The sequence below is a fragment of the Trachurus japonicus genome, chromosome 14 (genome assembly GCF_045865225.1).
Source record: "Trachurus japonicus isolate A0001 chromosome 14, Traja_1.0".
NCBI lineage: Eukaryota > Metazoa > Chordata > Actinopteri > Carangiformes > Carangidae > Trachurus > Trachurus japonicus.
The window spans coordinates 11,426,214-11,570,392 of record NC_140920.1 but is presented as its reverse complement, the minus strand read 5'-3'; the positions used below and the strand labels follow the sequence as shown (position 1 = coordinate 11,570,392).

At 40.6% G+C, this 144,179-nt stretch overlaps 1 protein-coding gene across 1 annotated transcript; it reads left to right on the top strand.

Moving 5' to 3' along the window:
* The first annotated feature begins 44,718 nt into the window (after window positions 1-44,718).
* gabra3 (gamma-aminobutyric acid type A receptor subunit alpha3) lies at window positions 44,719-129,158 on the top strand. Its single transcript, XM_085797510.1, has 10 exons — window positions 44,719-44,845; window positions 70,498-70,607; window positions 94,190-94,311; window positions 98,195-98,262; window positions 109,713-109,933; window positions 114,873-114,955; window positions 116,054-116,197; window positions 118,868-119,020; window positions 121,494-121,699; window positions 127,250-129,158. The coding sequence occupies exons 2-10, from the start codon at window positions 70,519-70,521 to the stop codon at window positions 127,571-127,573; spliced, it is 1,410 nt and encodes a 469-aa protein (XP_085653636.1). The 5' UTR covers window positions 44,719-44,845; window positions 70,498-70,518; the 3' UTR covers window positions 127,574-129,158.
* Window positions 129,159-144,179: the final 15,021 nt, after the last annotated feature.

The following is a 144,179-nucleotide window of genomic DNA, read 5'->3' as shown; positions in this document are numbered from 1 at the left end:
TTGATAACTCCAAAAGTTCTGCAAACCCTTACTTGGCATGATAGTGAGTAGAAATTTGGTGAATTATTAATTTTAGGTGAAGTATCCCTTTAAATACAATCTGTACAAACCTCTAAATGCCCTATACAGTCAGAGTCAAGTTGAAACATGTGATCTGTGTGAGCATTGTGCGGCAGGTGAATCAGCTTTAATGTGTAGCGGAGCTGCATGTACTGTATTGTATGACTTAGTTGCATGATTATCCACTGTTCACTGTGGTATCTCACAATGTGATCGCACTGGCGGGTCAAAGCAGCGCTGTGAGAGCTCACTTCCCCACTGCGTCACAGCGCACCTGACGAGCTTTGAGGAAAGAAAAAAAAGAAGAAGAAGGTTCAACTTCAATGTGCATTACGCCACTCATTGACCGCAGTGATAAGATTGGAGGCTTTGAAACGCACGGATCTGAAGCACTACCTCGAAGCAGGCTACCAGGCAATTGTTGCTATGCTACCGTGGAAAGCTCAAAGTGCAGCGTGTTGCTTGTTGAGGCTGAACTGCACCACAATGTTCCAAATACTTGTGAGGAGCCCTGTTTATACTCAAACTATAGACAGCACACAATAAAAGGAGGGGGGAAAAAATACAAGCTAATGCTGCCGCTTTGTCCACCGCAGGCTTCTGTAGAGGGAAAAAATATACAATCATGTAAACAAACCAGACTGATGCATCACATGAATAATACCTACTATTGATCATTAGGCTGCTTGTGGTCTCGTTTACATACTACAGGTGGCAGATGCAAATCCAGGTTTGTGCTATATGACCTCAGACTGGCTTACAGTAGCCTACAATTCATGATTATTAAACACGCTCATGAAAATGAAAGACATCCAGCCTCAACATTTACCACTCGCTATTGCGCTCAGGTGATCAGTTCCTATGTCAGATTGCTCAAAGCAGCACAGACCAGAGTTCCCAATCCCGAGGAAGTCGCGGCTCTTGAGGAAAATGAGGTGTAATATGTATTTTAACAAGCCCAATAATGATAACATGAGGCGTTTATCCACAGAATAACACCATTCAGATTAAGGTTCGACACTTTTGTGCATTTGCTCGCGTCCAGCCAGCAGCTCAACACACCGTCTACCTGTTCCTGCTTCTAAATGAGAAAACTCAGGGGTTTGCCCACCCTGCAGGCAGCGTACGACTAACTGACCTGAGACACTCATCTGTCCTCCACACCAGAGGAGTGCACATCTCAAACGGTCACATGGCTTGCCGGACTACAAAATTAGCATGGATGAAGCGCGACACTTAATGCTAAATACCTCTTGATGGAAGACAAACACTAATCCGAATCTGTAATTCTGTCCTTTAGCCCACGCATGTCCCTCTGCAACTCTCAGCGCATTTTATTTAAGGAATATTTGGGGGCTGGTCCATGTTTAAATGGACCCTCGTGGGCCTTTTAATTATACAATTAAAATGAATAATTAAGTGTTTGCAAAGGTCTGGCATGAGGTTAATCTTCTCAATGGTTAATCAATATCAAAACAGCACAACTGTGACACATATGTCATCCAGAAAAATGTTCAGCCAGTAACCACATTACCTCTCTGTCCCTCTTGAGAGTCAGTGTATATATAAGTATGCTTGTTTGTCTGTGTGTGAGTGAGTACATCCTGTCTGCCTGTGTATGTCATGTATTCCTCTCTGTTTCTGGACTCTGAATCTTTTATATTGCGCTGTCTTTTAGCTAGGTGGATTTCAGCAGGCTATTGATTCATCTCTTATCAAACACGGTCTTAGTATTTCTCCCTGTGAGGATGACTGAAGGCTGCAAGGCGGAGGCTTCATTTGGTCATTCTGTTATTCTCCAGCAGTGGGGTCACTCGTTTAACGTCCTTATTCGCTTTCAAAGTGTCCTTATTTTAGTTTTCCTTAAAATAACATGTCAAAGTCTTGTGCAACAGCTTTGCTGCCTTGATAACACAGAACCGATAGATGTCAACACCAGACGGCAAACATGGCCTCACCCTATACATCAAAAATATGTATCGTTTTCATAAATAGCAGCATCTTGTCAAAAATAGCTCCGTAGCATCCCTTCCTCTTTCCCTATCTGTATTCTACGTGGGATTTCTACACGGAACTCCTACGAGGAAGGGTTAATGAATTCCTCACACAGATAGATATTGCCATGGAAACAGCTGCGTGACTGCTTGCAGCTTGTATACACACCGGAGGAAAAAAAAAAAAAAACAATGGTGCCAAAGGTATTTTAAAATTCAGTGAGCAGAGGCTTTCCAGTGCACATAGCTGCATTTAAGATTTTTTTAACAACCACAGAGCCACAAAGACTAAGGAGTAGCCACCTTGCACCTTCACCCCTGGTCCTCCTCTTCCCTCTCTCTCTGTCTCTTTCTTTCTCTCTCTCTCTATCTTTCAAATTCAAAGGAATGTGATTGGCATTGGAGATGCATTTGAAATGACCATGCAGTTAATGCATTCAAAAATATGAGGTCTGGATGTGATAGATGGAAAATAATACTCTGCTCTATCATTTCCTTTGCAATAACAAAATACACACACACACACACACACACGCTCTAACACAATTCCAGCACACACACACACGCTCTAACACAATTCCAGCAGAGAATAATTAATTCACAATATGATACAGACCTTAGGCAATGTGCCTCGCGGTTGAGCTAAGAAAGAAGGAATAGATTGAGGCTGTGATGCTGCTTATACTCTCAAATACAGAAATGTACAAATACACAAAGGCATGCACAGCTGCACATACATACTCACACTCATAAAGTGCATATGTACATGCAATAATTATTTGCCCCTTGTAACTGTCCCTTGAAACCCTACGCATGTTTTCAAAACAGGTGGTACAGTACGCTGCCAGTGGGATAACCTAATCCATCTCAGCACAAAAACATGTTCTTTTAGTGCCATTAGCCTTCGTCCCAATAGGAGTCAATGGTCTCTCAAACTTCCCAAATGGACTTTTATGCTTGGGTCTGCACATACGGCTCTATAGGTTGGTTTCTGCAGCATTCACCACTGGCACTCAAGCAAAATAACTGTATTTAGATTCATAAATATTTTGAGATGCATTGAAAAGCTTTTAAGTCCATAGAGGGGAGTTGGCATAGTGATGCAAGGAACTGTAGGTGCAGCATAAAAGAGTGTACGGTAAACAAATAAACAAACGAGAGAAAAGATTAACACGGCCGAGCAGTAACATTAAGAACACAGTAAACCCTCTGACTTACAGAAATCTACACTATGTGAATTTCTGTCCATTTTGGACTTGAAGGCTCTCAACCATTTAAGCGTGTGTTGTTTTTTTCTCCTCCAATCAGAAGCCAGAGCGGGGAATTCTCCCAGGAACTGAACCATATTCCATCAGATGTGTCCTGTCCATTACGCTGGATGTTGAGTGTGTAGTACGCTCCAATTTTTCAGATACATGCACTACATTGTACGGCAACAACATCATTCCTCGTACTGTAGGTTAAAAGCAGTTCGCTCATGTAATGTCGAGCAGGTGCAAGAAAACAAGTCTTCAAGATGTCTTCGGCTGTCACTGTATTTTGTGATGCGTTCGTTGTACAGTGTGTTCCAAATAATAAAGCTGGACATCAGCTTTGAAAGGCCTACACTCTGATGTTACTGTTATTTTTTGTTTGAATAACAAAATGAGAATAAAACCTCAACATGAAACAGTTTGAATACAATCAACTTGACAAAAATCAACCAATATCAGCTACAGTATAATCAATAAGGACATGTCACAGGTCAGTCGAGTCATAATTTGAGCTCGGACCAGTGCATCGTCCTATTGTGTTAAGTTTTTGAGCCACGTTCATTCAGGTTAATTAAAAAGAGATGGACCTCAGCAATCCCCTCGTCTCACAGCAGGACTATCTGTGGTCAAGTATAATTACACAGCTGAAAGCAGATCATAATTGGATAATAATTTTTTAGCAATTCCTTTTGGGATTCAATCCTCCAGTGGGAATTTTTAATTGATGAGATAGCTCGCAGCTGCCAGAAGTTACAAGATTAGGTGACTATCATAGCTTATCACACAGGCTCAGAGAAGTAAGTCATAAAGCAAATTAGTGGGAGGCTGTGTGACTTTGTCAGACAGGTAGAGATATTATCTTATTTGCTAAATGAGCTGTGGACGGACTATCGTTCTTCATAGCTAGATGTTACATGCCAAGAATGCAGGCAAGAGACTAAAGGTACTTTTCTAAGTCAAAAATAAATAAATAAACGGAAAAAAGTCAAAAATAAATAAATAAATAAAAATCCAAGGTTTTTGACCAGGGTTCTACCATTCAACCAAAAAGTCTTACATTTCAAACATTGCATGATGTATTGTTGTTGTTTTGAAAGGTAAGATAGAGTTCAGGGGAGCACAAAAAATAGTTGCAATTTGAGGAAAATAAAATAGAGGCAACATAACTGCAGGAAATTTGACATTTTTCATCATTTTCTGGCAGAGGTTCAGATCAGAGGCTCGCATGCCTAGTATACATAGTTCATAGAGAGTTGATCTAGCATAGTTTAGTTTAGGATAAAGACTGAACAAAAAGGCATAGCTATCTTAAATCTGGTTAGAAATAACAAACACCAATATGTAATATACTGTATGTGTAATTAATTCATCTATATGGTCACATATCAAACTCACCATGATCACCAGTGAAACTGTGGTTATGATTTAAGTATTTAGCACAGTAGAAGTCGGCGAATAAGTCTTTAATTGAGATTCTATACACAAGATGCTCCGACTTCTCTCAGTGTCTTCCACCAGGCACAAGGTTCTCACCAACATCTTTCGGTCACAAGTTTCCATTATCGAAGTCATGACTGACATCTATTCCCTAATACTTCTCAGTTTCTTAACACTCCCGAAAGTGGAGTTGCAGAAGAAAAGTACGATTGGGCAAAACACAATGTTAAATCAAGAGGCATTATTTTTGGTGTTTTATGAAGGCAGTTGGTTGCTCACAGCCACGTCCTCCATCTTGAAGCAGGTGAAAATGGAAGAGAGCGAGATGAAATGTCTTGAGATTCTAATGAACGGGAAGCTTCGTCTCCAAAATAGAGGGGAAATCACAGCATCTGGTGAGTTGTGTTGATTCACTGGTATTGATCAATAATCCTGTCGACCCACCACAGATATATTATGGTCATTTTGTGCGACGGGGCAGTATAACTTTACTTATTACCCCTTTACAGTAATGTGGAGCTGTTATTTATTGCAGACATTATTTAGCCTGATATTCGGTTTTGAATCAGCTCTGGTTGTGTGCTGACCTTGATCCTCTGTTATCACCGCACGTCTTTCATTAGAAATATCTGCACATGGCATCCAATCCTGAAGTGAACCAAATTAAATTATATTTTACTTTTCAATAAAAAAATGTATTTGCCAAATTAATCAGAGTAAAGAATGCAAATGTCGTGCTGAAGTGAAATTGTTGGGTTATATTTCAGTCGTTGTAAAAGATATCTACCCCCTTTTTTATGTGGCTGCTCTGCAGCATCTGGGAGAAAAGTGCTGTCTTCACGTTTTTCTGAATGTGAACCTAACTCAAGCAGTCAGTACATTTATTGTAGGTAAAGGACACCTCCAATAAATGTGTGTGTATGTGTGTGTCTGTGTGTGCGTGTGTGAGAACATTACTTTGCAAATTTAATATCTACACTATTAAATGATAAATAAGAAATCACTGGTTCTGAACAGTGCAGCACAGCCCGGCTTGGGACTGTCACCCACTGAATGGGAGAGAGTCCTGAATGGGAAGTGCAAATGTGTGCTACTCTTTATCAGCCTCAAAGTCTTTTCTCTCATAAAACTGAAACAAACCTATTTGAGAACAACTCTCACTTTTATGTTGCTTATTAAAGTTAGTTTTTCTGCCTTGAATTTGAATGTTCTCATTGTCCATTGTTGCTGATCGTGTCTGTTTGGTATTTTTGGGCATTTGTTGGTATTTTTTGGTTTCCAGCGTCAGAGGTGAAAACAGCAGCATGACATGTTTTTAAACCGTGTTGATTGTGTTTTTATGAGAGAAAAGAATGAAGATTAACAGGCTGGTTTGGCACATGCATCAAGTCAAACAGACTGGTTGCTCTTGCAGTATAGTATTGTGATTCTAGTTATGCAATGAAATCAATGAAAGGTGAGGTCATTCTGCTGTATCTTGGTTCAGGTCATGTCTTCAGACACAGCTGTGTGTTTGCTGACCTTCAAACCCTTGGCCAAACCCAAACAACCAATTACAGCCGATCCGTCAGCATGTCCATTTCTGTCAACATGTCCACTTCTGTTGACACACCTACCACTTCCTGTCATAAATGCCCATGTGTCACGGCTGCAGCCTTACAGGCTTAGGAACACACAGCTGCAGTGGTGCACGGACGCTCTGCTGCAAAGAAATCTTTACTTTACTGCCTCTTCATTTCTTGTGACTAAAACAAAGACAGACAAACTTTATTGCTCTTTGGGATCTGCATTGGGAAATTCCAGCAGAATCTCAGTTAATAACAGCAGCAGGCAACTAAAATGTAACTTAACAAGTTTCTTCAGTTCTTTCTCAAAGTTAAATCCTTCCAGTTTTATCAGGGCTGAAGCTATTAGTCACCTGTCGGTTCACAGCACAACCTCAGCCTTCATGCGCTCTCATGTGGCCTGGCTGGCCGCTCCATCGACGCACCTGCACAGATGGCTGCAAGATGCCAACATTTTCCCCTCTCAATTACAATTATTCTTGTTTTTCATGCCTTTGCCAGCGAGCTAAACCAATCCTCGGGTATCCTTGGCTTCCAAGAATGCAGTTACGCCCTTCTTGGCTGAGATATTGATAAGATGGATCCTCCTGCAGAAACCACACAGGCTCACTATTTGGACCACCCCAAGGCCAACGGTTCGGTCAAAGGCAAATCCATGCTTCTGAGAAATGACTGTGTAACCCCTCAGCCGCTCATCCAGACAGATGAATTACTGTGCCCACACACTCCAGAGTCACAGCAATGAGATTAGCTGCTGCACTTCAGACCTGAGACTGTACATTATGCTACTGGCTGACCCTTACCAAGGGTCAGTCACAGGAGAGGGACGCCAAGCCCTGGATGGCCATTGTACTCCAGAACCTAACTATCATTTTTAATGGGTGAGGCAGTAGCAGAGAACAGTGGTGGGCCACTGTGACGTGTGGTTTATGTATAATGACCTTTGGTAACCACTACCATCATGTCTTGGAGAGTGCGGTGGAGTTTAGAGTTGTATTCAGCCAAGCCATGGACAAAGTCCAAAACAGATATGACAGCCCAGAGGCCATCCATCCAGGTTGACTGTTAAATGAACCACTATGAAAAGGCAGTTGACTGTTCTCAGCTGTCCCAGTCCGCACACAAATGGCCCTCACTTGAAAGGCCTCTGAGCTTTTCCCAGCAACCCATGGCTGCCAACCAGACCACCACAAATAAAGTGTGTCCAAGCAAATTTTTGTCAGTACGATAAAAAGTAATAAATAGTAATGCTGTGACAGTTTGTATTAATTAAATTCAACCTTTATTCCCACACTGCACAGCCACCCATGACATGATACATACGTTGTGATGTGGCCATTCAATAATGTTATGTACTGTACTCTTCTATGTTACATACGTATATCATGAAATTCTACCGACAGAAATGTGCTTGGACACACTTTATACATTCACTGGCAAACAAGCCAGAGATGCCGTGAAAAGCAATCTATACTAACATAACAAAATTGGTAACCAATGATATTGATCTTTTTCACCATGTGTGAACACCCTTGAGTTAAATCACAGCCATGTCCGTAGCCAAGTTTATCATATTCAGTGAATTTCTTTTGACTTGCATCTACAGCCTCACCCTTTAACCTTAAAGGACGACTGGTTACTTCATGCTATATAATCAATAAGTAGTTCGTTAAGTGGTCTGGTCAATAAGTTGTGGCATATAGTTACAGGCTTGCTTGCTTGTACTTGAGTGATTAGCCTGAATGAAATCTTCTGAAAAATATTCCATGGAATTGTTTTGAGCTGACTTTGTTTATACAGTAGGACCTTAATAATCAAGAGGCCCCTTGTAAAAGCATTTTAAAACCAAAGATCACCAAATGGGAGGCCTGTAAGGAAACTGTGCTCAGGTCCATTATCTCATAATCTATCAGTGGGTGTGTGTTGCTCTATTTATCAGCAAGGGATACTACTGACGTCCTGGATGCTACTGTCAGGTAGTAGTCCACTGTGATGTACTACAATATGCTGCATCTCTCTCATATTTCAGCTGTGTGATCCTATCAGCAGCAGGAAAGGCACAGGAGTCACTTTCAAAGAGGCAAAGCCCTTGATGGAGAAACAGGAGATCAGAACAGTTCTCCTGGCAGAGATACACTGCTGGTTTTACTGCAAATGTTTTCAGTGCCAAATATTATTTTGTCTGGATGTCCCAGTCCTTATACACAAAAGCTGATTTAGAGAACTGAAATATTTTTTTCATGAAGCGTCTATGACTGTGGGAAGGGGTATTAAACAGCCCTGGTCAGTGAACCACAGTGGACTCGTAATGACACATTCTGCCATTTACCTGCAATATGAATTAACAAACATGCAAGGACAAGCTCTTTTTCCATCAGACAAGCAATTGACTCCATGATGGTCACTCAAACCCCCGAAGTGAATGATTTAGAACCAGATGCTCTCTCTGACCACCGTCCTACAAGAAGAGAGGAGACGACCACCACATGTTTTCTCACAGTGTCTGCAACTGTGGTTTCACAACACCGAGGTCCACTCAACATCCATCTTATTCCCAGGTTGCACTCTTTATTCGTGTAGTCTACCCACACTCATTACTACATATCCATACATGAATATCGATGCAGCTAAGCGGCTATCACAACTATGGCGGGATTCTCACTATGCCAATGCTACAATGTTGATTTTAAACAGGTGTGATATTTACGCCGTCCTTAAAATTTACAGCGTTAGCGTGCTAATTCTCTTTGAACGAAGAAGCAAATAATCTAAAACATCAGTAGCCTTGCAGACATTTGTTCATAAACCAAAGTAGCTAAATTAAAGGAGAAAATTCAAATTAATTCATATTGACTCAAAAGTTCAGATGAAGGCCTGTACCAAATTTTCAAGCCAAGCCAAAGTTTAAGACAAACCAACATTGACACAAGCCCTGTTGAAACTCTTCACACCCGGCACTGCCTCTCCTTGCCCCTACCTCTACTCCAATCATTAATTTAACATTGCTCATATAAGCAGTCTGACTGGATTTCCTCCATTTGATTTAGATCACTATACAAGCCAAACCACTAAAGCGCATCATCTGGCTCATCAAATCTCAATCCAAGTATCCAGATCCACCACTTAATCTATCTTGGCATAATTGAATGATAAAAAAAAAATTGCAGTAAAACAACTGAGGCCACCACTGCCCGTTTGACACTTTGCTAACTATGCCAAGAGCTCTCACATCTGACACCAACATGCACATAGTCATAGTGGCATACTGCCACTTTCAATTGGTATGTTGACACTTTTATAGATTTTTTTTTTTTTGCCGTCTTCCCTCTCTGTTTATCTGCTTAGATAATGAATGGGATATTGTCACTTTGCAGCTACTGCCCTTACTAACAGGATTACTGTATTATTTTGGAATTGACACCTTTTGCAAGACACGTTTTGTTTTTGTCAGAGTGGGCAAGACAAAATCGCCGTGTGACTACAGAATATTCTAGACCTTATTGTTCCTGCAGATAATTTTCCTTTTTTTTTACCATAATTATCAAAAACAAAGCTTAATTTCCATCCATGGATTTGTTTCCCTTTATTTTGAAATGCAGGGAAAATAGTTCCAACATACAGTAGGACTTGTGTTATATTTGAGGTTAATTGAAACATTGTGTGTTCTCTACAATGTGTTACAGAGGTATAAAATGACCTGAGGTCAATGCCATTTTAGTCATGAGCAATCAGCAAGCACTGTACTGTTCATGGCTCATTGGTCTCACTGATTGTGATGAGATCAATATATGGATACACTGTGCGAGGGAGAGGCTGGATGTTAAACATGTCTCTTCTGCTCCTCAAAAACTGCAACATTTGATTTGGTAATGTCTGTTAAGATCATAAAGTACTTATTGATCATCATATTATTGGTTAATTATATGAAATTATTTTAAGGATATTTTGTTGGCTTTGGTCGTCCTTTGCTTGCTGGCAACCACCTCCTTTGGGCGACAATGACATTTTTCTCATATTGAGTCCTGTAGATATATGAGCCCATAGGTTGTCTGTACAGGCAGCTTATCATGACCCATAGCTACTTTTATTGTTAGCTGGCCACCGGAGACCACAGTAATTATGACGGGGACAAAGGAGGAAGTCTGGCAACGTAGATGGATGTTAGGAGGAGGTTGAAGTGGATAGATAGGTTTAGGAAACACAAGATTTTCACACAGACCTCCGTTTCCCATGTGAAACCAATAATCTACATTGTTTCAAGCCATGACAAAGTGCCGTGTGCATGAACTGGGACTAGGCTCAATGACTTCCTGACATCCTCTACTCACAAAAAACCCACAAAATATTATATTACACACCTTGCACATAGTGATATGCAATAAAATCATGTCTAAAGCTGACTGTAAAGACTGTGGTGTTTCTTTGGGATAAATCCAACCTCAGTTTTCATGTTTGTTTCAGAAAGACACAGCAGAGTATCATCTGCATAGTAAGGAAAAAATCTATAGGAATGATACATAATGTACATAATAACAACAATATGTACATTTGAAGAGGTTTATGGTCGACGGGTTACCAGTGCAGATGATATGCTGCTTTCTATGTTGTGATTCCCCATTGCTCCAAACCCAACCTGAGACTGGGCACAGACTCTGCAGAAGCTTGGATAAGAATGTGGGTTTTTATCTTCAAAAAAATATTTAGAAATAAGTTCCAAAATTACTGAGGTACATTTTTAAAAGCAGAACAGAAGCACTGAGCTTCTTTCTTTCTTTTTTTTCCCTCTCTCTTTTTTTTTTAAACAAATGCCCGGATTCATTCTGTCACACGCAGCCACAGCAGGGGGCACAGCCAGAGTCTAATGCACTTGCCATCAGGAATCTGCACTGGGTAACTCAGGGTTAAATGCCTTGCTAGAAGGCGCCTCATTGGGTGACTTCTCAGACATTTCCAAAAGCATCACTTTCAAAATGCACATGTATGTTCTCCTGTGTCCTAGAATATGTTGTGAAATATCTGATTTTTGTTTCCATTCATGCTAATCTTCCTTGAGGCACCTATTTTTCCCAGTCATGTAGACTTTGTTCTGGCCCTAGCGATCCAACTCACACACGTTCCCAACAGGAACAGCTGCGGAGCCCACACCAGGGGAGAGGAGGTGTGTGTGTGTCTGTTTCTGAATGTGTGTGTCTTGATGTCTGAGTGCATGTGTTTGTTGTGTGGTGGGGTTCAGCCAAGGGACCTGAGCCATCTCAAAGCAGCTGCGCTTCTCTTTTAAAAAAGGTGGCCTTACATAGACACAAATCAATCAGGTATAAGAAACATAGAATAGTTTTATAGGTTTGTTCATTATTGTCTGGGGGAAAAAAGCAAGGCTCATTTAAAGCATGAAATTATTAGCAAACATCTGACTCAATCAGCTAATAAATTATTTATGTCATAATTAAGTAAACAATGCAAATACCATAATCACAATCAATATAGCAAATAAGCACATGAGTGCATGACTTGTTTTCTCTCTCTCTCTCTCTCTCTCTCTCTCTCTCTCTCTCTCTCTCTCTGAGATGGTCAGTGCTGAATTAAGTGCACTTGAATCCTGATTATGCATTCTTCCGTAATGTGGCCTTCAGTGGCCACTAATTTAGAAACACAATCTTCCCCAGGGCTTCTTTCTGCTTTGCTTGGTATATATGGATTCCCATATGGATGATTCACCTCTTATTCCAAAGGCAGGAGGTTGTGAACCCATGTGCAGGTCCTAGTGGGTCAAGGTTTGGACCTCCATATTTCTCCTGGCTGACCGTACTTTCACACTAAACCAACCCAGAAAGTAGCGGTCATTACTGCGGGCGAGCCAAGCCCCTTCTCTTGTGGTGTCAAACCAAATGTAAACTAATCTGTCAACCTAAATGAGCCGAGCTCAGTATTGTGCATGTCTAAGAGACCCCAGGGGAGAAACTCATATACTGTACAGTATCTAGTAAAGACAAGACCAGAGCCAACTAAAGGGCCTGGAAAGCAAATAGAATTTGCAGCAAAAGAGAGAGAACAGAGAAACAGATTCAGAAGAAGTTACAGCATCATGTGCAGATTACAGCGTCTGGGGACAGATCAGGCTTTGATAATGTCAGTCAACCACAGTGTTTGACACAACAAATTCAATATATCCACATTATAAAGTGCAGCAATCTTTTACTCACATCACATCTCATAAGTACAGAACTGTGAGAGTTATACTCCAATTGAGACATTTCATGTGGATTGTGTTGATATTTAGCGTGGCCTACTTGGATCATTTTTTAATTATTTTTTTTTGGTGTGGAGTATGGCCAGCTTCACCTGTCCCTTGGGTACGTTATGGTTATTTGTGTGTGAAGATCCGGTGTAGGTGCGTTAAATGCGGCACATTTGTGCCTCCTGATCACATCTGACAGAGCTGAGAAAAAATGGTGGTGACAAAACAGTGCTGATTTGTGCAGATGTGGACTGTCCTGTGGGAGCCCTTTTTGCGCACGCGCTTCATTGATTTCCCAACTGAGGGTAACTGTGGATCCAGAGGTCAGACCCCGGTGCCCTCGCACAGATATTCACCCTTTTAGAGGAATAGGGTGCACCACAGTGAGCAGGCAAATAAGTGTAATATCACATTGTACACACATGTCAACACTCACGTCCACAGGCCTTCTGGCTCAGTGGAGGAACAGCAGCCTTTAATAGGAGGGAGAAATTCTGAGCTAGACACGATACAGACGTAACTCCAATAAGTAACCCCTGACACCGCCTTGTAAGACCTGGAGTGTTCCAGTAAAGCTATTGGTTTCTGGTCTTCTGGTAAAGAGAATTAGAAGCCACTACATCATTCGCCCCACACTGTCAGCCCAGAAGTGGCGTGAGACTGTCTCCCTGCACATTCATCATGCCATTACTGCTGAGGGATAGCAAGCAAGGCCAGGGGATGAAAGAAGAAGAGGGGGAAAAAAGAAAACATACAGTTTTAATGGCATTTTTAAACTGAGCTTAGCTGTAGTTGCTACAACATCAAGTGCTGTTCACTGGACCAGTGGTTTAATATCGTTCAATCTTTGTCATTTCTCTGTTGAGAATTATCCGTCTGTTTGTCAAGGTGCGTAAAAGGCTTGCAGTGTAATGTTGTATTTTCTCCATTCAGCGTTATTCCTGAAATAGTGTACATGCAGAGGGTAAATTATTACACAATCTGATTAAAATTGATCGCTGCTACATGATGTTGCGGTTAATAAATGCAGCGATTTCATAAACTTTTCTCGTCGTCTCTGCTTCAAAGATTTGTTTTTGTTTGGAAAGAAGAAACAAGTAAAGTGCTGACGTGCCCTCTTGTCCTACCATTGTAAGTGCTCTTGTACAATCAGAACCTGAAAGACAGGATTGATTTATGAATCTCCTTCTGCCCCGAGGTATTGATAGACCACTCGTCACGCCGCATCTCATTGCCAGTATTGATTGCGCTGTATATCAGGGTGGGGGGCTGTGACCTTAGATACTGTTGTGGATTGCCTGACTGTCACTCACTTCACGTCAAGGGTCACACGCAGCCCCCGCGCAACCCATAATACCAGCCTAGCATCAGTCCCTACTGTTGTTCATGAGGAGCACTCTCATGATTATCAACAGTCTACTCTTTGAACTGACACTTTCTCTTCAGTAGAAAGTTATAAATAAAGACGTGTATCCATAAATACATTTAAAAGTGTATTTTATCACTATGTAAAGGAACAATTATTCAGTTATTTTCCCCTAAGTTAAAGAAGCTACAGTGCAAGATTAAAATGCCTTAATATACACATTATATTAGATTTTATGAGTGAATCCTATGCTGTATAATGGCAACTATAACTGCAAAAATATGATAGAGTAAAATCTACAACGGTTCCCTCTAGGATAGAAATGCAATACAAAAGAAATGGAAAATACATTAAAGTACAAGAACTTCATGTTCCCCAGTAAATGTACATGACTTAGTTTCCAACACAATGAACCCATAAAGAAGAGAACAAAACCAACAACAGCTATAATAAAAAAGGAGCATAATGACATATGTTCAAACAATAAAGCTAAACTGTTTTCCACAAATGAAGTACACTGTGAAAATCCAAACAGACTCAGCTGGTTCAGCCTCAAGACATGCTGTCACAGATTCATTTAAACACAGAGCTGCTCCTTTAAGTCAGCACCTATAGTCTGTGCTGTATATTGCAGTGTGTGCACCCTAATCACATGTAAATAATGCCTATTTATAAATGCCTGTGTGTTTACGTGTGCTGGTGTGTTTGTGTGCGCAGCGACTTCCATGTGGTTTGCTTAATGAACCCTGTTTGAATTATTGCAGGTTTTAATCTATTTGTGCTTTCATTTATGTTTGAGTTGGTATGTGTGGGACAGATCTGGACGTGTGGCAGGTGAAGCCTCCACCTGGCCCCGCTGGGTCCACCTGCTCCCTCGCTGGCAGCTGATATAGAGGGAGGCCAAAAGGATTTCTTTTTAGGGGCAATCTGGAGGACCATGGGTGAGCACTTAGCTCCTCGGGGCGACTGGCACCTGTTGGCGCTTGTGGACGGGCACAAAAGCGGCAACACATAATTAACTTCATTATCTCACCTGGCATTGTTAGTCTTGGTGCTAGCATATTCTTTTATTCTTTAATGGTGTGCAGGCTGTATTAAATATGAGGGCGAGGGCGTGCATCAGTGTGCTGTTTGCCTCAGTGGTATATTTCTGTCTCCTGCCCATGTTTCATTGGAGCGCCTGTTCAGAAGCCCCCACCCCCTTCATGTTGGTACCATTATAGCTCCTATGACTGTCTGTACTTCCCTCTCTGTGTGGTTTCTTGTGCACTTAATGCCACTGAACACAGAAGCTTTCACTCACAGCATATGTTTTCACTGCTTGGCCACGTGAAAGGAATCCCGCATGTGGAATTGAATGCATGTCCTGTTTCTCAAACGAGACAGCATCTTGGAGCAGTTGAAAATATTTTGATGAAGAGGTGACTAATGGCTGGGATATTTGTGATGGAATAATGCAGATGCTGGTTTGTTTGGGCTGTGCACACTGACAGGATTTCAAATGACGTGATGAATCTTAAGCAACAATTCAAAATCATTTTTGCAGCAGGACATACAGGGTTGTTAACTGGGAAAATATCTAAATGCAATTACAAGCACCTGCACATGAATGTAGGCTGTCATAATGTGTGAGAGCTATATATAGATTTGGCATCTCATCATCACTTCATGATGCAGTCAGTATACGAAAAGCACACTGAGCTTAAAAATGATAAATATCCTTTTAGATAAAAATCATAAACAAAGCCAGTAGTACAATGTGTGTTTGAAAAGAGGGTGCCATACTGCAGTTATTGAGATGCCAGTAAATTTGCATTTCTCAGCAGGATCCAGTAAAAAAGGGGGGAAAAAAATGGGGAAACCCCCTTGAACCGCACAAAGCCCACAGAGATTTTCGGTCTCATGAAAGTAGGCCTCACAGTGGTAGCAAAACGAATGGCAACCAAACTGTGTCTCATGAGTGAGGCGTGGGTTAGTACAGAATTACTCTACAACAGCACGCCCATTGGTTCAGAGAGGAAAAGACAGCTCAATCCGCTCCTGGGGGGAGGGGGCTGGGCTGGTGAGGGGTGGACAGCGTGGAGAGATGAGGATCCAGAAAAGCAAGCATGCATGGGAATAAAAATAAAAAAAAAAGACCTCCACTGAGCATCTGGAGAGGAAACGGTGTGAAATATGGACCTGAACAAATCTTATAATAAGATAAGAGCAACAAAGGTATATAACATAGAAGAAAAGCCTATATTAGACAATGAAGGCTTGCAATATAGTTGCCATGGAGATGAGCAAGTCTCCCAAGCCTCGTCATTTCTGTGACTCCTCCCGTGAACGCTGGGATAAAAATAGACATGGGCAGAGAACAAAGAGCTATTAAAAAAAAAAAAGACAAGATGAGTGAAGAAGAAAGGTTGTGGAAAAATTGGGACGTGTGTATAAAAGTGCATGTGTGGGTCTGCATGTGTGACGCGTGACACAGAGATAGTGTGAAGCCACCATGCGACCATGTCTCCCTGTCAAATGGTGGAGCGCAGTGAGTGACAGACACACAGGCTGCTTGTGTGGGCAAAGACATCCCATCATTACCATTTGACATATTAAAGTAACAGAGGAACATGGTGACGGATTACTGGCTTTGTCTTTACAATACTGACCTCAAACACTGGTTGTGGTTTTATTATCATTAATAAAACGTTATTATTGTATTATTATTATTATTATTATTATTATTATTATATATCATATATTATATTACACATCATACATATTCTTAATTCATTGTCATTTTAAAAAAAAACTCTACAACCACCACCACATTTCTAATATTACTACCATTTCTTTTCTTTCTCTTTTTATACAACTGCTAATGCAACAAAGGACAATAACAGTAAACTTTAACATCACCATCATCTATTCTTTGGTTCTGTACAGAAGAATATTTCCTGATGAAGAATTTGCTCTGACAAATATGTGAAAAATCTCCTCAAAGCTTATCTAAAAGTTACACATTATTTATCTTATTTAATTTATCCTATCCTATTTTATTTTATTTTGTCTCTGGGCTCTTCGTGGTGTGTCCATGTGTGGCGATGCTGTACTACAAACAGATTCTAGGCAGGTTTTGAATATGCAGTGTGTTCACAAGAGAAAGGTGACAAAATCAAGTACACTCAGAGCAGACAGGATGCATACTAATACAGTTGAGTGTGCTGTTGCTGCACACTACACTCCCATAATGCAGTGCACAAAGGAAATTGAAGAGCTGCTCCCCAGATGGAAAGAATTCACATAAATTGTGAAACAGCTGTTGTGAAGTTTCTCAAGTTTGACTGACAGTGACATTTCAAGGTGGCAGATTGATTGAAAACAGATATTGCACATACTGTATCATTCCCAGCTCTCAACACTAATTATCTGAGCTACTAAAGCAGCTGCTTAATCCTCTTCCTGTGAGTCTGCATGTTCTTCACATATCTGAATGAGTTCCCTTCCTTTCCCTGAAGGTATCATCTGATCACATTGTCAATAAGGAATACCACAATGACATTTTGAACTTCCAAGCCTTCATTTTGACTTGAACGCCACATGAAGAAATCCAGAAGGCTGCACTACAAAGTAGGATTTGACATTATTAAGATAACTTGGTTTTAACAGTGGTTCACTACTAAATCAAGAGACAAGTGCAGGTTAACTTGATCAGATCAAAACCTGTCAGAGGCCAAACTATTGGCCGATCAAATGTGGCACAGTCCGATCCGGTGATCTCTGCATTGGGCGCTGCCAACATGAGATGTGTTCTTGACCACTCGACCACCCTTAAACACTTTATCACTTAATTGCCTAAATGCACTGAGAATTTATCACACTACATAAATAAATAAAAAACTATTATACCTTAATTTTAACAAATGTTCTGTAATCCAAAAGGATGCCTGACAGTGATGATGCTTTTACTCTCCTCTTCATCACTGGAGCCCAGAATAACATGCAGAGACTCTGTGACCAGAAGTGGAAAACAAAAACTAAACCTCTGATGTCTTTGATTAAAACAATGATCCACGCACTATTAAATATTTCCATGATTATAAATTAACATTTCATCAAAAGGCATCAACTGCCTCATTCCTCATTTCTTTTTCTCCTTTATGCAGCAGAAAGGTTCTGACATGACCTTAAACAACATCGTATGAGAGCATATAATAATACTCCAAACTCCTAATATGGAACAAAGTTAATGATGATTTATCCACTTATTTACAATACATTCTTAGCGTGACACTAATTTCTTAATTAAGTATTATTTCTAGTGTTTCTTCTTTATTCCAGTCCTGTTTTCATACTGTTCACATTTTACAATTTTTTAAATCTTAATTTTAATCTTAAATCATTGTACATTTTTCAACCAGTTTTATTCTCAATAGCTGTGGGTTCTATAGGCTTAATAAATAAATAAATGAATAAACTTACTAACTGCTAACACAGGCTACTATAACTACAGACTGTATAGAATAAGTAAGAATAATGGATTTGAGCACAAAAACACTTTTTTTTCTTTATAATGCGCTATTGTCAGAAATGAACACAAATATTTCATATATTATGTTATTGGAATAAACAGCCATTAAGTATTAATGATGTATATAAAACATCTGTCCATGTCAGTCCCCTCTTCTCACCATACTCTTATTACTGTGCAAGTTTTACAACATTATAGAACATTATCTACTTCTGTCGTAGTTCTGTAGTTTTCATCATACTCTTCCTCTGGGCCCTACACTGAGAAAGTACAGCATCACTTCTAAGCTACTTGAACCTGAAACGAAAGCACTAAATACCTCTTTGGTTCACAACACGACATGTACTTCTAGATTTCCCCCTTTAAGCTCCACATATGCAGCCCCATGCGTCATGTGTTCAAATGTTATGTTCACTATTAAGCCGTCAAAACAAATCTAAAGTGAAAATGGTTTATTTTGTCGACTCAGGGGAGGAGACGAGACCAGAGAGAGACCCAGAGAGTGGCAGCTGGCCCTGGCTAACAGGACAACTGCTAATGGGACACCCCATCTGCTGCTCTCGTTTTCCTGCCCACCGCCCTTCCCAGTGCCAACCTCTGGGCTTCTGGAAAGTGTCCCGACTCGAGCTTCCCTGCTGTTTGGCACCTCGTCACGGCGTAACATTATTTACACCAACATCCACAATGCCCTGAAAATTTCACACGGCAAACTTATAGTGCATGAAATCAAATGGCACACGATCAAATGTGTGAAACCAGCAGTGGACAATTAAGTAAAGCAGTGTACTAAAGCATGATATATAATTTACATGACTAGAACCATTTTGAGAGATTTTAAATCTGACGGTTCAATGATACAAGAGGTGTTGTTTTTATGTTGATATTTTAGTAATTGGGGAAAAGTAATTTTATCTATGGTCCGACCTTAAGTGCATTTTAAATTCTTAAATAAAAGTTTGGCTTTTATTTATATTCCTGGGTTTAAACAAACTGTGCAGTTGTAGATTTTTTAAATTTTGATTCAAGTGTTGTCCTTTTTTTGGCTCACTATCCAGTTAATTGTCTTTTAGCAACATTTTAAAAGCTTCAATAAATTCAGAAACTCTTGACATTTAAAAAATAAATATATATCTTGATAAACCTTTTCCATTTTAGATGAACACTCCCTCCATCCACCGTCACGCAACAACGACCATTTGTTTGATGCCCAAACAGACGAGTGGAGGGAGAATTGTCTGTAGTGGTGATGCAGCTTTTCCATTAAGAAGTAAGGAGCATTGTCCGTCCAGACCGCTCTAATTTCTAAAGTGCAAAGCATCGCTCTCCTCCGCAGCATATATAATAGCTTCTTTTCTCCTATCCTGGATTTATAGTCGCCATCAGTCACTTGTCTGCATGCCAGACGCCAGAGTTATGGTGATTACGTTGATGCGAGCGCCCCTCCACTTCCTCATTCCTTCATCCTCCTGCCTGGACGAGCAACACATGGATCAAACCTGCCTTTGCAGCACCATCTGGTGACCACCGCTGTGAGTCAGGAAGCCTCCTCGCAGATGAATGAGGAGAAAGAAAAAATCAGCCCCTACTCCTCTGTTTTTTTTTTTGCTCTCTTGGTGTAATACCGCCTCAGTCCTCTGGATGGTGTCTCAGTCCTGTGTCCTCCCTCCTCAATCACAGACTGTATGATCTCATGACTCACACACAAGACAAACCAAATCAGCATTCTTAAACTTGTCTGCGTCATTATTGACACTCTCTCTTAAAACTATTACTCTTTGCTGCGTATGAGCGAGCTCCTCCTGGGAAGATTGGTGCATGTGGCCCTCACTTAATGGCCCCTTTTATTATCTCACCTCCACCCACAGCTTCGATTGGAGCTGCCGAGCAGGTTCACTCTGCCACAGCTGAGGAGACAAATGTGTTAAGAAAACAGTGCAGACCTCGTTAATTGTTTTCTTTGTTTTAATGTGTAGTAAAGAGAAGCATAATCAGCTATGATACACGGTACAAAACTAATTTCAGCTTCCAGTTTCGGTGGAGGTTTATTCTGGAAACATTAAGGATTTCTATGTAAAAACATCTGATTTTGTGTATTAAACATATTAAATTGGTTAAGAATGAACAATTCTTCAAATACAACCATTCCCACAGTTTTAGATCCATGTTTCACATCATGTTCAGAAAGCAGGTAGTTTGAGGAATGGCTCTCATGTAAGCTGACCCTGTCCCTGACCTCTGACCTCTCTGAGTGCAGGTGTTTTTTTTTCCTATGATGAATGCCATTTTCTAAATAATAACACAAGCCAGTGTTGAAGATTTTTTTCCTTTAAAGGAACAAATCAATGCTATGACGACTGCACTGTAGGTTTCCTTACAAAGTGTTTCCTGATATATTGTTGTCACATTGTCAGGACATCCATTAAATCTGTATTTGAACGATAATTTTGGTCCAATTGCATTCACATAAAGTAAGAAGTAGCCTATGTTCTGAACTAAAAAAAACATTTTAAAATATAAAAATGTCACCATTTGGGATGTTTAGGAAGAATTAAAGAGCTAAGAGTTAATTATAGAGCAGGACTGTTATTATTAGATTACATGGTTTTTCATCAGGTTAGGTGATAAGGCTAGTGTGATCCAGTGTGTTGAGGTTTTGCCCTGTTTCTTCATAATATATCAGAGGCAGAGGCTGCACTTGTAAAAATGTTCTCCTTTTCATCTTTATTTTCAGCAAGATAAAATTAGCATCGTTTGCCCTCTCCTGTAACACTGAGCACAAAGAATCCTAAAAATAAAAAACAAGGTTAAGGTTGAGACTTTTCTTTTTCTTATTCTTGAAAAAAAACAAACTTAAAGCAAAAGTAAGCGGAATGTTTGTGTTAATATAAGTCTTAAATCAGGGGTCTTCAACGTTTTCCAGGCCAAGGACCCCCAAACTGATGGAGAGATGGAGCGGGGACCCCCTACTTATATATATATTGTATAAAATTGTGTTTTATATTTAACTGGTCCTGTAGTGCCATACAGGGCTGTTGTATAGGGGAAAAAAGGTGATGATAATTCTAGGGGCCCAGCACCCAGTAGGGCCCACAAAAACCCCAGTAGTCTAATCTTTGTATGACTGAATTATTCTGCATAAGACCCTGACTGATACTCATAGTAATGCTGCATTAGCATCAAAACAAAGTAGGCTAAATAAAAAATGATAATAGAAACGTAGTCTATGAAAAAAAGTGGAAAAGTCAGGGGGCAGGGGCCCACTTTAATATTCTTTCAGGGGGGCCAGAATTCCTAGCAACGGCCCTGTTGCCATATGCTAAAAGTACCATATTCTGGACTATAAATCACGCTTTTTTTTTAGGAGTTTGGCTGGTCATGGGACTCCTATATTTCAAAGGGACTTACATAAAAAATATATGCCATGTCATCTATGATCACAACAGGTCACAACTACGCTCGGTAACTGAACGCTGCTATTGCACCAATGAAAGAATTTCACGACTAAACCATAAAAAGACAGAGAAAACAAAGCAGTGTTTCCCCTACTTTGTTTTTTTCTCTGGCTTTTTATGCATTTATTTTGAAAGGGCAGCTGGAGAGAGACGGGGGCGCGGAGAGAAAGTGAGAGGGGGGATTGACACGCAGCAATGGGACTGTCTGAGGGTCTACCAAGACTCGCGACTCACCCCCAATCGTCAGCGCCGCGGTCACCGAAGCTGATTCTGGGAACATTTACACCGGGCCCGCCGTGTCTCGGTTCCACCGAGCGTTTCAGTGACGGCCTGATGCTGCTTCATTACTGCTGCGCTATGAGCAGACGTGGCGGCGCGCGTAAATGTCCCCGTCGTATGAGTGTGTGCTGTTAATTAATGAGTGTGTATGGAGAATGAAAACTAAAGTCCCATCGTTGTGTTGTGTAGCCGACGGTTCAGGGACCGAGTGTCACAGCACCATTGACAGTGGTGTGTGTGTGTGTGTGTGCGCGCGCGCCCGCGATGGGGCTGATTTTAGAGGGGGGTGGGGGGGGAGTGAGCGAGAGAGAGTGAGAGAGACGGTTCGCAGTGTTTGTATCAGATACAATACAAAGGCTCCCTGACACCTATATTATAGGAAAACAAAGGATTTCTATGTAAAAATCAGATGTTCAGCAGCAGGGAACATCCCTATATTCACAATGGATCTTTTTTTCATAACTTTAATATCTTTTTTCATATTTTTTTTCCCTCAACCAAAACTTTCGCGACCCCCCTGCAGTACCTCCGCGGACCCCCTAGGGGTCGCGGACCCCCTGTTGAAGACCTCTGTCTTAAATAGTTATATCTTCCGACGGCAATCACTTATATAGAGTGTTTGGTCCGAAACACGGGTCTGTCAGTCACTCTGCTCTTCTGCTGTAAGCCGAGGAGAAAACTTTCCTTGTATCCTACAACCTTTATCCAATGAGGAGAGAGAACGGCATAAAGGGGCGGTCCTCTCTGTGTGCGCAGCCAAGGGATGCACGTGAATGTGGTGACGTAGGGACGAGGGCGGGGACTGCTAACTCCATCGGCTGACAAGAAATGAGCCAAAACGACCGTATCGCTTACTTCTGCTTTAAATCTTGCTCTTAGAAAAATGGCGGACAGTTTGAGGAGAAAGTATTGCAAATAGGTTTTGGATCTGCACAGACTGTATAAGAAAATGCAGTAAAAGAATAAGACAGAGAGGAACTATTCAGATCACGGATACACCAATATAAAAATACTCTATTACATGTAAAAGTACTGTCCTCAAAACTTGCCTAAAAGTGCATTTCCATTAGCAAGATGTGTAAATCTGCAGAAAAATGTCCCCACTGATTGACGTATTGGTTGATATCATTATTTGTTGAATATTGAATAACTTTTATGTTTCTATGTCTCAAACAGTTAACTCATCTTAATCTTCTTTTTTGTTTCATATGAACAAATCTCGAATGAAAGATGGAGCCTTAAACAATCTTTTTAGTGGCTGGCTGGAAATCTTCTATATTTACAATATGTGTTTGTTTGTTTTACAAGCTTATCACATCTTTAATATTTAATAAACATACAGTTTAATCTGCCAGACAAGCACAGCTTTGTAAAGCTAATAATATTTGGCTTCAGGGACTAAAGTTATTCTCTAGCCTAGTAAACTACTGTACCTCTAAATTTCATTTCAGATCACTATTTGAGTGTGTTAATGTTCCACTATCTATCCATCAGGAAACATGTTTACAGCTGAATCCTCAACACTAAATGACGGATTATTAAATGTATGTCTCGTTATGTACATAAGTGTCACGTCAAAAATGTCAATAACTGACTGATGGTCACTGGTTGATTTACTTCCTGTATGATATTGTTGTCTGATGATGAATACTCCAACACAAGTCGGCTGCAAATCATCATAAATGTGAGGTCAAATTTTCAAACCGCAGGTCATAAATACCACGGGATTTGAAGTCATTTGAATAGTGGTTGTGATTCATGACTTGACTGAACTGGCTTCAGGGGAAATTTAACACAGTTTCACTATTGTAAACTATTCTTATGGTCTTTATACTAAAGCATCACCATTGCACATATTGGTTCTAGTCTCTAACTTAGTGTCTCTACAACTGATTTTGAATGCAAAAAAGAAAAAAAAAATGTAAAAGCTGCCTTTAGTCCACTCAGAATTTAATTTCCTGCTGAAGAGCTAGACTAAATAACTGCCTAAATATGAGAACCAGACTAACTATTCACACATCTCCCTCAGCCTACACTGCAAAAAGCTACCTCTCATCACTCTAATTTCCCCAGGGCCTTTATCTATGAGGAAGTTTCAAGAGATGGGTACAAGCTACACACATACACGACGGTACACCCATCCAAACACTCTGCTGCTGTCATTTACTTCCTCACATTCCTGCACTACGCCTGTGATAAAAGCCTGTCCTTTTCTACCATTTGGTATTCCCAGCTGCAACCTCACTTTGTCATATTGGTTATGATGGGAAGTCACTCGGAGTGCAGTCTGTGCTTGCTCTCTTTATGAAGGACACACACCATTAAAAATCAGCGCATAAACCTGTCATTCTCTCTCGAGACCTGTTCTTGGTAGGCAGATGCATTATTTGTGGCACTTTTCGCACCCCAGGACTTGGGTGGTCCTCCATATTTTTTCCTGTTATACTGCATATGGCACTCTAATCAGCTAAAGGGGTACATGATTTACATTCACTGTCAGTTCTCCTCCCCTGTATTACCAGTCCAGACATGGGGAAGGTCACTTTGCACAGACAGTGCAACAGATAGTCTGTCCAGTCTTTCTTATGAGACACTGGCTGTTAACATAAAGGACTCTTCAATTTTGCCCTTTGTCCCTGAAGAAGAAAAGAGGCTCCATGTCTATGTAGAATACGTGCATGACATACTGTATCTTTACACGTGTCATAACAGAGACTCACGCTCCATATGCAACCGGCTGTTTAACCCTGAGCAAGTCAAACCACCTTGACAGATCATGTAATAATTTCTAATAACTGCTGCAGTTTTTCCTGTTAAACTAACTGTTGGCTGAGCATCTGTGGCATATTTTATCACCACGCATTTTAGTATAAAATAAAAATGAGTATAAAATGAGTAACATAAGTTCTACTTAAGACACAGATGTGAATTATACTAAGATTAATTTCCTTCAACAGCAAAAGTTCTATGCAACACAAGTCCCTAATTAGACTCATAGATTAGTCTGGTGCAAGCTTCATAGTTTAACAAATAAGAATGGATCTTATTCTCAACTCTAACTCCAGGTTACCTCTGAAATAAGACACGTTTCCATGGTGACAATTAGGGGACGTCTGAGGACACTGTCAATCATCTTTGTCCAAGGAAACTATCCTGCGCCTGACTGAATAAACACACTGACTCCTGCCACATGAAGAAGCCACAGCAGCACAGCAGCTCCACTTTTCAATGAGTTTTTCAGAGTAAAAGAAAGAAAAGAAAAGTCACTGCACCTGTTCATTGGTTTCTAAAGAAAAAGATTCCTGCAGGACTGAATGTAGTTTGAAGGACCTGCTCACTCAGTCATCACTTTTCTCCGGGGGGGGGGCAACAACATTTGACTGGTGCGCCTCATTTGGCAGTGTGCCTCTACCTGAGGATTTCATTTATGGTGTGAAAGTAGATTTTTCACCTTTTGGGTACAAGTATTGTTGTACTGTATGAGAGATTGTGTTCATTTGTCAGTTGTGAGTGTATTGAAATGTGTTGCTGGGAATGGAGGTTCACCAATCAACACATCGGCTATCGCCATTTTGTCAACCCAGACTACAGAACTGTTCCCTCCGGTGCCACACATAGGAGCACGTCGTCAGTCTCCGATACTGTATATGCCCAGAGCAGATCTTTGCTGTCATGAAGGGTTTGGTTGGGTTTAGACGAATCTGTTGGTTATGTTTTGGAAAAGACTGTGGTTACGGGTGAAAAAACAAAACTCTTCTTAAGGTTACAGGAGCTTCGTCATCACAGTTACAATTATATAGACATGGTTAAAGCTATAGTGCGTAACTTCTGTCGCCCCCTAAAGGATTTCTGCGTTATTACAACGATACGGCCGGCACCTATGGCTCGGTGTAACCCTCCTCTCCCCACCGCTACCCCTGTAGCTCTCCATGGTACCGGTAATGCACATCACACACAGTAACAGTAACCACCGGTTCACAGACTCGCGACTCACCGCACACTGCTCGTCATAGCACACAGACTCCCCGCAGTAAGTTACACACAGCAACACGGGCTACACACCTTGTAACTTACTGCTTGTTAGGCTAACGATGTGGCGAACACCAGGCTGCTAACAAGTATTGCTCTAGCAGCAGCGGAGCGCTCTCCTCCCTCCTCCCTTCTCGTTGTCAGGTAAAACCCAGTAAAACGCGTCGTTTCGGTCGTTTCCTGTGAGCCAGCGCGGGAATGTCGCACCAGACACCAAATTAAAAAAAAGAACAAATACTGAAAAATACCGCGAGGCGTTAGAGGAGCCGAACGGCTTAATCAGCGTTGTATCATCTCCTCTTGTAGTGGCTTGGGTGAAACAGATATTTGCAGACACGTAGAAGTTACGCACTATAGCTTTAATGTTGTGGAAGAGTAATGGATAAAACAAACAACACCAATTACCCGTTGTTTTACATCGGTCACATGGTCACAAGGGGTAAATGCAAAACAAAGCAAAAAAAAAAGACAATCAATAATCCCAATAAATGAAAAACAAACAGAACTTGTTACGTCATCAGACTCACCTACTTCCTGTCGTTATCACTACAGCCACTAGAGGTTGCCTAACAATAAAACATCACCAGGGGTCGCAATAAGCTGCTTGCACAGACGACTTGTGGACTTATTTTTTGATACAGGAGGACAGGCTCTTTTCACAGCAGATATTTTTACTCCTCCTGTAATCGTGCATCACAGAAAGCCGACTCTCTTTTTTTTTTACGCCTTTTCTTTCTATGGTGTCAAAATGTCTTGACACAGGTAGCCCGAGCAATGAACGCAACCCCGGCTTTTCAAGCTGCTAGTGGATGTATCACAGTAGAATAACATCCATCATTCTGTTGTGTCAGAAATGAAAGCGAGACAAGTAGCTGCTGTCACATCAGCTGTATAAAAAAAAGAGGGAACAGACTACACAAAAGCTGTTTCCCTAATCCATTTGGGACATTAGGTGCTGACAGCAAAAACAATTCCTGTAGCTATCGGCGGTGATTTCATCAAGTGCTGTTGGTGCTACAAGAGCACAAATAACAAGGCAACAGACCCAGACTGCAATCACAGATTAAAGTGTACCAATGAAAAAGTCCCTGAGTGAACAGGACAGGCCAATCAACCTGAGTGGACACGGTACTGTGATGACTGAGAGCTTTGCCGTCAGTGAAGTTCAAGCACACCTTTCCATGATAAACTGCACTTAAAGCAAAAAAAAGATGCCGCGTTACAAACCATCAAAATAATCAAAGGACTAAAAGACGAGTAGAATTGTTGTAGCAAAATAGCGGTGGAAGAAGGGCACACAAACACACTGAAATACCTTCAGCTTTGCCTCGGCTTCGCAGTGCTCCCCATCACAGCTTAGTGTTAAAGCCGTATTAAATTATCATGTGTGTTGGGCTCCTGATCATTGAGGTTTGTGATACCGTAATAAAGAGCAAAAAAAGGAACAGGATAAAGAGGGAAAAGGGAGACGTATGAAGAAGTGGAAGAGTTTCTGTACTGTAGTGTGAGAAGGAAAAATAGGCCAAGGCTAATCCTCAACATTACAGCTCAGCATATGATTAGGGGCTGCTGGAGTAATTGCGTAACCATGTAGAATGCCATTAAGTCATAAAAATAATATTATTTTCCCGATTTAACCTTTGTCAATCTCTTACATGGACACATCTGTAAAAATCTTTCAGCGCGGTCAAATCTACAGCTTACACGAAATCTTCAAACTAATTCCTTAAGCGCCGATGCCGAATATTCAGGTTTGGGTGCATGATCACAAAACCTTGACAAAGACTTTTAAGGCGAATCAAACTGAGCATCAACTGTCATAAAACTGTTAGTTTACATCTATTAGTAGCAATAATCATCATAACCTTGGTTGAGACTGAAATATCTCAGCAACTTCTAGATGGATTATTCTGAATCTCCTGACCTTCCTTCTAGCACCACCAGCAGGTCAGAGTTTTCACTACAGTGTAATATGTCAACATGAAGTTGATGGATTAGGGAGGAATTCAGTACAGACGTTCAGGTTTCCCAGACAAGGAGCCCTGATGACTGCGGCGATCCTTCGACTTTTCCACCAACAGCAGGTTCTAAGAGGAAAAATCTCAGCTTGCATCGATTGAGATGAAATATGGCTCTTGTTTCCCCACATGAACTTTGGTGAACCCTCCTGTCCTTTCATGTGGCACCTGAAAGCACGGCTCTACCTAATGTTGTTTTACCACAGTGTCTGCAGCGGGAGAAAAACAGGAAAAGCTCCCTATTATTCTGATTTTGGAGGTGCGGTGTTGTTGTTGTGTCCCACATTTGAAGCAGTTCCTGCACAAGTGAAAACAGGCACAAAGACACAAAGTGTGCGCGGCGGCTTTCAACTGATCTGCCTCGATTGAATTAGAGTGGCATTTATTGAGATGAAACTGCCCGCGATGTAGGTTTTGCAGCCATGTTGGCACCGGTTTGTTGAACCTCCTGTAGTTCTTTTTCACCAAGTGGGAGATATCATCAGTCAGTACATTTACATTCAGATAAGTGGAGCTGTGGTTAGAGCTCGACTCGGCCATTTAATTGGATTGCTGTCCTTGCTCCAGTATACAAGCATGGGAGGGGAATCCATTTATTGACCTGAGTGAGTCTGATTCCACTACAATAAGTGGTGATGTGCCCCTCTTCAGACTGATGGTATGGCACCTTTTTACGGTTGACCTATTATATCACAGACCAAACACTTGACAAACAAGTTGGCCAGCAGCAAACTGGCAGCACGTCAAGCGGTGAGAACATCGACAACTTTACAGCTCTGTACATTTTGTACGTTATGTGCACTTGTTACCAGCCTTTTTCTTTTTGTTACACAATTTGTTCAACTTCCAGGTCAAAGTTTGGGAGAGCATGTGTAAAGTACCTTTTGTTTCCCTTGAGGGGAACATGCAGGAGGAATTTGTTGCATTATCTGGGTGAGTTAGTCTGAAATTCAGTTTTGTATAATTTCAGTCAGACCAAAACGTTTAAGTCCAAATTTAGTCAGATTATGTCATGTATATTGACTGTCGGGAGGTATGTTGATGTTACCCTAAACAATATTCACGGCAAATATACAAACAATATCCATACCAATTATAAACCAATCCCTTGGTCAGTCTCCTTTATATTAGTAAACACAGTATACTGTATTTGGGTTTTGGACAATTGGTCTAATAAATAGAAAAGATTTATAAATACATCAAAATGAAAGAACATTGGCTTTGAAAATGAATTATTATAGCAGGTATTCTTTTGTTATTTTCTGATTTCATATACAGTAGACTGAGTAATTAATTGGCATTTAATCATATGATTAATCAAGTAATCAGATGATGAAAAATTGATGGATGATTCAGTCACAGCTTGTTCATTCTCTTTCAATTTTATGTGCATACTATTATGTGTTGTGACTTGTGTTGTTTGTAATTGCTGTGCACTGAGATGAGTAGCATGGTTGTGTAGTCAAAACTGTGGAGACCCTAGGACGTATCTGCAGATTAACTGATGAATAACATGACTGTTAGTCGCTACTCTGCTGCTCATTACCATTGTAAGAAAATAAAGTTAGTGTACTATGTTCTAGCAGTGTCCCTTATGTTTTTGCCATCATCTAAAGCATTATCAATAATTCTGATAGAGCGTCATCATGGCATCCCTGATTATCTCCAGTAAGAAATAAAAAAAAACCCCTCTCCTGAGCTTAGCTGCTGGCAAGCTGAGGGGTTGTTCCAGTTAGATAAAAAGAAATGCCCAACGTGTTCTCTTACAATCAGCTGTGATAAAACATTTGGCAGGTGTTTCAGTAATGCTGCTGGGACAGTCATGCATGCACAGATGGGAATCATCCAGTCTTGTGATGACAACTATACTGTAGAAGGTTTGTTTTGTTTTTGTTTTGTTTTTTTCTAAAATAGATCACACTTCACACAGCATGCGATCACGTTGCAGATACAGGGTGTGGCGTCAGAATCTGAATCTGGAGTTGGAGTCTCACCGCCTTATCGAGCTGTACTCACTGTTCTGTGAAAACACCGGGCCACGGTCGGACTTCAGATGGGCGAGTCAATGCTCGACAGCTCTACTGCATATTGGAAAGCAGAAGTCAGAAGTAAATATGATAGTGTTGAGAGCTCATACTCCCAGTTATCAGCCTTGTGTCCTGTAAATTAGATTCAACTCTCACACATCCACTGATTACAGACTTTCCCCGACCTTCACATACTGTAGTTCATCTTCCCTCATCTTATCAATATCTTTCTATTTTAGGAGCAAACCAGTAAAAGGTGATGGGAGTGAATATCTTACAGCTCTGATCAATACAAAGTTTCTATGCAACATGAAGAAAACTGTAAATTGGGTGAAGAAAGTAGCTGAGATGAATTTGTCATTGACCATTTGTTGATAATCATCAATGACCAGGGGCTGACAAATATATGTGCTGATAATCTAAATGTGTATACATGGGCATAAAAAGGCAGTTGATACCGAATAAAAGATAAAACAATGAAAAAACTGTTTATCAAAGTAGCTTTGAAGTGAAGAATAGAGGAAGAAAAAAAACAGAAATTCAACATTAGACCTCGGGGCCTCAGTAGATCTGATGGTGCACACTGACTCATAAGGAATTATAAGGTCTGAAATGGTCTTTCTGAAACAATCTGGAAACCAGTGTAGTGAGGCTTATATGAGCATGATATGAGCTTGACTCCCGCGGTTGGTTAGATGTACAGAGGCTGCATGTTGTGCTAATTGCAGAAGGTGGAGTGAATTCGGGCTGAGAGCACAGCAGAGGGGGTTCAAGTAATCTTGGCAAGAGGAGATGAAAGCCAGGATAGCTTTCTTCAGGTCAGTAAGGGATAATAAAGGAGAAAAAGAAAGAGCGAACCACCCTCTTCACTTGATCATTAAAGCAGAGATTGGGATGGGTGTCCTGGTGGCTTAGCTCACTAAAGCGTGCACCATGAAAGCAGCATCCCTGGGCCAATTTCTGTCTGTCTGCATGCTAACTTCCCCCCTCCTCTCTCTCTCGATCATCCACCGTCAGTCACTGCAACCTATAAAATACAAATTAATATTGACCAAACTTACTGCTAAAAAATAGAAAATTCTCAATGCTGTTCTGATGAGCTCTTCTGCTGTAAGGTGCCAGATAACAATCACTTTAAAATGTGTGTATAAGGAAAGGCGATTTTAATTGTATAGCCCATTCTTACAAACAGTTTGTCTCAAAAGGCTTTATTATTACAACATCCTCTGCCCTTAGACTCTCACATCGACTGTGGAAAAACTGCCAAGAAAAACCCTCAACAGGGAAAAATTGGAGAAACCTCAGGGTGACCAACAGAGGAGGGAACCCTTACTCAGGACGGACACGTGCAATAGATGTTGATAATTCTCCAATTTTCTACTTACCGTCATGCCAAGAAAGGGTTTGGAGAACTTTCCGAGTCATCTAAACGCTTTTTGAGTTCCAGGGGGGGTCCAGCCGGCAACAGATTTTCATATAATGGCGGCAGATTGTGCTCACTTTTGAATCGATATTTGTTTCGATTTTCCATATTTACATCATACATCCAATGGTTTACAACATCTCGCAGCAAATCTCGTGCATGCGCACAAACATCAACAGAGCCACTGGGAGCTACTGCTACAACAAGGCTAAAAACGGAGATCTAATTAACTTTTTACGAACAACTTTTTCATGTCGCGTCTTCAGGACACTTGGGTCAATACGGACGAGCGGTACGGAGGTATTTGAATGTTGATAGTGTGTGTTTTAGACGATTCAAAAGTGAACTCTATCCGCCGCCATTATATAAAAATCCGTTGCCAGCCGGACCCCCCCTGGAACTCCAAAAGCGTTTTGACGACTCCGAAAGTTCTCCGAACCCTTCCTTGGCATGACGGTGAGTAGAAAATTGGTGAATTATCAATTTTGGGTGAAGTATCCCTTTAACTAGAGCTGATGAAGGCAGCTTCTGCTTAGCAGGAATGGCAGGGAGAGCAGGCCAGCTTAATGGGAGTATTGGATGGCAGAAATGAGGCGATGCAGGTTTAACTTCCACCTACTGCTCTAAGGCTGAGTGTCAACCTTTGATACTCTTGGAACGAACCAGATGGGTTAGATATTATCAGAGGATGAACAAATGATTCATAGTTCAACACCAGTAAATTGGTGACACACAAGTAAATCTCATCTGTGTCGTCAGTGGGCCAATAAACATGCAGCATGCTTGGACTAAGATCTAACAGTTCCACATGACTGACTGTTCATATACATGGCCAAGCTTCTTATATTTGCTTTGATTGAATTGGTATCAGTGAAAGTATCATCAAGAATTTATGTTTAATTGGCATCTGAAATCATCTAACATAACATAAGATAATAAAATAATACATTTGCCGTGTATGTGTGTGCAGTCTCTGCCAATGGGAATAACTATTTGCAACATCCACAATCAAACTGCAGGTCCTATCATACCAACTGTGCTGCTCTGTGTGTGACAAGATTTCACAATTTATATTCCACCATCTGCACCGCTGTGGAAGAATCACTGACAAGGTTAGAGCACTTCTGTTGTCAGATGAGATGCTCAGCAATGTGTCAGTTTTTTAATGCAAATCAGTGGAAGATGATGTTGATGATGAGAATATGCTGTAAGAGCCGGACAGTGACTGTGTTATACTGACTCATCTATCTAACAGACCTATGAATGAATTTAGATATTCTCCTAAAACCTGCAAACTGTAAAATAATTCCCTAACTTTAAATATTAACATTAGTCAGTTGAACCAGTTAATGATCTTTCAAAATGAATTGTAGTCTGATAAAAATGTATGCAATATAACCCTAACCCAATTCACATACTGCCACTATTCAACAGTTTTCCTTGACTAAGTCTTAATGATATAAAAGAGATATAATAATACTGCCCCTGTCATTTACTGCACTATCTTTGAGTGATGTACTGTGCTGTTTCTTTTGTAGATACTGGCTATAAATATTAACAGAAAATAAATAACTTTCTTTGCTGTCACTCTGGGTGAAACCAAACCAACACATCAGGATAAACATGCACCAAGAGTTACAGCAGGGCGAATATCTGAGTAAAGCTGCAGAGTGTTATATAAGGAGCTAAATGCTAATGTTAGTACTGGTATACTCACAACGACAATGCTAACATGCAGATGTTTAACTGGTGTGAGATGTACTACATCCAATTAGCCTTGAACACACCGCACAGTTGAGGTTGATGGTATTGTCAGTAGTTTTGCAGGTGCTTTTATGTGGTCATAAACAAGTATTTAAAAAGTAATAATATTAAAAGATAGAGGACCATTGATGTTTTTTTTACAATTCAGTGAGGTGTCTTCAACACAACCCTTCAGATGTTTTAATCTGTGGCCAAATGATGGAGCAACCAACATTAACTATCGTCTGAAAAAAGAACATGGCTACAAAAAAAAAACACTGCCTGCAACTTATTTTGAAATGATCACCTGTTTTTTTTCCCTCCTTCTTCTTCTTTGTGAAACTTATAACTACAAGAATAGAAGCAAGCAGAAAATTGCATTTGAATTGACTGTGCAGTTAAGCTGCTCCCCGAAAAGCAGCCAGTTGTGGAAGGTGTGAGAGGCAAACTATCCACCACCTCAAAATCACCGTCTGCTGCACAGGAGGCAGAAAAACTGAGCACATCCACAGTGCCGGTCGTACATACATGGAAAACATAGGTAAAGAATAAGCCATTGTTACTCAGCTTCCAGTGTGGGGTTAATAAGACCGGTCTTAGCAGCATGACTGGATACCAGGGGGGGAATTCCCCACTGTGATACCTCAGGGGTCGTCTTACTCATTCCCTCCTCCACACATATACTTTCCACAAAAATCTGATCATTAGTAGTGGATGTCTGCAAGGTTCAAGTCTGCATTTCTCACCTTGACATTACAGCTCTGCAGACCCGGTGGTGGTGGATTAAATTTATGGTAAACTAGCTTGCTACAGTGTTCTTCTCCTACTCCATGCGCCCTGAGCAAACATGGGTTTATTTTGTCCAATATGAGATGTGTTATTCAAAACAGAGTCCTGCAGTGTGATGGCACAGCCACCTCATTATAGAGATGTTCATTTATCAAATTCAGAGGACAGAGAGTCCTTAAATGTTGGGCCATGTGTACAGTATCAGCTAAGTAACTGTGAAAACCTGACACTGTTTGCTGGTAACTGTCCCTTCTGGGATCACATAAAGAGAAATAATGGCTTCACAGTGCTTTGTTGGACCCAGGCAGCGTTATTAGCTACAGGGTCTCTCCTCACTAACAGAGCATCTCCATGCTGTGAAGCAGAGTAATCAGAGAGATTAAAACATTGTGATCTACTAAAACAAAAGAAGCTTCTCAGATCAAAATACAGTCTGTGAAACTTCAGACAGTGTCTGAGGTTTTCTATAATGCAGTAGCTTTTCTATTACATTTCTTCTTCTTCAATATCAGAACGGTTCAATATTTTTGAAATGTGCTTATTGTAGATGCTTTCTTATCAGTAATTAGATTATATTGAAGCTTGTGTTTGCTGCAGGAATGATGAGTTGAGTAAGTGTTTTTTTTTGTTAATATAGATTTTTTTATTATTATTTAATCTTAGCTGAACCCCCTAAAAATCTACATAAAATATTTCTTTGGGTGACCTTTCACTTTTTTTTAAATATACGGATTAAGTTTAAAAAGGAATCTACAAATCAGTGTTGATTTCTCGCAGGCCTGCTGGTCATGCTCAGCTTGTTGCCATGATTATGATTCATCCTCATGTCCATTTATGAGACTCCATCTAGTGTTTGGGGATGTTCTGGACTGAATTACTCTGTAGTCAATATACATAATACATAAGATGAAAGGGAAATCAAAACCGCTTGCGAATAGAAGGGATAGAAAAGAACAACGCAGAGACAGGTGCAGGACACTGAGGTGTAGGAGAATTATGTTGAGTGACAGCAACCACTGTTCACAAGTGTAGCTGCGTTTTCTGTTCTGATAGAAACCACAGGATGACTAAGACCTACCACCGAGTTGCTTTTGTTGATTTAATATGCTTCACTGGAAGCTTTGCAACTGTCTTGGCTGCACATGGTCACACTAGCTACTGTCAAGCCCACGCATAACACACACACACAAACGTCTCAAACCAGCACTTGTGTCCTTGTGTGTGCGCTAAGACACAAATCATGGTCAGTGTTGTGCAGACTTTGTCCTTTAGGATGTGTCGGGCTCCTCTTGATGCGCTTTGAGCGGTGACATTTCAATTGGGGCTTAAAGTCACGCGAGCTCCTGGGTGTTGGTCACCGCACTGTTTTCTTTGACGGGATGCACAGATTGAGGAGGCTACTGAAGTCTCATGTGACTGGCCGACGACATGCGGGGCCAATATTGGTCCATTGATCATACACAGAGTCCCAGAGCTCACCAGATAATTGCTTCGGAGCCTTTCATTACCAAAACCTCCTCTGGTGATCATAAAGGTCACGACCCTTCTTATCAGCTTGCTTCTGCCTCCACATTGATCAATTGCAGTCGTCGCCCCGCTCTTTATTGATTGTCAGAAAATGGGAATGAAACGATCTTTTTTTTTGAAAATCAACCCACAGGTGATTTATGTCTGCCTTATCCTCCTGAAGAAGAACCAATCAGCTTCCCGTCACGCCCACAAACACAAGTGCGGTGGAATAGATTAAAATGGCCGGCTTAGGCTCTCTGTTTATGCATTTTATCAACCACAACCTACTGTCTATCATAAATTACTGTAAGCCACTGATCCCTAGAGATGAATTTTCAGACTTTCGGTCCTAGATACAGTAAAGTCGTTTCTCTTCCACCACAGCAACCCGCTGCTTTTTTTTTTTTATCTGCCTCTGAAGATGCCTTTGGCTGTTGATGAAAGCCTTGGCCACTTTTTTTCCAAGCTGTAAACTGTTCACTGTTCCGCCTTGGCTACTGGCTCAGAGTGTTTCCCCCTGTATTTATGCTTTTTTCTTGCCTCCATATGCTTGATCTAAAGCATCCACTGCATCCTCCTACAGTATGGCACCACCAGCTCTCCAAAGTAAACACAGAGCTGATGATGGACCTCTGTAGAGGGTCAGGTGTTTGTTTTACTTGGCGTGACAGCAAGTGGATTTTCCTATGCGTGCACTTTGCTTTCCCCCCGTGTATCGAGGCTGACCTAACTTATGCCTACTCAATAATTCTTTTTTATTTTATTTTCCAAATAAAATGCCATAATGATGTATGGTTATCTCTCATAAGGCGTCAATTATTAATGTCTTTTGGTTTACTTTAAATTACAACTTCCATGCACTGCAGTAAAAGCTCACGCTGCCGTGCCGAGCCAACAGAGCAACTGTGCATCCTTTCAGCCCAGCTGCTGCGTCTCTCCTCTTTCTGGATAAGCTGCTTTCCCTCTTCACTTCCTGAATTCATCACATTTCCATACTTAATGTGGGAAACCTCATCCACAATGAGGGTTTAACAAAAAGGTCTTTTACAAAGTAATTTTCAAAATTAACATATACAGTAGCATACTTGCTTTTATTTGTTAGTTAATAACCAGTTCATTTTGAGCAAATTAAAGGGAGATTTTAGTCCACAGCTTCGTTCATAGATCTTAAGTTTTGACTGCTGCAGAAAGTCTTTCTTTAGGGCACAGCTTTCTCTGCCCTGAAAATGTTGAAAGTGTAGTTTCTGCTTCATAAAATCCACATTACAACAGCAAACTCTTTGAAGCCCTATAGAGCTGACTGTCTGGCAGGTGATACTACATGTAGCTCAACCCACCAGAGCCTGTCTGAAAATGTACATCTAAGAAATGGATACTATATGAGCTTTTCTTATTACTTTTTTATTTGACGGAAGCTCAAAGCTTTTGTTAAAGGAATGTACAAAAGAAATGTGCTCAAAATATCAATTTCCCCATATGACGGCTATACAAGAAGCTCAATGACCAGCCGCCATGTCCCGTCACTGACAGAAACAACATGTTAGACAAACACGAGGAAACCAAATGCCACGTACAACGTGACAAAGTGGCATTCTGCTTTGAACACTCAAATAACCTTTTCTCAGCATCACCGCCGTCCTAATCCCTTCTGACTGTCAGCATCAATCCATCCACCACCAAAAAACAAACTATTTCAAATCTTCCTTTGCCACTCTGAAATCATATTATAGGAATATGATGAATATGTGTCATAATTCTCTCTTGCATTAAAAAAGCGCCTTTATAATGTGGCCCCTCTTCCAACATCATTATAATTTCATAAGCACTGTCAATAGTATTCATCTTTATGTTCCTATAACCAACGCATTCTTACAGGCCCACGCTTTGGCTGGATTTCCATTCTTTAATATTAACATTAAATGTGCATTATTCATTATGTCCTTATTATTCTATTTAGCTTCAGCAGCTTAAACTGAGCGAGCAGCTGAGATTGATGTACTGTAACTACACAGAAAGTTCTGAGTTGAAACCACAATATTATGCAGCTTCAGCCCTCTGGGGTTTTTTCCACAGTTTTCTAATATTTAGTCTTTTTTTTTTGTAATATTTTTTTATTATTCCTAGACTGATGATGCTGTCAAATAATTTTTAATATAAGTTCAAATAATCATTAGAAAAAGTTACAGAAGCAAAGATGTTAAATGTTCGTGACTTGATGTTTGCACTTGTTGTACTGGATGTTGCTGATTAAGCGCATGCGGTGAGTTCAAGCCAAATATTTTAAAAACGTTGACGCAAATAGCAGAAACACCATGTCTCAGTACTGTATGTAAGAATATTTATGCTGTTGATAATATTGTGTTATTTGTTGGTATTCTGAATGTGTTTCATAAACTCACAGTACGTATACACATAAGAGAAGGTTCATGTTGTGTGTCGAGCTTGTATTAAGCATTATGCAATAGACTGTATTTTTTACCGAGTAAGAAAAGCTGTCTTTTGTGGAATAAATAGCACAAATACACAACTGGGTACTTAGGCCGGTCTGATCCAGTAGCACAGAACTGTCTCTGGAGAACTATATTTGAGAACAAATGTAAACTTCTGTTCATTGCTCGACAGCCAAATAGGTTACAACACACTTCTGGGACAGGCAGCGCTCGCAGAGTCTCACGAGGCCCACATTGTATGTATACATCTGGGGACGAGTGTGGAGGGATTTCAGTTTAAATACGTAGTTGGCCTCCATTTCAGCCACCTAATCACAGGCTGATTAAAGATCAGAATGCTGAGAAAACGCAATGAGCTTCAATTAACGAGGTGATGGGATAGAAAACAAGCTGCGCCCCTGGTGCCAAGAAACCAAGATTGAGAGGCTGTGTGTGCTGTGGAGCGACATGTTTGGCCATGGACACCTCTCGTCCTTAGAGCGCTTACACATCCTGTGTGGAGAATGCCAGAGTCCCATCTGGGATTATTTTGAGCTAAATGGTGTGAATTCGCATTACTGCTCAGTCTAGTTCATTCATACAGCATGAGACCATAATACGTTTAAATATATCAGCCCTGGATGAAAACTAAACTCAAATAAAAACTTGCACAAATACAATTTAACTGACTGGACATTACTGGAAATTGCCATTTCATCAGTGCCAAACAGAAAGCAATGCAATGTTCCTATACACAGAGGGGCAGAAAGGGAGAAGTAGGTTGAGACTTGAAGCTTGGACAAACATTGCAACAGTCACCTTTGGTTTGCTCCGTCTATACTTCTGATCGATACAAAACAACCATGTCATTTTGAAGAACACCGGCAAATAACCTCTCCGTCACTTTGTTTACTGTGGATGTGAGACAAGATGCAGAGAGCAGACAGAGTGATGGATGGAGCGAGGACTTGTTAACAAGCAACAATATTTTTCAAAAGCAATTAGCATCAAGCTTCTTTTCTGGACCATGACAAACTGTGTTTATGTGCTGAATCCCAAAGCATTTGGTGATTAATTATAGGGTTGACAACGTTTTGTGTTGTGTTTGATTTCTTTAAGTGGTCACAGCACTTCCATCCCCAACTTTTTGTAAAGCAATATGCAGCATTTAAAAGCAAAGTTTGGCTCGATTGTAACTGTGCGTGTAACATAAAAAAATATAGTAAAAACTTTATTATCGTAAAAAAGTGTTTACGTGGCACAGTCTCTGCCCTCTGTGCTTCTTCCTGTCAGAATTCACACAGCTCAGGATCGGTGGTGTAGAGAGCAGATCCCTACCAACACGTATCGCTGAGCAGAGCAGAGCAGTGCTCGTCAAAACCTGCAGCAACATACATACCACTGCAGGAGGATTTGATCACCACGGGAACCAGAGGAGGAAGAGGCTGAGGTGGTAAAGTCGCACAATGAGCAGCAGCAGCAGCGGCGTGGCAGGACCACTGAGTGACAGAGCAGCTGATGGCTTAAATGAAGAGCTGACAGCTTCAATGAACTGCCTGGCATTAAGTGCTGGAAGTAATTAGAGTTAATTAGGATCAGCTGATGGCTAGCTGATGCGGCGTGCATTAACTGGTGTTTTCCCGCCCGATATCGTGCCTGAGCAGAGCTGCGTCTGTAAACACATCATGTATTTTCTCTCATATTTCACACATTGTCTGGTTCATTGATCATTTTTACTTCAGCAAGCTCCTCAGAGCCGCCACCAGGGGGCTCCACGTTGGGAAGCTCATTGGTTGATGTCACCTGACAACAGCCGGCGCAAGAATCTAACACGCTGCTCAGTCTTCATGAGAGAAAAAAACATCAAATCTTCAAACCCTCTTGCATTTATTTATCAGCCCTGACAACACCTGCACCTGTGGCTCAGACCTGGCAACACACACGCATAACAACAACAACCAGAGCACAGCCCCCCCCCCCCCTCACCTCCCAACCCATTCCACGGGTGAATGTTCAATGTACGATAATGAATGTAGGAAAAACTGCAGCCAGGAGACTCATCTCAAGAAAATGAAATGTCGTAAAGGTCATACTCATTAGGTGTAGAGAAAAAACAAGGTAGCTGGAAGAAAAACAAAAAGTGAATTGTTGGATGTAACAAAGAGATTTCTTCTTTCTTCAACATGACAATCGGATACATGTGTTCACACACTGGAGCTGCAGAGTGCCGCCTTTTTGGATATAGCAAGGACCTCTCGAGGTTTAAGTGTCTCTCTCACAGTCAACCCCCGAAGCACTTGTTATCGAGCGACGAGAAGTTCTCATTCGTACCCAAACTGAACCGGGCTGGGCACTGACAACCTCGAGTGTCATGTCTGCCTCTCGAACAATGTGACCGCGGGGACCTGGAGTGTGCTGAAAATGACAGATTTAGTGATGCAGTGATGGTCAGATTTGTCTCTGAGGTGAGAGAGTTGAGAATATATTACAATAAAAAAAAAAGAAAAACTAGAAATACTGCTTCGTGGCTGTGTGTCTTCCTGTTCGGACTAGCTTCAGGTTACATCGTCTTTGTCCAGGTTCATATAAAATATTTACCATTTGCGTGACATTTTGTCATATTTGCTGTGTGTCTTGAGTAATCACCATTAAGTGTTTTCTGGGTGTGTGTCCTGTGTGAACTTAGGCCTTTGCTGCATGTCATCCCCTACACCCCCTGATTTTGTGTCTCTCGTCTCTAGAATATTATAGGTTAAGAAAAAGCCCTGCAAAACGTCTGTAATAAAAATATTTTCCGAGGTTACCATGACATTGACTTTTGACAACCAAATCCCAGTGTGTTTGTCCTCAGGTCCAAGTCGACATTTGTGCGAAATCTAAAGAAATTTCCCCACAGTGTTACAGAGATATTATGCTTACAGGTTTTGCGAGGTCATCATCACCCCCTTGACCTTTATTCCTTAAAGGGATAGTTCAACATTTTGGCAAATTGGCCCATTGCCATAATCCCTATAGTTTTAGGAGTAGGTTCGTTACCTTTAATTGTCGGTGCAAGCTATTTTTAGAGCAGCGGAGCAGAGCCGCGAGCTGCTCAGAGCTACACTACTGAGGCTAATGGGATTTCTTGGTTTCCCTCATCAGACTCATCAAATACACAATCCAACAACTCCAAAACGCTCTGGTGGATAAGTTGTGACCTGCACACTCACCACGCTATGAGATAATAAAGTAACGTTACAAGACGGAGTCTCTGCATTTGCCTCGAAAACAACTCCGTCTCGTAACGTTCTGTTATTATCTCATAGCGTGGTGAATGTGCAGGTCACAACTTGTCCACAAGAGCGTTTGATTGTGTATTTGATGAGAGAAACCAAGAAATCCCATGAGCCTCCGTAGCGTAGCTCTGAGCAGCTCACGGCTCTGCTCCGCCGTTCTAAAAATAGCTTGCACTGACAAATAAAGGTAACGAACCTACTCCTAAAACTATGGCAATGGGCCAATTTGCCAAAATGTTGAACTATTCCTATAAGATCTTGAATGTTTGTGCCAAGTTGTAGAATGTTCAATCGAGGCATAACTGACATATCGTGTCCACAAGGACGGACGAACAACTTGACAACAACAACAAGCCTGAAGCTCTGACCATCGGCGGCACAGCCGCTGTGGGAATTTCTTGTTGCTCTCAAACGAAACAGAAAATTTGGAATTCAAATTAATTATTGTATAACTGTAACTTTTATTTACATCGGTCACACTTTTTCAGCATATAGCCTACCATAGTTTGAAAAGCCAACACGTCTTTGTCCACAAGCTGGGACTAATTAATTAAAGCAGTCAAGACGTGCACATATCTCAGTGTCAGTTTTCCCAGAGTTTATAATTATTAGCCTCAGGACATGATTATGCCGGCTCAAGGAATTATTGAGAAGGAGCTGCAGTAAATGTAAGGCGCATGGTAACTGTAGAGAGCGTGAAAATTTTCCATTCATTCTACCACCTCTGCCTGGCCACATATTTTAAAAGGTGAGGTGAAGGTGAGACCTGAATAAAATGTGATATGTCATGCTTTCTGCTAGTCATAGTTTGAAAGGTGCAGATTCTCAGAGACTGAGAACAAACAGAGGATGAGGTTAACAATGTTCATCTTACACAGCAGGAGGCATTGGGGGTATATACAAAGCCCTTTAACTTTAGTAATGCTTGATTTACTTTTGCTTTATATCAAAAGAAGAGGAAAAAAAGGAAAGAAGCTGCAGTCAGACATCCAACTCGGTCTCTGTTCATGGCTCACAGGCTTCTTGGCAGAACTGGCCGCCACCTCTTTCCCCCTCTCTCTTTGCCCACAGGGGTTCACAGCAAATCAAGTTTATTAAAGCCTCTAATTACAATTACAGCCTCACAGGGCTTCACTATAAAACAATAAGTGAAAATGATAAATGAAAATGGCACGCCCCAACCCTGGACCCTCAGTGAGACGAGGGGGAAACCCTCTCAACAAAGACTCAATTAAGAGCTAAGATGAAAGAAAGCGTGGGAGTGTACGACGTCACAGAAGATGCTACCTGCTTCACAGAAAGATGTGCAAAGTGCTGAACCTGCATAAGAAAATTATTCATAACCTTGGTGTTGCACAATTGGTGACCATTGTTTTATTGATAGATACAATATGCATGCACAGTGCTGTACTGAAAACAATCTATTTTCAAAGGAGAGTTTCGTCATCATGTGCTCAAGGTCTAACATGACGCCACATTTAATTGTTTTAATGACAAATGAAGCTACAACAGAATAGAAGTTTCCAAAAACAATAAAGATGGGTTGTTATAAATGGCAGGAAACTGAATTATAAGACCTATCTTTAAATAAAAAAGAAAAGAAAAGAAAAAAGAACAAACTCCTGCATGGGTTAAGTCCAACACAAACAGTTGAATTAAAGTAACCTGAAGGTTCAGGTTTAATATGAGCTGGGATAATAATTTAAATATCAGAGGGCTTTGCTCATGGCTATTACTCATGAATGTTAAGTGTTTATTTGGTTTGCCATTCGCTGCAGTCATCTGTCTGGGGTAACACTTTATTTTAAGGGGTCCTTGTTCCTGTGTATCTACCTAATTAATTACAGTGTAATTACCTATGTAACCGTATGTAATAACATGTACTTATATTGTAATTACATAGTGTATTTTGGTGTACTTACAGGTCCTTGTTACACTTGTAATATGAAATGCCAAAGTGGCCTCTCTCTTTGCACAAGCATTTTTTATTGCAAGTGTAACAAGGACCTGTAAGTACACCAAAATACACTATGTAATTACAATGTAAGTACATGTTATTACATACGGTTACATAGGTAATTACACTGTAATTAATTAGGTAGATACACAGGAACAAGGACCCCTTAAAATAAAGTGTTACCCTGTCTGGTGTACTGACTTTCACTATATTTTAGAGCCAGTTTAAACTTAATTGCGACAAGTTCAAAGTGGCCTTTGGAACTAAAAACCAAATGTGAGCAACATGTGCGCTACCAACACGTTTACAGACAGTCGACTCCATTCAGAAAGCTGAAAGCTGCCTGACTGGCCACTTGTATTGGTTTTGTCTAATTTTACCACCTGCAATGTGATCGATCTTGTAGGCTATAGCTGAGAACCGGGTCAGAGACTGCTGCTCACATAAACGCTCAGACAAACACACCTGGGACTTGGCACAGTGCTCGCTCGGTCTTGTACCATTTGCTGCTGCATGAGCACGGGTTAGAGGTGACATTACATGCCTTGCACAAGGGCACCTTGAGCACGTTTTGAGTTGATGTCTCATCTTTCTCTTTCGCTGCCCAGATTTTTTTCTTTCTTTTTTTTTTTTACCCAGCTCATCCCTCTGATTAGACCACCCCACCCCAAGGTCACAGAGTGGAAAAGATCTGCTCCCATTTCCTACTACTGCTGCAATGACTCAGATGAGATTGCTATATCACTGTCAATGGCAGCTCACAGGCTCGGCTTCTCTGACAGTCGTGGTTGGACCCTGGGCACCTGCGTCAGTGCTGCTCAAACCGCGGAGCCCGCTGAATAAGTGGGCCCACTCACCGCTGCTCCACGCCTGGAAGGCTGTTGTGCAATAACACACAAGGAGCGAGAGAGAGAGAGAGAGAGAGAGAAGAGAGAAGAGAGAGATGGAGAGGAGGGGGGGTCTGGAGGGTGGTAGTGGTTGTGATTGTGGTGGTGGTGGTGGGGGTTAAAAAAAAAAAAAAAAAAAAAAGAGTCCCTTCCAGCTGTCGGGAGCATCAGTGACAAGCTGCTCGGTTAACAGAGAGCCCTCCCGCAAACGTCCACCGCATGTCCATGTGGGCACTGATCCGCGTGACAGATCACCGCCTCTGAAACCAGCCCTACGGGTCCAGGGTTTGCCCCTCCTGGCCAGCGCCAATCTGAGATGGGTATAAGGAGGGGGCGGGAAGGTTAGTTTGAAGAGGGCAGAGCTTTGCGAGAGGACGCCGATTTCCCTATTATTTCACCGCTGGAGAAAAAAGAAGAAAGAGAAAAAAAGAAAAGAAAACAGAAAGAAAACCCAAACCCAGTGGACAATAAGAGCAGAGGGAGAAATCAGCCGGACCAAACGACACAACCTCATTAACTCCAAGGAAAGAGACAGTCGGGAAAGAGAGAGAGAGAAAGAGAGAAAGAGAAGGAAACAAGCCGGAGCTGAAGCCTCGTTGCTGCTGGTGAGATTATTATTGTTCCTCTAAATGCCTGTCATTACCTACGGTGTGTTTCATGTAACGTGATTTGTTGGGTTTAGCACATGTCGCTGTCAGGATAATAGCCGGAGATGGTTGCAAATGTGCTTAACAGCAATGTTTCATTCACATGCAACAACTGCTGTTTGTGTATGTACCGCAGTATAATTGATGGTTTAACAGGTCTCCTCTTGCATGCTGAAGTGGATGCGGCGCTGCGTGTAGCCAGCCAGCCCTCTATGATGATACACGTTTCACCTGGGAATTAAGTAGTATTGTTTGGTCTGTGAACGCAACAAATGTGTGTTGTTCAGTTGTTTTGTTCTTCTTTTTCTTTTTGTTTGTGCGATAATTTCTTTATTTAGTGTGCGGAATGCAGTTGAGGCGATGGCGGTGGTGTTAAATGGTTTTCTTCAGCTTGACTTCTCTGGACAGTCGGATGGTAACAACACAATAATGCGACACAGCAGCTCTGACGATTAGCCTTAACTGTTACTTTACGTTAATGGGCAATTGCACAGAAAGAGAAAAAAAAGAAAGAGAAAGAGAGAGAAAAGAAAACGACAGTGCGCGTGACGTTTCCGTGAATGATTCAAATTTGAATCTGCACTGTTCAACTCCATGCCTCGCGCTCTGACCCAGCCAGCGCGTGCAGGAGACCCATACAGTTTAAAGGAAGAAGAAAAAAAAAAAAAGCAACCGCAACCTGTGACAACACTGTTGAGCAGAGGCTAACTTAACCTTGGAGTAAACCCCCACGCCCCCTTCACAGAGAAGGGTCTAGCATCTGTCTGCACCCCCCAACACCACCACCACCACCCCCACCTCTCACAACAACACTGCCAGTACAATTAATAGCGATGCCATGTTTGATTAACTAATAACCACAGAGGAGAGAGGAGGGGGGGAAAAGAGAGAGAAAAGACATCCCATGTGGCCACACGTTTTAATTTAAGGGAATAGTTTTCTCTTAATAATTTAAACTCAATATAGTTGTGTGTAATAAGGAGACAGCCTCATTAAAAACATTGTCTGCCTTCTCTCATCTCTCTGTTTCTATTGGTCACTCTCTCTCTCATGTTTAGTATATCGTATGTCAGTGGGCACATATGCTTCTCACCATGCCCCACCGCAATGATGTTTTCTATAAGATCAAAACACAGCCTCTTAAATAAATAACAAACCTTCATGTTACATGTCACCCACTGCTGGAGCACATGCACATGCAAACTCTGCTGCCAGAAAAAAAAAAATCATGTGGAATTGGGTCAACGCAGGAGAAGCACTCTCACAATTACTGTTGCGTTGTTTGTTGTTAGCTGCCATGAGAAGAAACGGTGTCAAGCACATGGAGGCAACAAATGGTTTCCACCATGGAGAAGGATTGGATAGAGTCCCTGACTGAGTGTCCATGCTTGTGGAGCTGATTGTGATTGTGGTTATTGGTGGCACTCATCCGAATTAGATGTTTATCGCAAACAATCCCTGCACATTTTAGCTGAGGAGTGTTGTGTGTGCACAGCTTGAGGAGTAAAGACTCCACAGCCAAATATTTCAGATCAGAGGAAAAAAATGATGTTGCATTAATTTTAGCTTAATCTTTTCATGCTCCTCAACCCGCCCATGTCAGAGGCCACGCTTTGGCTTTAATTACTGGACATCATCCAGGTCAAGGTTAAAAGATGTCATTCATTCTGAGGAGAATTTCCCGCCCTCTCACTCCGTCTGCCGCCGCCTGCGAGAGTTGCACATTACATATTCACTGTTTTTTTTTCTTTAAACCACACCTCTTATTTGATGTAATGCACAGTCATCTGTAGCTCTAGTGTGCAGCCTTTTATTTTTTTCTCCCCCTTCCTCTGCAATCTCTCAGTCTGCACGCTTACAGGCCTCATAATGCGATGACTCTCTGGACTCATGAGTGTGACCACAAGTAAATGACTTTTCTCAGCCAGTTTCTTCATCTGCTGAGACATACGGAGCAGAGAGGCCCCCGTCTCACACAGTAAATAGCTTGCACGGTGGCGGAAGAGAAGCAAACTCAGATTTATTGTCCAGAAGGGAACGTGTCAGGGGGAGCAGATTTGGTTGAAGGAGAAGGTGTTATCTCTTCCGAGTGTTGCAGGATAGATATGCTGTGCTTCTGTGACTTAGCGAACCTGATACATCTGAAGTGGCGTGAAGAGAGGAGCTGTTTGTAATTGCTATTCTCTGGGTTTTGCATGCAAATGCGCTCAAATAAAACGTGTTGCAAAGATAGAGGCAGATTGTTGCAGGGATTAGCATTTCTATATTGTTCCTCAAGGCACAGTAAGGCGCGGTGCAGTAAAATGGAAAGAATCTCAAATTATTACAAAATAAATGAGGGTAATGTCTCCCTAAGTGTTAGGGGAAAGCACTATTTGCCTTTTTTTTTTGCAGGAGGCAAATATCCCGCCCATAAATTAATGTTAATGTTTACAACATGTATTGGAAATGAGTCAGTAAGAGAGATAATAGGGTTACCCTCCACCACAGTTTCTCTCACACACACTGTCCTACAAAGAAGCTTGTTTTAGAGATGCCAATGTGTACTGAGATCAGCCACACAGCTTAAGTGGAGATGGGACTGAGGCACAAAGCTACTGGCTGATGATGATAGTGATAACAGCTGACAGGAGGTAATCACGAGAGCCCTCTAAGTATGTTGAAGCCTAAACCATGATTGTGTCAGTCATGACCAAGAAGCTTTGGCTCCATGGGGGCAAAGATGATGCAAAGAGGAACACAGCAGGACAATGACAAGGCCATGTTGGGTTAATACACACACAGAGATGCAGAAACACACAACAAAACATAATTTATAGTGAAGGAATTAAATATTTTAAGGTTGTTGAGTACTTTTGCATTACTTAGAATACAGTATTTCAACATATTCACTGCTTCCAAGAAATGTACTTCCCATCATTTATCATCAGTCATGGAGAGCTCCCATCATTTCCCCATTTACGTGCAGGAGAGGAGTGAGATTAATCACAGAAGCTCCACTCACGTAGGAATAATGTTTCCTCCAGACGCCCACTGATTTATGATAATTTCTGTGATTGTCACTGGTCTAAATCCTGTACAAATTCTCTGCCATATGTGTAATTTGTTGCATAAAAACTCCACAGAGCAGTGCTACTGATCCTGGCAGAGTCAGAGGAGTTCTGACAACAATGATCTCATGTGAATGCGCATAAGCGGCGTTTCATTTTCATTTTCAACAGGAACATTATGAGCGGAGCGAATCATCGACTATTGTTTAATGAAAGACTGCTGGAGCTCGTCGTTACCTCGTTCAAAGTAGCGCTGTCAGATCATCACCAAGATGTGGTTTCCAAGTATATTTTTGTATGTAGCTGTACTTGCCAAGTCATTCTTTTCTGTTGGGGTTGAGCGATCGCAACGATGACGAGAGGAATTTTAATGAGAGCAACATTTTTGCACAATTTAGCACACTTGACTCCATTGTCACCACAGATGTTCACCTCTTGTTTCTTACAATCTGTTTGTATGACATAGTGAAGAGGAGAGGAGGAAATGACTGTGACAGAACCGTCTCCTAAGAAACTAAAAGAGCAAGAAATCTCAGATCCCGACAGGCGTTGGAGCCACAATCAAATCTGCATGTTTGAATTGTTGGAATAAAACGTCATAATTCCTCCCCAAAACTGTATGTCTGTCAGACTTGACTGTGACCTTTGAGGTGACAGGTTAGTTAGATGTGATGGCCAAAATCTCTCTAGTGCCAGACTCTTCCATGAGCCTTTAAGCTGTATATCAGGATGGGCTGTATTTGAAAGGCTGTATTTCCTGAGAAACTCCAAAAATGTCTGCAGTTCTGTTACACACACTGAAGACGTGGAACAATGATGGCCAAAGATAAATGTTTTATTTAAAACTGTAAAACCTTTTTAAAGTGCTATTTGTCCAGTGAAGAATTGACCCAGCTGTGCATTCATTTGATCGACTGGCAGTGAAAAGGAATTAAAGCATTAAATATTGGACTTCTGATTGAAGCTGGCAGAGGGCTAAGAGGAGTTTTTAGGCTTTTCAAGTCAGAGACAGTGAGCCGGTCAGACTTTGTACCTGATCCAGATAAATTGAGAAACATAGCTTGAAGGTTACTGGCAAAGACAGTGAGTGCAGATTTGATGAATCAAGGTGCATGAGACAATCCAGTCAAGTGTGGCTCCATAACCTCCTGTAATCGCCGACCTGAGGCCAAATGCATAAAACTCTGTGCAGTCAGACTGTGCAGTCTCAAGACTGTGCTTTGCCATTACTTTCATGAGAAGAAAAATTCACATTATTTTACCGTATTCCCATTATAAAGTCCTGTTTATTCTGAACTTAGTTTATTGGGACTAGAGACATGTTAATGAGGCGGCTTCAGACAGACATCTAACATTGTGATTGGTAAATATTAAAATAATGTGTTCGTTTATAGAATGACTCACAACAAATAAAAATGATATTAAATTATTCCAAAGGAAACACTGAGCAGACAAACACAATTATTATCCTTTTATGAATTGGAAACATTGGTTTTGCTTCGTGAACAGCAAAACTTGTAATGATGACAATCAATTGAAGCTCCAGGAGGTTGGTGAAACCAATGTGTGAGGTGAGGACATTCTCGCCACACACTGTGTTTATAAATACCAAATTATATGAGAGATATAAGAAAAACGCATAGTTTTTCCGTTTGCATCATTTATACATTAGGCCCCCTGGTGTATTTGGCTAAAGATGTGATGGAGTGTTTATTGAGAACAAGTGGCGCTAGCTGGTTTCTGGTTCGAGGGCAGAAAGAAACTTTAATTGTCCAATGAATCATTAAATGGAGTAAATTGTATGTGTCACAGTGGTTATATCATTTTTACTGCATCGACTGGAAAACTGCAAAAAAGTGGAGATACTGTAATAATAATATATCCAATGTGAGGTGTAGCAGAGAACATGTTTTTGTGGTTATCTTGCAACAGCCTGGTGCTCACTGCACACCATTTCATCAAGGAAAACAATGAACATTATGTGTGTGCGTGTGCATGCATTTGCGCGTGTATGTGTTCCTGCTTTGCCAGTGTGCAATGAATCTTTTCAAAATTCAATTGCAGTTTTGACATGTTCCCTCTAGAGTGGGCATCTGCTCCCATCACGGTGCAAAATCATAAAAGGCAAAATAATCAACATGCGAGAGCAAGGAAAGAATCAAAACCTGCCAGGGCGCCCTCACAGAGACACAGCCTCTTGGGTCTGTGTTGTTTTCAGATTTGGCTTCATATTATCCAAATGCAAAAAAATATGCGTGTATGCAAATGACCTGAGACATTTTTATCTAACTGCCAAGGCACTGGCCTTTAAGATGGCAAAAAATTATTTTTAAGTCGTGTTGTTTTTTTCTTGCAAAAATGCCAAACACAAGTCCCAGTTTCTCATTTGTTAGAATTTACTGCTTTTAGTTTCCATTGTGTTACAATCAATTGAATACATTCAGTTCAGACAAAAGACTAAATTATTTTAATTAGGACAGGTATTTTCTGACATTTTAAAAACTAAGCAGTTAATCAAATGAACAATCGGCAGATAAATCAATAATAACAATAATTGTTTGTTGCAGTCCCTGTGGGCAGTAAAAGAGTAATTTCCTGCTTCAGCAGTAGGAGGTTTTGTGTTTTGAGCCATGTTGAGAAGACATACAGTATTCAAACCTTAATGTAATTCAAAGTACATTTGTGCACAGGAATCAGCAGCTCTTGCCGTCATACTGTAACTAAGCTCAGCACTGAGTCCACGGTGCCAATGTGTGTAGTGTTTGGCCACCTTCATGCTGCCTCAGCCTCCTCTGTATTGCACCAGGTACAGCATGGAGAAATTTCTTTCACAGAGATTATTTTACATCACCATTGCACTGCCATGCTTAAACACGGTGTAGGTGTGATGATGGCTGTTGAAATGTATCTTCTAAATGCACAAGGGGATTTTACAGTTTAAATCACAGCATAAATTGTTCCTGTCAAGAACAATAACTATCAGATTGCTGGCACTTGCCACAGGAAATCTGTTAGTCAAGGTTATAATGACTGACTAACCTAAATGCCTCAATAAACAGAGGGAGTCGTGGGGATAACAAATGCAAAACACTGAGATCAGACAAGGCAGCAGGGATGCAAGGAAAACAAACATCAAAGATGATAAAAAAGATCTTAATTGCGAAGCCACTACACTGGAGGCTCGTTCCTGAGCCCTGACAGCAACAGCATGGCCACCTTTAGTCTTTAACCTTGACACACAAACTGTCGGCAGGCTCCTGTGTGAGGATTTCAGCCTGGTCACAGGAATCTTAAGGAGGCTCTGTCACTTGAAGACTAGAAACATTAGCGACTCGAAAAAAATCAATGCTAAAACAATGAGAAGTGAGAAGATGCCAAAAGCAGGAAAGATGCGATTCTCCTGCTGCAGAGTCTCTGAACACACCACAGCAGTACGCCAGAGACTCTCTATGAGCACTTTAAAAGGCTATAGAGTTATCATTATCAGATCATTTTTTGATCAGCCATAAAATATTCACCACTAACTGAGGCAGTAACAGGGCTAACATGTTTTTAAGTTGTCTGACCCCACAAGCTCTTTTTATCAAGAGACACAGCTGCTTTATGACATTTGATAGACCATAAAAGTGCACTGTAGACGTATTATACCTCCACAAAATATCAGCCATACATCTAAGGTTTTTACCTGGCTGGTACCAGCCTGCCAGAAAAGCTTTTATTAATGTTATACTGCATCCTGCATTAAAATACACTCCACAGACACCAGCTGCAGTCTCTAATGCAGTAAAACACCTGTTTTAAGACCTTAACAGCAGCTCCAGCCCATACCTATGAATACTGATTCAATCTTTGAGTAATCGTATAATGGCATACTCATTTGTCCTTGGTCCTTAGAAGATGATGGTCTCTAAAAGCTCCAAAAGCTGATCTTTATATGAAACCGTTACCCTGTATTTTGATGTGAACAAATGTAAAAAGCAAAGCAAACAGTCAAATAGTCTGATAAAAGGCACAAAGAGGATGACAGTATCTCCAATCAGCAGGGAAGCCACCCTAATGTCACTGAGCCGGACAGTCACACTGCAGGTTCGCCTTGATGCATATCCATGAACATCACGAACACACAAGGGGACAGCTCTGTCAGACTCTTGACACCCACCTTGAACAAGTCTGACTTCATGCCAAGAATGTGAACACAGTTCTCTGTGAGGACACGATAACTTGCAGCAGCGACTCTGTCCCCCTGTGAAACCTGTCACAGGTTACCTTGGAGAACATGGCCTTTTCCAGCTCTGCTTCCCCATGCAGGGCCAGGCAGGGATTCGATGATGTTTGAAATTATATTTTACATTCATGATGTTGTGACTGATGCTCATGTCTTGATTTCAATTGTCTAAGTAACTATATTTCAGCCTTGATAGGTAGGTAGGTGTTAGTCTGTAGTTAGTATTAATTATTAGTTTTATTCTCTCTTCATTAGTCCATGTTAAAGGGACGATGAGGAGTTTTCGGAAACCGAGGTGTTTTCACACTACATTTCCCATGAGTCTCCGCGCGCATGGTGAAATTCTTGGACCGGCGCAAGACGGACGAAATGAAAGCATTTGCCAAGAATGTTTTCATTAATCAAGAACGAAAGTCGGATGTTCGAAGACGATCAGATACCGTCGTAGTTCCAACCATAAACGATGCCAACTAGCGATCTGGTGGCGTTAATCCCATGACCCGCTGGGCAGCGTCCGGGAAACCGAAACTAGGAAATGCTGGGCGAGTTGACCACTAAATAATAATATCAAAATAACTATAAAGACAAAACGATATATTTATCGAAAATGGACCCATTAACAAGTGTGGGTAATGTAGATTCATCCACATGAATATGAGACTCTTTCATAACCAAAAGCAAACTCCTCTGGGTTTGGTTGAATATTTCTAATCATGCTGAGGTGCCCACCTCCAGCTACTTGTGGTTACTCACTTATAATCAGGGGTGCACATAACTTTTTTAGTGAGCTACTCAGATGAGTAGCAGGAAATAGTGTTTGGTACTCACCCCATGGAGCGTACCTGCGTACCAGTTAAGTGCACCCCTGCTTACTGTATAAGCCACTTTCCAGGTGGTAGCTATGTCTGTGTCTATTTAGAGCCGTCTGTTCAACCCCCTAATCTCTTTACAATCAACCTCTGGCTGTTTCTGGTCAGTTGTTTCCCACTCTACCCATCACTGGCTGACTACAGCTTTTACTGCAATGTTTGTATTATATAAGTGGCTTTCAGATAGGAGGCATTTGCAAGGAGGTCTGACCCTAACCCATTTTAATCATTAATTATCTATCGCTGTTTACAGTCCCTTATTTGAAGGTGTTGGACGTATATGGATGACACAGATGTTTTGTTTACTGAGATCTCTGTCAAGTTTTTCACGTTCCTAGTACTATGTAATGGCCTTATAAAAATTCAGGCCCGAGTGGAATACAAAGCTTAATTATCATATAAAAGCAAATTCAAATGTGTGTGTATTTTTCTATCTAAATATTATCTCTTCCTGCTTTCATGGGCTCACTCCCATTTCCAGTGCAACAGAGTTAGATTTTTACCTACAAGGCATACACACACTGTAAACTGGAACAAGCCAGCATTGTGTGTTTAGTGTTGTGTATCGAGTAAGGGTCAGGGTTTTTGAGAAGTAACTTTGCCAGTTTTTCAATTATGGATGAGAAAAGAAAAGAAAAGAGAGAGAGAAGGGGGAAAAAAGCAGGACAGGCTTAGTGAATACAAACTCCATGGAAGCTATTGTTGGAGTTGTTACTGGCCTTGAAGTCTCATCAAAGAAAGTGCATGAAAATAAACTGTTTGTACCAAAGCGACACAACAGATCAAACTGGGTATCTATGGTGATACTGGCTAATAATTAACAGAAGAACAAAACTATGAGTCAGTTCATTTCAATTCCATCAGAGTATTGACCCACAATTTCCTGATCACTGATTGTTATTCACTCTGTGTTTGTCTGTCCCCAGGGAAGCAGGAGCATGAGATTGCTTTTTCCAATATTTGAAAAAAATAAGTGCTAACTGTTATGGGAGAGGAGGAGGAGGGCGCTTGGTTCAAAATAACTGATAAGTTATAATAAGCTTTTGTGTTTATCAGGAGCCACACAGGTCAAAGCATATGTGCTTACTCCCCCCACAGATACAACTGGTTGTCAGAGACCGTAGTGCAAAGTAGCTCAACTTTTACACTGCCCGTCCAAAAAAAAAAAAAGTCACCACTTGGATTTAACCAAGCTGGTAAGAGCCTCCCATTGGATAATCACTGCATGGATGATTATGTTTCAGCTATGTTTCAACTTATCTAACCCTAACTGATGCAGTCTCATTTCTTAAACAACCATGTCAGAAGAAGAGATGTTAAGGGACTACGAGGAAAGCGAAGTACATTTCCCATGAGTCTCCGTGCGCACGGTGAAATTATTGGACCGGTGCAAGACGGACAAAAGCGAAAGCATTTGCCAAGAATGTTTTCATTAATCAAGAATGAAAGTCGGAGGTTCGAAGACGATCAGATACAATCGTAGTTCTGACCATAAACGATGCCAACTAGCGATCCGGCGGTGTTATTCCCATGACCCGCCGGGCAGCGTCCGGGAAACCGAAACTAGGAAATGCTGGGCGAGTCAACCACTAAATAATAATATCAAAATAACTATAAAGACAAAAAAATATATTTATCGAAAATTGACCCATTAACAAGTAATGTAGATTCATCCACATTAATATGAGACTCTTTTATAACCAAAAGCAAACTTCTCGGGGTCTCTTTAATCTGTTTCAGAAGGGTCAAATTATTGGCATCAAGTAAATAAAACATCTAAGGACATTGCTGAGACTACCAAAATTGGGTTAAGAACTGTACAACACATTATTAAAAACAGAAAGGATAGTGGGGAACCATCACCTTCAAGGAAGAGATGTGGTCCAATCAATGTGACAACAGAGTCCAGACCTTAACCCCAATGAGAATCTTTGAAAAATGAATGCAACTCTGGACGGAAATAAATGTTGTGACATTGCAAAAGCTTATTGAAATGATGCCACAGCAAATGCGTGCCGTAATCAAAGCTAAAGGCGGTCCAACGAAATGTTAGAGTGTGTGACTTTTTTTTGGACGGGCAGTGTATTTTACTTTAACGTGTCATTTTGGATACTGGTGCTCTTCAGACCTTCTCAAAGCCAACACAGTGTGGCGTATTGGTTAAATGTGTCTGTAATTGTGCCGTTGGTTCGATAAGTAAGTTGTCTGATGCTGTTGGTAACAGAAATAGATTCACAGCTCAATGAGCTTTGTTAAACTAGTTTGTCACTCGTCCCACAGATCTATTATTAAGATTGAAGTGGAGGCTGAATGATGTAAGATAGCAGAGCCAGCAGTGATGATGAGTGTAGTAAGGTCTAATCACTGCTGTGATGTAATGATGTAATATCAAGCCCTCTGGAGATGTCATATTCATTGGCTAAATTCAGTTATCACTTTTAATTAGCTCATATATACGGAAAAATTCAAGCCAACATATTTTAGGCCTCCGCTGTGGTTCAGAAGCATGTTACATGTGCATCTGTTTCTGATGGTTATATCAAACCCAATACTGCGTATCCATATACTATTCAAGTGTACTTTGCCATAGTCACATTTACCTCTGATTGTATCAGAAACAAATGACAGTCTGTAACTTATAATGAGAGAAATATTCAGCAGTGTGTGTATTTGTAGATTACAGGAGTGCTGGAACTTATCAGCTCAGCTCTACACTCCATCCAGAGTGGCATGAACAATCCTTAACTGAGTCTTGCTCACCACAGCTGCAGTCAGTCACACACTTGTTGTCATTGTGTTCATCACAGCCTCTCCCCCCACAAGCAAACTCCACCAGAGTGATAACTTGCTGCACCAGCAGTCAGAGCTGCTTTGATCACCAGAATCACTCTCACCACAGTCTGTCACCCTCTGCAGCAGCCCACACGGAGAATACAGAATTACGCTCATCTCAGATACTCAGTCACACTTGCCACAAGTTGGGATGATGCAGCCGGAGCCCAAGCATCCAGCTGCACGAGCTGCTGTTCGCCACGATCCGCCATAGGTGTAGCCAGAGTTGCACTCAACCCTTGCTGCGTTCAGCATCGTTCTCGCCAGAGACGTGCTTACCTCAGCCACAATCAGTCATGCTCACTGGAGTGCTACACTGCCTGAGCAGCTGGCACTGTACGCTACATGAGACCAAGCAGCCATAGTTGGAGTCACACTTGCCAGAGGCACCCTCACAGCTGCCATCATTCACACTAAGTGGGATCTTACTGGCCACACAAAAAGCCCCAGTAAACATCTCATCCACAGCAGGAACCCAAAGCTGATCACGGCCCTATTCAAAGTCACACTTGCCTCATCCCACTGGAGGGAAGGTGATTATTATCTAGACGGAGGACAGGTAACTGAGAATGATGGAGGACACCAGAAAAAGCCATGAATGTATTTATGTGCATATGTTTTGTGCACCGTACCAACATCCATGGATCAAATTTCAATACGTCTTCTATCCATCTGTGTGGTATAATAAGAAGGTAATGAAACTTGATGTGTGGTGCTGGATTTGTGGGATTCACATTTGCAGCGTAAGGCCTTTTTTTTTGATGCACACTATCTGCTCTTGAGATAAGATTAAACATTTCTTGCAAGCCTAATGTATTTCAGGCCAGAACACCATCAGTAATATCCTTCTGTGTCATACGGGAAAATGGGTGGCCAACTCTCGCCTATGGCATTCACGCCGACATACAGTATCTGGCTGCATAACGATAAGGTTAAAACACGAATTGTCAATTCAATATTCAGTCAAATGACAGTATTTGTTCCCTAGAGACATCTATGGTAACATCTATGACACTAAATCACCGTCTTAAAATATCAGATTATTCTGAGTCACATTTCAATGCAAATATTTGAATTTCATTCCAACTTTAAAACAGATTACATATTTCTGCAAATGTTTAACAGAAATAAAGGAGGACAGAATTTCATTTTATTTTTTTATATTAAATGAGCTTTTTTATTAACTTTCGTTGAGAATGTGCTGCCCCCCGGTGTGTCTGTCACATATTTAACAGCTGAGCATATTTTTCATAAAACTGCTCAAATAAAACACTGAGAAAAGATGATACTGTCAGATCTTTTTTTCTGTAATGTTAGCAACATTACCCTGTCTCATGCAATATTAACACTGATCTTTATTGTAGCAAAAGATCATGTTTCCTTTGAAACTGGACTCATAAAGATGTACTATACCTTATATCCGTGTGGTTATACACTACACATCCTTGAATCCTTACTGTATTAGACGAGATAGAAAAAACAAGAAAACATTCAACACAATTTCCACCTAAGTGGTAAAGACAAGCCCGTAGAGCTTCAAGGTGAAACACAGTGTGGATGTTTGATTTATGGTTTAAATTATTCTGCTGGGCCAGTCCAGTGCGTGTGCTGAACTCTGCCGCTCTTTGTATGGCTATTACCAGAGAGTGAAACCTTGCATTCCAATTACAGTTAGGCTATATAGCTGTCATTTATGTTAGTAATGACTATAGCTTCTCCTTCCACTGAATTACCAGCCTGCCCATGAATATTTTGCCTGTTAGCGTGATCGATAGCTACTGATCAAGCCACTTCAGAGACGCACTCTTAAGTTGGATAGATTCGGCCACATTGCATAAAGACCCACTTGACTCTTTGAAAGAAAAATATATAAATAAACAGGGTGTAAAATGTAAACTAATTGTGTTTGGCATGTTCTAAATTGATTTTCTAATGTGTGCACCAATCTTTATCAACGTTTACCTTGAGGGAAATGCCAATATGTGATGACCCATGACCCTGAGGGGGGCATCCATCAGGTCTAGCTTTGATGACTCAACGAAAGGATTCAGGCCATTGTCAGCTCCACAGTACTGTCACTTTACTTTTACTCTGGCATTAACAATTTAACTGCTTGTACACTGCAGCGCATGGCAGGCTGCTCTAAAGCACTTATATAACAGGACTAGGTGTTTGCAGCCTTGCTGAAGATACAGATTCTGGAAATTTTTAAAGCGAAGAGGGATTTAACAGAAAAGTCAACTTGCCAATTCGTCCTGGGGGAATATGAATGTCTGGACCAAATGTCACGGGAATACCTCTAATAGTTGTTGAGACACTTCACTCAAAACCAGAAATGCCAGCCGCATGGTGGCCCTGTAGGAGATGTTAGAAGATCACCAGACTCATTAGGGTTTATCATTATGGGGACCAGGAATGTCAATGCAGGCTCTACAGCCAGGCTTTACCTTTTGTCTTTCACACCAATCAATCTAATTACTAATGAAATATTTCTATCTGGTCCACAGTAGCAGAGTGAACAGCACTCCTATGTCTGAGACTGCACTGCTAGTAGTTCAAATGAGGCGCAGTACAGAGCAACTGTGAATAAATGTTGGGAGAACACCTGACATGTTCATGCACAGGCCGTCTTTGTAACAGTAGTGATGGGAAGTGATGTGTGGAGCATTTGATTGATGGAAATGACATGAAAGTCCCATTGGAGAATAAACAGCCCATCTCATGTTCTTGCACTGGTTCGTCTTTACTCTAAGTGACACCACAAGACTCCAAAGATAAGATTGGGTTAGACAGATGTTTGCACTGTGCCCTCTGCACGTTTCTTAAACCTGTTTCTCTGATGACTTTGGAGGACTGTCAGTCAGACTTGTGAATGGACTGCCGCACTGAAATATTAATGCTGTTACATTTTTCAGACTCCCTTTATGACCTGGATCAATTTGATTCAAGTCAGGGTGGACTTAGTTAATGGACTGGGTTAATGGACCACCAATTAAATGGTTTTGGAGATTCATTTTTCCTGAGTGGCACAATGAAACACAAGTTGGTTTTGGTGGCAATGACTAATGGTTTGTACTGTGCTACTCGACAGGCAGTCAGTGTCATTCAGCCCTTGACCAATTAGTGAGGCCCACCCATTGGATATACAAAGGAACATGAACGTTATCCTCTAATGCTCCTATACAGTACATTAAATTAATGGTTCATTAGCATTAGATGGATTTCCAAGAAGTTTGGAGAAGCAGTTGGGAAAAGTATTTTTGCATACTGCCTGAAAACTACAATATGACATGGTGGGTTCATCTCATTAACAAAACTAGACAGTGTGAAAGTTTAAATAGCCGAGGCGCCGTTGCTTCTGGCCTCGTCTTGAGATGTCTTGTTAGCAATATACTTTATTGGATCCTAAACATAAAAAACGAACAGGAATGTACAAAGTGATTCCTTGTTCATAATTTACTGCTCCCTGGCCAGAGGCCAGTGTTCCTTTGGGAGACAAATTTGATGGAGTGGTGACTCGGCGTCTCATGTAGTGGACGACAGTTTGTTTGTAGTCCAGTGATAGATATATTTCTCTCAATAAATGACTTTACAGATAATTAGTCAGAGAACATAAAGTCACTGTGAGATTTAAATGATTTATTATGATAATTTTGACGATGCTTGTTAGCACATTCCTTCTTTATTTTGGGTTCTAAAGACAGATTGTAATTTAAAATGCATTTTAGTGAAAGTTTCAAGAGTTCCCATTTCAGTTATCTTGTGGCTAATTCAAAGCTCATTTTGTGCATTTGATTTGTACTCATTTTAAACAGATTATTCCTCAGAAATGTATGTCAAAGTCTCAAACTCATGCCGAGTATAACTTTAATATTCAAACGCTTAAGCTTCATGGGGCCAGTCCACCCTCGTGGCCTAGAGCAACCCATCAGACACTGGTGAGACGGCTGAAATGGTTTAGAAAATGAATCAAGTGAACAATCAGCAGGTTAATCATAAAACAATTAACGGCATGCAAACAAGTGGAACATGCTGTTACCCATGAATAATGCAGACACCCTCAGGGCCAATTAGTGGGGTGCATCACCACTTCAAATGTGATTTCTCAGGTTTCCACCAGCCTGATTTTGACAAAGGCTGGAGGGATAATGTAGTTCTGCACAGGGTCCACTGTGACTCGGCTCTGTGAGGCTTTCAATATTCTCATTGTTCATTTTCAACTGCAGGTTCCCTGTGAGTACTGTGTTATCTCACACCTGGTCTGCCTTCTTTATGAGTGTCTACTGTATTTCATTTCCTTCCTGCTGCCATTTATCCACAGCACAGTATTGTATGCTGTATTCTATTGCATGTTTTGCCATGCCACACTCATTTGTATTCCCATAGCATCCTCACAGCAGTAGGTTACTATGCTGACCCGCAATATCATTCCCTGCACACAGCCAAGCTGAGTCAACGTCACTGTGAAGCGATTGGCTGAACACGTGTGACCATGGCAAGGACTAGAGAGGAGAAGCATTTTTCAAAGCATCAGTCTGTTCAAGCTTCAATTATTTTTCCGTGGCTTCTGTATCCCCGCTCTAATGATACGACTCTCACTTCTTCTCTTTCCTTCCCTTCACTGTGTCTGTGATGATTACCTGTTAATGTGAAATTGCATACATCACTCTTCAAGAATGTTTTTTTATGCAAGCAGGTGCAGAACTGTTAACAGACACAGATGTTTGCAGCCTCCTCCTCCTCCTCCTGACTCCCACTTTAACAAAACTGGTTTATACCCTTCTTTTTTATGAGTGGATCAGTATTAAATAATGCAAGGAATGTGAAGGACTGATACTGTTGCAGGTAACCAGAGCTTATTGCATTGTGTGCAAACCTAGTATCTTGGGAGAAGAAATGCTCCCACCCCTCTTTATTCCTGCAACATGGAAACATTGCTTGTGCTGTACACAGTCAGGTTTTGATCAGTATTGTGTGTTGTCACAGTGCAGGCGTCCAGCTGAGTGGAAATCTGTCATTAGTGTCAGGCCAATACACCAGACTAGCCTGTACTATAAGTTGCACATCTCACTCATCCCCTGCCCTCTGATGCCCCCTTCCTTTTTCTTGTAAGCCAGTTTGGTTGCCCCTCCTAATGGGAAAAGACTTTGTTCCAGCTGTAATCATAATCCATTGAGGAGATGCAGAACTTGTCACAGTCTGAACTGAGATATTAATTTCCCCTCCATGTGGGGCCCTGCTCTGCTGGCCATGTAATGCTATCAGCTTTGAAGGAATCTTGTCTGGTTAAGCCTCATACCAATGTTCTGTCTGACATCCATTTTCTTGCTTTGAATGTATTGGCACTGATGGTGCTTGAAGCAAATGCCTTTTCAAAATAAAAGCACAGCTCGGTACGGCTGTGAGTTCTGTCTCTTAAATTACTGTTAATTGCACTGTACTGTGTAGCTCACATTTTATCTGCATTATACTGTAAATCTGTAATTTTGACATTTTACATGAGATTTGTTAAGTATGGGTAGAACAATAAAGTATTCTAACCCCAAGGATGTGAAATATGATTTTCAGTGCAAGTCACTGTTGCATTTCAGTAACATTAATTGTACCGCAATTGTATTTTTACTAATTTGTCTTCAGTAAACAGGGACATGTTATTCTTGCTCCTAAATTAAAACTTACAATATATCTTTGCCCTAGAACCACTGCTAATGATGTTATTGTTATTTTTCTGTTTATTTAATAAGGATGGTGAAACCAGAGAATTACTGCAGCACAATGATTCTTCTGCCATTTACATGTATGGCATTTGCACTCTGCAAAAGATGCTCTTTAGCTGTTGTTTCTTATATTTATTGCTCACGTGGCCCATTTATTTCCCTCCTTTATGTAACATGTTACTTTCTGAGAGGGCGATGTTAAGGTGCACCTGCTTCGCCATCAATTAACAGAATGTAAATTACAGTGCAGAGCAGGTCTGCAGTCGCCATTGTTACGGCATCAAGTTGGAAACCGTAACACCACCTGAGGTACTACGTTGTGCACAGGTGGTGCATGCTAGAGAAGGTATTACACTTCTCTAAAAATCCCTGATGAACTCTGACAGATTTCGCCTACAAGGCAGGCACCCTGTCCCTGGTTAAACAGCTGCTTTCCATTTTTATTTTTAATTCATGGCTGCAGTGACTTGACTTGTATGCAGATCTGCAGTAGCTGGGTGTTTCCATGTCCCTAATTGTTAAAGTCACACCGATTTACATGATTATTCTATTTATCTGATTAGATCTCTTCCTCCCAGCAGCATAATGAATTTCACTGCAGGGACAACTGGCCTATTACACCAAGTTTATAATCATGTGTGATTTTAGTATGGAAATAAGGTTTTTTCTCAGTTGCAATCACCAAATTAGAATTATTACAAGAATAATTGATTGTGCCCTGTCACTTATTCATGAAAAATATTCTGTGATTAACGGTTTGCTCACCATAAAATGTGGGCTTTCTTCGCTTTCTTCGATCGTTGCTGCTACTGTGTCAACACAGTTCATTGAGCTCTGCTGGTATCAGTGTCTCAGAATGCACCCCAGTCGTTTCTGTGTTGTATACTTTGCAGATTTGATAAATGGATATCAAATATTGTAGATTCAGCAGTATCTATAGAGAATTACCCAGCTGTGCTTGGTGTGTGCAAACGTGCTCAACTGGGTAAGCGTTATAGATCTTACCCATTTGCAACTTGACAGGTGCGAACTGTTGATGGCTTATAGAAATATTGAATCAAGGTGTTAGCCAAATCGGCTTTATCCAGACACAGAGGGGACGGTTAGATCCATCTAACAGTGAACGGAGTTTGCCTCCTCACTTTAACATGTGAAAAAACAGGTTGAAACAGATCACACAGGCCAAGAAGCAGTTGTATATAAGGCCGTTCTGGCAACTGCAAGCAAATCATGATTTTTTTGGTGACACGTGGATGTGTTCAAACGTGACAAGTCTGCAAACTTCTCTGCTGTTTCTGTTTCTGCTGGTGCACAGCCTTGAAGAGAGCGTAAGCCTCGTCAACTGTCTGGTCATAATTGGTCACATTCTCTGTATTGTCACCTGGACTACAATCTTGTGCCTCAAGTTTCCGTTATAAATCAGTGTGTATATATACACACTGGGTTTGAAGCTACTTCTTAACATCAAAATACAAATGTTTAAGGGCTGTGACAGTGTTTTCCTTTTAACCACTTTGGCCTCATTTTGAAAACCAGATTTCCTTTATTCCCTCTCTACTGTCATGTTAATTTACACACACAGCATGAAAAGTCCAAATCTGTCTCTGTAAAAATAACTCCATCTGCTATATTTTTTATTAATTTCCTTATGCTAATAAACAACCCGGTTGCATTTTAGGATGTCGCACAGTTTTTCCCACCCTTGTGACCGTGCAGTCAGAGGAGAGTGAGTGTCAGAGTAGATCTTGGCGAAACCAGCGAATCTCATCTTACTACTTAAGATGGCTAAATTTAGCACTAATGAAAACATTTATCAAGTAACTTCACCTTAAATTCAGAGGAGATTAAATACATTCAGCTTTGATTAAACTTGACCATCGGAGCTACTTGGGCTCTCTTTATCCCACATTTTATAAGTGCTTTCAGCACCTGCAAACAGTATACTTACTCTAAGCATTAGTCAGCCGAGTCTTGGCACAGCAAGAAGAAAATGACAGTATGGAATTTATCTTTCTTCTGCCCTAAAAAAAAAACAGCTACAGAGGCTCATTGTCATGTGGTGCTGTGTTCATAATGGATCCACTGTACTCTCATTACATGTCTGTAAGGAACAAACCTAAATCTTGACAAATTATTACTGCTGTAATATAATTGGGATGGGCCCCAGTGGAAACAGTTTTGCCCGACAGCACTGTGCATTGATCATTTGGTAGCAATGCAGCTTAATGATCATAGTAACACAGATGCCCACAGTCCCGGAGCAGAGCTAAAATTTGTCCTCACTCATTAGAGGTCCACCTGTGTCCCTGTTGCAGGGCACCATCCCCAACAGTCGTTCCCAAAACAGCCTTGTCAGATGAACCCAAGTACATGGACATGTTTTTATACGCTAATGGCCAGTACACTACTTTTAGCTAACTCTTCAGCCATATCTTTCATTTACCTTGTTACTTTTAGAAATCAATTTCAACCATTTGTCTGTTACTGCCCTTTTTAAACGTACTACTGTATGCTGTAAGCTAATTAGTTCTACCACTGACCCTTTACTGTCAGCTTTGCTTTTAGCCAACCATTTCAACTGCTTCTACATTACTCTTACTTTTATCTATTTCAGCTGTTTATAGGTTAGCTTTATTTTTAGTTAACTATTTTCAACTTTTTAGCTATCAACTCTTTTACTTTCAGCCATTTCATAATCTCACTAGTAATCTCATTTACTTCAACCATTCATTAACCATTTCAATCACAGATTCATTACCTATGGTTAAGCATTTATCCATTACTGATTAAGCCTGGTTTGATTTAGTCACATTTTAACTGAACTCAAGCCTTTGTTAATGTTATTTATTCACTGCTCTGGTTCAGTGGAGCAGAGGGATGGGCTTTGAATTATCCTTCTTCAGTAGCATAGCTAGGATACTTGTTGTGTCCTGCTTTTTTCTTCCTTTGTTTTTATGTACTCTGCTTTTTTAATTATGTGTTTTTGACACAGTTATAAAAGCCCCCAGCTTGCTGTTGATATACAATCAGGCTCTTTTGCTCTAGTCCAACACAAAACTTGTTTTTAAAGTTAAAAGTTGTGTCAGTGCAGAAAATATTGACTTATTAATGTGCCGAATAACAGACAAAAGCGGCTTCACTTTGAAATCCTTTTTATGCATGTGGTTAAATAATGGACTACAAAGATCACTGGTAGATGCTCAGTGCATGACCGTCACGTCAAACCAAATGTGACAGGATTTAGGGCTATTTTTAGTTAACAGCCACTTGGATTACATGGCTATAGAGCTGTGTCCTAAATTCAACAATTACTGCAGTCGACAGTGTTTATTGGCTGATGGGCTCTCTGTTGTTTTGTTGTGTGTTTTTTTGGGGGGGGTATGTGTTGGCTCTTCCTTGACATCCTGGACTGTGTATTAAATGCACCAGTGGGATTTATTTTCATGAAAGTGTATAACATTACAGTTTGAATTTCGGCAGTTATGACTGAATGATTGACAGAGGAACTATAAAAATAAATGAGAAACAAAATGGGTGTACCTAAAATCTTTCTTGCAGGAGCCTAGGGCTTGCCATTTCTTATTTTACCACGTATCATCTGTATTGTTCGACAAATCACTCAGCATAGTTCTACAGTCAGATTATTCAGCTAATTTGCATCAAAGACATTTATAGCCTTTTAATTCTGTCAAATGTGATTACATTACTCATTGCATGTGTTTTTTTACCCAAGAAAAAAAAAACTGACAGTAGAATTGAAAACAAATGTTAGAAGAACAGGAAATGGAGAGTGCTTTAGGTCTACTGTCACCTTAGGCAAGCTATTTTTAATTTGCCAACAAAAGCACCATGTCTTTTTTTTCCCCTCCTTGCTTCTTGTTCTGTTTCAAGCACAATCTGAGCCCCAGGGACCGCTGAGCCCCTGGTTTGCATGACAGGTATTGGTAAATTGGGTGCAGGATTGTAGACAGCGGCCGGTAGCCAGTTGTTTAATGCCTGTTTGTCTTATTTTTATGGAAAAGGATTTGTCGACACTTGTAAGAGTGCTGTGTAGTAAGCTTTCTTGATGATTTTTCACTGCAGCTCTAATTGGTGCTTGTGTTGAGGAAACATGAACTGAATCATCAGAACAGAGATCCTATAGGAAATGTGATATATGATTGAGTTTACAGACTGAGTAATGAGTATAATTAAAGCTTCACTTTTTTCTTAAGTCTTTTGAAACTTAACTGTTCTTGTTTGCTGAGGACATTATTAGTCTACTGGTATCTGTGCTGCACCCCTTTAATGAGAATTCATCCTCTCTTTTCAGCTGCAGCAGACTGTAATGTCTGGCAGTGAAGCTACACTGTGATTCTTCTGTGCCCTGGGGTTAAAGTATTTCCAAAAGATTTATTCATTGTGGACACTTAAAGCCTTAAAAATGACACAGGCGCAATGATGATCCCCATGTGAGTGGAAGTAACTTGAATAGGTGGCAATATGTCAGGAAATTAGCAATGCAATTTCCAGACAGACATTATAAGACAAGGAAATGATACCTCCGTCCCCACAGGGCATCCTGCAGTTTTTATGGGGAACATAAACTCTTAAGATAATGGATAACGATCCAGAATTAATTTTAACAGAACCCCAGTTTCACCAAATGTACAGAATGAAAAGAAAGGAAAGAAATGATAGCAGCTGAAAACACTGATGCCCAATATGAGATATGCAAAAAAGGAGGGAGAGAGGTGGGAGGGGGGATCGTGGAGCTGCAGTCTGCAGTTTTGTGTTTACCAGCATTTATCAGGCTTGGTAAGATTAGTTTAATTTGACACAGTCTGGGACTTGGCCTGCCCTTGAGCATGACATCTGTTCAAAGGAAGATGAGGGCAGAAATTATGAAAAGCAACATTTGAACTAATTTGCATGAACTGTACTCAGTTTAATTGGCTACATTTATAATTTTGCTCATAATGTGGTTACTCAAATGTCTGAGCTTTGGGTGAATGCTTGTAGTAACTTACGTAGGTATTCTCAGATTCTCAGACAGTAAAGGCTACCTGATGGCTGGAAAATGTTTGTGTTGGCATGGAAACACGGTTTACTGACTGGACCCATCATGCTAAAGAAGCGAACTGCTATTTCTCAGTCAAAGAAGGAAGGCTGAGAGAAAATGAATGAATGGATGGATGTTTTATTTGAGGCTACAAGGACTCAGTCACAGGTCAACAACTATGGCTGTAAACATCTTTACATCGATAACAGCTCATGACTCATGGATTTATGACTAACAGTGACAGCATATCGAGTCTTGTCAAATCCCTATGCAAGTGTATTGATTGAAATTGTGAAAATGTTTCATACATATCGATAAAAAGCCAGTAGAATAAATTATTGCAAATTACATTCTCTATTAGCTTCATCAGTCACTGCAACTGATGGAGCCACAGTTATTAGCATGTGGATGTCCACAGTACTCAGTATATCTCATTATTAGAAGGGCGTAAAGATTTTTTTTATGATTATTCTTCTGCCAGGTTACTGTTAACAGAGGATGACCTTGGCCTTAAAGCTTCCTGGGCTTGATTTTCTTCCTGTAACAGTACCAAACCATTGAATGCAGCAGTCGATGGCTGTGTATTGACGCACAGACAGAAGGAAATGCTTGAACTGGGGCTAAGGCCACAGGAAGTGACGTCAGTGTATTCTGTTATTTGTAGGTCTGTCAAAGTTAACGCGTAAACGCCTGCGATAAATCTGGACACAATAACACGTTAAAAAAAAACGTCACATGACTTAGGTAGAGCCTGTCTGTGTATTTAGTCTATCGTCTCCGTCTGTGTTGCCACTGCGTTTGTCACCCGTCAGTTGAAATACGGTAACATCCCATAGTTGAGGATGAAATAGTGCGTCCCATTTTGAATCAATACTGGACAGGGTTTGTCCCGTATTTCTGTCTTGAATACAGCATCATCCCACCCGTGTTCTGTAAAGACCCGTCCCACCCGTGATCAGGTAAAACTCGATGCCATACGTGCCGTGGTTTGATCACTGACATGAGTGGGAAAATTCAAACTCTTGGTTTGACAGTGTCAGTGCTAATGACTGTCAGAGTAGTTGTAAACTATGTCCGTGAGTGTTTCCTGTGATGGATGGTGGCCTGTCAGATATATGGCAGCGTCAAGAGGACAACACTCTCACACCGAAGCCTGTGATGTGATTTGTTTATGAAGGTTGAAGTGCAGTTGGATTCATAGCCTGTAGCTACACAAATTGCATCCTTCAATGCTATATAAGAAAGAAGAAAATACAAGTCATTATATAATATTTAGTATTTTAATCCCAATAATCAGAGTCGTATTAATCAAGTTAATTTTTTTAATCGTTTGACAGCCTGAGATTTCTTGAAACAAAGTTACACTACGAAAGAAAAAAGAAAAAAAAAAGTCTGCAGCTGAAGCCAGTGTTAAATGGCTCCTGCAATGTTTTTACCTCAGAGCCACAAACACTGTGTACTAGAGTTGTGACAGTTTGCAGCATTATTAGCACAGCTTCCTACTAGAACATTAGGCTGAGGAGAAACTTTATATGAATTCATCTGTTTACTCCTTGTGTAGTGATCAGTGCCCGACAGAAACACAGAGAGAGCACACTGATTCCCTGAGGAAAGTGTTTGATCTTCTCCTCTGTAAGGTGACAATAAGGGGGGGATGGGGGTATTACAAAAGCACAATGAAAGCTTTTTAAGTACGACACAGCTGCTACACGTGTGTGCATGCTCGAGTGGCCACATATCTGCTGCTGCACCTCAGTCATTTGCAGATATTTGGCTTCCTCTCCCTAATTCTGCTGGTGTTCTTAGGCTGCATTCAGTAGCATTCACATATTTTTAATGAGACGTCATATAAACTCTCTGTAAGTTGCCAGACTGCAACTTTATTGTAATAATTACCGATAATTACAGTGTCAGGAATGCAGCTCGATGCAACATCTAGAGTGCAGATGTAAAGAAGAGGGAGTAATGAGTTTGTTTCCGAGCTTTAACCAGTATTAGTCCATTAGTTACACTGTTTGGTCAAGTTGTGTCTAAAACTTAGGACCTTGTAAACTACAGTACATCATCTGTTATGATGAGTGACGGTCCTGCGTAGTATGTAAGCAGTATAATAGTATGTACTGTACATGGGTTAAGTTTATTTTGGGGCATTAAAGTGGATTACTTAATATTAAATGTAATCAGTTTGCTGAACACTTTATTACTTAATGTCCGCATCTGTGATTGTAATAGATAAGTTTGTACTGTATAAGTAATCTTGCATTGGGGAGGGGTCTGATCCTTACATGAAGGTTAACTCCTTATTTTGTCTTTGGGCCTTCGGGTCAAATACCTTCCCTGCTAATTGCTCACAACAATGAAGCAATACTGAACTCCCTTAACAAAACTATTGACTATAAATTCTGATGTAGTTTCCAAATTCAAGAGTTGACCATTGTAATCAAACATTAATGTGCATCACCAAATAAACACATTAGAAGTAAAGAAAGAAAGAAAGAAAAGAAAGAAAGAAAGAAAGAAAGAAAGAAAGAAAGAAAGAAAGAAAGAAAGAAAGAAAGAAAGAAAGAAAGAAAGAAAGAAAGAAAGAAAGAAAGAAAGAAAGAAAGAAAGAAAGAAAGAAAGAAAGAAAGAAAGAAAGAAAGAAAGAGCAGTAAACATAATTAAAATTTGCATCTCTCAGTCTCTATTTGTGAACTAGGAGCCACTATTTGTGAACTGGGCACAGACATTAGCACTGTGGCGCCTCACAGGCCTGAGTCCCAGCCAAAGCACTAACAATGAAACTAAATATTAATTAATATTATGTCTTGTCTAATAGCTGTTTGACTAATTGTCACGTCAAAGAAGTCATCCACCAGGAATTATAACCAAATAACCTGTGAGAAAAAGGTTCAAGTCCACTGCTCACTGACGTGCAGCTTGTTTGGAGCTGCACTGCTCATAAACTCCCAATTTGCATACAATGGTTTATAGATATTATACATATGGTTTATAGCACTCGTGACGATACATATAAATGAAGCTTTAAGTGTCTTTGGTTTCATGTGGGAAGGTGATGATGAATGTAATGATGATGATGATTGAGATGATGAGTGCGCTGCTCAGTACAACCCGACTGAATATAATGCTGGTGCTGGAAAGCTCATAACACAGATTCATACCTATAGAAACATAAACCATCATGTTCACTATAAAGAAGTCAGCTATGTTTGTTATGAATACAGAGTAAGTTTAGGATCAAACTTTTTTTTTGGACATGATTAACCTCACTGAAGTTCTGCTCTGTTGTAATGCCAAACAACAAAGCAGACGTCACTCACTCATCATTTATTACGTCCATGTGTACTATACTGCTCCTTCTTAATAGACAGTTGTAATGAGGACAATAAAAGCAGACAGAGCAGCAGCGTTGTCCTCTGTATAAGGTCAAATGCACCTTTATCGTGTGACCCCTGGCACAGAAACAACAAACCATGTTGATGAAACCATTTGACCCCTTTTTTATATAATAAATGTCAAGGGGAAAAAAATAAAAGACCCTCCGTCCCAGCAAATCGATTTTCTTTCCACAGATGTTTTACATTGATGTAAACAACCTCTTGATTAATGTCACCTCATAAAAAAGCAACAGTATTATGTATTTGACAGGCGCATGCCATTGGGTGTAAAAATGTCAGAACATCAGTTTAAGACCAAACGAAGATCAATAATAAAAATTAAAGATATAAAGCAGATAAACAACAGGCAGCTTGAGGCTTAAAATGAACGATTAGAAATAAAGTTGATTATTATTTGACATCCTCTTATATTTATATACCAATATGTGTCAGGCCACTTATGAGCCATTGGTTGTTAACTCTTCTGTTGTTTCTACAGGGGTCTTCTGTCTGAACCAACATGGCTGCTGCACTTTGGAAGCCCAAATCGCAAGACTTGGGCTTGTGGATGTGGTTTTTCCTGCTCCTCAACATCCTTCCTCAAGCCAGGTACCACAACTGACACTGACACTGTAATCTCTCTCACTCTTTCACCATGCTTCTCTTTTCCTCCGATGGATATTTGCTGTCGTCCCATCATCAACCCCCGTTTCGCTCCCCTCGGCTCCGACTCGGCTGTTGACGTTGTGCTGATGTGCTGTGTATAATACCGGCATTAATCAGGCTCACTGCCGCAGCAGACATTGTAATCTAACCGGCACCATTAGAAGCAAAAGATCATCTATATTTTAAGCAGGGGCCAAAAGCCAAACTTGTTTTTTGTTATTACACAGTGAGACGGTCCCAGCTGTGACTGTCAGTTTGTCAAATGAAACAACCAACACCACGATAATGGTTCCTGGAAAAACTGTAGCATCGCCAGAAGTAGTAATAGTATAAAAGATTGATTTTGGAGGGAAGAAGTCTCCGGACAGTGTTTTGACTTTCACACTTTTGGACGAGGATTAAAATAGACCCAGTGCCACCTCGTTCCTAAATTAGAAAGAGGAAGAGTATCATCATCACAACGTAAAGTGAGTTTATCCTCCCATCTAAATGTTTGTCCCCCTGCACAGGTGTAAATTTCACTGACTGCTGAAGTAATTTGCATTGTGCAGCACACTACAACTATGATTGCCCATTCACAGCATTTTCACTCCTGCATCCTGTGCACATTTTCCAGTGAGTGCCAGTGCGAGTCTGTAGGTGTGTATGTGTATTGGAGTCAGCGAAAAAACGAAGCTCCAGCGTGTCTTGAAGTCATTCTAATCACACTCCTTGTAATTTCAAAACGAAGAGATTGCGCAGGTTGCCATGTTAGCATTGTTGATAAGGTAAGATGTCATGGCAGCGAGATGTGGCGGTGTGTAAATCACTTTAAGATTTTGCACGCTAGGAAAAGAGCTCACCCAACCTGGAAGAAAGCAGGCCGGGGAAGGAAATCAGAACAGTGTGACAGGGATTAGCCCAGTTTGCTTTGTCATTGTGCCATTTGGCTCTCCTTGCTTATTAGGAGCACACAGCGCTTGTAATTACATATATTAAATAGAAATGTTTGGCCAGGAGAAAGTGCAGGGCCAAACTTGACAAGGATTCTGGATCTAGCCTTAATGCAATTTTTCCATGTAGGAACACAGTGTTTATAGTTCACCTGTTTTGACACCAATGGTCCACATACAGTAATCCAGGGGACTGTTTGTGTTCCAGAGAAAGGAAATCTTAATGCTACAACATACACCGTATATATTTCAGCCTGCTCTGCTCACAGACTCTAAATCTTGAATTCAAAACAGGTCATTACAGTGTGAATATTTATTCCCCTCCCCACATGTTTGAACAGATGTTAATATTGCAAATAAAAAGCGACAACCCTGTCACCCAACATCAGCAGCCAGCCTCACTAATGCTCTTGGGAGAAAATCCCTGAAGCCACATCCCAAAGTTTTTTTTTAGGAAGCTTTCCCAGAGGAGCAGAGGTTGTTGTTGTAGTAGCATATTACTGTCCATGGTTTTTGTAAAACGAGGTGTAATGTTCAGGTGTCGGCATCTATCCGTCTAGATTAGAGGGTTTGCAAAGCGTGAGGCACGCCTCCGCAGGTGGGCGAGAGTTGGATGGGTATGAAGAGGGAGAGATGGTGAGCAGCAATTTGCATCAAAATGTTTTCCTTATAACTCAGTCATATAACACGCATAATACACACATTTTCAAAGCCAGTGCAACTCACGATGATTAAATAAGGTATTCCTTATAACCCCAAAACATGCCTGAGAATATTCATATTTATAATTATTGTCAGCATTAATATAATCCAGTGATAGCTGTCTGCACATACATGGGTACGAGGCAGTTACAAGCTGCTAACAGCGAATTCAACATGTGACTCATGCTGCCAATGTGAATAAATATGAAACAAAAAAAAGAAACAGGGATAAGCTCAATAAACTCTGGGTAAAGATCATAAGTCTTTCCAAAAAAGAATAAAACAAATTAAATTAGCCTGACCTTGGTTTGATTTTTCAGCTGGGGCCAGAGAAGGAGATTGAAGATAGAATTAATGACATTAGTATTCTGGATATTAATGAATAAAAATATGGAAAATCATTAGATGTGATGAGAGCAGCAGTTAATAATGGAAATCTATGACATTTTGACATATTGAGGGACAGAAAATTGTCGCCACATCCGTTCCAGCAAGGCTCAAACCGTTGGTGCAATTCATTATGCATGGACCTAACACAGCAAGTGACAAGGATTTTCCCAAATGTTAATCTTTCTGCAATTACTTGAGACATGATGTAGTGCACATATGCAAAGTCCTGGCACAGCAGCCTTCACCCAACACGTTTCATTCAGTTTAACTTATGCTACTGTAAATGAGGCTTCACAGTAGCTGAATTGAGGAAGACATTTTTTTTATCTTTCGCCTCTCAAGAGATGGGAAAACTTGGAACAAAAATTAAGGTTCTCTTAAAATTTCCATCAAAGTTCAAGTTGCTGAAGGTTGGAAATAAGAGCGTTAGCATGCAGAATATCTAAGTATCAGCAGAGCTGTTTCTCTCTGAGAACTGTCTCCCTGATGCCCACTGATGCTATCGGCAGGCTCCAAATCGGCTTTGCTACAGTTGAGGCAGGAGACTTTCCTAATGGATTAAGGTATAACAGACAAATCCTCTATATAAGGGTCTGTCATTCTGCACATCACCAAATTTCCTCAATTCCCGCACACTGAAAGACGGGGCATGATTAAGCTATTATTCCCCATGAATCCATGTATTACATATGAATGAGAAGGCTGTGTTTATTCCCATCTGGCAAGTGTCTTTCATTCCTTCAGCTATCCATCCATCCATCCATCCATCCATCCATCCATCCATCCAACGCCTGACCTTCCTTCTCTCCAATCAACACTTAACAAGAATGGGCAGCCAGGCCGTCTTGTTGTCTATTTTGTTTGTAATCTCTTGCCAAGCTGCCGGCTAACGTGGCATATAATCAATAGCTATAAGGGGCGAGAGGCCTATATGTACACTTTGCCTATGGATTGGCTCTGAAGCTGCCCAGCCTCCGCTCGCTCGCTCGCTCACGCCTCCTCACATGAATTATTCACAGTGTGGCAGAGAGGGGCATCACTTTGAGATGCGACCTGGTCAACAGATAACATTCTGTTTCGGCAATGTTGTCAAGGTTAATGTGTCACAGGTCCAGACAAGGGTAATGTATTCATGGCTGAACCACTTTGCTGATTGAACGACCAGGCGGACAGTCTCTACTCGGAGTCAAAAGAAAAGGAAGTCAAAGGTTCGCTGGGTGTAAATAATGTCAAGTCAGAAATTATCAGTCAATACATGCCTCTGGCTTTACTTTTCATTTGTCAGATATTTTGCTCACTGACGGAACCGGTGAAGGTCACGGTGCACCATAAAATCTGTATTTGTTACTTTCATCAGTAGCATTGGATAATTGCACACACACACTCTCACACACACAATTAACGATTTAGTACAGTCGGTCAAAGTGGAGCCACAAACCAACTGCTCTGTGAGATGTAATAGATGCTTATTAAAACACATGGTTTGGGTGATTAATTCAACCTTCACTTGGTTTTCACTCACAATAAGTGGTTTCAGTAAAAGGCTGAAAGTGGATTTGTTGAACCAGAGCTCTGTGAAGCATCTGGGAAACCGGTGTCTCCTGTGCTATCACATCTTGTGAGTAAAATTAGAACCGATGCCTGACTTCTTAATCCTGTTGAAGTATTATTGATCTATTTTCTAATCACCCTGAGTTCCTGTCAATATTCGGCTTATGGAGTAACTGGTTTAATCAAGTAACTACAACAGCCTGGTTTCCCAGAGAAAGCGCATAAAGTTTGTGAGCAGCAACAGGAGTTTCATGTGAACCCAGTGTCCTTCCATCATCCCAAATTCTTTTAAAACTTTCATTGATCTGTGCCCTAATTAGTTTCATTCAATTTCCTATTGATACGGCGAGCATCTGGTCAATGATCTTCAAAGTACCAATTAGCAGACATGCCCCAGCAGGCATGAATCAAACAGAAACAGGAAAGGATTTCCCAGAAGGTGTCTGCACAGCTGATGCAGACCATCCAATTTTGGAAACACACAATTGCTAAGCTAATGTCTGAACCCTCGACATACAGCGACTACTACATGAAACAATTTTATTTTAATTGGGCAGCTTGTTGTTTTATCATAGCATCAACCTTTTTTCTTTCCTTTTTTTTCAAGGAAATGACCCCATCTCTTTTTCCATCAAGCATCGTTTATAAAACACATTCATCTGAGTTCATCCCTGTTCTCCAACCAGCAACATCCACCCCCGACTCCTTTTAAAAATGAGGCCTAAAGCAACGCTGTAGATAAACAGCTTGTCCAACTCAGACTGTACTTACTATGCCTTTGAGTCCATTTGTACAACATTCAGAGTGTTTGTAATGTTTAAACCTACTTTTCTATTGATTTATTTGGGCATTTGGCCTTTAAATTGTCATTTCATCCAGTGAAACATATAAAGGTGGGGCTGCTGTTGGCAAATAAACACCTGCTTGTCATTACTTGTATTTAACTGGTAACTAAGTGCATGTCCCACAGTCATTTCCTATTGCGAGCAGGTGAGCAGTTTCTTCGATTGCTGACTGAATCAACATTTTCTGCTGCTCGCAGACACGCAGCTTGTTTTCTGGTGAAAGAGTTGCCGCCTGCAGGAAGACCACCCGCATTCCCCCCCCAATCATGCACCGAAAAACAACAGTTGCAAAAAAGTTTAATCATAAAATATGAAGATGCAAAAGCTGTTCAGTAATAAAGAATTCAATATCACACAAACCAGCTGTATTGCATATTTTAACAACCAAAAAAAAAATGTGTCAGACTTCTTTGGCAGTTTATCAAATAGCTTTTTGGGGAACAGACAATTTAATAATTCCTAGAGGGAGGACGGTTATGATTCTCCAGCCTGTGTTTTTAGAAATCAAGTGTTTGGTGGAGTCAAGATAGTTGGCTCTCTCCAAGAAACTACACAGCTCAGCTCAACAGCTGATCAACTACTGGCACAATTAAGACTTGTAATATCACTACTGTAAAAATGTTAATACCAAGTGATGAGTAATTACCCTTTGTTGACTCCATTAATTCTTGATGCTGATCCTTCCTAACTACTGGCCAATGTTTGGGTTGGTGGCTCATGAGCCAAAGTATTAATGCAGCTCATTTGCAGCTTGTGCTCAAACAGGAGGATGCAGTCTGAAAGCTAGATGAGCACAAACTGAGCACGAGGCCAAGGTGGCAAGGTCTTGTGAAGCAGCTTCTGGATAAAGCCTGATCTCACCATTTATCCCTTAATCATGAAAAACGATTCCTAAACCTCGTTTCTGAAATCTTGACACGACTTCTGGTGGTTTATCAGTGCAGACAGCAACATGTCCAAAATGGCTGCCTTCACTTGACTATAATGACTGTAATTCAATATCATTTTATTGTATAAAACCAACTTACAATCACTTATACATCGTATCTCATCATCGCTCTAATCACTGTCCAATAGCAATCTTGTCTTTTAAAGAAAAATAATGGCTTAAAGGCCGCGAGCTACACTACGGAGGCCAATGGGATTTCTTGGTTTCCCTTATCAAACTCATCAAATACACAATCCAACAACTCCAAAACGCTCTGGTGGACAAGTTGTGACCTGCTCATTCACCACGCTATGAGATAATAACAGAACGTTATGAGACAGAGTCGTTTTAGAGGTAAATTCATGCAAAACTGCTGATGCACGTTTCTGTCGGGGGCAGTTTTTCGGCAAGCAGTCTCTGCATTTGCCTCCAAAACAACTCGTCTCGTAACGTTTCGTTATTATTTCATAGCGTGGTGAATGTGCAGGTAGATAAACCAGGTGCGCCAAGTGCTATTATGGAATTACGATGGCTTTAAAACAAATGAGCACGGTGAAGCCATTAACACCGAAGCACCACTGTGCAAACGGTGTTACAAAACATGTCTGGCCAAGGATGGAAACACTTCCAACTTGGCAAAACACTTGAAGGACAAGCACCAAGACCTGCACAAGGAGTTCAGAGAACGACAGGTAATAACTTATACACCCATTAAAAAAAAGCCACATTCAGTGCTAAAAGCATGAAATGCCTTCACTCTCCACAAAAGTAGCTCTGGAAAGAAATTTAAGCTGCATTGCAATTACCACTTTCTCTGGTTTAAATAAATTATAGGTGTTTGAGTAGAATGAACGTTTTTGTAGACATGCTGATTTACGATAAATTTTGATAAATTTTAAATGGTCCATTTTTCTATCTTGATAGATTTTCTATTAAAATAAAGTCAATAATGACATTTTTAGTGTTAGTTGTGTTGTGAAAAGTATCTAAATACATGTTGGTACCAGTATAGAGTTAAAAAAGAGGGAGAAGCGAGCACTAAATTTTAGGAGGTTCACGGCTACAGCACAAACAAAAGGGGAGGAAAGGCAGCACACTCACGATCCCTTTGACAAATTTTATTACAGGACAGGTAGGGCAAGCACAGACGTTTCGACCGCTGTCTTTTTCAATGTTGAAAAAGGCTTCGGTCGAAACGTCTGGATGAGAGTCAGGATGAAATGGATGAGAGATGAAAGTGTTGACCTCACTAGAGCGGAGATACAGGGTCCAACAACAACAACACAGGACTCGACAACAAAGCAGTAGGCAAAGGGCAAAGTGAAACGGAAAGAACACAGGTGGAGAAGAGGACAATGTGAAACTCCAGCTGCTGAAGTTGATGAACAAGATGAGAAAGCCTCAGACAACCGGAGAAGCCGGACGTCGTACATGGATTGTGTGCAACAGCTCGGCGCTTATGAAATGCTACAGCAAAGAAGAGAAACACAACAACAAGCCAGTCAGTAAAAAAACAACTGCCAAAGAAACTGAGCAACTTTTGGGCTATACTCATATGCACATGTGGTTAGAAGAGATGATTAATGCATGGGTTTATTGGGAGATGAAGACAAAGCACCCCACAGATAGAGGTTATCCTGAAAGAGAATCAGTGTCAGCAGTTTACAGAAACCAATCTGGAGACATCACATCATGATGTGTCTGATGACTCGAAGAAAGAACCTCAGGGCATGATTAAAAAACACTGCCGCGACATATTTTTTGTATAAACCCCTCGACAATGTCATGTAGTCAATAAAATTATGGTGCATTTCAAGGGAAAATCTCATCTACGTGTCTATATTTCAGCAAAACCTCACATCCAAGTGATAGACGAAGTGGTTTTCTATATAATATTGATGTTTTTCAAGGCGCAGAAAATTCAGACAAAGAGAAACAGAAAACTATTTTACTTCAGTTTGACTGGTGAAACAAGGAAAGAGGAATCCACCACATAGACACAGTGCAAACGAAAGACTGCAGTACGATGGATGAAAAAGATTTTTTTTTTCTTTTTTTTAAAGGAAAAGGGTCATGGGATTTTAGAGTAAACCAGGTCAACAATATCACTGTAAGATGTGACAACAAAGCTGTGAACCTGCTTTCTTCTTTCTAAACCAGTGGGAAATGTGAAACACTGGGATCTAAAATCCAAAAACACATAATGGTCCCCAGACCAGCCACTGTTGATACATAGAGGTGTTTACTGTGCTGTCTGCACTCAACACTGGAGTTCAGCCTCACATCCGGAGACTGGGTACATGTACATTTGCTGGAACACTGTCACAGTGTATGAAACCTCAACAGGAGGAACTGGAGCCCTGAATGAAGCCCATGACCCTGCAAGTGTTTCAGGTTTCTGCCGGCACCTCCGTCACAAGAATGAAAGGGCAGAATCAAGTGTGGCAGGTCACGGCCGTCTCCAGAAGTGGACACAGCTCCCTGTGAAAGGCCAGCGTTCCTGTATGTACTTGATCATGAGGAAATGTTGGGTCTCTGTAAACACGATGTCTTTCTCTAGACTCTTGAACGTCCTCCGATAACGTCGCTTTATATTTGGCCTTATGTAAATAAAATTGACTTGACTAGTGTGCCTCCTGATGTGAGAAACGATGGCACTGAGCAGTGCCCAACATGGCAAACCTGACAGAGATGCAAGCACTGCACAGACAATCACTTCTCACATGTCCACTAAGGAAAATGTTGAGTCCATCTCTGGACCTAACAAGGAGAGAAACTGTCTTAACGACGACCACAAGCCGCGTAGAAAAGGGATGCAAAGCCCTGCGGTTAAAGGCCGAACTCTAGTCTTCCCCTCTCGTGCGCCTCCTGATGTGAGAAAGGATGGCACCGACCACCGCCTAACATGGCAAACCTGACAGAGATGCAAGCACTGCACAGGCAATCACTTCTCAAAAGGTCTACTGTGAGAAATGTAAAGTTTCTGCCAGAGCGAGGACAGAGACAAGGCAAAATGAAAAGTTTCTTCAGACAGTAGAATGAATATTTGTTTTTGTCTCTTAAGTAAACATTTCTCTGGTCGTATATCGTCATAAATTCCTGAACAATTAGAGATGACTCAAACATTTCTTTCATATTGTCAAAAGGACCAATAATAACCTATAATTGAAAATACTAGATGTTTCTTTAGTCCTTTCGCAAAGGTATTCCAGACTGTGTGTGTTGTGGATAATGGAAATTTTTGTCCAAACAGTCAGATGGTGTCTGAGACCGACATTATGCTAACCATTCTGTCTTTGGATTTAAACATCAAGTCCAGCCATCTGCCAAAAACACATGAATGCATCTTGTTTTATCTGAAATGTTTCAGATAAAAGGCAAAGGAACCCATATGGTTTCATGTCAGAAACTTAAATTGTCAGTGTGTTGACAGAGACAGAGGCCAATTACTGGTCAAGTATTGTTTCAGAAATCAACCGGACAGAAGAAGCTGTTTTGCATTTCGCTGCATGTTGAGAGGAACTTGAATTATTAACAGTAGCTATAGCTTTTCCCTCCAGTGAACTTAGGCTTAACAGGGTGCAGTGTTAATTAAAAGGCAGTATACCACATACACTGCAGTGTTTGAAATCTAATCAACTGAGCCGACTTCACCTCTCCCTTAAAAAAAAAATCACTAGCAGACCCTCAAGCTGAGTGTGAGAGGAAACGGAGGAATCCCAGGGTATTTATTTGTTCTCCAGTCAACAGAGAGGCTGCATGAAAAATGACTACACAGTACAAGACAAAAGAAGAAAAAAGGTAGTGTCCTAATTGATTATATTACGCTTATCTTTATCCACATACTAGTTCTCTTAAGGGAAGCGTGGTGATAATAAAAGTTACATGAATGTCCAATTTTCCAAACATAAACTCAGGACAATTTTACTACCTTGTCTGTTCAGCCGGCAGCAACATTTATTCCTGTCATATTATCATAAGGGTCCAACACGAGCGAGAAAAGATTTATTATGCTGTTTTTTTGGGGCAGTTGGCACTTAAGCTCGTCGACCAAGGACAAAAGATGACGGAGCTGACATAAAAGAAAAAAAAATGGGTGCGTGTGTGTGTCATTGGCTGCTCTGGTGTCGGGTGCAGTGCGGTGATTAGCCATGGGGGCGATGACGTGTGTCTTTTATGGATTACTCTTGTTAAATGATTCACAGCTGTATACATTGGCAAGATAATGTGTTCACAGTACAGGCCCGGTATTCATCATGGCTAATTCACTTAGGCCACTTGTGTTAAAACACATTTCTCTATAATGCATTGATTGTTGTATTGAAACCGTGCAGTAGGAAGCCATTGTTTCTTGTTCATAAAGAAGACAGCAGATTGGGAGCCAACAGTGCTGCTGTTAGACTTGTGATAGCACCTCCTTCCTTCACAGCTTGTGTTGTACCTGTTGATCTTTCACCCTCACCTACCACCAGTGGAGGCGCGATGTCTTTCCAGGAGTGATTACTCTGTTGCCTGGAAGCTTTTGACTGTATCCCAGGTGTGGGAAAGCTAATATGCCAGTTAATCCATGGTTTATGGTTCACTGGGCCCATTCCTGGATTTTCTGTGCCTCATTAATCCAGTTCTGGTACCTGTTACTTTCAGATGTGGCATTTCTATCCATTTGCTCACTCATGCCCTTCAAAAACTGAACTCAATGGTGAAAGATTTCTGCTTTTCTTAACGAATGAAATTAATATCTTGGTCGACCAAAACAAGGAGTTTAAAAACATGACCTTTAGGTTTAGAGGTTTTCTGTCATTTTTCAGTATTTTTGGGATATTTGGATGTCACATTAGCAAAACAACACATGCTTATAACCTTCTTTTTCTTCCCAACAAATATCTTTTATTGTCATAAATTTACAGGTGACATTTTTAAAAGGGACGATGAGAAGTTTCGGAAAGCGAAGTGTTTTCACACTACATTTCTCATGAGCCTCTTGGACCGACGCAAGACGGACAAAAGCAAAAACATTTGCCAAGAATGTTTTCATTAATCAAGAATGAAAGTTGGAGGTTCGAAGGCGATCAGATAACGTCGTAGTTCCAACCATAAACAATGCCAACTAGTGATACCGCGGCATTATTCCCACGACCGTCCGGGAATCCGAAACTAGGAAATGTTGGGCGAGTTGACCACTAAATAATATCAAAATAACTAAAGACAAAACGATATACTGTATTTATCGAAAATAGACCTATTAAGTGGGTAACGTAGATTCATCCACATTAATATGAGAGTCTTTTATAACCAAAAGCAAACTCCTCGGCGTCTCTTTAAAGTCGTATTGAAGCTTATGTTTCCATTGTAACGGTCCCTTCCTTTGGTCTTCTGCTGCAGATGTGTTGCTGTGTGTGGAAGGTCATCTGAACGTCCTCTGTGTCACGCTGTGGTTGGCGTGCTGCTGTGACTGACACAGGTCACCACTGAGAGGCTTTTACTGCAGAGGCTATTCTGACAACACTACACACTGAATGAGCGATGGAAGATTTTATGTAAACCAGTGAGTGTTTACTACGAAAAAGAAAGTGCACATTTACCTGCTTATTTATTAATTGAGAAAACCACTTCATCCTGATACGTGACACTATGCCTGTGAGTAATATGCACCGGCTCAATAGGAGGGAGTAAATTTACACCTGCTTATTGGCTGAAAAAGGGAGACATTTCTGCTGGAGTCAGCATAAAAAAAAAGAAAGGAGAGAAATCAAGTTGAAAGGAGGATAGCGATCAGGGATGAGAGGAGGGAACATGTGTCACCGAGACGGAAAACGATGAAGGGATAACACCGCTTGTCAAGGATGCCAGTAATGAGAAAGAGGAGGTTCAGTGTTTTCAGCTTTTTGTGCCACAAAAGGACAGAGTGCTGTGACATACGCTCCCCAGCCAGATGGGGATACATATGTTGGCTGTAAAAACCTGTATGTGCCCTTTACCTGTGGCTTCACGACCACTAAATCAAGGCAATTTAAACCGTGTAAAAAGAAGCACAACGGCACTCTCGGGTTAAGAATTACATGGAGTGTGTCATTGGCCTGTGCAGCCAGGATTTATGTGCAGACCTGTTACAATAAACTCAGTACAGTCCTATAAGATATATTAGATTCTGTTTGCCCCCTCCCGCAGCTGTAATAACTCTGTATTCCTGGAAAATTGTAATGAGATTTTGAATTGGGAAGGGGGGGATGTCAGCTCCAACATCATCAGCTCTTGAGTTGTTTTTAATCTAGCCTTCCTGGGGCTCTATGGGAAATTATTTACCATATGAACTCGTCTATGAGTCCTGCCACCCTTCATGAAAAATAACAGCATCTTTTTAAGAAGTCAGCTTTTACAGCTCTCCATATCGCGGCGTTCTCTGAAGCGTGCTTACAGTTATAAATGATCTCTTCATTGCTGCTGATGCTGGTGATTGCACCTTTGTACAGTAAACCCTGTAGATAGCAGCAGCTTTGCGTGCGACACCGACGGCCGTGGCTTTCTTCTAGAAACACCTCAGAAAGTAGGCTGATGTCACAAAACGTTGCTATCACACATTTCAGATCATATCTTTGCGAGATAATTTCCTGCTGCTGCAGGGAGGGTGTTGTTCTATCCAGCACAATTCATTTGATGCTGTTTTGTTTTTTTTAAACATCTGTTTCCTTCTTAAAAATGTATGTCCTTTGTCACCATCACATGATTTCTTAAAATGGATCTGTTACTCAACATGAAATATGGAAATATCTAAGAATTAATTATAGTAACACCTTGATCTTGATTTAGATCTCCCTGTTGAGTCAAGTCTGTATATTAAACTATGCAAACACTGAAATAATTGTTTAAAATGTTGGGATGGGGAGTCTGAACTTAGCTGACATGGCTCTCATTATTTCTGAAATAACATTTCTCCCGTTTTCCTGCTTTATATGGACCTTAAAGCCTTTGAGATGACAGGTGAGGCTCCTGTTTGCAGTCTGAGCAGTCAGTGCACAGACATTCCTCTGGCCTCCCTCTGACCTTGGTTGTCATGGCAGTGAATTAAAGCTAGTTAAAGATCAAGGACAACAAGAGAGGCGAAAACTGTTAAAATCCAAGATCAAGTAAGGCAGAGGCTTTTACAGCGATGGACTGGGGAATTGAGACCGTGTGTGTGGGAGGAGTAGACAGGATGTGTGTGTGCTGAATGAAAAGAGGATGGACCAGACCAGTGTTGTTCAACTAAAGATGGAAGAATATGCAGTAAATGATGCTGTACGTTTAAAAACAGCTTGACATTTGAGTAGATTCATCTCACTTGTGGGACTTCTCAGTGGATGACAGAAATGTCATATGCACAGACACACACACACGTACAGACACACACACACGTACGCATAAACACACATTTCAATAACTTCACCAAACAAAACTTCTATGCGAAGCTGAGGCTGCAAAGCAATTATTGAGTCAACTTCCAGGAAGATAGCATCTTTTGCTCCTTAACATCATCAAGTACAGGGTAAAGCACAGCAGTGTTAGACGATTTGTTGGTGGCAGCAGCTGGAAATTTACATTTTCCAATTGATTTTATTTTCCTCCGCTTGTTCCACTGTCTGAGCAGACTGTGCTGCACGTTAAACACCGTCTCTGACTTTTGGCTGCCAGTGGTGATCAATGGCCCAGGCCCCCAAGTGGCTTCCACCTCTTGTTCTGACTGGAAGTGTTAAACATATGCAGGGGAGGAAGTGCCGGCCGTGGCCGTTACTCCTGCTGACCAACTATTGAAAACCTTTTCCCCAGTTGAAACAGCTTCAGCTTTGCTTTGAACACTAAAGCCGATGCAAATCTCTTGGCAACATCCGAAATTTGTAAGTTTGTTCTCGAGTCAATGCAGTGGATAGAAGCAGTCAGCACTCTTAAGTGTTGCTCCCAGCAGACACATGCTAACTTGGCATCTAGTGCAAACACGCATTACTGTAGGAAGTGTGTCCAGTGGAGGTGGTTCAGGCATTTTCTAAAAATGTCCCCCAGGTGCCTGACTTAGGAAGCGTGCCAGGCCCGGCCAACTGGGGGGAAAAACCCGGGGGGCCGACCCAGAACATGCTGGAGAGATTCCAGCCCAGCTGGCAGGGGATTGCCTGGGGATCCCACAGGAGAAGCTGGAGGAAGGTAGAGGAGAAAAACGTATTGATGGTGGAGTGAGAAATGTACAGCTCCAGCTCTAGCTCCAGTGGATATCGTGTACACTGTATGCTACAGCTTAGTGATGTCATATCAAACAAAACTAGCTGTTTTAAAGATGCTTAATTAATGGGATGATTCTGAGTCAATGTTGTTATGTCACATAAACAGTTTTTAAATTTAAATAATTCATTAAAGTGATGATTGATAATGTTGTTCACATACAGTGACATAGATTTGTTTTTATTTGAAGGAACAATGCCAAGATTTACTTTTTGTTTTTTTAGAAATTAACAAGTGCACCTTCAAGTAGGCTATAGGCCTTTTCGTTTTCTTTGTCTCTTCAGACTCCAAGGAAGCTGCTGTATTGTGGAAATGCATTTAAATGATATTTTCTATTTTATTTTATGTAAATAAAAAGTTATCATATTTACCTGACTATTTTTGTTAAAAAATGAAAAAGCTATGTGTGGCAACATGGAAAATTGAGGATGTGATGCATCGAAATGGCATTGTATAATCAAAACGAACCGAATCGTAGACTGGTGAGTCATAATCGAATTGACTCGTGAGGCCAGTGCTAGCATGCTAATGGTTAGCAGGTGTCTAAAATGACAGGTCATGCTGAAACATGCCTAATTTTCATGCCATGCACCCGAACGTCAATGAAATATTCATATGAAAATCAAAAATAAGGAAACCACATGGCGGCACAAGAGAATAAGTCAGGGGGAGCTAAAATCACAGCATTTGGTACCATGAATGTTTTGAGAGTCCATCCTGGTTGTAGAGATATAGCTCTACAACGGCTAAAATTAACTTCTTTTGTTTTTATCGAGATATCACAGTCCTCAGTGGTTAAGGCATGTTGAAACCCACTCTATATACTTTTTAAATTTTAAAGTGCTTTCACATTTCATTCTACTTTCCACAAATTCAAGTTTTCAGGGCAACTCCCCTCAAATTCTTAAAGCAAAGTGGATGAAAGAGGAAACGAGAGAAATTTTGTCCTAGTTGAGCGACTGTAGACGAGGCTCTTGTCCCTGGAGTCAGCCTAAGCTATTGTATGTTAGCAGATACGAGATTCCCCGGCTCCCACACGCTCCCACCCTTTCTCTCCTGTACATATTATCTTCCCAACACAGGCAAGTGGAAGACAGAAGAAAGACGCAAACAAAGAGAAAATCAGTCATATTGTAAAGGCTTTCAGTGATACAAGGCACCCTTTGGTAACAGACAATATACCGCATAATGCGCTGCTGCATAACATTATCAATATACTGTGGGTAGACTTTGGGAGGATGTGAGTGGGAGGATCTGGCAGGGAAGATTAGTTGTGTTGTAAAGGTTAACTCATGCATGAATTCAAGCTAGGAATGTACTATTTACTAATCAAGAACATGCTAATTAGACTCCCTCTCCCATCGATGCCTTCTCCACCCATTGTGGGATTTAGTTAACAGGAAGACGGAATTAAATATTTGTTGCCACATATATAATAAATAAACCAGCTCCCCCATAAATGCAGTCAGGAAAAAGTCATCAGCTTCCAATATATCTTCTCCACAAAGCTCAGCACAGCCTCACTAATCCCCTCCATTCGATTTCAGTCGCCCCCAGCACTCGGCAACAAGATAGTTCAGTGAGTGCGTCTGGGCACTTTAGTGGTGGATGGATATCAGGATTCTTATCAGTCATCCGCGGCACACCCATCACTCCAGATGGGGTGACGCACACTTGGAGAGAGATGGGGGAATTGGGTGAGGGTGTTCACGCATTTCCTAAGGTGCTCACTTTGAGTTGAAGACGTATGAGCAGCAGCAGCAGCCAATTCTTTTTTCTTTCTTTTTTTTATAGATTAAAAGTTTGTTGGGACGGGAGTGAATCACAGAGTCTGTTTGTTTCTTCTCTCTCTTCTTTTTCACATTTCAACAGCGAGGCTCCAGACTGCCTCTCAATGGCACCGTCTCAACATTTGAGACAGTGCAAGTACATTTTTCTAGCCTGGCTCTCGCCAGACCCTTGTAGTTCCGCAAAGCTCCACCAGAGGCGCTACGCTCAGCTTCACACAAGGGTCTGGACTCGAGGCCAATGCAAACTTCTTCCCGGAGCAAAAAATAATGAACCAATCAGGATCGCCGGGCGGGACTTTCTGAGGTGTGACGTAGCGCTGAAGCGACTGTTTGAGTCAAACAACAATGGCGGCTCGCAGTGAGTGGCTGAAGTAGCACGTCATTCAAGATAACGGACAAGTGGTTTATCCAATCACATACAAGATTTTTTTACAAGGCCCCGCCTTCTGAAATGAATCGCCTATGGAGCAGTCCCAGACCCTTGTGTGGAGCTCAGCGTAGCTTTGCGGAACTACAAGGGTCTGGCGAGAGCCAGGCTAACATTTTTCATCTTGCAACCAGTAAATTTGCTGGGGTTTTTTTGTTTTTTTTTAATAGGAGACATATTATGCCCCCTCCACAAATTAAAATAGCTCCCAGGTGTCTTAAAGACATACATGCTTTGGTCAAAATACCCCAAGGATCAAACATCACAGCTCTCATCCTCTCAAAACAGCCCTGTTCAGAACAGCTGGTTTCAGTGCCTGTCCCTTTAAATGCAAATGAACCACTGCTTGCCCCACCCCTTCTACCGGCCCCAGGTAGGGGTGGTATTATGCAAATTCGAAACCTAGTTACATCACTGGAAGACAACTGAGGGAACAGCTCATAAAACCACGTGGATTTCAACCTAGGGAGCTGGCACATTACAGGTTTTTTTTGTCAATTCTCACATTTTGGGGGCCAGAAGTTAAGAGAAACACCCAAATATATGTTAAAGAGCCTTATTTCCATAATATGTCCCCTTTAACATTGATGAAACAAGGAAGAGGCGACTCAAAGAATCAGGAATCTGTCATTACAGGTGTCAGGCCAATGTGTGTGAGGATCATGAATGAAAAGGAAATATGAATATTTGCTTTGCAAGTAGATTTACAGTGTGCACCCCTAAATCTTCTTCTTGCGCTACTAAAATTTGAAGTTAGAGGCCACTGTGCTCCTAGTAAAAAAATAAATGTTAGTCTGGAGCCCTTGACAATATTCACCTATAACACTGTCAGACTCAAGGTGGATGGAGCAGAGCCAGAGATACACATTCCTCTTTCTTGTCCAAATCTGGCACCTTCATTACCCAGAATGCAACTCAAAAAAGCAACTGTTCAGTTCAGAGTTTCAGGATGTGCTGGTAGTGACTAATGTCGTCTTAAGCCACATGCGTCATGCAGAGATAAGGAGGAGGAGGAGGAGGAGGAGACGAAGGTCTGGTGAGTTCACTTCTTTCTAACTCCAAACTCTTCAAGTCTGTCGTCCTCAGACTCTGTGACATCTTTGTGGGCTTTAATAAGATCGCCTGCTGCTCCCTCTGGAGCCACAAAAGACTTTATACAACCTGTCCCACATATGTAGTAGTAACACCCAACACCTATAAACACACACCCAGATTAAAATCAATGCATTTCACTTTAACAAACAGCCTCTGCTTCAAGTACCACTGAAACACAAAACACAGTCCCAGCTTCTCGTAATGGCAATTACTATATCCTTTTTCCAGGGTGTAAACAGTTGAATCGCTGTGTTCATGTTACAAAATGAAGTCTGCCAGAAACGGGAGCTCGCATCGCATGCATTGGATTGGTCAAAGCAGCGCATTGCCAGATGTCTCGCTGTGTTTCAGAGTTGAGGCAGGTTCAACTTTGTCCCCAGATAATCCTGTATATTCCTGCCAGAGCCCTCCTCACTGGCTCCCCCCTCGTTATGTATCTGAACTGGCTTCATCCAGACGCATGAGGGGGCTGAGTGTTTTCACACACAGCGCAGCATGGCCTCTGTTTGTTTAGGTGTGTGTGTGTGTTGGGGGGTCAAAGCTAATTTGATGCTCCCACCTCCTGCTAAAAAAGTGCAGCTTCGGCGGCAACGTCACCACAAACTTTTCAAGAATCCGACCTTTTTGACTTCTATCAAATGAAGCAGCCTAAGCCCATTAGCTTAATGTGATCCCTCACTGTCTAATATCCCATCCCACCATCCTCCTTTAAATGGAAATACATCACATTAAGGAACTAATGCCATTTCATGGGACCTTTAAGTCGACTGTAGCTACACTGTGCAGGTGACGGAGGAGAACAGTCACCAGCTAAAACCTCCGTTTGTCACTCAGGTCTTAATTGGTCAAGTTTTCCGGCGCTGACCTCTCCTCTGCCCCCCTCAGCGCTCTTTTCTTCAGCTCTGCCGTATGTTCACAGAGGATTTACTCAAACCTCTTCAAATATTCCACATCCAGGAGCCGCGGGATAAAACTACTGACCTCGCAAGTCAAACCAGTCACTGAATGAAACACACATTTGCGCACAACAGCACGCTTGAATTGTTACTTGGTCAATTATTCCTCCTCACTCAAGTCTATTTGCCGTCACTCTGTCAGCTCATGAAGCCCCTTCATCTCATAAACTGCTACGCCAGCAGCTCTCATCACCGCTCGCCTTTCCAGCTTCCCCGCTCGCTCGCTCCACCTTCCTCGGCGTGAGGCGGGCACCCGCGTGCGCCCCTGCATGCGAGACCCACCACCACACACCGCTACATCTCCTTCCCCCGGCCGAGCCAGCAATCCCTCACCTGTCAGGCTGGTTCAGCACGTTAACCTTGGACAAGAGCCAGCCCACTCACTCATTACTTGCCCGTTCCACTAACTCAGCCTGCTCAGCCCACACACATTTGTTCCCCACCAGCCCACGAAGTCTTTTCCCACTTGTTCTTACGCCAACAGTCACAACCCTGTACACATCCTGCACAGCAGAGTCTGGCCACTTCAAGGTCCGCAGAAACATCCATGAAAATCAGTGAAAATCATCACAAAACATCCTAAAAAGTGACTATACATATACAAACCAGTACGCAATAATAAACTGTACATTTCTGCACTTTTGAGCTGAATATGTTTTGCAATCATTGCTCTGTCTCTCATCTTTGAGAGAGGAAAGAGAGGGAGTACCTACACTTCATTTCAGCTGAAGAGCGTTGTAAATCCGGTGCCTTTAAGAAATGGGACTAAGCAATAATTAATTGAAGAGATGACTTCTACAGAACGTGGCCAATTAAGAAAGTTTTTTTTTTTTCCTTTTCCAAGTGTGGCGTGTCTCTTCTTCAGAAAGAATTCAACCCCAGAAAAGTTCAAAGTCTGTTTGCACACAGGAAAAAGTTGTTTAATTGACCATATGCTCCAGGACACATAATCCCACTTTTATCCCCTGCGCTGCTGCTATCATATCAAATGTGAACATACTGCTGTGTTTACTGCAACGCTGCCTTACACTGTACTGCATCTGATAATAACCACACTAAAATATAACCTTTTGACACCAAACTTAAAGCTTTTTATGCAATAATGATGCCCCAAAACTTGTACTTCAGAGAACGGGTGTAAATATTTACAACTGTGCCAACAAAAAAACAAAAACCTCTTCTATCTGTATCCCAGGCCAACCAGCCTTAGACCTAATGGAGCAGTGAGTAGTACACAGTGTTGAGCTGAGGTGCTGGTGGATGCTGCAGTGGGTTTCCTGTCACAAATAGTGAAGCATGGGTTGTCAGTTTAGCTGCTGTGAGACGTCAAACTTTGGTCAGTTTCTCTGACAGTGTGGACTTGATGCGAGTAAACCAGTAAAAAATAAATAGTATAAAGGTTGGAGAAAAAACCCAGAGAAGTTTGCTTTCTCCCCGTAGCGTGAATATTTTTGAGGTATATTTGTTGCCAGCAGAGCTGATGATGTGTCAGTGTGACAAGCAGACTAGACACTGAGGAGTTGACAGATTAGTCCAACAGATCCTGGATTTGTCTGAGCCTCAGAAGTCAGTGGCACCAGCCTACAGTACTGACCACATCTCCTGTGTTGACTTCACAAGTCAAATAAATATAAAACTGTGCAGCCAATTATCTCCCATTTCAAATCAGTGCTCACATATTGTCAAATTGCAGGTCCTTTACGCCCACACAGGTGTTTCCAGCAATTATATTCAAACACCTGCTCAATTTGAATTTGAATAAAAACTCTTCTGCAGACATTTTCTCTCATCATGTCAGAAAAAGAGAAGCCACAATGATGACATTATTCTTTAATCATACGAGATTCCAGACTGCAACCAAATGGTCATTACATCCTTTTTTTTTTTTTTTTAAACTTAGCAAGTATTTTTAGTGTGGCTTGCAAATTTGTGTGTGTGTGTGAGACAACATCACATGATCTACATTGCTGGAGCAGAAGGTGACAGTAATGCACCAATAAGCCGGATGCCAACAAGACAAACGGTTTATCTACACTTGGTGTGTTTTGCCGTCTTGCATCTTGCAACGTCAACAATGGCAAAACAGACCATTGACGTTGTTCCTCCTGTGCTGGGATAATAATTGTGTCATTTTGTGTGATTTAAGGTGTGCACCTGAATGTTCTGTCCATGCTCCTAAAATGTTCAGTAAAAGGCTCCACTGCTATGAGTAAAACAGTCTGGAGCCCTGATCATACATTATGGCCTAGTCTCATTATCAGTAATAGTCTCAGTGAGGCCGCAGTGAGTCACCATGTGCAAAACCAAGACCTAGGAGCTGAATCACCTAAACCCGCCAGCAGTGAAAACTATCAGTCACGTACAGAAAATGTAGTAAGTTATCTTTGTCATTTTATTTTTAAACTAACAAAAAATAAAGAAAAACTTGAGTTTATTATATTTTACTGATCTGAGCTCTGGGGGCTTATCATCACAGCTTTCTGTGCTTGTCTCACACAATAACTGGTTAATACGTGCCACTCATCTCATGATCAAATACTCCAAATTCACTTTCAACCATGGAGCTTCAAACTTCACAGGGACCGTGCAGGATAATGCAATCAGACAGCTTGACAGTTATTAAGAATGAACATGATCTATATGCTAAACTCATGACCAATATTAATATTTTACAAATGCAGGAAGATGAATTTAGCATACAACGAAACGAGAGTATAGTGGTGGGCTTTGTGTGGCATTGGGCTCATCTTTACATCCTCTCTGTTTACACCTTTTCTGTTTATTACTCTCCCTGTGGCAAAATCCAGACAAACGTTTGACAAAGTCAGTTGTTGACGCAGTTTGTTCTCTTCTGATGTGTTTTCTTTACGTGCAACTAGTCCAGGATTATCATAATGACTGCTCTGCCTTTCCTTATTTTCTTGTCTTGCATTGTATGCCTCTATTGAGACTGAATAATGAAGGGAACTGATGAAGTAAGACAAGTGGGCGGCATGATTATACAACCTATGTGTTTAAATAGAAGTGATTTCAAATTCAAAAGAAGGGAATGTCCCATTTCTTTGTCCCCCATCAGTGAATTTTAACAGCTGGCTGATCCTGGAAGAGGTTAGCCTGTGTGTGTGTGTGTCTGTGTGTGTGTGTGCAAGTCAGAGAGTGCTTCGGTAAAACACGCAGATGCGACACAGCACACAAGCACTGTGTTTATGTGAAGTCGATATAATAGTGTGGAGCAGCCGTTAGAATGGTTTCTCGAGGACTAAAGGTTCCTCATTAATTTTTGAATCTCCACTGGTGCTGGCTGAGGGGCCACAGAGGGGTTTTTGTTTGATATATGATTCATGTTAAGTGAGATATTACCTATTGCAGTTAAACTAGTCCCAGGCATTTCCCCGAGCTTTTTGTGTTCTGAGTTTCCAGAGCGTCTGAGCTGCTCAGACATGCCCGCCTGTCACTTTTTGATAAGAAAACCTGATTGAAAAGCTAAGAATGAGCATGTCTTTCAAATTTTTCTGACATTGTTACATTAACATATTTTTGGCAGAGCTTAATTATACAGTCAGGTACCTATTTGACAACCTGAATATATCAAACTGTGCCCTATTCAATGGGGGGCAAATCGTGAGCCGAGTTGTGAAAGAGCTCAGACTCAGAGGAGATAATGAACCTCAAACATATGACATCATCAGGATAATCATTAGTATGGTCTTTTTAATGGCCCTGCTTGATTTGACAACACGGTGAGTCACCTCTGAAACAGGCAAGTTTCATACTATGACAAACACTCTTCAGACTCATCTGCTGTCAAAAAATGTCGATTTACTCATTTTTATTTAATGTTTCTAGCCAGTTGCCTGCTTTTAATGTGAAGATGCTGCAGCAGGAGCCTGTTCTGTTCTCACCAACACAGTGTCAGAGGAGCAAATAGGAAACACGGTCACTTAATCAATTTCATACATTTGCACACAGTAATGCTGTGTTATATTGATGCATCATTTCCTGTCAATCCCACATGCATGAGAGTTTGAATCCAATGTGACAGTGACAAAGGAAAACTGAATGTGACTATTACAGAGAAAAGGGCGACTGTAAAAGCATGAAAAATGTGCTGGATTTATGAAAATCTTGAGAATTTTATCTCTAACTCATCAACATAAAAAAGCTCTGTATACAAATATGGGCATATTTGAGGATATGAAGATAAACATGTGGCATTTTTAATGAATGTCAACCCTTCAGCATTTCTTGACACCACAACAAAATGTAATCTGACTAATTTGGGCAGCAGAACATCTTAAGTTTCTGGCACTAATTCTGCATTAAATACTTCATAATTAGTCTTCCCTGGAGGAAAAAGGCACTTTTTTCTTTCTTTCTTTCTTTGGGTCTCACGAATCCTCATGTCCTAGTTTATTATGCTGTAGACCACAGGAAACATTACCATATAGAGGCAGTGATCTCTGAGCCCTGATGTTTAATTGATATTTATTTATAGCGTTTATATGCCCACATAATAGCCACTTAGCTCGGCTGAAACCATTCGCCCAAGTGTCTGCATGCTGTGCTGAACTCAGAACCACCCCAAACTCATAATAAGCACAATTGCATACATTGGAAGTAGTGACCTTCACCTAGAGAGTGTTTTAATGGATGTGGTTGTAGAGGAGATAGACTCATATGTTGAGTTGTTATTATAGGAGAGATTAAGCTACAGAAAGCTCTTCTAAGAGGCTGAGCAAAGAGAGATTTGCTGCTGAGAGCGCAGGCTTCCCTGTAAAGCAGCGTTCAGGGGAAATTTTAAGTTCCTCTTCAAACCTTAAATTTGTTAAAGCTTCGTCTTCACCGACCAGTAAAGCAGTGCATCTGTGATAGCGCATCAGGACATGGAGTGGTTGTTGATGGGGATTACGTGGATATTATAGGTCAGTTCCCTGGGAGATTTTAGTTTAATTAAGGATGGTACTCATTAACTCATCACCGTTCCACCTTCACTATAGTGGCCTTTTCATCTCTTCACAATATTGTTCTGCAGGGGATTGTGGGCCATGTAAATTAATAACCAGTGGCTGATAGCATATGATGAATTCTCTAACAAAACGCTGAAGAGTATTTCCGATTTGGGAAGGAATTCATTATCATAAATTGTAAAATCTGGAGGTTTCAGCCTGTGAAGACGAATATAACAAAACATATACAGCCAGACGGCTATTATCCAAATATTGATTAAAACCCAAGGCTGATCACTGACATCAGATTTTCACTGTGAGAGAAATGTTAGAGGCAGAGAAACCAAAACGAATTGCACATCAGAAACATTAGACATTTAAATGTATATGAAATATATAATGTATTAAAAATTGTTATTGTTTTAAATGAACTTCACCTCGGATCATGGTCCAAACGCAGAGAGGGATTCATTCCTATATAATTTATTTATTCTGAAAGCTGCAGTCAGTGTTTTCATTAATAAATAATTAAAGATGAAGTGTCAAAACACATGAAACAGCTTCAACCAAACAGCAGGCTTTCACACCACTCCACACTGAAGGCACGCCAGTCCCAGCGCTTCAGCTATGGATCAATAAATCAATGTTTTCATTACATTTTATGTGTTTTCTGTCTATTGAACCCATTTTCCTCTTCCTCCCATTTCTTCCTACAGGGCAGTAGTTGGGCACAGAGAGCCGCTGCCTGATGACAGTAAAGACAATATCACTATTTTCACCCGAATCCTCGACAGGCTGCTGGATGGATATGACAACAGGCTACGTCCTGGGCTCGGAGGTAAGCAACTTGGATGAATCAAATACGGAGACAGGTTTCAGACTGCTCGCTGATTCACTGTTGTAAGACACAGAAAACTGAAAATTCACAAGTTTTTTCGAGGGTAATTTGACAAGAGTGCAGTGCACCGGTGCTCTGGAAAACAACAGGAGGCGAGTTATTGTAGTTGGTTCCTCTTATCAAGATGGTCAGCGATCGCCATTGCAGTAGTAGCAGCAGCTGTGACACACGACTCATGGAGGCAATTAAGGTACTTGAGGACTCATTCATCTCAGAGCCATAACTCAATTGAGTCTGAACACACAGACATGATACAGATATTCTTAGATTCACAGTGATTCGCAGGCACATCACTATGTCCAATATCCATTTCAAATAGAAGACACTCCTTCAATCATAGCTTTATCACTGTCAGTAATATGATAAAATATACACAATTATCCAGTAGACTGAAAAAACAAAGCATTAATCACTGACTCCATAGCAACACTACACTTTTGGTTAATGTTTCTCAGTATTGTGACTTTGATTATCAACTAAATAGGCAATGGGAGCAAAAAAACACTTTAAAGAGACCCCGAGGAGTTTGCTTTTGGTTATAAAAGAGTCTCATATTAATGTGGATGACTATACATTATTTGTTAATGGGTCCATTTTCAATAAATATATTGTTTTGTCTTTATAGTTATCTTGATATTATTATTTAGTGGTGGACTCGCTCAGCATTTCCTAGTTTCGGTTTCCCGGCGGGTCAGGGGAGTAACACGCCGGATCGCTAGTTCGTTTATGGTCGGAACTATGACGGTATCTAATCGTCTTCAAACCTCCGACTTTCATTCTGATTAATTAAAACATTCTTGGCAAATGCTTTCGCTTTCGTCTGTCCAAGAATTTCACCGTGCACGCGGAGGCTCATGGGAAATGTAGTGTGAAAACACTTTGCTTTCCAGAACTCCTCATAGTCCCTTTAATGTAAACATTCATCATATTACTCCATAAATATTATATAAGTGTGGGGGAGAATGGGGCACTGTTTAGCTCAATGGGTTGGGCAGGCGCCCCATAAACTGAGGCTATCACTGCAGCCGGCCCTGGTTCGAATCCCCTGGTGTGCCTTTTGCTGTACGTCTCTCTCTGCCTCTCTGTTTCCTGTCTATCTCTACTGTCCTGTCAATTAAAGGGAAAAAAGCCCCAAAAAATACTTATTAAAAAAAAAAAGTGTGGGGGAGAGGACAGATCTGTCAGACGATGAAACTGCTGGCAGATTTGAGGGGAGGTGTTTATTCCAGAGACATGAATGAGTTTGGCTCATTACTGTAATGTAGTGTCACTGTCCTGGTGTTTGCTCTTTGTTAAGGCTTCATGGCCCCAATCCATCACACACTCATTTGCTCATTAGTTGTTTCTACTTCCAGTGGATATTTAGAGGCATGGTAACTCATACAGGCGACACACATCAAAACCAAGCTCACACTCCAAGTCAGGTCATGTTGCACAGCACTGTTATGGAAATCTGCCTTCCCTTGGGTGGAGGTCTTTGTTCAATCATGCCCAAATGGCAAATAAGCACACATTTCAGTGGAAATCCCTCTAATTGATGCCATTTCATCCAAATATTCCTCCCTCAAGGACAGCAAAACGCATAACAGCGAGCCCACATGCTCAAGCAGGCTTTGCCATTTCTCAGCCAGCCAGCTGGAATTGTCATTTCTGCTCTAGTGCTCGCTCCTAAAGCCACGAGCGAGGCTACAAGGCTGCAGCGCCACCAGGCCGGATGACCTGGACTCTGGGGCTGCACCCGGACCGAAGAGCCAGGCACAAGATGTTAATGTCACACTCTGCCTCTGTACAGACATTCCCATCTCCAAGGGCAACGAAATGGTGAGGCCTGCCCTGCACCAGTCGTAGCTCCCAGTCATGATGATGGTTTTTTCAAGTGCCGCACTGATTGTGTGGCGCAGTGAAAGCAAACAGGCTTTCCTCCTGATAATAGCAGCGCAGTGGGTTGTTTTGTGTTGCAGATGGCTCAAATGTTGTTCATAAAAACACATTATATTGGTTATAAATAGGCTGATTTTAATTTCTCATGCGAATAGCTCTAAGTGTACAATAAACCCTCCATGGTCCAACCGTCCACCTGCAAAGAGACAACAGCAGTCTCAGCGCGGCCAGCCTGCTCAGTCAAAGTCAAGGGCTTCTGTCTGCACTCTGCAGAGGAACCAGACTACCAATCTTCCTCCTGTTGGCCACCCCCGTGCCCCACCACCCACAGTCCTGCAGAAAAAAAACAGCCATGTGGGACCGTCTCACACAAGCAGACAGAAACAGCATTTAATTTCATTTTCAGCAGCATCTATTAGCTCTGCCCTATGCTCTAGTGCGTTGTCGTAAACAGAAAGGGGGCAACTCATTCTGCTCCCTCGTCTATGCCTGCCATGCAAACTGCTGACTCGGTGTTGTGATAATCACATATTTGTGAGTGCTATTTGTGTCACTGAAATGATTAATGTGGAAGTGGATCTCCTCTCTCAGGGGAGCCCTTTTGCTTGAGGACCGGAGGCTTTCACCTGTGGGTGGTCGCTTAGATCTGGGACACAGTTAGAGCCAAGGATCTATTCACTTTTGGAGAAAAGCCTCATCACTCTCTCGTTGTTGCGCCCATGGGAGCAGCTATTTGTCTCGCCAGTGGCCCAAAAGCCTACTTTACACATTTGTGCCAGAGGAGTTGATTCAGCCCACATTGAAGGGGGCACATTTTGATCTGTCATGACTTTCATATCATGCCCTCCTTCATGCTGCATTAAGATCCTCTCTGAAGTATTTGGAAACAGTCACTCCACGTCTTTAAAACATGCGGCTTCCCTAACGTTCTGTATAATGATCAATTTGAACGTTGTCGTGGTGTCAAAAATCATCTATAAACCATTAAGACAGAACAAAAGCAATTAAGGGGCTCATAATAAAACGTAATGTGCAATGATACATGTAATTATAATTAACAGGAATATACAAAACAAAAAAGCTTCCTAACAGTCATGCTAGATTCATACTACAGCAGACTAAATCATGTCTGATGTGATTATAATGTGTGGATAGAATTGTGTAATGGTAACAATGCGTGCCCATTATTTGAATAAAAAATACACATACTTGCATCCTTAATGCTGCACTGCTGCATTTTATTCCAGAGCCAGTAGTCCCTCAGGGACAGTTTAATGCTTTTGGGGCAGCCAAACTCAAATTATTTTGGGTCAAAGGGGGTGTCTTCTCTCAGTCTCCACAGATACAGACTTTGGGTTTGGCCCAAAGCTGATTTTATGCTGTAGTGGACAAAACTAGCTTTAGCCAAACAAATGGTAATTTCACTGAACAAATGGTTTTCAAAAGCATCTGTGCATCCGTGAAGTTGCTCACAGCAACATTTTTGTCCCTGAATTGAGTTTGAAAAGCCTCTCCTGGGCCAAATGGTTGGGAGTGTTATAACCACTGCTGGACATCAATGCTCCACTCTACACTTTCAGAAATGTCTGATACTATTGGTCTAATGTTACGTTCTCAAAGCTGCAATCTGACAACAATGGCATTTAGTTTAGACTAAGTGATGCACAGACTCCCGAGAATCCAGGTATTAATCCAACCAGAAGGGCGCAGATCTTTTATTGAGTCTTTCTAAGTCTTCAGTTTTTCCTCAGTTTGAATTGATCCTCTAACCCTTGATTATGGCTGAATTTCTGTGTGAAGCTGCTTAGTTAAATGCCAACAGGCGAACTTCACCATCATGTACACAAACAATCAGCTTAACGAAGACGGAGCTGCGGCAAAGCTGTTCATATACAGACTTGACTGTGATGTGCTCTGTTCCTGTTCTTGTCTCTTTCCTCAGAGAGTGTGACAGAAGTGAGGACAAACATCTACGTGACGAGTTTTGGGCCTGTGTCGGATACAGACATGGTGAGTATTACTTTCTTCCCTCCTCGCTGTGATCAGCACGGTGAGTCATCTGATCTGTGCAGGTTATTAGTCTTCGCTCTGCTGCACTTATTATTGTTTAAGTTTGACTGAAGTACTTGAGGAACATTTGTCACCTTTGATTCTGTAACCTCGTGAAATATCTTTGCAGATTAGAGAGAATTTAATTTCAGACAGAATTGCACACATTTTAGAGTTAATAATCACAGCCACGTTCCTGGCACTTCTTCATTTGCAGGGTTTGTTCGGATGTTACAGCTTCGGCACAGCTTGTTCATACCAGAAATATATGTCTCTTTTATTGGATATTGGATTTTGTCATCCTATCAGAACTGCAGCACAGCAACACTGAAGTTAACATCTGTGCAGACTAGTGGTTCTCAAAGTAGAGTCTGGGGACACTTGAGGGTCCCCTGCAAAAAGGGGACAATTTATTACCAGTGTAATTCCACTTATTTCCAGTACATTATCATGGAGCGATTATTATGCATAGATGATTGAGAAAATAAAACAATTTCTACCATCATCTCAGGTGCAATAGAAGTAGTGGTTCTCCACTGAAGCACTAGGCAGGAGATGACTGAATAGTGTGATAACCAGCCAGCCCACCGCAGCAAACTGACTTCTTGCTTTTCACTTCTTGTTTCCACAGTCTGACAGATTACAGCTATTCTAAAACGATACTCTCTGCTGTACTCCACTTTCTGCATGAGGTGCTCCACCTGTATGCATTATACTGCCCCTCCACACTCCCTTCCTGCCTCCATTTTTCACCATTGTTGGTGCAAGTAATTAATTTTGGGGGGGTTATCTGGCTACTGGCACATTCTCCTCCACTTTTATGCATGCAACAATTTGACTTCAGATGGCAAAACCTGGTGTCTATTCACCACTGAGCTGGAAAAAATATATTTATATTTTAATCTGACAGTATTGTTACTCATTTGGCAATATCTTGATTGGAGGAATATGGACTTAATACAAATTTACTAGAGGTGGATCATCAAATCTAATCAAAAAATAATCATTACAAATATGCAGCTGCAGGCTTCAGCCATTAGTTTTTATTATTTTTTAATTAACCACTCAGAGCAGTCAAAGAAAAACAACTGTCGTAAGATTTTTTAAAAACCTAAAGTCAGCATCTACAGTACTTCAACCAAAAGCCATTTCAGAGAGTGCGGCTCCAAGTCAAGATGCTGTTTTTCTACACAGCCCGGCTCTGGAGCAATTTCATTACGAGCCCTGGATGACCTCCTTGAAACAGCAGATGCTAGAGACGGTTCGCGCTTTGTCTTGGGACCTTATACAGCGTTTGACATATTTGATCATGCAGCTTTAATTGACCGCCTTGAGCACTGGGTGGTTTCTATGGCTCAGCCCTGAGCAGGCTCGACAGTCTGGGTGACGTAGAGAGAGATTAGTGCTTTTTGGAGAACTGAGTTGAGGTTTTTTTTTTGTCTCACTGGGGAGCCTCTTCACATTGAGAGCATCAAATTCTCTGGAGCAGCCCATATTCAGGCTGTCAGACCAAACTTTACATAAGTTGGTGAGGATCTCATGAGGATCTTTGTGGATTTCTGTGAAGACTACTGCAGTGAATAATAAAGGGCAAAGGGCTTTGGAAAGAGCCCCTTTCATTACAATATATCAAGTATTTCAAGTAATACAACTATATTGTACCTTTTTTCCTCATTTAAATACAATATGTGCTTGTACTGTTTCTCAATGTGCATTTTCACACAATGATTAAGCGTTAGAGATCATTATAATTTATTCAATTCACCTTTGCATATTAACTGCTTAACAGCCACTGATCCAGCCTGCAAAAAGCCAGACTTTGTAACATTGGTCTTTTATGATTAGTCATTGTTTAGTTTCTGTAGTGGTAATGTAGGTTGTTCATCTGTTGGTATCGCTTGAGAGATTCAATGCAGAAACACAAATCCTTTAGGTTTAGCTTCAGCTTCAACCTCTCTGCCACTGCAGAGAGAGTACACTGACCACAGTATGTTCAACTTGCTTTGTGAGACAATGTTTGCTCTCTCACTTTATCACAATAGACAGTGCTTTATCTTTTTCAGCAGATATCACCTTTGGGGTCTCTCAGGGCTCAATTCTAGCCCCAATCTTTTATTCTCTTCACATGCTCCACTTGGCAACATCATGAATCAGTGGAAACGGCACAGAGCACAGTCAGTGGCACATGTTATGGGCTGCACAGGCCACAGAAACCCACTTGTGGTAATGTTTCGATGGCAGCCAGAGTTACTGGGTTCAGAGCAGAGCAGGTCTTTTCTGTTTCAAAGGCAAAACACCTGTTATCAACACACTCATACCGTCATCGTGTAATCAGTGTATGAACTCTGGTTGCCAATTCTTTGACTGGGTGGGAACATTGACCATTGTTACATTTCTGCATTTCCCGCCTGGTCAATTTTAGATTTGATGTCAGGATCACACCGGCGAAGATCATTCTGGCCTCAGGTTAAACTGCATTTTCCTTCTCTGCATGCACAAATTGCACATTAACACCTAATCTTTCAAGGCTGCTTAGGTCCTCAAATGATGACCATGTTATAATCTTTAGGAAGGAAGCATCAAACTATGAAACAGATGCTCCCTTAACCATATTGAAGCCAAGCAATTCATTCTCAGGACACTTTATTTTAATAAAACTAACAGCCAAACATTGAGGATTAACCTGAAAGCAGAGGAAGCTCAATTATCCGTCTCTTGTCTCTCTTACCTATTTTTATTCCTTTCACGAGAATCTTTATTGTTTTGCGAATAATTTGTCGGCTCACAGGTTACTTTGGAAACCACCAATTTAGTAAAACCTGCCGATCTGTGACTGGCTGTCTATAACAGTCCCCGTGTTGACACTGTCCAGTTCAGTTCAAGATTCTTTGTGTAATTCAGGTCAACTGTAATGACAATTCACTGCTCAGTTGTCTTACACATATAATTTTCTCCCACTCAATTCTACCTTCACAAAAGGTACTGTAGAATTTGCAGCACAGCTATTGTATGGGATTACAGATTAGCACCAGGAGCTTTGGGGCCCTTTAAATGGAGGAGGCAATGAGAGGACAAGACCAACGATTATACAGTATAATGAGCCAATGTGAATAGTAGGCTGCACAAAATAAGTAGGTCTTGACTCTGGACTTTAATAATGAACTGTCTGAATTGCTGAAGTTGGTGCCCATTTCCAAAAGGGCTTCTAAGAGCGAGTGGTTAGGAGTTTAGATAATAACGAGGACTGTTACATCCAGCGAGCCAGACCAGGTTTGTAGCCTACATGTAGTAAATGTGTGATGTGCTGAAGGACGAGTTATTTTCATTTTAAAGTTGATATGGGTTTTGAAGACACTCTGGAGTTCGGGTCCTCGGAACCAATGACTGCAAATCTTCAGTAGGTCAGGGTCGTGCGATCATGTTTTCTGGTTCATGAGTTTCCAGGCTACTGAGTTCAGAATGAGTCGGATGTGTTATTCGAGTGTGTGGAGTGGGACAGCCTCGGAGTATTGAGCCCTGCAGTAAACAGTTCTGGGAAACAAAAGCATGGAGCCGTTTTCTAGGTCAGTTAAAGGATAGGAAATGACTAATCCTGGAGGTATTTCAGAGGTGGAAAGAAGCTTTTTCAGAGACTTCCTTGATGTGTTCACCAAAGGATAGTTCTGTTTTGGAGACAATTCAAGAGAGTTTAGAAGATTAGTCTGGGGGTAGCTATCTAGTCATTGAAAAAAGATCAGTTGTAAACTGCCAACAACATGGAAATGAAAATGTTTTAACTATGCCTTTCTAGTTGCTTTCCCCTACACTCCTTAAACAAGTTCTGCACCTCTTTAATAATATGATCATAGCTTTGCTTTGTACTGTACCCAATACAGTGCCCTGCTGGTTGAGTATATGTGGGCTCAAACACTAAAGGGCAGAACACTGTTATTTTATATAAAAATGAAAGTTGATAAGTCAAAATCAGTGTCAACATTTGTTAAAGCTATGAAAAGACAGTAAGAAATTCATTTAACACATTTGTTTTAGGGTCAGCTGGTGGTGTTCACTTCATGAAATTGATTATTGATGAGCTATTTAATGTTTAGCATTACACAGGGCTAATGCCAGTGTCAATATTAGTTAGCTAAGGAAGGTTTGATGCCAACCACTATTATAGGGCCAACATTTCAGTTTGTCCAATAATTTTACTTTATTACAATGTATCCTGAGGGGGATGTCCCACTGGAAGCACAGGAGAAAAAAAGCAGGGGAACATATACAGTCAGTAGGTTACTACTGTCTGGGTGTCTGCAAAGTTTTGTTGTCAAATCATCATTAGGATTCATCCTTTGGGAACAATTACTGTCTGTGCCTGAACAGCACAGCAATCAAACCAATAGTTGGGACCAAAGTGCTGACTGACTGGCATTGCCATCCCAAAAGTCATTCTGTTAACGTGGCCAAGAATGTGGAGCATTAAATGCTTGGAGAGACGATTAAAATTGAAACCTTCCTAGACAGAGCACGCTCTATACCCTAGGCATCTCATAGTTTATGTTGCGTACATCCAGTGGTCCAATTACCCATCTCTGTAACATCAAGTGTCCCAGAAATGTCTGCTCCTCATTTACCCCGAGGGCCGGTCGTTGAGCCTTCACTTAGACCCCAATACGCCACATCTGCCTTTAGTGTCCCACTATCACAACAGGAGGGAAGCTAACTGCATAATCGGAGTGAAATTCAAATATTAGGCCAATAACAAGGCTAACATTGTTCAGAGTTGTGTCCGACCACGGCAGATTTCTGCAGTGTGTCACACGAAGACCCAGAATGTGGGTTGCTATAGTATCTTGATGCTGATCTCTGCTAAGTGGATGGGTGTGTTTCTCTACCTCCAGCTTCCCCTCTTCTCGCATCCTTTTGCCGATTTTTCCTCTGTCTTTTGTTACTGTCTCCCCCCCTTTCTCCCTCTCAGAAGGTCTGTGGAGTCGCATCTCATCCACATGTATGCAGTGTCACGGCACATTTACCTGTCTCATGGTTTGACAGGTCTGTTCTGATGAAATGGGAAGCGATTTTAGGCTGTCACAGGTACTGTGCTGCAGCTTGCTCTGACAAAGATGTCAGTGATGGCCTGATCTCAGTGGAGGTTGCACATTCTCTGGGGGTAAACATTTCTGGAATATCTGAGGTTTTCACCAGACAGTTTTCACTGCATAAAATTCAGGAAACACAAACCTAGGAATGCCAGAGCCAGTTCAAGGTCTTCTGAACAGAACAGATGGAGGTTTGTGTGGCTAAAATTTCAAGGTGAACTCCTGGATTCAGCATCAATCACATTGTCCTTGTTCAAAGACATGCAAACCCAATTAAGCCCCCCTTTTCATGAGAACACACAGAATTTTAAATGTGTCTTCCCGGCACCTTTCCCACGAAAAAACTATACTTTTAAAATAGGGCTTGATTTTTTTTTTTTTTTAACTCGCCATGCAGGTCATCATGTTCTCTAGTGTCACAGTATGAATCATGTGCAGGGCGGGAACAGCTTAAAAGCAGAGCAGGCACAGACTTTTTGCACCCAAACACCCTATATTTTTGTGAAAACAGCAGCCACAGGTTACAGGACTTGTGAAGATTTCAGTTTCTTGCAATCATGCTAGAATTGAGTAGAGGGAGGGGCCCACCCACATTTATTTCCTGACCTGGAACAACCTGTTGTGCACCTCTTTCAGCATGATGATTGTCAAGTGGATGACGCAACTGTAATAACACCCAACATAACAAATTTAGCTGTACAAAAAAAAAAAAAGGATCTTTTCACCTCTGCAGCCACATGTTTGAGTGATACACCAAAAAAAAATCAAAATGGAACTTTAAAGCTGTTTTGCATAAAGTCGTATCTGCCACAGAACAAAATGTTCATTTTAGTGCCATTTATTTCATGATCCCTCTCATTTACCATTATCTTCTAAAAATACATTCATGTAGTTAATGGCAACACAATTTGATTATTTTATTTAAAACTACGATTAAATGGCTTTAATGAAAATATCTCAAAATATTCACCAACAATAAGCTTCATTCGTTTTATCAAGTCATTTCAACTGAACCATGATTTGTTTTTCATGATAGCTTCACTCAGATTGAAGCACTTCAATTAAAGGAAGTTATTTTCAAAGCTTAAAGTTGGCCGAGGCAGTCCTTCATTTAACAAGTAAAATATGATTATCAAATAACCCATTCACTTTTAACCAGCCTTTTCAGTGTACCTGCCATTCAAGGTGTTCATACAGGGACTGCACAAGTCCTTTGTAACAAGCTTTGTACTGTGGAACCAGATCACAGTTTCAGTGCAGTACAAGAATAAAGTGGCCTTTGTGGGTTGCAATTATGTTGGTGAACACAATTATTAGAGGATAGGACTGCACATGATGGAAGGTGTTCTTTTCTAGTTTGACTGACATTTCTTTTCCCTCTCATTATCTCTTGAAGTCACTTATGATCATTTTCCCAGAGAGCAGTTCGAAACAATCATAATTTCATAACGTGTCTTGGACTTTAAAAATGCATTATGTTTTTACAGGTTTAACTGACTACATAAACATGTTTAGTGCGACATTCTTCATTTGTTTACTGCCATCTGATTCAAAGGCTGATTGCAACAAAATGTTGGCGCCTGAAATGTAGCACAATGAAGTGCTGAAGCATGTTTACGCCTCAGAGCAGCAGGAGCCGCAGAACACTGAAGATAATTGGAGCTGGTATGGGATTCACAGCTCATTGCAAGTCTCACACAGGTTACACTCCCAGCAGGGAAAGGTGAACAGCACAAGGAGCGCAGCAAGATAGAATAATTGACAAAGGGAAAGCAAGATGGACTAGTAATTAAGACATTAATCAAATCTTTGACTAATCATTACAGTGCCCAGGGTGTGAAGTTGACAAGGGCCAGGCCAAATTGATGTGTTGCCTCCAGGAAGTAGTCCCTATCATTACCGCACCAGCAAAATACGAATCTTATCTCTGGTCTGGCTGTGTACTGACAAGAACTAGACTTCATAACATGCATCACATATAATATTTCTCCACAATAAATTGGGGAAGCAGCTCTCTCAAACAATGTAAGATCTTGACAGGGGCACTTATTCAAACCCGTCAAACTAGTGAGTGAATGAATGTAGATAAAATGCATGTGTGCAGCTGTAGCCAAGTAAGAGCTCTGCACAATAAGTTGTTGTCGGTAATATGTCAATTTCCTGGAATGAGCGACTTGTCAAGGTCACTGTGCCTTCAGTGATGACTTACTGTAGCTGGTCTTTAATACATTTACAAAAAAAAGGTTGTTGTGTAATTGGATTAACCAGATTACTTAATGAAATGGAGAGATACCAGCACACTGACTGGAAAAGCACAAGAGATCAGATGGCCAGATCTGTTAAGTAAAACCAAATGAAAACTAAAAACGTGATGAAATAACCAAATGTTTAGAATTTAATGAACTCATTAATTTGAGATAAAAGGCTGCATTAATATTCTATCAGATATTAGACACAACCTTCCTGCCATTTTCAGGGAACCAGACACTGTGTCATTTTTTAATGTCTAGACTCATTTAGCCCAGTCTCCCGTACATCCTACCTTAACTGCCACCTTATCCGCCGGTCCTATCATTTTCCGCTCATTTCCTTTGCTCTCATCATTCTCTCACTCCTGCAGCTATGCTATTGGCTGGTTCCCTCCACCACTGAGATGTTAGCTAAGAAGACATTTCTCTGTGTGCCGACATGCTTGTTCTTTTGCTTGTTTTATAAGCCCTGATTTTATCTGTCTGTGTGTTCTCCTCTTGTGAGGCGCTGCTGTGACAGTCGCAAAGTATTTACTCAAAGTGTTCAGTAATTAACCTCGACTTCAAAACACTAGAGGCAAATTTTGTTGTGACATATAGGACAGTGAGTCTAACTTCTACATCATTATGAAACGGATTCAAATAAAGCGAGAAATGGTTTTAATTTGTCTCAATTTTGCTGTCTCTGCACTGTAAGAACGACACTGTTGACTGCAGCCCTCTAGTTTTCTAGCTAGCTGCAGTAAGTTTGGGGTAAATTGGATTTTGAAGTAAACCCATTAAAGATACTTAAAGATATATATATATATATATATATATATATATATATATATAATATATATATATATATATATATATATATATATATATGGAGATGGAAATTTAAGTGGGCCCATATATATATATATATATATATATATATATATATATATATATATATGTGTGTGTTAAGATACTTTATTATCCTTTAACAGGAAATTATATCATTGGTACAGTGTCCATACATGGTGATTAGTGCATCAACAGAATTTTCATAGATATAAATATGGAGATCAAAAATCTCTTAATCCTGCATGAATTGATGTTAATGCAGGTTTGTCATAGCTTTGGAGCTTTATAAGGGACTGCAGAGTCAGGTCATAACTGAGTGGGTCTGACACAAAGAGCAACCCCTTTCACAATACACACATGTCTTTCAATCATTGGTTATTGCATAAATATTGATTTTAGCAGCTTTGAAGCCAAATGTCAAGCAAAAAATGCTGTAGATTTGCATGTTCTGGCTTTTCACGCAAGTATAGCTGATTGCCTTCAATCATTAAAATGTTGTGTTTTTCTTCTAGACCCTTGTAGAAATTTGTTAAAATAAATAAATGAATAAAAATCTAACACTCTTCAATTAAAGTGTTTGAATATTGAATGGATATTGTTCAATATTTTAGCTGCTGTAGAGCTGAAATCATATGTAGGAGTGTATTAGCAAGACAAACAAATTATCAGAAATGTCCCACTACTAATCCACCCAGAGACTGCTATAGTCCATCATGCCTCTATTTCTCTCTCCACATATTCTGAGTCTCTATCCTTTGCTCTCCAATAAAGGCAGGTTGCCAAAAAATGGCATAAGGCAGGCACATAAAGGGATCTGTATTATATGTGTGAAGGGTGATTGTATATTCATAAATCTGCTTGTAACACTGTCATTTAGGTGCCATGAATGCGTTTTTAAATGTCTTTTAAATTACAGTTGTTTGCTACACTAACTCCATTCATGATCCTTACTGCTATAAAAAAGACGTTTGTAATCTACTGCTGGGTTCAAGTTCCACTCTGTCTCCTCTGTCAAGGAGAAATCAATCACTCCGTCCCTGGAGGAAAACCAGCTGGCATTCAAACTGATTGTGCCATTTGGCCTTACGAAGAGATTGACTATGCTTTTCCACATCTTCAAATTCATTCCCTGTGTTTACAGGAGATTTATGTCCAACCAAAACAAACAAATGACAGCATTGCCAAGCTGGGCCAAGCACACTATTGTCCTTTTATTCGTCACTGGGTGTTTTACACTGATCACTGGTAAGATTTGGCAACTCATAAAGAAAAAGAAAGCAGGAAGAAAATCAAGTGCAAAACATGAGGATAACTGTGGAGATGGAAATTTAAGTGGGCCCACATCTTTCTGTGCCAGCCAGGATAGGATAAACTGTCTTGGAGTTGTTGCTGGGAAGTTTTGGTAGATGACACACAGGACACTGGACAATAAATCACAGTGTAGTGTGTGTCTTTACTTGCCTGCGTTCTCCAATACTCAAACTGGCCATTTTGAGTGTGCAAGTGTGTGTTCACATCGACAACATGCTGCATACAAAAGGAACCCGGCTGCTGCTCAGAAAACGGTAAAATAATTAACATAATTGGCTACATAATAGAGGGGTGCTTTATTGTCTGCAACTGGCATTTAATTCATGACCAAACTAAATCTGATAAAATGAGCACAAAGGAAGACTTTTTTTTTTTAATGAGATGTGTACTTTGACAAAACAAATGTTGGAGGGGAACACCTTTTGTCACACTTGGCTTTTGTCTGACTGTGGAGCTCTCTGTGGGCTTTATTAAGAGCACTGTTGCGAGGACAGATGCAGTGTAATCGTTTTATGGTTCTGTAGGTCTGCACTCCGTCAGGAGGTCAATCACATCAATTAACAGACGTCCATTCGGTGCTGTTTAGAGAAACCCTGTTGATGTGTTGAGTGGAGGCTGTACACCTCTCCTGCTGAGGATGATGGCTTCCTGTTGTTAAATCCGCTGAGAAATGACTTTATCAGTTTTTCACAACAGCCGGTTTCAGCCGACTGGCGAGCAGCGCAGTTCGTTAGCCCTGCACTGTATGAGCAAAAGCACAAAAACAATTAAAGAGAAAACACATGCACTGTGCTCTTATTGATCACCAATAATGTGTAGTGTTGTGTGAGATACAGGCAGCCTCCCTCTATCTCAGTCTGTTAAGACAGCTGCACACAGACTGCACTGCCGCTGTACAGAGCTGATGAGGGGAGGCGGTTGCTAGGACACCAAGTCGTACTGAATGAATAATGTGAAATAAATTCCTTTTGACTGGCTACTTCCTGCATTCATTTTATTTTATTTAGGTTTTCATGTGCTGGTGACAACACGCAAAGACTTTGTTGCATATTAATAAAACATGAAACAGATGTATTAGAGGGTTTTTCGCTTAAGCTCATTTGTGTCTCAATCCGTGGTTTTGCTTTCAAGTTTGAAAGAAAAACAACTTTATTACCAGAGTAGTAATTATATGACATTAAAAGACACGATGTGTTCTTCTACAATAACCACTGTGCACAGTCGTGTAATGTGTACATGTGTACAAGGTATTTGTAAACAGATGGTAAAGCAGGACACACACCTGCGCTTCTGTTATTTAAAATGATGACTGACTGGAAGCGTGTCACATGTTGCCACAAGTGATGAGATTACTTTTTATTATTATTATTATGATGAAAGAAAAAAGCCATAAGCATATTTGGGGGTTGGCTTTTATTTTCCTTTTTTGCTTGCCCCTTGTGTGAGACAAACAGGGGTCAGTGTGCAGTTTCTGGTCGAGCCAGACAATTTGCCTATTGGTGTGTTTTTGTTGTTGTTCTGACCCTAGTGTGGTGGATTGTCAAACTGAAATGCCCTCTGGGATAAATAAGGTTGTCTGAACTGAACTGAGTGACAACAAAAGATCTATTAGATGTCAATCTGTTGCAGCACAGTATGTTGTATATTCATAAACATGCAGCAGTCCAGAGTTAAGCACTCGGAGCAGAACAACAGACCTTTATGACTGCAGACATTTTCACTCGTTAATGCAGTACTGTATGTCTCTAATACAATAAGGTCAGTAAGTCAGTCAGCCATCAATACCGTTGTCACTTAAACCTGTGTTTTTCCTGCTTTGACCAGTCAAAACGTCTGCTGTGATAAGATCCAGTATTCCTGACGTATACGCTCGATATAACCATGTCCCATCTCTGTAAACTGTCTTGTTGCCATCTAATCCTTTGCACCCTCTTGCCCTCAGGAGTACACCATCGATGTTTTCTTCCGTCAGAGTTGGCGGGACGAGAGGCTTAAGTTTGATGGGCCCATGCAAGTTTTACCTCTAAACAACCTCCTGGCCAGTAAGATCTGGACTCCTGATACGTTCTTTCACAACGGGAAGAAATCTGTGGCCCACAACATGACGACTCCCAACAAGCTGCTGCGACTAGTTGACAACGGGACGCTTCTCTACACAATGAGGTGAGAACCCGGTCAACACTGTCACTTTATCACCTAATTTATCATGTCCAACAGTCTACTGCCATGCTAGCATCTCTATGGGGCTACACTGCAATATGACTAAGAGTATAGAGTCTAGTTGTGTGGCACTATATAAATAATAATATAACTTTACTATAGTAAAATTATCATGCCAATGTGCAAAAAGACAATGCCAACATGATGTTCCATGTTAACCATCATAGTTTAACTTTGAGCACATGAACATTTGTAACTTGGCACCATTTATTTATTGTAATCACCAAAGCAACAGCTTTTAGCAGAAGAGCTCCCCTTACTGGCGTCTGAAAGCACCATAGATACCATTCTTCACATTATAAACGCCACAGAATCAATGGTAATGTGCTGTGAGTAACAGCTTGAACTATCAACAGACTGAACCTAACTCTAAACTAAAGAGGAAGACAGAACCAGCATCTGACATAGTGAGAGATAATTAGCATAGAAGAAGGTTGGCAAACTCTATCATCGATGACTACAAGATATGTAATGGACAAATTAAAATATTGGTTCGAGGATGGTGGTAGATACAACACCAAGGGATCATCAAAGTTATCACAGAGTTCATCCTTTGTGGAAAATGAATATCTGCACCAAAACATCAAGGGAATTCATCCATGACATGTTGAGACCTGTCACTTCAAAACTACAGATGTCAACGTCATAATCGTGGCACTCAGGGGATTAAAAGTTAAATTGTAGGGAGCAGATGCAGCCGATATGTGGATCGTTTCTGATCATTTCATCAGTCTGAGTGCGAGATAAGTGCCTTACAGTCAGTCAGGCCCACACATGATTCACACACAGACAGCTCAGATAATAATTATCACTTGATCAAAGGATTGTCAGTGTGTGGATATCATGCTTAAAGTACACTGTAAATAGCACCAGCTACCAACACAGCCAGCGAAACTATTATCTAAGGGACTAGAGCAAAAATAATTCACTGGTTTCCAATCACTGAATCTGTCAATCAATCAGCCTTCCCCACAGCTTTTCACCAGAGCCTTTGAAAGGCCTGAAAAAGAAATATTTTCATGACGGCCATCCACAAGGTCAGTATTGATTTTCAAGGGTGAAAATGAAATAGTGAAGGCGTTCATTTTCATTCCGTGGTCCCACATGAGTGGATCTGATGCAGTGGCAGTTCTGCCAAGGCCAACTAAGACATATGAGCTCTAATGGAGTATTACAAGGACAGTTGTGTTTACATAACTAAGTAAATGTGTGGTAAGATGATACAGAGATTGTATGAGGAGGCAAAGTAAGATACAAAGGCCTCTATCCTGTTTGGCGCTTCTGTATGAATTACTTATCACTGCCATTAATTCAAATCCTGTTTATTTATGGTATTAAATGCTATAAATTATTCTTTTGACTACTGTCATTTCAACTGCCTGTAGAAAAAAAATACCATAAGAAATACTAAGGCTACTATTCAAGTGTGTTTTGGATAAGTACTTGCTGTACCCTTCCTTGGTTACGCAGCATTGGCCGTTTAGTTGAAAATTTGCAGTATTTTTAGAGACACTTGGTAACACTGCAAATGAGTGACTGATAACTTAAGTTTGCCTGAGCACACTTCACAGGTATTAGGCTTTAGAATATAAATCCATCTATTTTTGTAGGCTGTTTCATGTGAAGTACATCACCATAGTACCCTGGGTTGATTGGCACTCCTCAATGAACAACTGCGTAAATCCATTTAATCAGCACGTCTACAGCATCCGAACTGACAAATGCTGTGAGGGCCAGAGCTCTGCAGGATTGCGTCATTATTTTTGAATTGAGAGAGCTGGTATTGTCTGCCAGTTCTGCTGCAGTCCTGTTTGCAATTCACTCTCCCTGATCGAAAATATCAAGTTATGAAAAATTTAAAATGTTCTCATTACAGGCAGTGGTTTATGTTTAGTAAATTTTTGGTTGAAAAATGTATTTATTCAAAAACCCACACACCTGAACTAAAACTTAGCTTGTGAGCCACTGAAATGCTGCACAGCACTCACTTCTGTGAACAGAAGAGCTGGCGAAATGCTGACTTGGTCCAGTGTGTATTGTGTAACTGTCAAGGTTTATTGGCAAAATCTGAATATACTACCATGACTATATTTGTATGAGTGTATAATAACTATAAAGTTTTCGTAGCCTTATAATTATTATTTTATATATACACATATAGCAAGGGTCTTGCTTTAGAGAGTGTCACAATCTTGAACCATGTTTGTACCGCAGCCTGAACGGAAAATCCAGCCAGTCAGAGAGCATGTTTCGCGTTCACAAATAAACCAATGAAGAAGGCGGCGGAAGGAAAGAAGGAGGAGTGAGTTAGTAGTTTTTATATATTTCCGCACTATTTTTTTGTCCTCTGAGCCCACCGTGACTTTGCCGAAGGGAGGGGTGAGTGCGAGTAAGTGAGCGCTGCAAACTAGAATCCGAACACTAGATGTTGCGGTTTTCCCCTCATTTTACACACTGGACCTTTAACAAAAAGTTAAACATTGTTGGATCTGGCACATAAAAGTCTAAATTCATTATATAATATACTGTGCATAATCTACTGGTGAGCTTGCTTTTTCGAACTGTTAGTAATGAGGACTAATATACCACCAAAACTATATGTTATTAGGGCTGACCCGATTATCATATTTTGGTAATCGAAGCTCCGGGCATAAAATCGATCTTAATCGAAGCTTTGACGGGCCGGGGGGGTTCGTGATCAATCGAACAATCGATCACGGACTTCATGATCGATTACCATGGCAACGAACGAAGCTTCGATTTTTTGGGTCAGCCCTATGTTATATTGCCAAAAAAAAGAATCTGCACATTTTAGTTATGGTCCACATGGAATTAATATTACTGACCGTGATGATCAACTGAATATTTTTTTAGTATCACTGTGAGATTTGTAAAATTGAAGAGTCTCTTTTTTAGGAATTTTTAGGATTTACTTGATTGAGATCATGTAAAGAATCCAGAAATGACAGAAAGGAAAGGTCCTTCCGACCAGGAATTGAACTGGGTACTCCCCTCAGGTTGCATTATCTGATCCCCCAATCTGTTGAATTTTCAATTTGTTTATAATGTTTGTAAAATTAAATGTGAAGTTCCCATCAAACTCAACCACAATGAATAACCAAAACAAATATTAAACATGCTGAACATCAGAAAACTAGCACTGTCATTATGAACATGTTAACATTTAGCTGAAAGCAGTGCTGGGTCTAAATCGAGCCTCAAAGAGCTGCTGGCTGTAGACTCTTAGAAGTATTTCTTTTAGACTTGTTGTCTTCGATCAAAGCTATTCTAATTCTGTTGTCTGTGATCTTTTCTCTTGTTTATGCCTTTGTCTCTGTTGGCATGTCAGTGCAGCCAAGCAATGAGATGAATTTTGTCAATTTGCTGTGAGTTTAATTGTTGCATTAGATTAGAGCTGCTCCGATTCTGATACCAGTATTGCCGTTCTTTGCCACTCTTCACAGCCATCAGCAGCAACTGGCTACTGATGGGGTTGTCTTGGGGCGATAACAGTCAAACTCAGTCGGTTTGTTATGTGAATGTGCCTGGACCTCGATCCGCTCCAAGAAATGAAACAATGCATCATTTTCACATCTGGTGCACACCTCTGGTCCACACCAGTATGTGTGAAAACACCCATTGTGACTGCACTTGAGCAGTTTTTAAAAGGAATTGTTGTTTCTTCCTAGATTTTTCAGTCATGTTTGACTGTCAAACTAGGCAATAAAAGAAAGTTAGATGGCTTTTATTTGCTAGGTTCATTCATGTTTTACAAAGGGTTTAACCGGAACCTGGCCGCACAACAATGATAATAATATCACACCCATGCAGGCGTAGTCGTATATACTATACTGTATTCTATATCTGTACTCTATACTGACTTCTTTTCCATATCACACTGGTATCAGTACTCAGTATCGGCCAATAACCACAGCACAAGTATCAGAGTCGGTAATGAGAGGGAAAAAATGGTATCGGAACATCTCTACATTATATGCAGTGATGCACTGTTCAAATTTGATTTATGTTGTGCTGTGTTAATTTGTGTAGTGACTGAGACACTTATCAGTAATGAGGCAGCACCAGAGAGCAATCAAGAAGGTGGAAAACAATGGACGCACAGGGTTGTTGCAAGTGTTTGACAAAGAGCTAATTAGAAAAAATAAGTTTGTGTGTAAAAGTGGTCGTTGTGGTCTGTGATGTTTTTGGTTTGTAAAATTCATGGTGCAGAGTCAGTTTTCTGCAGCCACAGTATTCAAATGGTTCAACCTACTCTGTTTTAAGTCATCTGTCATTCTCGAGCAACAAATACATACTATATGTGAATACAAGCACGAAACTGATATGTAGATGCATAATCAAGCTACATTCATTTGGCATGACATGTTTTACAAATGAGAAAGCATTTACATTCAGCAACATTTACTTGCCCAGATTTCCCAGTTGCACGGACTATGAATGTTGCAGCCGAGTTACTGTATAATAACCATCCATTTAGCGACTCAGTCCAGCTTAATGCACTGCAGTTTTGTTTGATTCAATCTCTATGTTGATTAAACATGTATGAGTGGCATAACGTGCACCATTTCTCTATTTACTAACAGAGTGGCAACAAATCAAATAAACTCTGGTGCTCTCAAGAGATTTTGTCTTTGTTGTCGGTCAGCTGAGCACTCAGTACCGCGGAGAGGATGGCAATAAGGAGGAGAGGGAGGGCACTTCTCAGTTTTGTATCATATAGACATACCATGTTGTCTTTTGTGTCATAATGTGTTCCTAACAGCTGCCTCAACTATACTGCAGCCTCACCTGTGAAATACTGCCCATCCCAACCTTTCCTTCTGCCCACCCCCCACCCCCCACCTCCCGCTCCACCCCTCAGGTTGACCATTCATGCCGAATGCCCCATGCATCTGGAGGATTTCCCGATGGATGCACACGCCTGCCCTCTGAAGTTTGGAAGTTGTAAGTCAGTCCAGATGGTTAAAGCAAAACAGAGTTTAATATAAAAATCACACTGTAGAAAGTTAACTGTGGTGATTGTTCTCTGCGTGGGGCCAAGCCCCTTTCCGGCCCTGGAAAAACTTCAGAGGGCTCCAACTGCACTCTTACTTTGGAATGTGAAACTAGAGGATAGTTGTCACACTTAGATGTTTTTTGTCTTGTATTTATCGAGGGAACCCTCGCTGCAAGCTCATGGCTGACTAATTTTGCTGTACTTCATAAGTGTAGCAACATTACAACATGCTAAATCAGAAAATATGTTCATGCTACTCATTACGGATAAATGTGTTTGTAGCATTATGACCAATATTGTCTTACTGCAGATGTCAGTGATGCCATTTATGTTATGTTTATGTAAAAAGAAATAGCAATGCAGAAATGTCAAAGATAGTTTTGTCAAAGATAGTTTTAAGGAAATTACAGTAAAGTAAAACCTGAGTCATAAAGAAAAGTCATATTTTAACAAATCCTCATGACAATCACGCGAGTAGCTCTGTAAGGTTGTACTGTACCGAGGTTTAACAAGTAATGTTTACCAATTTAACAGTGTTAGCATGCAACGTGTAAATTATTGCATTAAATACAAAGTAAAGCTGAGGCTAAATAATAAGTTCTGTAGCTGTTCAGTGACAAACCAAAGTATGAAAATGCTGGCCTGGTAATGGCACTAAAGTCTGAGGCTCAACAGGCTCGCACTATAGGCCAATCTTTCTTAACAGGTTGAGATATTTCATTACATACTGTAGTGTCGGTTTAAGAATCTGAACAAATGATGGTTCTAGATGAAAAGTCAGGAAATCACCAGTCTGTAGAAAATCAGATATATAACTGACTGCACTGTGTCTCATTAAGTATCACTCTGTCACTCACTACTGCATTGAAAACAACATGGTGCTTAGCTCAGCTCCTGATTCCCTGAAGATGACAGCAACTTTTTATGCTTTAGCAAACAATGATCCGTTTTGCAGTGTGGATATATAAAAAATTGCCTCACATACTGATTTCTAATCCATGGTACTGTTTTATTTTTTTATTTCAAACCATCTTTCTGTTGCCCAGATGCTTACACCAATAACGAGGTGATCTACCTGTGGACCCAAGGAGACGACAGGTCTGTGGCTGTGGCGGAGGATGGCTCCAGGCTAAACCAGTATGACTTATTGGGACACGTTATTGGCAAGGAAACCATCAGTTCCAGCACAGGTAGACTATGTGCCGTCTTCTGCTCAGACTGTTTACCTCAAATGAAATCAGTGTCGGTTTGTCCGGACAGGGAAAAGGTTAAATCTGGTTACTGCGAGTCTTTATGGCTGCAGTGTGCACAGGCTGCTCAGCCAAGTAGAAATTCACGGCAATTTGACAACTGTAGTGGACACAAATTCTATACTGCAAGCAGTGAAACAAAGCGAGTGTCATGGGATAGAAACGCATTTGAAATATAAACTCTAGTTTTACTCCATAAAATTTGTAGTTAATTAAACTGCCTTCTTTTCTGTTTACATATACCGGTACTGGCACTCTTCTAGGTCTAAAGTAGCAGTCTGCACTATTCTACAGTTTCTGTCATTTTCGATTCAGTGTGCATTATTTAGGTCCAACGAGAAAAATGATGACTTTTATGAGTTTTTGGGAAACTATTCAGCATATTTAGGGAGATGATATGAAGAGGTGTGCCAGAGGTGAATGTCTTATTTCAATTCCATTTTGGCTTATAGCCACAGTCAATTTTATAGGCACAGAGTTAAAGGAAAAAATATGCCAGCCACTACTTTTGATTACATATTCATGTGATTTGAAATTCTCCTTGTCAACACTGTTGCAGAACCTTTTATCTGTCACACACAATCACTTCACATCACTTGTTCTCTATCTCCCCACTGAAGGACATAAAGCTTATGATAGCAATTTAACCTGAGGGGATGAAATACCAAGGTAAGGTACTGGGTACTGATATACACTAGTTTAAAAAGAATATTCACAGCGGTTACATGGTAACATTAAAAAAAAAAAGACTTACACCACCTCATTTCTCATTTACGTGAAATTTTAAGTGAAGTTATTCAATAGAGATCTAAATAACATCAATAAAACATTCCCAACATCATTCCCCAGCTATAGGAAACAGTGTGAGACGACAGGATGAGGTGCTGAAGAGGTGATTACTGCAAAGCTAAAGATAAAAGGTTGCATCAATGGGGCAGTAGGTAATTACTGAAAGGGAAGGGTGCATATCTCACAACCGAGCTGCCCCAGCTTTCCATTTCTCAGAGATTTAACCTCTGTGGGGAAGCCGTTTGCTCACACGTTTTTCAGGACGTGAGCTATGGACTTGCTGATCTGTTTGACTTCAGTTGTGTTTGGAGACCAAACCACCATGAAACCACTTTGTTGGATGGCACTCGACCTGTTTTCCCAGGAAGCGAAGAGTGTTGAAAGCTGTTGAAATAACAGCACTTGTATAACTCCACAGAGAACACTTTCCGTGAGCCCATCTCTCTTGTTGTGCTGTTTGGTGGTTTGAACTGAAGCCTGGGGAATCTCAGAGGCATTTTGAAGAAACATGACCAAGAACAGTCTGACTTTAAGCAAAAATATGGAGTCGTAACTATTAGGTTCATGAATGAGAATCTCTTATTTTTCATTTTTTACTTTTTAACTTTAAGGCTAATGGAGCACACTGAGCAAAGGAGATGGGGGATTTGAGCCAGTTCAGCTCTGGTTAGAATCTGCTCAGACAAAAAAAAACACCTCAGGGAATGAGAGGCAGTTTTTTCCTCATATCTTTGCAACACAGATTACAGACATGGCAACTAGAGCTGGTGCCCAGGGGAACTGTGAATTTGTCCATTTGCTGCCACCAGTGACAAAATCTCAGCTCAAGGAAATGTGCTAACAGGGAGGGACTATTTGATACATAAAGATACGACTTTGGTTGAGTACTCTCTTAAAAAGGGCAGTGGGCCGGTTTTTTTTTTTTTGTCTCCTTTTTCTTTGTACCCCTTTTTCATAGACATTTGAGCATCAAACAAGTGCATCCCAATCTTTTGGTTTTAGGTACATGAACAGGTACATTTTTCATTTATTTATTATTATGTATTTATTCAATTATTTATGATGCCTATAGTTTGATTCACTTTACTCATTCATTTCTTCAGTATTATACATTTTAACTCAGGTGCATTACTTGTGGTTGCATTTATGTTTTACAGAACGCTTGGACTGAAAAGCCAAATAAACACAATCACATTGTTTAAATGAATTAGCCTATAAACTAACACAATAGAATTATATTACACCAACCAAAGCATTTATCCTTGTTTCTATGATGATATTCAGCAACTGGTGACAAGAGGAAACTTTAGGCAACTGTATTTTATACTGCTTATTGTCCTTTTCTATTAACATTTGGATCTTAACTCAAAGTTTCCACTTATGTGGCTGCCCTGTCATATAAAACAAGAGCAACAGAAAAATTACATCTTCACATAAAGACAGCGGTTGTAGAATGTATGAAACATAATTTGCCGTTTCTTCTTTTTTACCACTCTGCCTTTCTGAATAGATCCTAGTTTAACCTGAGGTGAAAGGGAGGTTGGTTATGTGACTTTCTAACACAAAGTGCACATCGAAAACACTTGGGAAAAAATGTCTTTTCACTGATGTTTTCATGTGGTTTAACGGTTCATCTGAGGGCCTGAAGACAATCCTATGAGCTTCTTTGATAATGTGTGCTTACATGTCAATGTTCTAACTTTAATAAATCCAACTTTGAATATTTCAGCTTATATTTCCCAGCTGGCCATGGCTGTATTAATAATTATGACCTTGTGTGTTTCTCTCCATCTCTGTCTATGTTTCTCTCCTCTACCTCAGGAGAATATGTAGTGATGACAACATATTTCCATTTGAAAAGGAAAATTGGCTATTTTGTGATTCAAACCTACCTGCCGTGCATCATGACTGTCATACTGTCTCAGGTCTCCTTCTGGCTAAACAGAGAATCCGTTCCTGCGCGCACGGTGTTCGGTGAGTGCCATCTTGTGTTTTTTAACTCAACTTAAAAAAAGTGCTGAATGATTAATATGAACAGGTTGGATTCATATAGTGGAGCTTGATTATGAGGTAAGAGCAAAACATCTGCACAGCTGCATCTGTTCATGTCTTCTGATGATTCAGCATCTCTGCAAAATAAGTTGGGAGGGAGTTAAGGCCTCTCTCCCTGAAAAGTCCTAATTAATATGATGTTCAAAATATACTGTAGCTTGTGCACATAGGCATGAATGCGCTTTTATCAGCGTATTGATTTGTGCCCTCTCTTATAACTGCAAAAACACTAATTAGTCAGATAAGTAGAGGCAGAGTTGGAAAAGTGTGAAACAGGAAAAATGCGGCAGGTATTAGACAAGCTGCTGCATCTCTCAAGGAGGATGTTCAGCTACTTTATCAACTATGTGAGAGCCAGCATGGTTTTTACTCAATGAGCTCTAGATAAAGCCAGGCATGTTCCTTCTTAAGAACAGATAATCCCACTGAAGTTAATATAGACTCCTAATGAGAATCAGATCACACATTTTACTGGTGCAACAAAATAAAATCAATTAATTTTCAAGGAAATGGCAGAAGATCAAATCTGCAGAACCAGAACATCCAACCAACCCCAGCCTTTCATAGGAGTATCTTATATTCTGCAAATAACAAGCCAAAGGATATTATGTAAAGAGATGTAAGCTGCACAATATCCATTTGATTTCATATCTGACATTTTCTCCGTTGCTTATACGACACTTCAGTGTTATCCTGCCGTTGTGCTGTGAATAGTAATAGATTCAATTTGTCCATTCAGCTCTACTCGTGTTAAGAATATCACCTTCTATACTCCAGGATGACCTGTCATATCTTTCTCCCGCTTCTTTCAACTGATGTTGTGCTGTATAATCTATGAAGAGCCCCTAACCTGTGTTTGTTGAATTAGCATTTTGATTGTCACAATTACAGCAGACGTTGAATAGGATGCAAAGCAAATGCTTGTTTAGGAAATTAAAATAAAATAAATAAACTGCTACAGCAGACTGTTCCCAAGCATCCTAAGTCCTCACAAACACGTCCACGAGAACATTTTTCGTCTGAAAATCATTTCAGTCACACAAGAAATTCCATTTATAGAGAACAATTTCCTTCACATGAGAGGAGCTGTAATCAGTGTAATTTTCTCAGTGGAGTGATGGAAACATTTACTGTGAAGGACAAATCCCTTAAGTGTTCACATCTTGATTTTTTTCGTTGTTCTAACTGTGGCATTGATCAGCAATAAAGATCTTTCTCTTGAGCATGTTTCTGTGTTTATCAATAGCCAAACTAATTCATCATTTCTTTGTATTTGGTATGCTGTATTCTAGAGGCAGAAATAAATAGTTGTGAACAGTTATTGGATTTAAGAGTCACATATACCTGCTTGTTAAATAGAAACAACAGTTTAATGTCAAATTATGCAAAATCCACAACCTGAAAATAAATCAATCTCTGTCAACAAAGTAGATATAATTACCTATCAATCTTTGTCACAAATTCCAATTCCTTACCAATGGCTTGCTGAAATGAAATTAACTTGACTTCCCTGTTCTGCAACACAATATTCATTTTGAGAGGCCTCATGTGTCCATTTTTCAACAGACAAGAAAGGTTGGCACAGATGAAGTGATTGCTTTTACAAGGTTGGCTGGGCAACCATTGCACAAGTCATATTTCATCCCCAGCAACACTGAACGTGAAGTCCAAGATGTGACATGGTCTTAAAAAGACTCCAAGTCTGTACACTAAAGGATTAAACAATGTTGTAATTCAGAATCATCTTTATCCTGCAATAAATGTATGCAGGTCATAACATCTCTGTGATTGATTGCATATTGTATAAAGGAAATTTCAGTTTTTGCAACTTGGGACCAGCTGTTATGGTTTCATATAATGAACTTACATTCATTGTGTTATTATAGATGTAACTCCACCAGAGAGAGAGCTTTACAATGACATCTATTAGTGCTGGTAAACACGTGTTTAAACAGGATAGTCAAAAAATTCATTACAATGGTTCATTGTGCAGAAAACGAAGCAAGTTCCTACTGACTGGCCCAGTGTACTTACAATGTTTACGGACAATTGAACTTAGTTAGTGGTGTGTGTCTCAACTTTCTGATTTCACACAGTAGATTATGTAAATATGAAGCTCTACGATGCAGTGGACCATAATTTTAGCCCAAAAGAGTAATTTACATGATTGAGCTAAATTGGACAATTCAAACCTGCCTTAGCCTCATGTTACATGGGCCTAGTCAACAGTGTTTAAGGCTGTACAGTTTTCTGACAGACGGGTAGATATATGTAGGCCTACATGATTATTCAAATTCTTCACCAAAATTAAACTTAAGTTGCAAGAAAGTGAACTTTCCTTTAAGCGTTTCCTCAACATGAACCTGTTGACTGATCTTTTTATTTCATCCCTTAGGGGTCACCACTGTCCTAACCATGACCACCCTGAGCATCAGTGCTAGAAACTCCCTCCCCAAGGTGGCCTATGCCACTGCCATGGACTGGTTCATGGCTGTGTGCTATGCCTTTGTCTTCTCTGCTTTGATTGAGTTTGCCACAGTCAACTACTTCACCAAGCGCAGCTGGGCATGGGATGGGAAAAAAGAAGGCATGGAAATAAGGGTGAGTTGTTGCGATATGAGTTTTATATTTAAAAATGGGGGAAAAGACACGGCACACCTGCATTTTCAATTCATCTTTTGCTTTGATGACCTTGTTAAAAACACTCAAAGTTGCATAGAGAGTCCTCATTTTACACTGGAGGAGCAATGAGGGCAAATTGCACTTTGGAAGCATTGATAAAAAAGTTCCTTTCTTAATGCAGTCTGGAGTACTCTATAAAGACTATAAAGAGAGCTTTTATTTATTCATTAACAGCCAAATGGAACAGGGACAGTGGGGAGGAACAGTGAGAGCAGAAACAGAGGTAAACTCCCAGAGACACTGGCCCTGATTTACGATGGCAGCATATGTTCAAGTCTCATCCTAAAGTCAGTGTAGACTTGTTCTCCCCAGAAAAGATGGCAGCCTTACATCCAGTCTGCACGGTGTAGGCATGCTGCTGAAAAACTGAGCATGCATTATTTAGAGGGAATCACCCGAAGGTGACATTTTTATTTTAAGCACGCAATCTGATAAATCACAGCTTACAGATATTTACTTTCTCAACAGCCGGCGTTGATTGTGTGTTGTCGATGAGGACGTAGAGGACAATGAGCGGATTTATATTATTTACATATGGAAGTAAAGTTTAAATGCACAAAGTGTTTTTTGTGGGCTTTTGGTCTCAACAAGATGCTTTTCCATGAAGCTGTGATGAAGTCGTATAAATAAAAAGTGATTAGTTTCTCAAGATAACCTCTGGGCCTAAATTAACCACGACTTCTAAGATGTTTTATGACTGATCACATCAAATGAAATAGATTAGAGGCATGAGACGCTATCAGAGCAGGCCACAGAGAAGCAATAAGGAAAATTAAAGCACTTGGTCCTGTGCCGAACATATGAAATATCCATGTTTCTCTTGCTTAATTGATTAATTTAGCTGCAGCATATACCTCAAAAGGCTCATTTGTTCCAGTAATGAAAGGAACAAATGCATTGTTCTCCTGTTTTCATATGGATCACAAGAATAATAGAATCAGTGCCGACAGTCAACTGTGGTTTGACTGACAGTGTTGAGATGCTGACTGTAAAATATGTCTTTCTTTTCACCCCAAAAAATATATTTAGCTTTTCTTCTGGAGCAGTTTGCCTCAATGTTTGTTTTAGATGAGTTTTCCAGTGAGTAAATCTCTGCCTGGTGTTGAGAATATGTCGAAGAATGGCTTAAAAGCACAATTTGCAGAATCACGTGGGGTTACCTAAGGCACACTGACTGACGGCATGAAGCCTGGCAAATACCACCACGTATTTGCACCCCCCCCCCCCCCCAAAAAAAAAAAAAAACCAAAAGCGATCCCTCCATTGCTTTGTGTTAAATCATAACGCTTTTTCCTTTTCCTGCATTTAACCGTGTAAAAGTCTCATTGCATAAGTAAAGCAGTAAATACTGGCCAAGTAAACACTGATGTTGTGTTGCTGCTAGCACAAAGAGACCCTGAAACACAACATGAGAAAAACAAAAAAACGTACAGTATTTGCTCTACTGCGACAGACACTGCCACATATCTATTTTCTGCCACTAATGTACAAACTGTTTGACACAATCAGTACAGTCTTTCCCATTCTTTATAGCTTGACATTTGGGCCTCTGAGTGATTGACAGAAATGCATATTGCTTGCCATGGAACTTTTCAGTCGGTGGGGATAATTTGCAGCTTTACACTGCAGCAGAGTGGAGGGCTTTTTTTTTTTCTTTTGATGCCTCCTCTTAATGGCAACAGCCTGGGCTGCGTTCTCGGGGGCTGTGCTGAGCATGCAGTTGTCATGATAGATAAAAAAGAATGGGGTCACAGAGGGAGACATGGCACTCCCATCACACCCGCTATGAGCTACTGGAAAGCAAATGGAGCAGACTACACATGCATTTTCATTTTTAATATATTTACATAAAAAAAGGAGCATATACGAGAAGAGAAGATATAAGGAAAGAGTGTTTTGCAGGAAAGAGGTTAAATCTCAGTAAATCCTTTTGAAAATACAGTCTCCAGTCATCAGAGGGAGGGTTTCAGCCACCATCCTTACCGGAACCAAATGATGACTTCATTGCCCCTAGGCTCCCTTTCTTATTTTTTTTTTAAGGTCTGAAATGGTGAGCTGTAGACGAGTCCATGTGCACTAATTTACTTTGTTGGTTATGGAGCTTCTCTGCCATTTTCCTCCTTTTTTTGTGGCCTAACATTCTGTTTGACAAGCGATCTACATAATTAGCTCTCTCTCTCCAGCTGAAGGTGTGCTTATTACAAAAATTAGCCGGTGGGGAGTTTGGATGGAATGAAAGCCTGTGTATTCTTGGCACTCCATGACATATGATTTGGACACCAGTGTGCTGGAAGTTATGTACTGGTTTCACCGGCAGAGGCGGGTGCACTGGCTCGTTGTGCACTGGGCTTCAACGCCAGAGCCAAGGAATGGTCACAGTTTCACATGTGCGCTTCATAATCTTGTGTATCCAGATGACTACGTCTACAGACATTGTAACACAACGGATTGCTGCAGTCACGTTTCAGTAGAGCGGAGCATGACCCTGCTGCCGACTTCACTGTTGCAAGAACAACAGGGGTTGTTCAGCTGCTGGAGCTTGTTTTTTTGCTAGCAAAACTAAACTTTTCTTGGTGTACTTAGGTGGAAAAAACAAACCTTAGCTGCCTTTTCTGGAGGCGTCTTGTTATTATACTTTTTTAATGAAAATTTTTCCACGCCTTTGTTGTTGGAGCTGGAGGTGCCGTTATGCACGAAGGTTTGCCTCTGTTTGCGGGCTTCCTCTGACTGTTGTGACTTGGCATAACCCTCGTAATGCAGCAGATGAAGTGGCTATATCTCACTAACCATGCTGAACTATGATTTTATTGCATATTTGCACCATCATCAACACGAGGTTGTATCCGTTGCAATGTAACTTAGTTTGTCTACTCATGTTGAAAGGCAGATACATGTTTTTAAATGATGCACTGTTTTAGAAAAAGAGTACAAAGAAGAAAGACGAGATTAAACACAAGAAAGAGTAAAGCACAAGGCTCTGTTGAAACAGTATTTGCTTTGATGTGGGATTACAAGGCATGTTTAATTAAACACTGTCTGACAGGTAAACCTGTGACACAACCTGACGTGTTAAGATCAAGCTCGTGCCACATCTCAACCACCCAGATTTACAAAAAACTGCTAAATAAAACACACAGAGGGACATTAACGGGGGCATCGCGTCTCCATTCACACAGTTTGCATGCTCACACACCCACATGCTTACATACTCGAGGCTATTAAATATGCCAACACCTCATCTCCAATCTTCGACAGGGACAGACTGTCACAAGGTCCAGTTAAACGCACACATGCGCACACTCGGCTCCAAACAGCAGGACACAGCGAGACACAATTACCCCGAGGGCACTTAATCACGCGCATAAAAAAAATTCTGATGCAACAATTTGCAGAAGTTACAAAGACAAGGTCAATAGATGCATTGTATTCTGGGGGTATTTGAGCCTGCAGCTCACAAAATGACTTTTAATGGTGCACAAGACTCTGGCCGGAAGTAAATAGTGTGCTGTGTCACATTAGGTTGATAAAACCATGCATACAGCCCTGTGCCACACGTGGTTTCCCCAATAATTAGACCATATAAATTACATCAGAGGGCAACTCGGCTAAATAGAAAACAGAAAATTACTTTGCTTGGCTCATTTGCCAGGTTACATGGCAAAGAGCATGTCTAATGCCTGGGACCCAAGAGTTTAGGGCGCTATGATTAAGGTCATACGACACGTTACAGCAGTCATTGGCTTTTCCTGCTGATGTAAGCCTTCGCTGTGATGGAGGAGGCTTGTGGTGGTGCTAGACGCGGAGGAATCAATATTGTGGGGAAAGTAACTGGTTATCCAGCGGGCATCGGAGCGATTCTTTCACACCCTATACTAAGTGACTTCGGATAGACTCTTTCAGGCTGCTGTTCGCCATTTTGCTCTTTAATGCAATCAGTGAGCTTTGTTAGCTCCCTACAAACCTCAGAGTTTGAAGCTTATTCCTCCTTGAGGACAAAACATTGCTCACACTGAACATGTTTCCTCCTCAATCCTGCTGCCTCCATCACCTTTGTCAGTTAGTATAAAGTTAACAATGACTTCTGATGATATCTGCTGTGAATATTATTCCACTGCTTGTCACCATTGACATTAATGTGGTCTCACTGTGGGTTTTTATGCAGAGTTGAGACACACTACACTGGTTGAGATGCTGAGCAAACATAACAGCACTCGTCTTGTTGCATGCAAAGTCATTTTTCTGCCTCCATTTGTGACTGTATGTGAACTCTGAGGATGAAAACCAAATAAAACTCTTGGTGATGAGCTGTGTGCGGGAAGAGATCCACAGTTTTGGAGGAGGGGGAAGAAGGGGACATTAGTTATGCTAATTACAAAGATGGAGTGAAGTGAAAAGGAAGGAAAATTAAATGAAGATGAAAAAAAAAAAAGCAGAGCGAAAAAATTAAAGCCGGGCTCAAAGCACAAGTGAAACAGGGAGCATTCAAAATGAAACTCTCTGTTATATGACAACACACCACTTTGGTTTTGTGGCTCATCTTAAAGTGGTCACAGTGGGAAAGAATCGTGTGAAGAAAATTATCCCAGTACTGGCTCACGCACCGTATGCCACACAGCAAACTAAAACTCTGCCCGGTGATCAATCTTGGTGCCCCACTTGTTCTCTACCGTGCACTCTTTTAGGCTGACAGGATCCTCTGGTGATGTGAGTTTAGCTATCCGAGAGCACCAATTTAGCAAATAAAATTCTGTCTCCCTGTGTGATTTCAATATAAAAGAGATTTCTCTCTAGTAGCAGGAAGAAAGCGGTCGCTCCAGCCAGCTTTATCACACACAGCCTTTGTCATGTTTGTTTTATTGCAAGCTGTTTGCCTGAAGAGGCCTGGCTGCTCTCATTGATACAGTTTGTCAGACATGTTTTCAGGCACTGTTATTTTGCTTTGTTTCTAATCCTGCTCTGTGCTGCTACTGCTACTGTTAGCAGTATCAGACGCCAGTCCAGCCTGGTTCTGCAATGACGCAAAATACAATTGTCCTTTTTTCCCCCCACACTCTTAATTTTTTTTTCTTTTTTTTTTAAAATCAGCCTGATCATTTTGTCATGAATTTTTTTAATCATGACTTTTTTTCTGCAATCCAGATTTGTATGATGCAGATTTGAATTGACAATATAAATACTGTAAAATGTTCAAACGTAGTACCAGCTAGATGGTGATGAATAGAGTATGTACGTTGGGAAATTTTAATATAATTGGTAAACTTTTTTTCTTTTCTACTTTTCTTTTCAGGAACCGTTTCAGGCTAACATGGCCAGGATTAAAGATATGGTTAGGCTTTTGTTTTGTTCTTGTGTGTGTCGTGTCTCGTGGTGTTGCTTCTATTTCCTCTTTATGAGTTCAAATGGAAGTATTGTAAAGTCTGGTGCTTCGCTCCTGACAACCTTTACTTTACTACCCTTCTTCCGTTTCAGAGAAGAGAATCTGCAACTTTGTCCAAAAAGGCGAACAACACCTTCAACATTGTGGGAACCACCTACGCCATCAACGTCGCTAAAGACCAAGGGTTAACGACCATTTCCAAGAGCGCCACCGGACCATCGGCCAAGCACCACCACTATCTGCATAAAATGGATGACCCCTACACGGAGGCCAAGAAGTCCTACAACCGTGTCAGCAAAGTGGACAAGATATCTCGCATCATTTTCCCAGTTCTGTTTTTCATCTTCAACTTGGGCTACTGGGCCACGTACGTCAACAGGAAGCCTGCCATCATGAACGAAAACAACCCAAACTGAATTTGACCAAATGCTCGGTCTGGTTTGGTTCAGTGGGTAGACAGGTTTGCAGGAGGCAAAGTCCATTACATCTTATTGTGTGTATGTGTGTGCGTGTGTATGTGTGTGTGTGTGTGTGTGCGCGCGTGTTTCGTGTGTCTGTTTTTTCTTAAGAGTTTGATATTTTGCACGTCTGTATAGATGGAAGGCAAATTTGAACATACAATAGATTCACATAATAGTGGACCTTGGAGGGAGCACATTCTGTGTTTGTGTAGCTTTTCTTTTCTCCCCCCACACTTAGCTCTGGCCCTGGTCCCTTTCGTGAGTAACCACGTGTTCCTTTGCTGTATCTCGATTGCTTGCCGTTTTGTAGAGTAGTCAATTGTGTTCTCACTATGTTTTGACATGTTTGCGCTTTGCTTGTAATAAGTTAGAGCAAGCATGCGTTGGAGGTTTTCATTGTAGCTCATTACCAGTGATAAGGTTTTGACATATCCATCAAGTTAACGACATGCATGCACGCACACAGACACACAGTGACGCATCAAAAAAACGCCAGCAGAGCCATTCGTCGGTTGCTTTACAGTGCTACGTTAGCCGGGGGCAACCTGTATAGTTCCATAGGAACATCATTAATAATCGTCCATGTCTGGCCTTCAGCTCACGCTGAATCTCAACAGACCCGACGCAGCATCTCGAATTGCTCTCACATCCCATGAGGATGCCTGTACATTTTCTAGTCCAGTGGCTCTTATTGTTTTAACTGGCTGTGTTCAATGACAGAGAAGCTATGTGCCTTGGTGAATACACACACCATAAAGTAAAAGGCTTTGACACACTCACACTTGCATCTACAGCACGCATATGCACAAAAGGTCTGTGTGTATATTACATGCAAACACATACTGGTGTCCACAGGCTGCGTACACTGCAGTATGTGTACACGGTGCCCCGCCCACCCATGGCCCATGGGCTTGGGCACCAAGTGTAAAATTGCCCATTAGTGTGGAAGGTTAACAGACCTCTGCCTGTGAAAAGATGAAGCTAAGAGATTAAAGGATCCAGCGTAGTCCAGAACAATTATCATGTGCATTTATGTTTTGGCTCATAGGGTGTCCTCTCCATGAGCCGAGCAGTCACAACAAACTACCACCATTACCTCAGACTGAAGTTGAATTCTGACTCACAGATTATTGTATGTTTTCCATGGAAATGCAAGTAACACAGATGTTTTATATGTGGAATCATACCGACACTCTTGTGGGCAGGCACCCTGGTGCCTTTACTGCTTTACTGTTTTCTCTGCATCACTCGCTGTAGTTGTTCAGCTCCATTATGATTTTTCTGCATTCCTGCCTCATCATTAACAAGACTTTGGTTCTTCTTGTACCTTTGCCCTTTTGTACTTGACTGTGTAGAGTATTGGTACTGACTTGATTGTCTACATATGCTAAACTGTTTTTGTGTTTTGTCGTAGACAACAAGGGCCAATATTTCAGTCACACTGTATTTCTAAACAAATCTCAGAGACATCAACACTGGAGATTTTCACAAAGCAAAATGCTGTGAAATTTAAACAAAATGCCTGAATTCTCTATTAATATTACCTTATTTTGATCACACCAGGGGCGGTGTTTAGCTCAGTTGGTAGAGCACCCGCCCCATGTGTTGAGGCTATTCAATCACACCAAATTTGATTATTTTGAGATGGGTACAACATTCAAAGTCAAAATTGTGGTAAATGTCTCTAACTTTAGTTTTCTCTTTGTTTAGTGACATCTTTATTTTTGTTATAACAAAATGTTGTGATCATATTTGTTGCTTTTTTTTTTGCCAGACGCACTTTTTTTTGCATTATAATCTGATTATGGACTCTGACAACCACTGTACATTAAACCCCAACGTGAAGTGGATCTCCTCAAACTGTATCTTCAGTGGTAAGCTTAGGAGAACGAGTGAATTGTGTTGTGGTCTTTCTAAAGATGTGTTAATAACACAAACCATGTACAATGTATCAGTCATAGGTTAATGCATGACAATCTGTACACGTGTATGTCTGCAACCCCCAATAATGGTGTTTGTCACACTGAAATAGGGCTTAGTATCAATGTTTCTGTAGTTCATCCCAGTTACTCATCAATTTCCTCCTCATAGCTGCAGCAGCATCTGCATAAACACACTTATACTGCAATTATTTGTGCATATTGATGTGTTGCTGATAATTTACGGCTGGTTCTGAAAGTGTTTTTACCCTCATCTGGTAGTCAGAGATTTTAGGCTTAATTCAGCATACAAACACACACCCACGCAAACACACTGCTGAGCTGGTACTACATCCATCTAATCTCAGTTACAAACATTAGCAAAGGGAATCAGTTTGCATACAACTATGAAGATGTACGATTACACTAACTACAGTTTAGTTACAGAAAACACATTCAGTTTAAAACTGCCTGTTCAGCTGTACAATGACAAACTGACAGGTTAATATCATGTTTTGTTGTTATTAATTCATTTTGATTGAATTCTGTGAATGATTGTAACAGTCTCACCAACTTTACTCTTGCAGTAATTTTTTTAGTAATAATTTAGCAACCTTGAGGTGGGGAGTTTAACCATTATATCCCAAAACACATCTCAAAAGACTTGTTATTCATTTCAGCCTTGTTCAAGGCTTGAACAACTCCTGGAAAACCATTTTCATATTCAAACAATACTTTTTAAAATTCAAGCAACACATTGACAGGATGAACCACGACCATATTATCTCACTTTATAGTCACATAATATTTACAGGAAACTGACTTTTTCAACTCAAAGTGAGGCTTCCTGTGTCATATTCAAACTCGATTTTTAACATTTTGTCTCAAACAAACTGATTCATGATACACATCTGCTGTGGGATTTTAAGGCCTGCTGGCTGCTGCTAATTCAGGATCTGATGACACACAGCACTAATGTTTATGTATGATTGCTCTGAGTAATGTGATCAAGGTACTTTACTAAGTAGTCCTACACAGCAGCCGCTGAGTATTTGAACAGGACTTGTGAAAGAACTTGCCTCAAAGACAGTCACGGATATCATCAACATGCCCACTAACCTTAATTAAGCCTATTCAGATCAGTACGTCATAAGGTCATAATCATAAATCTAGTTCATAAGCTCCATTTGTGATGTGACACTGAATGTTGACTACATAATAATTCATTATACTGTAAGTTAATACCTTTTTCCGTGTGTCTGGGCCTTAGATGACCAGTTAGATTTTTTTGTCAGCACGATATGCAAGATTATCTTTTGCACACAGTTCTACATCCGTCTGTGGGTAGCAAAAATGGGGGAAAACACTTCCAGAGCCACAGCCACATCCTCTGCAGTCCAAAGATGAACTACAGTAGAATATGTCATCCTAACTGCTCCGAATGACTGAATGACAGAAAAAAGATGAAGTAGTGCAAAACTAAAAGATGACTGACCATCTTTGAATGAATTGAAGGCGAGTACAAGTGGCATATATGGATAAGAGTTTGTGGTCATTTTAGATTTCGGGTTTTTTGTTTTGTTTTGTTTTTTAAACATCTTCACTCCTGAGGGTTTGTGATAAACATAACTCTGCTGCATTGTTGCCATTTAAGTTTGGTTGTGTGATTGTGTTTTTATGTGCTAAATCTTTTCCTCACAGGGCCAGAGTTAACTTCAGCAAAAACATGTCACCCTATAAGATACAGTATATTAAGAGTATATTATATGAATATATTTATGCTATTCAGTACAGCATTAAATATTATGTTTTATACGACATAACCTCTACAGCATTGACGCAAATCTCTTGATGGGTAGAAAGACGTAGACAAATAGATTAACTAAACAAATTATTAAACTAAGTGGCAACAATTCTAATTGCTCAGAAAAGTGTTACTAAGTCGTGAATTTGTAGATATTGTGAAATCAATTCCAATAGTTTTTGTGAATATTGATATGTCACGTCATTTATTTTTACATCTGATAAGTACTGCTGTCTTACATTCAGCTCTGTAACACTACGTGTTATGGTATTTTAAAGACGTACAGTAGAGATAATATCCATCAAGCTTCTTACAAGATCAGTACCTTGTGTGCACTTTTCAAACCTAACTGTGAATTAGCAGCTGTCTGCAAACAGGAGTTGGACACACCTGTGTACTCTACTGCAATTTCACTGCATGTCCCTTCGCATTGAGATCTCAAAGACTTCCTACACAAAGACAGCTCCAGGAAATAAGTGGACTCTGTGTTTTTGTTGGGAGGTTGCTCTCTATATGCTCAGTGACTGGACTCTGTATGTTGCCCTCTCTCGTTCATGTGCTTACTGTATGAGATGTAGCAATTGGAAATGGGGATTAAAAAGGACGTTGCATTTTATCTCAGAGACTTTCTTGGTGTTATCAAGCCACAAAAAAGGTGAACTCGTCTGATATTCCTTTGGAAGCTATTGTGTTTTTGCCTCATTTCTTGTGTCATTGTTTAAGGAGTGCATGTCACCATTTAGTTTTTAGTGTCTTCACTTTGATCAGTTCTGAGGAAAACCAACTGGACAGTGTGAAGACATCCTACAGTGAACAAAACACATTGGACAATTTTCAAAATCAAAAGCACAGCCACTCGCAATATTGACGAGTCGACTACTCACCCATCACAAAACAGACCAAGTTAACAAGAACAAAGCATATTGGAAACTAACCACTAGTGAACCAATTAATTCCTGCTAGTAGTCAATTGTTCAAGTAAGGGCCTGAAATGGCCAAAACGTGTTATTCCCAGAGGCAAGGATCAGGATTTATGAATTTACTTTGCCTATGAAAGCTGCTGATGCACACACAGTGAATTAACAGTAACACTGTACTTTTGCTGAGCCTCACGTGCAAACATGTATTAAGGAGCTGTTGGTCTTTGGCTGCAACAGTTCATCCATTTAACCTCATACAGGTAAAAACAGCAAATCCTTAAAGCCCCCCTTGTACAGGAAAACTGCCAAAAATACCCAACAAGCTTTGCTTTTTGTACCATCAATAACATCAAAATCATCGCTAAAGCTGAGATTGAACTGAGATGGAATCAGAAAAAAAAAAGGATCTATGATTCATAGCAATTGTCTATACAGAGCAATGAACAAAGCAAATGGGTTTCACAGTTTTACAGTACTGTAAATAAACAAGGCTGTGCTGCAATCTACGAACTTTGAAGGTTACTGTAACTGTCTGGCCCCAGTCCAGTTCTGGCTGCCCTGTAGGTGCCTTCATCTGCACAGGAAAGCTATTATGTTTAAAGCTACACTTCATTTTTCTCAGCACGCCAGGGAAAATTAGCTTTCTAAAGCCCCCTGCGTGGACATAAAGTTGTTTGCTTGCTTATGGTATGCTCTGATGAATGAAAAAATCCATTGCACATTTGGTGGCTATTGTTCATACTATCTTTAAGACCACAGACTTCTTTGTGAACGATAACTACATACTTTGACAGTTTGATCACAGGAAGACTTGAACACATTTAGTTGGACTTAAAACCATCTTCTACAAGGATATTAGCTCTAATCATTTAATTTACAAAATTATAAAACCAAAAATTAATATGATTTAGTCGGTAGGTGTTAAGCTACAGTAGAAACAGCAATAGCAAAAACATAGCCTACTAGTTATGAGGTAGTGTAACACATGTAACATGAATAAATGAATATGTTAAAAATCTGTGTGAAGTAGGCTACTTGAATGAAACAATCAGTGACAAACCACCTGACAATGTACAGTTTGTTTTTACATAAGCAGAAACCTGACATCACAGGATGCCTGCTTCATTTCAAGAAATGCCAAGTGCAAATGCAAGTCACCAATGCAAATGCAACTGTTAGTTACTCTTCACCTTGGTGATTATAGCAAAACAACAGACTCTAAAGGTCTGTGTGATTCTCTCTGAGATGTTAGTATTATGAAGAAGGGGATTCACAGTGTTTACACTGGCCCTCTTGATGAAAACAGAACGGAGGAAGATGCTGTCTTATCTACACTTAATCATGTCAGTGGTGCAGGGCAGCTCAGACATAAAAGATGTTCCCCATTTGTTTTCCACAGTTAACTGTGTCCACCTTTTTATTACTGAGGTTTATTTCCAGGGTTACTGACAAATCGTCTCCATCCGTTTGGTAAGGAACTGCTGTTCTTTACAGTGAATAAAGACAATAAAGACAAGTCCTGTCACGTGTCCGTTAGTGTGACTGCGTGTTTGGGAAAATACACTGCTGATCTGAGTTAATGAAAAACATTACAGAGAATACCGAAGCTCCAAGCAATAGTCTGGTCCACCAAAATGCCACTCAGGGAGTCTTAAATCTCTCAGCCATGCGGCTCTGCACAGGGAACATCACTGTTACACTGCAGACAGCTGGGGGGCACTTGTGATAATAGTTCAAAGGGTGCATAAACATTTCAGTTCAATAACTCACATGGAAGAGATTTACATGAATGCAGGTTATACAAGGTTATTGCATGTAAGCCGTGAACTTGTCACTTCCTGTGAGCAAACATGCCATCGGGAGCAGCACAGCAGAAACTGAGTGACAATAATGAACTCCACCACACCAGAAACACATTAGACACCCAATGCCAGATTATCTAGAATCCATTAAGAGACGGCCGGCACCATCTGCCATGTGGCCATTACCTGAAAAAAATAACCTCTGATAATTGAGAACTCAGCAATCTAGTTTATATGAAACAAGTAAACACATGCTTGCTACTGCATGCAACAGATCTTTATTAACTATAGCACATTCAACTTAAATGGTTGAAGAAAATTATCTTTATGTAATGCAGTGTTGTAAAGCAATTGATGACTATATAGGTACATGGGGTACCTAGAGTTTAAGCTGCCAACAAGCGCAGCAAAGCGTAGGAGCAGCAAAAACTGTAGGACATTCAGCAATTTAGATGTAATTATGATATAAGGAAAATAGTAAATTAAGCCGTCACATCAGCCTGTTACCTTGAGCCCTAAGACTGAGCCGATTATGCAGGCTAGAAACTATGAATGGGACAGCCTTGTTTGAGGTCAACATGACAACAGAAAAATAATTAGGCTAAGTCAATGATTAGTCACATTTACATGTAGAGTTCTACTGGAGACATTTTTTAAGGCAAAACCACTAATCAACATCAACAACAACCTAAAACAGAACATAGCCACAATCCAATAAGACATGAAACATCTTGGTTATGTTGAAGTCAAACATTGAGTACCATGAAGGCATCATTATGCATTATGCACCTGTCACCCAAAAACCACAGGAATACACTAGCCTACATCAACCTCTTTAACAGTAAAACCCAATGCAACCACAGCGCATGCCAGCATTTAAATATTAGGCACACATCAAAGTGACCATAAGATCTGTAGTAGCACAGAAACAACCAACGGACTCGAAGGCCAATTTGTCACGTCATAAACAAGCTGAACAGAAAAATAGCACCAAACTTTTTAGCTGACCTGTTTCGACGTTCACAAAGGACATGTTCTTCAGGCAGAGTCGCCTTGGTCCCAGACTGAAGACGGAACAAGAAGATTTTTCCTCCAGTTCGAACAAGGACGACAGGTGAGCATCATCCGGGGTCTTTAGAGCAGCAAACCCGTCCTGGAGATACGGTCGTTGAAATGTGAGCAAACCACCCAAAACTGGCAAAATTAGCTAACCGCGCTAACAGGCCTACAGGCCAACGTTCGGACTGGAACAAACCGGAACAAACATACATTCTGTTCTAATCTAGCACTTCCTTCTAGAATGTCTAGCATTCTAAGAACAGCATAAGCAACAGGCTAGGGTTAGCATGAGTTCAATTCCAGTAAACAGGCCGCCAAGGCCTTGTGCGACCGGTCAAAGAAAAAAACCACAGGTGTTTCTAATGACAACGTAATTAAAGGTGGCGCGACTGTATCCCAGTAGCCACTCCCAGGAGACCATATATGGAATGCAGTCATCCTTAAATTTATAACTAACAGCCGTGATTTTACTGTCAAATTTCGATTATTTTTTTATTTAGACATCTAGACTTTTCCCTCTGGTAGTTACAGATTACTCCAACAAGTGGTCAGAAAATTTCCTTCAGAAGTATTATTTATTTATTTAAAGAAAATAAAATTGAATGTCAGTTGACAAAATGTATTTGCACTGCCAAGTCTGTTAAAGTCTAAATGGAATAGACTGAAATTTTAATAAACTGCACCATTGTGCACCAACATCCTCAAATATGTGAGAATAACATCAGTCCAAGGCATTAAAAGATGTTTCTTAGCCTATCTGGTAAATATTGTAGTAATTTGATAATGTAATTAGTAATTTCTGTCAGTCTGGTCTCTTGCTAATTTAATTTTAATGTAAAATGCATCCGACTAAGCCCATCAAGTAAAGTAATATTAATAAAAGCATGTCTAACACTTTCCATAGCACAGGCCATTTTGAAATACTTTATAAATGCAAGTGGGAGTGTGAATAACATACTACAGGTAGCCTATTGCATCAACGTGAGCTGGCATTTAATGAGTCAGTCATCTTGAAACATTTCTCAGCTTCTAAAAAGCCTTACCTTTATGTCCATGATGTCTCTGACAGGCAAAGGCACTATTATTATCCTGAATGCTGCCCATGTAGCAATGCAATGCACCGCCTTTCACAATTCAACCCTTTAGAGCAGTTTTTCCACAGTATCAACTCTGATTGTTCACTACTTCTTTGCACGTATCCATTTCTGCCAATCAGGTGATTACATTACCAGGATACATATCCCAATTGTGCATGATCCATTTAAACAATTTAGTCTTTTAGCTAAATCCAGTGGACGGACCAGTGGATGTAGGCTACATGACTTAAACTATGCTTGCTCATGGTGGGATTGTTGGGTCTCTGTCAATAATATACAGTCTAGACCTCCTCTGTGTAAAAAAAAAAAAAGCCCTCAGATAACTTCTGTCATAATAAACAAAAATGTAGTTGACTGGACTTGACATGATTCATTCAGCCACTTGTCATTTGGACAAATGAAAAAACCCTTTCCTCTGCCCAAGAGCAGATTCAGGGTCCGTGTTGGATGTTCCCAATGATACAGTCTGTTTAAAACACACTGGCAATGCCCTGCTAAAAACTTCATTACTAATTAATTGTTGGCACCAAAAGTTACATTAATGAAGAAGTTGTCCCAGACATTCAGCAGACAGCTTCTCTCATACATATTTACCTCTTGAATAACTTTAGTACAGTTAGTGTCAACAGGTCAGTAGCCCATATCACAAAATAATAGTGTGCATCACATTCACTTCTTGTGTGGTTTATTTTGTCCTTTTCCACAGATGTCATACCCATGTGCTGTTGACATTATGGTCTAATATGTAGTGTGAAACTGGACTATCTTGTTATTTTCCCTCTAGGGCTCTCCTACTTTGATGACACCTTGTAATTTAGAGCTCGCCTCCAATACCAAACCTCAGCTCAGCTTGGCAGTTTTTGTATGGAAGGAGATACCACTTGCCCCAAGTGCTTGCTGCTTTTCTGCGATTAGTTCAGGTACTAGAGGCCTCCAGGCAGCTACTTTGCCTGAAGGGTTTGTTAAGAGCAGGCTTTTGTAGCTTTGTTGTTAATTAGGTTGCTTGTTTGTGTTCTAGTGAAAATAACACTTGAATTGTCTGCATCCATGTTTGCTTTCTGCGGGTACACATGTGGTTAGATTACTTATATTTAATGAAGAGTAGCCTATGTTTTCATTTGGAAAAAAATAAGTGCAGTCAACTCACTGAAAACATCACTGAAGTAGGTTTCACTGAAGAACTAGGTAGTAGGCTACTAACTGTGTCAACTGAGTCCTATGTCTTCCAGTGGCCAAAGGGGAAAGGGGCTATTAAAAGTTTTGATATTGCTGCATATATAACATTAGCATCAACAGTTATTTATTTTTATATCCATCTAGAAGAGATATTAAAAGTTCAGCATCAACCTTCATTCTGTTACTCAATGTAGTGAAAATGTTTACTCGTCCTTATCTAATAATTTCCACTTCCTAAGTTAGCATGCTAACCAGCTAGCCTTGGCACATCTTGTCGCTTTTCACTACCAACTCACTGTAGTCTCTAATCTACATCTGAAAGGTAAAGTGCTGCTCAGAGGACATATTGTTACTTTCTGCTTTGCAAACACAATAAAGGCCGAAACCCTTGTCCCCAACAGCACCTGTTCCCACAAAGAATCCACATTCAGCGGCAGAGGAATTAGCAATTCAATTCAATTCAATTAGCTCCTTTAATTGCACCATCATTTTGGTTCAGGATTTCAAGGATTTAACCTCAGAAAACTCAGTTCAGACCATTCAATATGGATTTACAGCACCTGCAGTTATTACAGTGAGAGCAATGTATTTGCATTGTATGAACCAGACTGAAAATTAATTTGTCCTGAATCAATGATTCATTGGATGTCCTGATTGTTTAGAGCTTCAACTGTGCAACAGTGAAGTTCAGGATTTTAATATGAGTTTCACCGCACACAGTTTTGCAATAAATTAAATGACCAAAATAATCTGTATAAAAGGAAACAGTTGTTCTAAATGTTTTTTTACAGGGAGCCACTCTCCAGTAGTTTTGATGGTTGTCATTTTATCTGCCGGTTAAGAGAGAGCCTCTTAATCTTTGATGATTCCCAAGCATACAAGAGCAGACTGACTGGTCTAAACATTACAATGAGGCAATTCATCTGCCTTTCGGTTCTGACTGCACTCTGCTGCTGCAAAGGCCGCATGACTTCAGACTATGAATGACTAACAAATGGGTTAGGAAATAAATATATTATGACCAGAAGAAAACTTTAACTTGGAGAAAAGTTTATTTGCGTACTTTTTTCCTTCAATTAGCAGGAGACATGGGTTACATTACATGGGCATCAGTGGAACATCAGATTATTGCTGTTGTAATGTCACAGCTACGGTTACAGCTAAAGCTGCTGCAAAATACAGTGAATTCATTATTTGTGAAACACAGGACAGACATTACATGACTTGACTCTTGAAACCTCTGCAATTATTTAACATTTTCTCTACAAAGTGTACCTGGTTTAGTATCACTGAGTTTAAACAGACTCTCTCGAAGCAGTGCAGCTGAAAGTGGAAGTGATTAAAAAATCTGCGTCTTTGCTGCGTTACTGTATCTCCTTAAAATTCTACCCATGATTTTCAGCTTGGTTTCGCATAGATTATAGAGAGTTAAAATTGACTATGCTGGCATGTTTCTCTATAGCTGTTAGCACACTTGACAGTCGTGGTACATTAGATTAGCTGTGGCGTGGAAAGCTCAGATGCCCTGCAGTCAGTGTGGGGTATCCTCGTGAAGGAAACCACTCAACAGCTGTACTTGTCCTTGGGAAGATAACCTAGTAAAAAGCAGTAGGGATAAAGAGGCAGAGGAGAAATTTTATAAAGGTGATGAGAGAAAATGAAATACAGCATATTGTAGGTAATAAGAAAATGGACTGGTCCTGAATTTTAATATTTCCAGCTCCTTGTGTGGCTTATTGGAATGGCTGGAGGATTCGATTGCAATAAGATGAATTGCATTAACATATAATTCAGACATATAGCTTTCTTCTTTTCCCACACGGCAGACATATTGGTCTTTGCCGGGTCACTGTTTGGATTGCTTCTCTGCTCTGTCTGACGTTTTTGTTTTACAGATTCTATTGTGCCTCAGTGAGCTATGCACAAATTTCACTTCTGACGGTGCCAACCTCTTCGGTTTAGGTTTTATTGTCTGTGTGCCTAAAGTCAGCCCACATCACATCTCCTGAGATGGTACCCTGACATACTTACCCATTCAACTCACTTCCTCAAAGCCCCCCCCCCTGCCTTACATCCCCCAGGAGATGCATGGATGAGCAAGCTTATTCTCCTCGTGGGGTGTTCCCCATGCATGACTGATGTTTAGATTAATATCCTTGACTGATTCCTGCTCTGCGGTGAGGAGAGGAGCAGGCCTATCAGAACACAGCCACCCCCTCAGGAGTCCATTGATTTTCGCACCATTCTGACAAACATAGACCTCCTAGACCCACAAAATATTTTATCTGTTGTCCATTTAGATGCCATCTCCTCGGGGCCTAGCTGCCCACATCTGCATTTGTAGAAGAGCTCTTCTTGTCCTTCACCTCTAAAAACTAAGCGTGCTTTTATGATAACCACATCCTCTTTAAAGTTTGATATATAGCTGCATTTGATATGAATGAAGAAAATATACGCACATATAAATGTGACTGCTTCAAACTCCCTCTTTTTTATTTTGTAATTTGGAAGCTTAACACAGCTGCAAAACAAATCTTCCTTCTGTCCGCACAGTGAAATGATTTAATCAATATTTAATCAAGTATATGACTCAACAGGCCTGAATTAAATAAAAGCAATAAGAGGAACCTTAAGAAATAAATGTTGACAAAAATATCAGCACGTCCACTTACGTTAAACTATAATGATATGCAATGATTTTGATGTAATGTGGCTTCTTACTGTGGTTTATCAGCTGCACAGTGTCCATTTGGCTCCAACCTATGGTGTTTGCAATGTGAAAATGATTCAGACTATAGCAATAAAGTAGTTTGCAGCTTCTCATATTAGCGCACATTAAACAGCTAAGAGCCAGAGCCATTTAAACAACTGGTCCAAGAAGGTTAGGGTTTGCAATAAAGTGACGCTTTTTCCAACATCCTCCAAAAAGCCTTATGTGCACTGAATGCTAAAATCCAAACCGTTAAGAAAAATGGTAATATCGCCCCCTGCTGACACTGGCTGAAAGAGGTTAGAAAGAGTGCTGATGGGCTGATTCAAATTCAAAAAGAAAATTCATTTTATGAGGATAGTGATGTGTGTGTTCGGTTTCATCCCTTGTGTAGGTATAATCTTATGGTACAGAACAGCACAAACATTACAAACAGCAGTGACAAGTGTGATACAGGATTGTGTGCATCTCTCAGTCTCTCAGTCTCAGTTTGTGTCAGATATCCATTTTTATATTTGAACAAGGGGTTGATTCAGTTGTGACAACACTTTGCTTATAATTTTTTGCATCACGCAGAGCCAGAGAGTCAAACCAGCTTTGAATCCTGAAGCTTTGGTTTGACTTGGAGCTTAAAAACTAACGTACAGTTCTGTTTGAGCTTAAGTTTTTTCTTTTCCTGGGACAATTTGTCTTTATTATAGATGTACAAATCAGTCTACAGCCAATGACCTAAACCAAATATTACTGCGGCATTGAAGGGGCACAGGGATAAATGACAATTAGAGCCTGAAATTGGCCCTAGACAAAGACCAGTGGGGATGTGAGGAAGATCTTAGTCAACGTTGCAAAATAAATCAAATAAAGCACAAAAGCAAAACAATAAAAATCTATATTATCATAAGACTGTGGAGTATGACAAATATATCATTTGCATACGGTAGCAGAGTCACACAAATCCCATCTGACATATGGGTACAGCTACGAATGGATTTTGGAGAATAAATAATAAAAATGATGTATTCCTCCCCGTAGAGAACCGAAGCTAATGTTCAAAATGACAGCTTTTTGGTGGAAAGAGCTGTTGACTATATTCATATCTCTCCCTAGGCAGTCATCCTCTGCTTTCAGTGTTTTCTGACAAATTAGCCTTGAACCTACATTGGCAAACTTCAAGTACATTAAAAAGCTGAAGCTATGTGCTGCTGTTTTCCCTCCACATCCAGCTGCTCTTCCTCAGCCCTCTCAGTCTCCCAACTAATTGGCCTCTTTCCACCAGACAGCATCTCGAGCCAGGAGACCAGCTCACTTTTTATCCCTCAGGATCACGTGCTGAGAGGCCAGTTGACCTTCCTTCTGCCCCTCTCCACATCATGAAGAGAAGCCTGGACTTTACAGCCGACACAGGCTTGTAAACCGAGTCAGAGTATTTTCCCCTTATGGGAGTTGGAGAACATGCTGTGTTACCCTTTTAAAAATGTTGAAAATGGGTTCAGTTTTGTTTTTCTGGGCGGTAAGCGGTGGGCAGGAGTCTGCTGATGTGACAGTTTCCTTATCAAAAGTCAGCGGGCCCCTCGAGCTCCTGAGTGGAGGCCTGACTCACCCCAGCATCTGAGCACCTCTCTCTTCCATGCTGATGATTGTTATTATATTTTATTGTGGCTTCTTTGTTATAATAAAATATTCATTCAAAATATGTCAACATCAGTCACTTATGATTAGTCAGATCAAGTCAGCGCTCATGGTGATGCACGGTGAAATATTGTACATCTGCATCTTAAATAGAATTCAGTGTGAATATTAGTCACATCTTGAAAAAACAACATTGCAGTAATTAGTCACAGACTGTAGAGGACTGAGTAAACACTGTCACCATCATTCCCATATTGTAGCTATATCAAGTTTAAAAAATATGTTGTTTTATGGATGAAATAACTAACAGATTTGACATTTACTTGACAGTTAGACCACAGGTACAACCAAACCAGAATGCCGTGTATTCCCTTTCTGTGCACCGTTAAGGAGTTTTGGCCACAATTACAACACTTCACCACAGTCATTTGCAGTCAGACTGACAGCAGGCCTGCTTTAAAATGAGCCCTGCACCACACTGAGTGCTACACACATATGCAGCCCTACACTAATGGAATTATGTCAGTGTGTGGTTATCTCAAAACCAAGCACTGGCCAACCAAAGCAGGCGCTGTGTGAGGAACATTAGCTGCAGCCCAATGCTTTTTCACTTGTCCTCTTTTTTCCCCTCATGAGTCCATGTCAGGCGAATTCCCTGCAACCTTGTTTAATCCACCGCGTCTCCTTTTGCATGTTTGTGAAAAATATGTTCCACACTGAAATGCATCCAAAACCAATTAGAGTGCAAAGTACATATGTTACTCCCCCTGCTATGATAGAAACACAATGCCAACTGACCATGGAGGAAATTGGCTCACAAATGGCTCCTTTGTGTTGCAAGTACTTCACACGTCCCTTATTATCTCCACACATCATGAAGTAAATTCAAAGGAAATATTTGAGTCCAAATCACACAGCCTTCAAACTACTGAGGCCCTTGATAATTTTTGTCCGTATTTATTTATTTTTTTCAGATATATGTGTTGTAATAACCCCAAGTTTTAATGAATTTGGAAGTACAGTTGAAAAGACTTACCAAGTGGAAGAGCGACAGGTTAAACAATAGGCACGGTGGAGGCTGTTTTCTTCCAAAAGTAATGACAGTAATGAAGGTATCCCACAGTTACCAGTTCTTTAATTGACTAATCATTTACTATAATATAATTACAGCAAATCATGCATGATGACAAAAATAGTTGCGATTACTTTTTGGTCTAACGTTTTTATTACAATAAAATGGTCAAAATGTGTATTGATGATGGCACTAAAGCTTCTCACATTTGGAACTATCAGCATGCACAAAAAGTGTTTGAAACTAATGTTTTATAACTTCACTTTCCAGTAATACCATCACCATAATTAAAGCGAACAGCTCAAGAAGAATTTAGGGCCATAAAAAAAAAAAAGTCTGAACTTTAACTATGCAACAAACAGATGTCATTGTGATGGGTAGAAGACACACTGCTGTATGTATATGTTTCAGTAACACAATGGATAAAACCTTTCATGCAAATGTGGTTGTAGTTGCCACCTTAATGCATTGTGGCAACATCACAATAAACACTGCACTGAATTATGTCAAGTGGCTGATATCAGTAATTCAGAAAATTAAGGTTGTGGGATAAAAAATCATGCATAGACTTCTTCTGCTCAGTCACAAAACCCCAACAGTGACTTATCAATAAAATTACTGTTATGATACAGTTTCTCATGACGTGAATGGGAAGCAAATTAAAAAACAATACTCATTTGGCTAATTTGGAGTCCATATTCTGATAAAGCAGTGGAGGTTTAGAGAAGAAACATTTCAAAGTCTGCTTGAACATAACAGGAGCAGTGGGTCTGAGTTTTCCTGAACGCACCACCCCTACGCAACACATGTATTCATGTATTGGTTTGATAGGCGTCCTTGGTTTATGGGTGTGTTTGTGCCCGCAGATTTGACTGTCAGGCAGTTGAAGCGATATAAGAAATATTGAGTTTATCACCATTTGATTACTATTTGAACAGTCGATAAAAGTCTGTAATATCATCAGGGAATATAACCAGTATTACTTACCGCGAAATGTTTAATTATAGTTTAATTTGTACTGGATATAACGATCATTCATGACCGTTACAGCAAGTCAAGTGGGAAGCTAAGTTAGAGGGCCAGGCTTGTGTATTTTATTCATTTATATATTTTTATTTGTTCGAGCCAAGGTAATTTCACGACTTTTCCCAATTAAACATACCAAAACACAACATTTTCTTATTCCCTGGTTGGAGAGGAGCAAAGGGCAAAAGTCCTACAATAAAGTAAACAGAAACATAACAAACCAACACAGTTACAATCTGACATTTTTGCTATAATAAGAAATAATTTGTGAGTCATGAATTACTTTTATCATAAGTTCTGATTTATTTATTCATTTATTTTTGCATTTTCTTGAATTGGAATATATT

What these genes read in the sequence shown, in the direction of transcription:
- gabra3 (XM_085797510.1), top strand. Translation starts at nt 70,519, where the DNA reads ATGGCTGCTGCACTTTGGAAGCCCAAATCGCAAGACTTGGGCTTGTGG. An exon ending in TCCTGCGCGCACGGTGTTCG is followed by an intron (nt 119,021 to 121,493) that starts GTGAGTGCCATC and finishes TTCATCCCTTAG; the next exon opens with GGGTCACCACTGTCCTAACC. An exon ending in AAGAAGGCATGGAAATAAGG is followed by an intron (nt 121,700 to 127,249) that starts GTGAGTTGTTGC and finishes CTTCCGTTTCAG; the next exon opens with AGAAGAGAATCTGCAACTTT.